Source organism: Anolis carolinensis, chromosome 1 (assembly GCF_035594765.1).
Source record: "Anolis carolinensis isolate JA03-04 chromosome 1, rAnoCar3.1.pri, whole genome shotgun sequence".
Taxonomy (NCBI): Eukaryota; Metazoa; Chordata; class Lepidosauria; order Squamata; family Dactyloidae; genus Anolis; species Anolis carolinensis.
This window is the reverse complement of record NC_085841.1, coordinates 248782223-248910673: the sequence shown is the minus strand read 5'-3', so window position 1 is coordinate 248910673 and position 128451 is coordinate 248782223. Positions and strand designations below refer to the sequence as shown.

At 39.6% G+C, this 128451-nt stretch overlaps 2 protein-coding genes across 6 annotated transcripts; one reads left to right on the top strand and one right to left on the bottom strand.

The window, feature by feature from the left end:
• The first annotated feature begins 13038 nt into the window (after positions 1-13038).
• On the top strand, positions 13039-117575 carry LOC100560498 (myosin-M heavy chain). Of its 5 annotated transcripts, none has more exons than XM_062967398.1 (9): positions 13039-13197; positions 64525-64606; positions 86607-86754; positions 88870-90606; positions 96838-96934; positions 100002-100206; positions 102478-103106; positions 113066-113211; positions 115148-117575. In XM_062967398.1, exons 4-9 carry the CDS (start codon positions 89069-89071, stop codon positions 115941-115943), a joined length of 3411 nt encoding a protein of 1136 aa, XP_062823468.1. In that variant the 5' UTR covers positions 13039-13197; positions 64525-64606; positions 86607-86754; positions 88870-89068; the 3' UTR covers positions 115944-117575. The 5 variants fall into 5 exon arrangements, with proteins under 5 accessions (XP_062823468.1, XP_016849503.1, XP_003214946.2 ...); XM_016994014.2 differs by lacking the exon at positions 64525-64606 and adding an exon at positions 35108-35211; XM_003214898.4 differs by lacking the exon at positions 64525-64606.
• Positions 117576-119685: 2110 nt separating this feature from the next.
• tsn (translin) lies at positions 119686-128031 on the bottom strand. Its single transcript, XM_003214906.4, has 6 exons — positions 127860-128031; positions 125725-125818; positions 124693-124789; positions 123886-124001; positions 122332-122411; positions 119686-120324 (listed from the first exon to the last, which is right to left on the bottom strand). The coding sequence occupies exons 1-6, from the start codon at positions 127923-127925 to the stop codon at positions 120097-120099; spliced, it is 681 nt and encodes a 226-aa protein (XP_003214954.1). The 5' UTR covers positions 127926-128031; the 3' UTR covers positions 119686-120096.
• Positions 128032-128451: the final 420 nt, after the last annotated feature.

Here is a 128451-nt window from a genome sequence, read left to right as displayed (position 1 = left end):
ATTTATATTCTAGCCTTGCTTTTCTCACAATGGGGATCCACCATCTGTGATGGACTATATCTGTCTCCAGCAGCATTACATTTTATTTTTATTCCTGCTCTTACTAGTAACAGAGAAATGTTTGGCGGCTAACCAGTGGTGACTGCAGTAATTATACACAATGTTTGTTAGTTTGTTAAATGCAGTATGTTATTTTATTCCCAGGACACTAAGTATAGGAAGTGAATATTCATGTTGTGTTCCTTGGTTCAGAATCCAGAGTCATGTACAGAATTAAGGTTTTCCTCTCTCTATAAAGCAATCCCACTCACTTCTGACCACAGCATCCCAAATCACCTAGGTTATCACTCCTTATACTTGAAAAGCTTTGGAAATGGTCCTCACTACCTAGCACAAGGAACTTCTTTTGGAAAGATTGCAAAGAAGTTCTAGGAAGTACCCAGAAGCGCATATAATTGCTTCAGAAGATCTCTGGCTATCTGACAAAACTTTTGTGACATTCACTACTCTTTTCCAACCATCCTTTCAAGGGAAATAATAAAACCAAATAAGAATCTATCTCGGGGAGATAGGGCAATATACAAATAAGTATTATTATTATTATTATTATTATTATTATTATTATTATTATTATTATGTTCCCAAATGGAATTACAATACATATTTTTGCACTTTTATCTAGACCGCCCTCCCATTTTATTCACTTAGTCAATAAATGGTGGTCTTTGTATTTTATCATTCTATTGTTTCACTGTTTTATTATAGTATTTTATGGCATTAATATGGTTTTAATGTGTTTATTTTATCTGCTTGAAAATGTTGTTTTTATATGTATTTAATTCTGTTTATTATTTGTTTTTTGGGCTTGGCCCCGTGTTAGCCACCCTGAGTCTCTGTGAGAAGATGGAGGCGGGATAGAAAAATACAGTATCATCATCATCATCATCATCATCAACATAATCAACATCATCAATAACCTTATCAGTTTTCCAGAAATGTCCTGGTCTGGTTTTCAGCATAAAACTGAACACTTTTTTGTCCTATCAACACTTTTTTTGGATGCTTAGAGCAAAGGCCTAATCTGTTAAGATCAGAAGAACATTCAACAGCACTAGATATAATAGTTTCTGATTCTGGGTCTAGAGATTTTATTGGACTTCCAATTCAGATCCCAACCCACCACCCTTGCCAGTATGACCCATAGGAAAGGGATTCCAAGGACTCAGGGTTCAGAACTACTGATAGTTAATCATGAGGTGGTAGCGAAAAGGCAGTGTGATCTTTCAGACAAGGGCTCCTAGTTTTATCAAATAATTGTTTTTTCAACACAAACTGCAGCCAGAATTGTAATTGACTTTCTACACATTCTAATACTTTTGAAATGTTTTATGTCCTGTTCAGTCCATACAATTGCAGAGGATGTACCTGTGTGGGTTAGGTGAGCAAAGCAGAAGCCCTCTCTTTTGGTTTTTCACTTATGGACTTTCCAGAGAGGCTGTGCTGTTTAAAGAAAAAAGCAAATGTTGCCCATAAAGCAAGGGCTTCTTCCCACTCTAATGTTTTCCTCAGAAAGAAGAAACTATTGTGTATAAAACAAGGACGTGTTTTCTCTCCCATTTTGCTCTTGAAGGGAAGAAAGTAATATCCCTAATTCAGGGAAAGCATCCCTCTGCTTCGCATCTCAAAAAGGAGAGAGTAGTGTCCATAACACAGGGATATCTTTACTCTTTCAACTTACCCTAGAAAGAAAAAAATGTCCACATAGTAGCAAGTCCTCTCTCTCTCCCATTTTAACTCAAAAAGATGCTAATATATTCCATTAAATGGTTTGAACACATCCGTAGGTCCTAGTGGTGGTGCCACTGTGCACCTTCTTTTCCTCAGAAGGAAACAAGGGGACATTTTTTAAAAGGGCACTCAACAATTGAAAACCACTAGGGGTATGCAATTTTTCATTAGTCGCTGTAAGTCGTCCCAAATTTGTTAAATTTGTACTTACAACACAATATCAGATGCACAGGCATGGCATGCGCCAAAAACATAAGATTCGAGATTTACCCAATACTTTTTCATTTGCATTTTATAAATCTCGGAAGCCTCCCAAAGCCAATGTCATTTTCAGCACAAGGAAGCAAAGAAAAGCAAAGAGGCTACCTTTCCTCTTTAAATTAATGGCCTTTCGCCATTAGGAGAGGGAAGCAGTAGGGAGAAAACAGAGTTCGCTGGGAAAGAAAGCACAGAAATACTGATAAATGTAGTTTAGGATGGCAAAGAGCCCTATGCCAGAGAATTCAAAAGGCCCTGCCCTAAACTACATTTCCCAGAATTCTGTTCAGCATTAGAAAGCCCCAATCAGGACAGGGAAAAGATAGAATCATAGAATCATAGAGTTGGAAGAGACCTCGTGGGCCATCCAATCCAAACCCCTGCCAAGAAGCAAGAAAATTGCATTCAAAGTACCCCCGACAGATGGCCATCAGATCCCTCCTTAGCAGCCAGAGTTCCAATGAATAGTTGAATCTGCAAAGAGGAGGACTGACTGATACTTCTAGTAAGTAAATCTCTGTGCTGGGTTTGGAAGAAATCCCTAAATGGAAGTTCTATTGCTTAATATGATAGATATTTAATGAGATAGCTGTTGTGGCTTTTTTTAAAAAAAGGTTTTTGTCAAAAGTTTTTTAAAATCCCTAAATCAGTAGAAAAAAAAGTAGAGTCTCACTTATCCAACATAAACGGGTTGGCAGAATGTTGGATAAGCAAAAATGTTGGATAATAAGGAGGGATTAAGGAAAAGGCTATTAAACGTTAAATTACATTATTATTTTACAAATTAAGCACCAAAACATCATGTTTTAAAATAAATCGACAGCAAAAACAGTCCAACATACAGTAATATTATGTAGTAATTACTGTATTTATGAATTTAGCGCCAAAACATCACAATATATTGAAAACATTGATTAAAAAAACATTGGCTACTAACAAACTGACTACAAATAAAGATAGAATTGCATAAAATGAACTTACAGTAGCAACATTGTCAGAAATTAAATCAATAACAATTTCAATCCTTGCTGCTTAGAAAAACAGCTGTGGATCGGGGCAGGAGGCAAACTGTGTCGGATAGTCCAGAACGTTGGATAAGTGAAGGTTGGATAAGTGAGTCTCTACTGTGTTAATATTTCTGAAAGTTGGGGGGAATTATCCCCTGTTATCTTGTGTTATTGTATAGAAAATTCAAAAAAAAAAAAAGCTCTTGTAGTTTTTAAAATGTTGTTGATAAAAAATTTGGAAATTCCCCAATCTGTGGTTAAGTAAAATGTTCTAAAACTTGATGGGCTAACAGTGGTAAATGGCTAGGACTTCTGGGAGTTGGAGTTCATCAGCATCTGATTCTCACCCCTGCTTTAACTGGGACAAAATGTTGCATCCTGTCTTTTTAGAGTGAACGTGCTAGAAAGTACATTGCTCTTAACATGGCTTTAATGTTGGTGTTTTCTCCAAACTCAATTAAAGATGCAGTTGAAAGCCTGTTGTACAATCCTCAATTGCTTTGCCTCACTATTCCCCAGATATATCATTTTAAGTCAGAGGTGGGAATCACGCAGCTCTCCAGATATTTTTGGATGCAACTCATAGCATTTTTGCAACTCCATAGCATCATTGACTGCACAGCATCAGACTGGTAGGAGTTGTGCCGGCAGGACTGATGACTTGAAGGTTGGGTTGCTGACCTGAAGGTTGCCAGTTCAAATCCAACCCGGGGAGAGCATGGATGAGCTCCCTCTATAAGCTCCAGCTCCATGCGGGGACATGAGAGAAGCCTCCCACAAGGATGGTAAAAACATCCAAACATCCGGATGTCCCCTGGGCAACATCCTTGCAGACAGCCAATTCTCTCATACCAGAAGCAACTTTCAGTTTCTCAAGTTGCTTCTCTCTCTCTCTCTCTCTCTCTCTCTCTCTCACTCACACACACACACACACACACACACACACACACACACACAAGACTGGTAGGAGTTGTAAGGCAACAATCACAATTCCCACCTCTCTTAAATATGTAATCAAAATACATACCAGATCAGGTTTTAAATTATTTTGTTTTTTGTGGAGGTCCCTCAAATTCACCAGAGCCAGAAATTGCATACCTTTAGGAAGCAAGGTGAAAATTTAATTTAAACAGGCTTTGGCCAGTTGGGAAAAGGGCAGAATAATTGGCACAGTGTTTTTTTTAGTTGAGCACGTTAGATCCAGTTTATCAATGTCTTTAGATCCTTAAAGCATTATTGCCAAGTCATCCTGTTATCCATTTTAATGATCAGACTATAGATCTATGCTTGGAGGTAGCTGGTGGGGCAGAGCTCCATTGACAGAGGCTCTTATAAATAGTGTATGCTTGTACTTTGATTATAAATTTAGAATGAACAGACATTACAGAAGACCTGCTTGTTGATCTTCTACTGCTGCTTTCACCTCAGGAATAAGGCTGGCGAAATGGAGCCAGACATGCCTTCAGAGAGAAATTGCTCCTGCAGTGACCTTGGTCTCACATTCACATAGATGGCTATGTATGCTGATTTGTTGTTTAGCAAGCTTGCATGGAAAAAACCAGTCTGTTTTCATATCTTCCTGTGGAATCTTTTTCAGAAAGGGGGTTATGCTTTCCCCACAGGAATTGCTAGTATATTGACATACATTCTCAGTAGTCTGAACTGCAGAGAGAAAAGATGGCATAAAAAGCTTGCATATGATACTATCCGGCTTGTGACCTTCCTTGACAGATAGACTAGGGCTATCTTTGTGTTTACCCTGGATCACCTCATCTATAATAGAATTGGGCATTGCATACTTACACATAAATCACAGCCATCATCTTGGACAAGAACCTATCTTGTTTGTAACGTAGGAACTGCTTGTACATAGTCAGTGCTACCTCTTCGAAACCCGATCCATAGCTGGAGAGCAGGATGGTTTCACTTGAACACTAAGCAACTTAGCCATATGGAGAATCTGCTCATCACAGACGTTCTTTAATGCTGAGAGAGGATTTTAAACCCTGACCAAAATATCTGCTGAGGTTATTGCACTTTCAGGAGTGGAAGGAGCTGTGTCAGACTGCAATCCTCCTTCAGATAGGAATAATGAACAAATGTATGTGAAAGGATGAATAACAATTGGCGGAGATGCAACACAGCAGGGCTTCCTTTGAAGAAGGCTGAACAGTAGGTTGTTGGAAAGGGCACCAGATGAACAATTCCCTAAAGGCTGATCCAGAGAAGGGCATATGATGGGAACTGGGATCCAAGACGTTGGGGAAAGACTATGCAGCAACTCTGGTAGAGAAAGTTGGAAGTACTGCAAGCCCTACATGAAAATACAAAAACTGTGACTAAAAAAACACATTTTTTTACCGCTGTAGGAATCTTTACATTATCCAGCATGACTATGGTCAACTTATAGTGGAGATTTCCCGTAGCATTTCACTGGAAAACCTAGAGATTCCAAGAGATAACATATTAATTAAAGCCATGAATAATCAAATCTGCAAATGTTACATCTGCAAATATGGAGGGCTGACTCTAATGTAGGAGTTGGTACTGAAGATGAAAAGTTAGATAGCTGTTGTACAGAAGGAGGCTCAAGGAGACAGACTATGGTAGTCAAAAAATCTTCCTTGTCGGATTATTATTAAGGTCAGTGTTTCTCATTCTGGGGGTCGAGACCATTGGGGGGAGTCACAACGGGGTTTCAGAGGGGTCCCCAAAGATCCCCCTGACAAATTACAAAATAATTTCCCCCAACCCCACCAGTATTAAAATTTCAGCATATCAGGTATTTTGTACCAAACTTTGTCCAGATCCATAGTCATTTGGGTTCACAGTGCTCTCTGAAGGGAGGTGAACTACATCTCCCCTAAATCACTGTCAATTCCTCCCAAATCCCTCCAGTGTTTTCTATTGATCATGGGGGTTCTGTGTGGGAAGTTTTGCCCAATTCTATCATTGGTAGGGTTCAAGTGGCTCTTTGATTGTAGGTTAACTATAAATCCCAGCAACTAAAACTCCCAAATGTCAAGATCTATTTTCACCAAACTCCACCAGTGTTTACATTTGGGTATGTCGAGTATTCATGTCAAATTTGGTCCAGATCCATCATTGTTTTGAGTCCACAGTTCTCTTTGGATGCAGCTGGACTACAACTCTAAAACGCAAGGTCAATGCTCACCAGACCTTTCCAGTATTTTCAGTTGGTCATGTAAGTTCTGTGTGCCAAAATTGGTTCAATTCTATCGTTGGTGGAGTTCAGAATGCTCTTTGATTGAAGGTGAACTACAACTTCCAAATGACAAAATGAATCCCTCCGCCCGTCCCGCAACCCAACCAGTATTCAAATATGGGCATATTGGGGTTTTGTGTCAAATTTGGTACAGTGATTGAAAATACATCCTGCATATCCGATACTTACATTATGATTCATAACAGCAGGAAAATTACAGTTATGAAATAGCAATGAACATAATTTTATGTTTGGGTGTCACCACAACATGAGGAACTGCATTAAAGGGTCAAGGCATCAGGAAGGTTGAGAACCACTGATTTAGGTGATGACGTTGGGCGAGGTGAGAAGGCATCCCAATCACCAGGGGGAGACAGAGGACAATAATATCTCTAACATTTCTGGAAATCACCAGGTTGAGGAAGGCTGGTCCAGGTAAACCAATGAGGTATCAGATGTTGAACTCTACATGAGTGAACTTCATGTTTGATTTGGATGCCATCTCCAACATATCTCCATATATACATATATGCAAATTCAGGTATTCCACACATCCCCTCCCAATCTCCCAAATTTAAAACACTTCTGATCCCAAGTATTTCGGATAACGGATATCCAACCTGTAATAAGGAACACTCCAATCGAAAATGTACTTCAAGGGAAATGACCCATTGGGTCATGGTATATAGCAATCTGACAGCAGGTTTTAGCCAACCTCACCCTATCCAGCTCTATAATTAATTAATCAATTAAAGTAAATTGCTGCAAGCATTAATATTAAAATAGAATTAAACATACAATTTTTAAAACAAGTCAGTTAAAATTACATGAAAACAAATAAGTAGAAACTTAGAACAATTTTTAATGTGATTTTAACTGACTTGTTTTAATAATTATAAGTTTAATTCTATTGTAATGTGTATATTTCTAGCTTTTAAATTGTATTGTTATCTGCTTTGGGTCTCAATCCAGAGAGGAAAGGAGGATAATAATAATTCATTTTTTCTTTGATTATAAGAAGCACTTTTCCTCTCATGTAAGGATCTCTAAAATGGGGTGTGTCTTAAAACTGAAAGTGTTTTTATATATAAATAGAGCTTTTCTCTGTTGGCAGTGCTGAAATCTGTGTGTGTCTTACAATCAATGGCATCTTAGATTTGAAGAAATTGTTGCCTTTGCTAAGAAGTATGTGCAAATGCTGATATTCCAAACATGTAAAAATCCGAAATCCAAAACATTTCTGGTTTCCAAGCCTTTCGGATAAGGAAGACTCAACTTGTAATGTCTAGCAACCCTTTTCCAGGGAAAAATGTGTTTCAACTGAAATGAGCATTTGGCTCAAGTAATGATATGATTTCATAGCATTATAGATTTTTTTAACAACAGGTTTTAAGCAAGCTCATCCAATTCAATATTATTACTATTATTTTAAAAGATAAGTAATATTCATAATGATTTAACAGGTTTTAACAGCCGCTTTGAATCTCCTTCAGGAGAGATATAAAGCGGGGTATAAATAAACGTAATAATAATACTTATTTACTTAGGCAATCCCTCATTGTCTGAGTATGATGGCCTTTCAAGTGCAGTGTCTCGGTGGTGGATACGTAGGTGACTGGAGAGCCCTATTCTTGACTCGCATGTTCTTCCACAGTGAGGACATTGGTTTCCGGTTGGAAGGTGGTCCCAATCACGATTGGCTTGATGCGCTTTCGTCTTGGCCCGTTTCTCCCCTTTGCCCTCCATTCGTGCCTCTTCAAATTCCACAGTACTACTGGTCACAGCTGACCTCTAGCTAGAGCACTCAAGGGCCAGGTTTCCCAGTTCTCAGTGTCTATGCCACATTTTTTGAGGTTGGCTTTAAGCCCGTCTTTAAATCTCTTTTCCCGTTCACCAACATTTTGTTTTCCGTTCTTGAGCTAGGAGTACAGTAACTACTTTGGGGGACGGTGATCAGGCATTCGGACAACATGGCCAGTCCAGCGGAGTTGATGGCATAGGAGCATTGCTTCATTGCTGTTGGTCTTTGTGTCTTCCAGCACACTGACATTTGTCCGCCTGTCTTCCCATGAGATTTGCAGGATTTTTCGGAGGCAACGCTGGTGTAATCGTTCCAGGAGTTGAGTGTGACGTCTGTAGACAGTCCATGTTTCGCAGGCGTAGAGCAGGGTTGGGAGGAGAATCTATATATATAAAAGAGTGATGGCATCACGGCGACTCACAAAACAACAAAAGTACAGGCCCCGCAACCTCGAAATTTGACAACACAACCCATCATCCATGCCTCCAGGTTGATACAACAAAAAGAAAAGAAAAACAAAGTCCTAATTAGAGGGAGAGCAATAATTTTTTTTATCCAATTGCTGCCAGTTTAGAGGGCTAATCTCTGCCCACTTCGTCTCCTAGCAACCAACTCCTAGCAAGCCAAGGGACAGCCAGGGTTCAGTTAGGGGACAGGCAGACTTAGGCTATCTAATTTGCACTGGATTATATAGCAGTGTAGACTCAAGGCCCTTCCACACAGCTATATCACCCATTTATAATCTTATATTATCTGCTTTGCACTGGATTATCTTGACTCCACACTGCCATATAATCCACTTCAGTGGGCATTTTATACAGCTGTGAAGAAGGGTCCTCATATAATCCAGTTCTAAGCAGATAATATAAGATTATCAATAAACAGTAGACTCTCACTTATCCAACATAAACAGGCCGGCAGGATAAGTGAATATGTTGGATAATAAGAAGGGATTAAGGAAAAGCCTATTAAACATCAAATTAGGTAATCGTTATACAAATTAAGCACCAGAACATCATATTATACAACAAATTTGACAGAAAAAGTAGTTCAATGCTCAGTAATGCTATGTAGTAATTACAGTAGAGTCTCACTTATCCAACACTCGCTTATCCAATGTTCTGGATTATCCAACGCATTTTTGTAGTCAATGTTTTCAATATATCGCGATATTTTGGTGCTAAATTCATAAATACAGTAATTACTACATAGCATTACTGTGTATTGAACTACTTTTTCTGCCAAATTTGTTGTCTAACATGATATTTTGGTGCTTCATTTGTAAAATCATAACGTAATTTGATGTTTAATAGGCTTTTCCTTAATGCCTCCTTATTATCCAACATATTCGCTTATCCAATATTCTGCCAGCCCATTTATGTTGGATAAGTGAGACTCTACTGTACTGTATTTACAAATTTACCACTAAAATATCACAATGAATTTAAAACACTGACTACAAAAACAATGATTATGAAAAGGCAGACTGCGTTGGATAATCCAGAACATTGTATAAGTGAATGTTGGATAAGTGAGATTCTACTTTAATATGAAATAATTACTGGGATAGAATAATGCAGAACAATATAATCTCTAAAACCAGGACAGTAAATAAACAGGGGAATTCCACACAGGAAACAATCAGGGCCAGCTAACACCTCCCAACAAAGTATTCCCATCATCAAAGTCTGGCAAATCCTCTGTTTTCTCAGGGCCACAGACAGTAGAAGCACATAAAATATCGCAAACAACACCACTCTGAAAACAAGGGAATTCCAAACAGGAAAGAATCGGGGCCAGCTAACACCTCCCAACAAAAAATTCACTCAGGGAGGAAACAGACAGGCTTTAAAACTGCAAGGCCATTACATCCTAATCATTTTCCTAATTGCAGCATTCATACTTGCGTCCAACAGGGGAAAAAAACTATTCAGAAATATTGTATATTCACAACCTTTAGGAAATAATATCCCCTGATGTCGCAGTGTGTTAAAGCGCTGAGCTGCTGAACTTCTGGACCGAAAGGCCACAGGTTTGAATTGGGGGAGCGGAAAGAGCCCCCACTGTTAGCCCCAGCTTCTGCCAACCCAGAAGTTCAAAAACATGCAAATGTGAGTGCATCAATAGGTACTGCTCCAGCAGGAAGGTAACGCCACTCCATGCAGTCATCCCACATGACCTTGGAGGAGTCTACGGACAACGCCGGCTCTTCGGCTTAGAAATGGAGATGAGCACCAACCCCCAGAGTCAGACATGACTGGACTTAAAGTCAGGGGAAAACCTTTACCCTTTACCTTAACTACCACCAATTCCTCAATACTTTATTTCCCATACCACCATATTTCGCCACAGCAACGCGTGGCCGGGCACAGCTAGTAGCTTTATAAACAAGCACCTTGGTATCTCTAAGGATGTCCCAATCCTCAAATACTCTCTGCTTCATTCGGAAAAATGTTGCACTCGCAGAGCTCAGATGGTGTTGACTTTTGTGCAGAGTTGGCTGCCAAGGTAGCAGAAATGGGCAACATTTTCTAATGTTACACCATTAAGCTGTATTCCTGGCATTGCAGAGGGATTGGCTGGTGCCTGTTGGAAGAGTACTTTGGTTTTCTCGATGTTCAATGAGAGGCTGAGCTTCTCGTATGCTTCTGCAAAGGTGTTTAGAGTGGCTTGGACATCTTCTTATGAATGCACACAGACTACCTTATCATCAGCATATTGGAGTTCTATAACAGATGTTGTGGTGACCTTGGTTTTGGTTTTCAATCTGCTGACCTTAAATAGCTTGCCATCTGTCTGATACATTATTTCCACTCTGGTGGGAAGCTTCACATCAACAAGATGAAGTATCATAGTGATGAAGATGGAAAATAAGGTTGGGCCAATAACACATCCCTGCTTGACACCTGATTCCACCTTAAATGGGTCACTTTGGGAGCCGTTGCTGTCCAGGACTGTTGCCATCCTCAGCCTATCCTGATCTGCAGTTTTCAATATGATCATACTGCAAGTCTTATCTGGCACAACCTGGGGATCACAACCGGATACAACGAAGACATCTGCCCTTGCACTTTGCTACTCTGCTGAATACACATGCTAAGTGTGGGATACATTTCACCATGTTAAAACAATGGACGTAGTTCTTAATGAGACTTGCCGCATATCACAGGAGGTCTACGCCCCTCACTGCTGTAGAAATTATACTGCTTAGCCAGCATTGCACCATCTGACAACCTCTGGGAAGTAGCAGCCAGCAATGAAAGGACCAAAATATTGACATCTCCATCCCATCCTCTGTTGGGATATCAGCCAGCAAGCTAGCGTCTTAAATCAAGAAATAGTTTTCTAAGATCTACTCACAGGAACACCTCAGCAAGTGAGAGTCCAAAAGTGGCAGGTTAAAACCCAAAACCTCAATCAGTGGCTGACGCCGGATGGGAGACTCCCTCCTGGGCACACAGAAGACTGGACGACTTGGAAGGCGCTGAACAGACTGTGATCTGGCACCACAAGATGCAGAGCCAACCTTAAGAAATGGGGCCACAAAGTGGAGTCCACAACATGCGACTGTGGAGAAGAGCAAACCAAAGACCACCTACTATAATGCAGCCTGAGCCCTGCCACATGCACAATGGAGGACCTTCTTATAGCAACACCAGAGGCACTCCAAGTGACCAGCTACTGGTCAAAAGACATTTAGTATCATGCCAAGTTTTAAATGTTTTTTGTGGGTTTTTATACACTATAAATTCACTTCTGACACAATAAATAAATAAATATCATTACTTTTAAAAATCCTGCTCTGTAATTTTCAATTAATGAATGTATTATTATTCTTGTTGTATTCTTGTGAGCCACTTTGGATTTTGATTTAGAGAGGAAAGGAGAGTACAAATAAGTGTTCGACTTGTGATTTTGTGAGACAAAATCCGGCATATCTATTTTGTTTGCTGTGTCATACTAATAATAATAATAATAATAATAATAATAATAATAATAATAATCTGGGATCTGCACGCATCATCCGAAAATACATCACACAGTCCTAGACACTTGGGAAGTGTTCGACTTGTGATTTTGTGATACAAAATCCAGCATATCTATCTTGTTTGCTGTGTCATACAATAATAATAATAATAATAATAATAATAATAATAATAATAATAATAACCACCACCAATTTGGGCTTGTCCTGTTCTGTAATTTTCAGTATTGCTATAAATCATGATTTAGCAACAGGTTCCAACCAACTTCAGCCTATCCTGCTCAGTATTATAATAATAATAATTGTGCTTTGTAATGTTACATTTATTAATTGTTGTTGTTGTCACATTGTTTTTAAGGTTGCGACCCACTTTGGGTCGCAACCCAGTGAGGAAAGTGGTTGCTGGGTTGCTGTGAGTTTTCCGGGCAAGTATGGCCATGTTCCATAAGCATTCTCTCCTGACATTTCGCCCACATCTATGGTAGGCATCCTTAGAGGTTGTAAGGTCTGTTAGAAACTAGGCAAGCGGGGTTTATATATCTGTGGAAGGTTCAGGGTGGGAGAAAGAACTCTTGTCAGTTGGGGCAAGTGTGAATGTTGAAATTTGATGAGCACTGAATGACCTTGCAGCTTCAAGGCCTGGCTGCTTCCTGCCTGGGGTAAAATCCTTTGTTGGGAGGTGTTAACTGGCCCTGATTGTTTCTGGTTTGGAATTCCCTTGTTTTCCAGTGGTTGCTGCTTACTACTGCTGAGGATGGTAATAATCCCTCATTCATCCTCTGTGCAGACTCAGCAGGTGCCTCCCCGCCACGCGCCCAACTGCCTTTGCTGAGAGAGACGCCAAGCCCCGCCCCTTTATCTGCTGCTGCCGGTTTTTTTTTGTTTTTTCTCCCCCCCCCCCCCCCAAAGTTAACCAATCAGCGCGGCTCCCCTCGCGGGCGCGCGCTCCCCTCACCGAGGGTTGCCGTGGCGACGGGCTAAACCAGCGGCCCTCCGCCTGCCTCAAAGCCGCTCCAGAAGGAGAAGGAGAAGCAGCAGCAGGAGGAGGCGAGGCTGCTTGGATCCAACATGCGAGGCCAGGCCGAAGGAGCCGGGCATCGCCACGACGGGACGCGGCGGAGGGATGTCCCAGGTAAATGGGTCCTGAGGAACAAACGCAGCGGGCTAGACTAGAAAGGCCGCGAAGGGGGTGTCTCGTTGGCAAAGGGAAGAGAGCGCCTATTGTACTGCACTGTGTGGGGTAATGGGGTTCTCTTTCCCCCCGCTCCTGAGGGGAGTTGTTGTCATGTTTATGGTGAGTGCCTTCCTTTGTGTGAGCGGCGTGCAATCGATATCGTGCTCCCCCCTTCCCCCCCCCCCTCTATTTTTGCGCCAACTGAGAAAACCGTGAAAGTTGGTTGCAGCCAGGCTTTAAAGCTGCAAGGCCATTCAGTGCTCATCAAAGTGGCCAGTTTCAACATTCACACTTGCCCCAACAGACAAGAGTTCTTTCTCCCACCCTGGACCTTCCACAGATATACAAACCCCACTTGCCTGGTTTCCAACAGATGTCACAACCTCTGAGGATGCCTGCCATAGATGTGGGCGAAACGTCAGGAGGAAATGCTTCTGAAACATGGCCATACAGCCCGGAAAACTCACAGCTACCCAGGCTGAAAGTTTCCCATTTTTCTATTATTTATATGCAGAAACATTACAGGTGGTGCTGGAGCACAGAAGGAGCTGAACTAGGTTCCCCATTTTTCTATTTTTAATATATGTGTGCATATATGTACAGAGAGAGAGAACAGGGGTATCAAACTCATTCCCATTGAGGGCCCCTTCATCCTTATTGTTGCCTGCAAAGTGCCCTTGATTCCATAGATACAGAGGGCCAACTATAATGTTTGTTTACACATTGGTCAGTACTCTTTAGTTTTTACCACGTTTGAGTCCCCAGATGTTATTAATTGATAACTCCCATCACTTTTGATTATCCACCACATGGACTGGGGACAATGGGAATTGCAGCCTACCTGCACTTGTGGCTCTGAGGGTGGGGAAAGGATGAAGGACATTTTAAAGCCAGGCATCATATCCACACGCCATGTATCTCAATTCAGACACCACTGTCCTGACTAAACAGAACAAGAGCAGCCTTCCAGATTTTACTGTATCACAACTCCCATCAGCTCCAGTCATTATGTCTAATGATGAGGAATATAGGAGTTGTAGTCCAGTATCTGGAGGGCCACATAAAATGACATGGCGGGCTGGATTTGTCCCGCGGGGCTTGAGTTCAACACATGTGTTATATATAGAGAGAGTGAGAGAGAATAAGGTAAAGGTTTTCCCCTGACGTTAAGTCTAGTCGTGTCCGACTCTGGAGTTGGTGTTCATCTCTGTTTTTAAGCTGAAGAGCCGGCATTGTCTGTAGACAGCTCCAAGATCATGTGGCTGGCTTGACTGCATGGAGCACCATTACCTTTCTGCTGGAGAGATACCTATTGATCTACTCACATTTGCATGTTTTTGAACTGCTAGGTTGGCAGAAGCTGGGGCTAACAGTGGGAGCTTATCCCGCTCCCTAGATTCGAACCGCAGACCTTTCGGTCAGCAAGTTCAGTAGCTCAGCGGTTTAACCCGCTGTGCCATTGGGGGCCATGAAAAAGAGCATATATAGAGAGAGAGAGGGAGAGAGAGAGGGAGAGAGAGACAGTATACGTGTATATATAGAGAGTTAGCATACGTGTTTCATTTTACACATTGTGATATATATCACCTTTCAAAGGTTTGTATGATTCAGTTCTAAAAGGCAGAGGAGGAGATGTGTAAAAGCTGCTTGGTGCAAATCAGAAATATAAAATGTCACTCCAAATTGCTCTGGAAAGAAGTCTCTGGAGAGTTGTAGCTCTCCATGGTGGTCTATGGGACTGCAGCCCATTCCTTTAAGGTAAAAGGAGCACCATGTAAAATATAACAGGGAGGCACCTGATGACTGAAGACACCTCACCAGCTGTCATTTGGAAATCCTAGTGTCTCCTTTTCCACTCAGTGTTTCCAGTTAACTCCACCATGATTTAAGAATGAGCTAAAGGAAAGAAGACAGAGCTGCCTTGCGTAGACTAAGCGTTTCATGCTCAGTTGAGAAATCTGCTTTAGCGATACAGTACTTCTAAAAATGTTTCTTTCCCTTTTGCTTGTACAAGTCTTGTGTCCTTTTCTTCTTAATCTGTTTGAGCATTTCTTGGGGTCTCAACCTTTCAAAAGATGTGCTTTAGCATTCCTCCCCATATGTGTATGTATGTATGTGTGTGTGTGTGTGTGTGTGTGTGTATGGGTGGTAGAATACAAAAGCACATATTACAACATTTAGTTTTATATATAACATACACACACACACATATATATATATATGAAATGCTAAAACACTTATTATAACACTCAGTGATGAATATATATCTATCCCTCTATACACACATTTACACACATTCACACACAAAGAGGTAAAATGCTAAAATACATATTAAGGCACTCAGCGATATGTGGAGGAATGCAAGTGCATATATCTCTCTGTGTATGGGAGGTTTAATGATACAGCACTTATTACAACAGTGATGACATTCCCACAAAATTAGCATAGATAGATAGTAGCCAATTTTGTGGAGATTTTATCACTGTTGTAATAAGAAGGTGGTTTCGTGGAAGTTTCCAGTATTTCAGATAATACCTTTGTAAGGAAAGGCAGCTGAAACTGATAGCTTTTCCAGCCACTCTGGCTATATACTGACCCATGCTCGAAAGCCTGTAGCAAAGGCTTTGCCACAAAGGCAAATGGCTGCATGGAGTGAAATGAAGAGCTGTGAGAGGTTAGTGAGCAGACCGTGCTTTTCCTTCTTTGCCTGTATTCTGGTACTGTACTTTGTTCCTCTTTGAAATTGAGAATGAAGAACATTTTTAATAAAAGAAAGATATCTTAGGGGTTTCCCCACTATCTCCTTTTGCTACAAAGTCTGTTACTTCACCTGCCAGACATCCAGTGAGGGCTGCATTCATATTGGATTGTCACATTGCAGAGGCAAGACCTTGTTTCTAAAATGTGTTAACTCATTTCCTAGCTGACTGGTTCTAGAGTTGTGCCTTTTATTCCTCTATTGTCCTCATGCCAATGGCAGTTTCTAACATTAATGGCAAATTAATGAGTACCTAGATCAAAACCTAGAGCTGAAATGACTACCAATGTGTGATGAATTTTCATTTCTATGCAAAAATTTGCATGCAAGTGTTTGTCTAAGTACATAATTATTCACACTGCATCTATCAGTATGAGAAGCACTATTCTTTTTGGATTTATTAAAATATGCATTTTCAGTTATTCTCTTGCTTGGCTGCATAAAGACTTAAGCATTGTGGTAGTTTGCAATCATTCATTGAGGCATTTGTAGCTCAGTGTCTGCAGTGGGCAAAAATGCTACACATTTGCAGAAGAGTGAAGCAAAAAAAAACCCCTGCATACATTTATGAATGATTGTTTCCCATGTAGCATAGCAGATTTTGTATTTTTAATAACTGATGTTTAAATAAGATAGAATGAAAAAGAAGAAAAGCTGAATAGCTACTCATCCTTTAATCAAGAGGATGTGACTCGTTTTTCGAAATCCTTTCAAAATTCTGATTCATAATGTATTTCCCCTCTCTGGGTGCTTTCTATACTCATGGACTTGAAATTCTGGAATGAGTTGGCAAGGTCATCTGTTTGAATTCACGTGGGCAGCTATTTCAGAGTATTATTTAAAAATATCAAGTATCAATATACTGTCAAAGCAAATCTATAAATAAGCAGCCAAGGCTAAATGTGACGCTTTTCATCTGTGAATGCATATCAAAACCTTTCATTGTAATTTTGTTTTTTACTTTATCAAGAGACTAAATATTTCCATAAAATAGGAGGTAATCTGTGATTGAGGAGACACAAATTAAAGTCTCATGTCAAAATTAGGACTTGTAGAATAGCTAGGGGAAATGTCTGGATTTTCATCCTTATGGTTTTTTTTGTTGGAGAGGACTAATGACGGAAAGGGTAGGAATGCTAACATGCCATACAATAAAAACATTAATAATACCCATGTTTTTCAGTTACGGTATCTGTTTTAATGTGTAAGAATTCATGGTGTAAGGTAGTGACAAGTTATGCTCTGCCATTTTCTTTACACTTTGGACTTCTAATGAATTCTGACTTTATTTTATGGAAGAGAACATAGTTACATGGTATTACACAGACTTTGTATGTAGACAGTCCCAGGTTAAATCCCTGACATTTTCACTGGGAAACAGAACAGGTAATGTGGAGTACCTCTCCCTAGGATCTTAAGTAGCCACTGCCAGTTATAGTATGCAGTATTGATCAAATAGAAAAACATAAGGTAGCCTCTTAGGTTCATTTGCTTATGATAAGTAATAGTATTCCTATTGTAGAGTAATTAGTCCTTGCAAGTTGTTTCTTTCCCATTTATACTAAGAATAAACATCGTATAAAGCTAAATTGTAATGCTTTTTACGTAGGATTATTATTTAGGAGGGGTGGGCTCTGAAGAACTGGATGCAGCTTTGCAGTTGTTCATGCTGCATATTTGAGATAACCGAGCCTATGTGTACTCGCTGCATTATTGTATCTCCTCTATCTCTTCTGCATAGAAGATGTGGGGAATATTTGTCTTGGAATGATATAAAAGACTGGAAGCTCACATTATATCATCTGTGTGCAAGGATGTGGTACCATTCTTCTGGGAAAGTGAACTGTGTTATGGACACATCTGTATGGATTCAATTATGTATTCTGCGTTTTTTGAGATTCTGGAACCTGAAGTTTTTTTAAATTACATGTTAGAGGTTTCCATATCATTTGAGTACCATGCTTAGATTCACTGGTTTTATTGTAGTGTCTTTATGACAAGGATGTTTACCATACAGATGGAATAGATGGTGTGCATACTGGGAGACATATGCTCATGTGGGAGTAACATGGAAAGAACCATAGTTGAGGAGGAAATGTTACTTTTGTAAAACCAATGTATTTACTTAAAGGTGGGAAGTGTATGTCATTTTTGAATGAAAACAAATGTAGAAAAGGTCAGAAAAAGACATTTTTCACTTGTGTGGTTTGCCTTAAGTACAGATTGACTACCTACTCTCTGCTTCAGATTCACCCATAGAGATAAAATCCACAATTTGCTTAAACTATGACAAATTTTTTTTTTCGGTGTACATATTTGGCATATATGTTTGTGTTAAAATGTATACAAGTATCTGAGGTATATATCTGAAAATGTAACATGTTAAAAACCCTAACAGAAAACATTTATATATTACCATATTTTAAAATTAATCAGGAAGCTATTGCTTGTTTCTATATTTCCTTGAGAATTTCTCCTTCCTCTTGGACATAATTGAATCTTCTTTCCCCTTCTCCTTCCATTTTACTTTTTTAAACACTGCCTGAGTCTCGGTTATGCTTTCCCAATCTGTAGGCCTCCAGATGTGAGGTCTACAGCAGATACCTGTAGACCAATGGTTTCAGCCTCTGGTCCTTCAGGTTGGGAAACACTGCTTCTAGACCACCCTTCATCTATCCTAGTATCCTTCAGATGTAGTGGAGTAGCAGGAAATTTCAGGAAACGGGTAGCAGGAAATTTTGGGATTTATATTTGCTCCAATTGATATACAGTATTGGGTGTTATCAAAGATTACTTCCTGCTAATGGAAAAGCTTCCCCTAGTACAGATGTGTTGGGAAGTTTTGCCCCTCCAGATGTTTTACAGTTAACTCCTACAGTCCCTGATCATTGACTATAGTGTCTGGGATTTCTGGAAAGCCAAAATGTCTGCACATTTAAAGGATTCTCACTTTTGTGCAAGATTAAGTGCTGAAGTTTAGCTGATGTTATAATTTTGTTTTATTCTGTTTTATGATATTGTGTACATATTTTAATGTGTTTCTATTTTACTAGCGTTGCTGTGGCTTATGGGAATAATTTGTTGACCAGGTGGAATAGCAGTGAATAAGCCTTGCAGCCTCAAAGCCTGGCCATTATCTTCCTATGCAAATCCTTGTTTGGTGAGCTGGAATACAATGGAATAGGCTTGCTGCTTGGAAGGCTGGGTACTTGCGTTCTAGGGGAATGGTTTTTTTGGCCAATTTGAATTGCACTGAATAGCCTCGCTGATTCAAAGCCTGGCCGCATTCTATATAGGGGCATCCTTCCTTGGGCAGGTTGAATGGGACGAAGTAGCCTCGTGGCTTCAAAACCTGATGGTTTTCTATCTAGGGGAAATCTTGGTTGGCCAGGTTGAATAGCAATGAATAGTCTCAGTGCAGAAAGTATGAATGCTGCAGTTAGCCACCTTGATTACCATTGAATGGCCTTGCAGCTTCAAAGCCAGTCTGCTTCCTGCCTGGGGGAATCCTTTGTTGGGAGGTGGTAGTTGGCCCTGGTTGTTTCCTTTCTGATTTCCCATTTTCAGAGTGTTGCTCTTTATTTACTGTCATGATTTTAGCAATTATATTGTTCTGTATTATTATACCATAATAATTTTAGATATTGTATTTATAATCTTATATGATCTGATTAGAACTGGATTATATGAGGCCCCTTCTACACAACTGTATAAAATCCACACTGAACTGTATTATATGGCAGTGTGGACTCAAGATAATCCAGTTCAAAGCAGATACTGTGGATTATCCTGCCTTCGCATTCTGGGTTATATAGGTGTGTGGTAGGGCCTTGAGTCTACACTGCCATATAACCCAGTTCAAATCAGATAATCTGTATTTTATAGGCAGTGGGAAAGAGTCCTAACCGAACCCTGGCTGTCCCTGGCTGGGGGTTGCTAGGAGATGAAGTGGGCGGAGCCTATCCTTCTAATTGGCAGCAAGGGGAAAAAACAGTTCTTCCTCTTCTTCTAATTTGGACTTTATTTTTCTAGGGTTTTTTTGTTGTTGTTGTTGTTTGAAAGACATATTTTCGATGACCACCGGTATGTCTTTTGTGGCCAAATTTGGTGTGATTTGGTTCAGTGGTTTTGTTGTTTACACCATAGTAAAACACGCATTACATTTTTTATATATAGATTAATTAGACTGGGCTTGTCCCCATGTAAGCCGCTCCGAGTCCTCTTGGGGAGATGGAGACAGGGTATAAAGTTGTTGTTGTTGTTGTTGTTGTTGTTGTTGTAAGTCTATTTTGTCATGTCTTATATTGTTCCAGGCATTCTAGAAGTTATAAACTAACAACATCTGGGTTCTCAAAAATGCCTGAATTAGATAAACAATAAACAGGTATTTGTCAACCTTACTGATGCTTCCCACTCAGTAGGGGCTATCATTGTTAGACAGTGGATAAGTTTTTGCTTGCTTGAGTCTTACTGTCATAATTGACATCAGGATGGAAAATTTCTCTAGGAATCCTTTCATGCCACATAGTTATTCCACTTTAACCTTCATTGTTACATCCTTTGGAATCCTGGGATTTTCAATTCAAGGAGAAGCCTTTAGGATTCTCAGCTGTTCTGTACCAAATTATAGACCCCAGGATGCAGCCATGAAAGTTAAGGCAGAATCATTATGCCACAATTGTGAAGTGTGAAAGGGGCCCCTGGCTCGCTCTGGAGAGCCATCATAGATTGGTGGTATTTCCCTTCCACAGAAGCATTTGGTGTTGTTCTTATTGGGTACTTTGGAAGGGGAGGGGTTGTAATAGACTGAACTGCAGGGGGAAAAAATCCAAGACCCCTTATTTTGGAAGGTCATTGTGACAGCACAATCTTGTGAATATGTTGTATATTTTTTATTTTTTATGAGTAAGTTAGGGAATGTATATAAAATCTGGATGTTGGGTAAAAGCTGTATGTATGTGTGAGCTGATCTGAATCCGGTACATGTTGCCTACCTGTAGTATACCAATGTGGTATGTGTTATGAAGCTTGATTTCTGAGGAGCAGGTGCTGGATGGGTCTGTCTTTGGGGAACACAAAGCAGTAAGTGACCTTTCTGACCTTGTGCAAGTCTATAAATCCTTTATTGATTATTACAGGGAGTTATCCCAGCTCAGGTGACAGTTGTATTAAAAACATAAATGCAACCACAAGTAACAAAAGGTCAACATGAAAATAAGAGGGGGAAAGAAAAGGTTATGTAGTGAAAGCTATAAAATATGTAAAATTTGTTTTGTCACCCCTTCTGTCTGTCTGTCTGTCTGTCTGTCTATCTATCTATCTATATGATCTCCTACATAGTGAATTTATCTCCTTTGTAATACAGTAGGCTCTTGGTACCTGCTTGGATTTAGATGTAGGACACATACACACCGTGGATACCAAAATCTGTCCTATATATAATGATGCAGCAACGTTGTGCCCTTGTATAAGATAGCAAAATAAAGGCTTGCCTATTGGAATTAAAAAAAAATCAAGCCATGATGAATGAATCTGTGGATACAGAATTTTGGATATGAAGGGCTGACTGTGCTCCCATATCTATCTCCTTTGCAATGCTCCTATTTTGAGTTTTTGTGAGTGCTTACTCTGAAATTTCATTTAGTTCAGTTGGAATCTAAGTCCTAGTAAATATCTTTAGAATCCCATCCCTATAGATTATTATATGTGTGTGTGTGAGAGAGATGCCAGTAGAAGCATATAATCTTCTAAACTATTTTCTGGAAAAAGTAAACAAATGCTTACTAATGCATAGGCAGGGAATTACTATCTTTTAAAAGAAAGCTTTAGTGCTAGTCATGATGAAGTCACTGCACACCCACGCAATAAAATGTTATACGACAGAGTAGGACCAACATACATAAGAGCCAGTCAACAAGCATCTTTCCCCAGGGTTTGTACATGTTTCCTAACTTCCTAATGAATAATAAATGGACTGTGCGATATTCTGCTGGTCTTGCCTTCACTATGATCTGGTTCCAGTGTAATGTTAAACTACGGATTTAGTATTATGTGAACATGTCTTTGGCAGTGTGCTGTCCTTACTGTTCTTACCCTCTAAGGTAGCCTGAGGCTTCCTTGCATGACATAAAAACATAGTTTAACACTATGCCTGAAGAAGTCCAACATATGTTGTGCTTGAATACATAAGCTCATGGCTTCCTTGAAATATGGCCAGACATAAGGTGCTACCTAACAGCATTCTTTTCTAATCAAAGAGTTAAGAACTGTGCTTTATAATATGAAGTCAAGATAGAATTCCTTCACAGAAAAACCTGCATGGAGCAGAAGTGTTATCGTCCTGTGATTGGGTGTTGAGCACTTTAGGTTCACAGATATTGTGGCCTAAAACTCCAATGGCTGATGGTAAAGACTTGTGGGATTTAAAGTTTCATACATTGGAGAGCCAATTTTTTTTCCCATGTCTACAGTAAGTAATCTTCTCTATATATAAAAGAGTGATGGAATCCTGGCAACCGACAAAACAACAAAACTACAGGCCCCCTGTCAAGAGTCAGACGCAAGTTAACATACAAAACAGAATTTATTCCGAAGATAAGCCAAAAAATAACATAAACACAGGAAATATCCTTGAAACACTTCACTTTTCAGTGTTTCGAGATTAGATTGGACAATAATAACTCAAAAATGAGCCACGCTAATTTCCCATGGTGGCATTCAATAAAAAACTAAATAACGCTTCAATGCAGCTTTGGAAAACAAATAGAGTTAATTGCTGGAAAATAAACAAACTAGAAAAGCAGTAAAGCTGCTTCCACGGTGCAGATAAGCCGAGAGCCTCAAAGGGATGATGAATAGCCGTCGTCAGAAGAATCCAAGGTCAGGTCAGGAGGCAGCAGAAATTCCGAAAGACAAACTAATAGTCAGAAGCCGGGAGTAGCCGTCAGTCAGAGGGCGTAGACAGAAGCCAGGTCAAATTCAATCCAAAGTCCAAAGAGGGTGCAGTCATCCAAAACAGGTCCACGATAAGACACAGCGAGAGCCAAGCTAGATGATATCAGCAAATACAAATCATAGTCCAGGTCCAGTCTTCATGGAAACACAGAGATCCCAATGGCGCCTCAGCAACACCTTGCCACACGCAAAGTGCAGTGGCCAAACATTCCCATTTTATTCCCCTTCCTCCTGGGTGACCAAACACTCACACCCAAACACCAGGTGTCCCAAATCTACTCAGAGTCTGAACTCCACACAGCTAGAGCTCGTGGATCTGGAGTACCTAGCAATTCGTCGGAGTCCCAATCATCCTGTCCACACTTAGCCCCATGAACACTTAAAGAACCATCCTCCCTTCTCCAAGCATCCCAATTGGGATCAGCTCCTGCAGAAACCCCAGGTTCAGAAGTATCCATAAGCCCCAAATCCCCAGACATCTCCGGTGGCTGTGCTCATTCAGTGCCCGCTTCCCCAGCCACCACCTGTTCCTCAGCATCCATCTCCCCATCTGAATCTTCCTCAGAAGATCCCCCATATAGCTCTCTAAGTCGCTTCCTGCGCAACTCCTCCAGTGAACCCTCATCACGAGGGTTTTTTCTTCCTCTTCGAATTCCATCACCATCAACCATAATCCCCGAAGGCGCAGTCACAACACCCCCCAACCTCGAAATTTGACAACACAACCCATCATCCACGCCTCTAGGTTGATACAACAAAAAGAAGAAAAAAATGTCCTAATTAGAGGGAAATGAATAATTGTTTTTATCCAATTGCTGCCATTTAGAAGGCTAAGCTCTGCCCACTTGGTCTCCTAGCAACCTATTCAGCCCAGGGGACTGGCAGAGTTAGGCCTTTTCCACACTTCCTATAAAATACAGATTATCAGATTTTAATTATATGGCAGTGTAGACTCAAAGCCCTTCCACAGAGCTATATAACCCATTTATAATCTTATATTATCTACTTTGAACTGGATTATATTGACTCCACACTGCCATATAATCCACTTCAGTGTGCATTTTATCCAGCTGTGTAGAAGGGGCCTCATATAATTCAGTTCTAATCAGATAATATAAGATTATAAATATACAGTACAGTCTCACTTATCCAAGATAAACAGGCCGGCAGAACGTTGGATAAGTGAATATGTTGGATAATAAGAAGGGATTCAGGAAAAGCCAATTAAACATCAAATTAGGTAATCATTATACAAATTAAGCATCAAAATATCATGTTATACAACAAATTTGACAGAAAAAGTCGTTCCATGTGCAGTAATGCTATGTAGTAATTACTGTATTTAGAAATTTACCACCAAAATATCACAATGAATTTAAAATACTGACTACTAAAAGGCAGACTGTGTTGGATAATCCAGAACATTGGATAAGTGAATGTTGGATAAGTGAGATTCTACTGTAATATGAAATAATTACTGTGATCGAATAATACATAACAATATAATCTTTAAAACCAGGACAGTAAATAAAGAGCACTCTGAAAGCAGGAAAATTGGAAATTCCACAAAGGAAACAATCAGGGCCAGCTAACGCCTCCCAAGGAAGGATTCTTCCAGAAAGGAAGCTGACAACGGAGTGAAGCAGTGTGTATTACCAAAGTCATTATTATTATTATTATTATTATTATTATTATTGTGTTGCTGTGAACCGTGAAAATGAATACAATCTGCCTCCAAGTATTCAAAACACTAAAATCAGAATATGTAAAAATTACTGTGGTATAATAAAACAGAACAATACAATCTCTAAAATCAGAACACTAAATAAAGAACAACACTCTGTCCGAAACAATAACCTTCCCTACCAACTTCCTTGATTTCTTCCTTTCACTTTGCAGCACCACCTGCCCCCTTCTTGCGTGATCTTGTATTTCAGATAGAAGTAGTTCCTGCCATCTCTTAATTCTATTAACTTTCTCACCATCACCACCTCCCCCCAACTTCCCGTTATGTACAGGGAGGTGCATGGGCATTTATTTGGTGGCAGGAGTAGTAGAGAGAAACAAATGAGGAAAGCTCCCATGACTTCCATGGTGCAAGAAACATGGAGCAGGAACAATAAACTGAGAAGACTTTCTTGTCTTTAGCTACCTCCTGCCCTTATGCAGAATGAAAACAGCTCTTCTTGTAAGACATGGGCTGCGGCAGTGGAGTATTCCACTCAGGGACATCATTCATCTCTCAGCCGTAATCCCACACACAGCTGTTGCAAATGCAGTGCATTAAAATAGAAAACCCAATCCATTTTTTAAGATTAACCTTATTTGTCCTGAGTGTGTAAATCGCTCTGTAGGGTTTCATGAGATCCAGAACTTTGCTCCTGTTTGGCATTCCCCAAACCAAGAAGCCTGTGTCTTTGTTGAGTGATAGCTGACCTGTCAGACCTGTGCCCTTTTGAAATCGATGCAGGACATAATAACAGTCTTCCTAATGAATGATGATGTCTATAGTACCTTGTTGAACTTGTAAAGGATTTTCAGTTAGTAATTTTGGTAGAGCATCATCTTCTGAATCAGCAATTTGTTTACTTAACAGAGCATGTAGGTTCTGTGATGTAGCAACACATGGAGCACATCTTGCAGAGAGCTTCCCTGCATTAATGTAAAAGTGCTGGGGAAGGGGTAAAATCTGATGATTGTGCTGATTTTGCTTCTATGTGCATACAGGATACACTTCCTGGCCTGGCCCTGTGATCACATAAAGATGCATGACTGCACTGCAGATGGGTGGAATATTGGTAAGGGTAAATCACAGATATAGGATTAATAATGGAAAGTGATGATCAGATAAATTTCGGTGGCAGTTTTGTAAAACATTTTGAGGTCAACATTGTTTGCCTTTATATTCAGTTGAACTCCCAAATGCTGCTGGTCCTGCTGTGTATCATTGGGTCTTGAGGTACACTTTTATTTATTGAGGCTTGAGTATGTTAGGGCACCTCTGTGCCTCTTTAAATCTTGCCCTTCTTAGCTGGTGAAATCTTGCAGAGATGGGTTGACTGAATGTAGATAAGAGTTTATGCATTTAGCACAACAGGAGGAAGTTGTTGCAGTTGCATTGAAGGAGGCAATGCTGTGCCCTCTTTTGAAGATACCCTCTGTTGACCTCTTAGACTATTGATTATGATAGGTAATTGAGAGTTTGGTGTTTGACTAGTAATAGAATTTTAGGGTGAAGTTGATTGCTTCAACCAATATCAGTCTGGTGTCAGACCTAGATACAATATAGAAACAAGCTTGACCATCATGTGACTACCTTCTTTGAAAGAGATGCCCTAACTCTGCTAATTCCCCTTGACCTTTTCAGTGTTTGCTTTTGGGGAGGGGTATATATTGAATTTGATTATTCTCATGAGTGGCTCAGTTGTTTTGGTGTAGGAAAAAGGGTATTATAGTAGTCCAGGCCCTAACTTCAGGGTCATTGTGGGGTTATTTGCTAAGGTCCTGTGGGGTTATTTGCAAGGTTACATCTTGCTTTGCTATTTAACATTTACACGAAGTCTGAGAATTGCCTTACAGGAACATGAAGTCATCAATATACAGATGATGACTAGCTTTACTTCTTTATTTGTTTGAATAAGGAGGGGCTATGTAAGTACTGGACTAATGGCTGGAGTCAGTTGCAGTAGAAGGACCATGTTTAAAAAACTGAAATTAAATCCTCACAAGATGGAGATTGTGGATAAGGTGATTCATAGGCCCGGGAATTAGGTAGAAAATCTGTTTTGTATTGTTAAAATTGCTCCTAGAGACTAATGAGTATTGTGGGGATTGTTGCTGTTAGGATAAATGCTTCTATCCACATTGTGGTTGTTCTTATGGGATATACAGATTACATGGGTGGTTGATTATTGGCCCAAATGCTCTATTCCTGTCTGCAGAACTTGTACAGCTCATTGGTAAAAGATTGAGTTCAGAACAAAATAGGTAACAAGTGTCAAACTCATGGCCTGTGGGCCGAATCCAGACCACCATGTCATTTTATGCGCCTCTCCAGCTTCTGGACCACAACTTCTCTATTCTTCATCATTAGATATAATGACTAGAGCTGATAGGAGTTGTGATACAGTAACATCTGGAAGGCTGCAGTTTGTTCTGTTTAGTCAGGATAGTGGTGTTTGAATTTAGATACAAGGCTTGTGGGTATGATGTCTGATGTTAAAATGCCCTTTAATATTTCCCCAACATCAGAGCCACAAGTGCTGCTGGGTTGCAATTCCCACTATCCCCAGTCTGCATGGCAGATAGTCAGAAATTATGGGAGTTGTTGTTCAATTATATCTGGGACCCAAATTAGGTAAAAAACAAAGAGCACTGACCACTATGTAAAAAAATTATAGTTTACCCTCTGTTTCCATGGATTCTCTGTCCATGGATTCAATATCCCTTTTAAAGGCAACTGTAAGGCTAGTGTGGCCCTCGATAAAAATTGAGTTCAACACCCCTGAGATAAACGAATGTTGAGTCCAGCTGAACATTGGTTACAGCTCAATATTGAACCTACAGTGTAGTTGTGATATTACCATAGAAAAGACCCCGGGAAACATGGGATGACATTGTAAACAGTTATGGCTGGTTCTATCTCAGAATCCGCCTAAGTGTTTACACAAGCCTGAAATCAGGAGATATGAGTTCTAGGCTAGAGTTTGTGGTATCCCTCAACTTCGGTTAACACAGGTCAAGGCTGCATTTGGCCACCGCTACCTGATCTGGAGCCCTTTTGCATTAAGGGTCAGGGTAGATGTGCTTTGAATTACTTCTTTGCTGGTAACAGCCGTAAGTGCAGACAATTAAAAAAAAATTGAAGAATTAATAATACAATTAAAGCCGAATGGCACAGGTGAAGTAACAAAAGGATTAATAAATAAATTTGATAAAATAATAATAGAAAGTGATCCAATACAATTCGGAACAAAAATAAATGGGAAAGACATTTGGGAAGAAGTATTTTTTTGAAATTAATGATATACTATTGATTAATCTACAAAAATATCCAAATATAGCACTTTTATTAAATTTTGGAACTATAAGATTAAAATGGCAAAAGAAGGAATTAATCATTATTTTTGTTACTGCTTTACACTTAGTTATAGCCAAAAAAATTGAAGGAAAATTATTATTACAAAATTGATGATTGGTATAAAGAGGTGTGGAACATCACAATAAATTGACTTGTTAAAAAAAGGGAAAAGGGGATTAACAAAAAATGATTTTGCGGTAATATGGGGCAAATTCTTAGAACATATATTTGTCAAAGAAAATGGAATAAAACAAAATCAACATACATTAGCATTTTGGAGAAGAGGTCAATATAAGAATTAGTAATATTAAGGATGAATATATGTCCCATGGGTGGTTGTTTCACGTAAAGATGACATGTATAAAAATATATGATTAATTGTTTAACTAATTTATTGTATGTTTTACATCAATGTTAGTTGTTTGTGATTTGCATAATTTATTTTATTATGAATAAATAAAAATCTAGAAAAAATAATTCATTGCTTTTCAATGGAATGGGGGATTTGATATCTTTCTCTTACTCCTCCTTGTGTGTGCATGCTGACTTGTTCAAGCAAGGTAGAGGAAAGGATATGAGTGGCTGGTTCATGCTGAATATGGGAAGGACTGCTATGTAATGTCTTTTGCATTTTTATCAGAATTTCCAAGGTGCAATATCTGAATGGGGTGCTTACAAAAACCAGAAGGCATTTCCTGTATTTTCCAATGACATAGTAATAAGAGTAGAAGGAACGTGTAATAGCATGAATGGTAACAGTAAAAGTACTGACTTATTGGGTGATCAGAGTAATTAATAAAGTAATTAGTTCCCTAAAAAAAAATAGCATTCCAATTTCTGATCATGGGACATTGTATTTTGTACTTTGTATCTGAAATACACTTCTCAAACTCTCTCTGACTGACTTTCTGGATGGAGTTTGACACCACTTTAATTGCTACCGTGTTTCCCCGAAAATAAGACAGAGTCTTATATTAATTTTTGCTCCCAAAGATGCTCTAGGTCTTATTTTCAGAGGATGTCTTATTTTTCCATGAAGAAAAATTCACATTTATTGTTGTACAAAAAAATGAACATTTATTATATACTGTACAGTAGTTGTCATCATAAACCAGCATAACCAGACAAACTGTGAATCCTATCAAGAATTTCTTGTAACTACTAATATTTCCATGTACTACAATTTATGGTACATACATTTACTGATCTGGTGTTCTGTTTGGCCGGCATGCTTCCAAACAAAAACTTTGCTAGGTCTTACTTTCAGGGGAGGCCTTATATTTAGCCATTCAATAAAACCTCTACTAGGTCTTATTTTTTGGGCATGTCTTATTTTAGGGGAAACAGGGTATAGCTCAATGCTATGGAATCATGGGAGTTGTAGTTTTACAGGGCCTTCTCTGCTAAAGAATGATGTTATTTCTTCAAATTACAAATCTCAGATTTCTATAGCTTGGCAGTTAAAGTATGTTAAACTACATTGATTCTGCAATATAGAGCCAGCCTCTGTCTGTACTTTGGAAGGTTATGACATGATTAAAATACATTAGCTTAAGCAGAGGTCTACCCCAGTAATATTAACATCGCATTTATGTTTGTCTTTGCTCTGGGGCACGAGAGGTTTTTAAAATCTACTATTAATACTCTCATTTGCATTTAATATTAATCAACAGCAGAAACCAATATCTACAGATTGCAAATGACTAGTATAAGAGAGCCTGCAGGAGCCTATCTGTTCAGAGAACCCCCCTGTGTGCAATGGCTTTTCAGGCTTACTTTGCACGGATCTTCACTATTTTGGCTTGGAGCTTTCTTGCAGTTGTTCTGTATAAGAGCTTGTTACTGCCTTTTGGAAACTTCTTCAAGCAGCACAAATGGAGAAACTTGACATTTTCTGTACATATGGAATTTAAGACTTGGAGTTGATTTAAGCACTGCAGCCCACAAGTAGTAAATGCTGTCAAAAAGTACTTCCCTGAGGTAATTCTCATCATAATGTTGTGTGATTTCAGCTATCAGTGAAATCGTGGGTTCATAAGCTCAGTGTGCCTCAGCTACTCCAGAAGGCCAAATTAGGACACAGATGGGTAGAAGGCAAAAGCAGAGGTTTTTTATTTTTTCTGGCAGGAAAGGATGTCAGTGGAGAAAAGCACTCCAAAGTACTGACATACCTCAATGGAAAATGCAGAACAGAGCATTTTTATTTCATTTTGATAGCTATTCAGAACATTGGCAGGAGCCCCCAATTGTTTGAACACCTTGTTTGAACACTGTCCCAGCTAGGATTCATCTTGTGGTTGGCAGAGGACTCCGTGGAATGGCTTCTCTGATTGGTTCTCAGTGGTGGCGGGAAAGTCAATAAACTGTCATTTGTTGATTTGAAGTTTCAGTCTGTTTAATGGTCCACCCCCTAGAGGGACACAATTGAAAGGAATGTGGTGTGGCAATATGCAATATGGTTGGGTCCAAGTAAACACAATAGAGTGGGTCTAGTTTACACAATAAGTATTTGCAAGCGATAACTGAGCCCTGGGCGGAGATAGTCCCAATTTTATCAATGAAAGCAAGTAATTTCTCAATGAGATTTGGAGTTTTGTCAGTGCAGCAGGAGATTTATCAACGGGACTAGGGGATTTATCTACGAGAGGGGGTGATTTATCAATAGGAGCAGGAAGCACTTTGACGAACATTCATTGAGTGGCTCCCCCCCCCCCCCGGTCTCCTGACCTATTGTAAAATGGATTATGGAGATTTCTTCAGGGGTGATTTCGTAGCCAAGATTAAGGAAAGGCAAAAGGTGCAGCCCGTTGACTTCCATGGGGCTGCGGTTTTCATTTAATATAATTTTATATAATTCATATTTTGGAGGGTAAAATTTCTTGATAACAACAGCATGCAATTTCTTTTCCTTTTTAATCTCTTAGCTTATTTATTGGTCCAGATGTGGACAGTAGCCTTATGACATAGATACTGCAAGACTATGTGACTCAAATGTGAAAAGTTGGTCTTTTCTCTAAATGTTAACAGTAAATGTAATACTGAATAACAGAGACTTAAATGTTTTTTCCTTCAAATGAATTCGTATCCTGTTTTTTCACTGGTTCTTGTTTCTTGTTCATCCGTTTCACATATTCACAATTCAACAAAGTAATGCCATGATGGTGATTATTTCATTATATGATAAGCTGGTACTCAATGAAAATTAAAACACACAGAGATAAAAGCATGTACAAAAGATAAGCAAAAGCATTATCCCAAAGACTCCAAATCTTGTGAAATGCTGAAAATTAAGTGGCATCTGACTAGGTTAGTAATTCGATGGGGGACCACCAAGGAATACCAGGGGGTATAGGCTACAATTCTGAGGATGGAACTGGCAAAATGACCTCTGAATATTCCTTGATTAAGAAAGCCGCATGAAATTCATGTCATCACCATAAGCTGACAGGTGACTTGGCACACACATGTGCTGAATGTTTGCTAAATGCAGTAGAACTATCCCCTTTCTATAGTGGTTTCTTGTTGTATATACAAGGTAACTAAAACGTTCATCACAAAGGATAAGGTGATGTGGATCTCTTCTCCTTTGCATCTAATTTAATCACAGCTTTTAAAAAGTGATAGAATAGCAAAAAGTTTGAGGATGCTGTATTGGACATTAGTGCTACAGTTGAGTACTTTGGTTGAATTTTTTAAAACTTTGGAATTCCTGTATTTGCATGTATTTACATAATTGCATATCTTGGATATAGGATCCAAGTCTAAATACGAAATTAATTTCTTCTTCATACACACCTTATACACATAGCCTGAAGGTGTATGTATGGTTTTTATTATTATGGTCAGAGACTAGTAAAACTTTAAAACATTAAAAACAGAGGGTTTTTTTTCAAGTTTTAACTTAAGACCAGAAATAGAAGATGTATGTGTATACAGTCATCCCTACACTTTTGAAGATTTGATTATTCATGGGTTTGTTTAAAATGTAAGTACTCCAGTGTGACTCTATGGTTATACTCCTCTAGTCACACTGGAGGGCATAGAAATTTCTAAACAGAACCATTTCTAGAAAAAGTGGACCATAGAGTTATGCTGGAAGTTGTAGACATTCCTGGAGATGCTCTCTCAGGTAGAAAAATATAGCATTTTAAAATTTGTAGGGTTTTTTTGCATTCTCATGGGTTGTGTGCCCCTAAACGCAAAATAATATGAAGAGACAACTGAAAAATATTTTCTAATTTAGTGCATAAAACAAAACCTGTGTACATTGGACCACCAGGAAGCCAATGTGTCACTATTTCAGCCACCCAAGTAGACCTTTTGTATTTTGGAGTATTTTGTGTTTTGGAATTTCAGATAAGGCATATTCAACCTATATTAATAATTAATATAAGAAGCACAGGACCGTATTCTTTTTGCAGGTTCAGACCCTGACCAGTAATTGGGTTCCTGCTCAACGAAAGGCTTAAGAGATGCTACTTTCTAATACCCTAATTACTTGAGACACAATGTTAGCAACAGTAGCTGATGGTTGACTTTTACATCGAGGGTGCATTAAATCTATTCTGGATTTTATTCCAGTCATTAAAGAGACTATTCAAAGTGCTGAATCTCTTTAAGGGATAGAATTTGCCACTTTGGATCATTCCTTCAATGGCTAGACTAAAATGTGGAACAGATTCATCAGCCCACTGACTTGAAAACTACCCACCACCTTTATTTAGCAGGTGTCACACAAAACCAGTAGAGTTGTGATAATGGAGGTAATGGTGATGGAGGTCAAGGTAGAGACATGGAAATTCAAAAATCTTAGCTAATTGTTTTAAGCCATGCAGTCTGCAATCTGTCTGTACCTCCATATTTGCCTTTTGGCCCATTTTTAAAAACCGTATTTTCTCTAAAACAAGAGAACGTGCATATGATTGTGATGTGGTCATTTGTCCATTTATACTGGTTGAAGTTATTTTTTCCCTTCCGATCAATACTGAAACTTTAAATTTAGGGAAACAATTGTGTACAAATGAGTAAGCCAACAGATACAAACATGCAAGTCATGTTTGGAAAACAGACTGCACAAAAGAAATCAATCTTTGCTGGAATGTTTTGCCTTTGTGAAGAAATGTGTGTTGCCTTTGTAGAAAATAAGATGATAGCATCTTATTCCCAAGTTTCAATAAAGCAATTGTTATAAAAAGAATGGGAACCATTGGGATTTTTTCTTCCAAATTACTGTTATCAAGACAGGTCTCTTCTAGACTTGGTCCTTTCTTGATCCTGTTGATCGGTCATCACTGAAGACCAGTTTTCTGCTGAAGACCAATTTCTAGTCGGACTTTGTATGCAGGACATTTTTAAGAGTTCATGGCACTCAATCAACATTTTTACATCTTTCCGTAAAATGTGCATTTTTAAAATATACATCTGCACATCAAATCAGTTATTCACAATATAAATGGCATCTTTGATTTATTCTCACTGTGTGAGGAGAAGGGATTTCTTGGCCCCTGTCTAGCATATCAGATGTAACTGGCTCTTAGGAGGAGGATGGTCTTCTGTCTTTTCATTTCAGGCAGATCTAATCTCATGAATGAGTGGGCGATTTTCATCTCTGCTGAGTGTAGAAGTAAAAGACCCCTTCCCCCACCAGAGATCCTGTCTGTGCTTTTGAGAGCTCCTTCGCTGAGGTTCATTTCCCACCTATTTTGGTGTAAATTTTAAATCCTGCCGGCCATGAGACTGTGAGGAGAGGATAAGAAAAGCTTAGCTTCACACAGGCAGAATGGTAATGACTTACTTTTTACCAGACGGGGTCATTAGTGATGAAGAAGACAACTAGGGGATCATGCTGGGGGTCAAATTCATCCCTCCCACTGTGTTTGTTTTAATGGAACTCTGAAACATTACAATTGCCAGTCAGCAATGTAGATAATGTGTTGATGCGTCCGAGTGCTTCTTCACATTATGAAGGTTAGTCATGGGGAGAAAACAGAGACAGCCCTAGGACTCTGTGCTTTCAGAGATAAAGGCCAGGGTGGTTGTCCTTTCTCTTTTTTACTGATGGAAATGGGCTGGACTGGCATTTGAATCTTAGTTCTATGCAGACAGTAAGACCACAAACTCCACTGCACTTGAAGTCAGTCTCTGAACAAGGTCTGTTCACTTTTCCAGACAGAGCTTGTGGAAAAGGTACTTTCATGGACTAAACTTCCCAGAATTCAGCAGCTAGGTATCAATTGTACCCTTGGTTCGCTTCTGACACACTAAATAAATAAATAAATAAATAAGCAAGCAGCTATCATTTTCTCCGACTATGCTCTGTTTCTGGGAGCTGTAGTTAAAAATTAACTTATTTCTAAATGGTTAGTTTTAGTATCTCACTACTGTTTGACTAATAGGTCTACCTGATAATCCACTCAGAAAAATATCATGATGCCAGATTGTGCCGAGTGTGCAGAAAACTGCACACACAGGGTCTTCTGGAGTGCTTGTCTTGGGTCTTGCGTCTTACCAACTTGTGTGGTCAGACAACAGCCTCTCCCAGTGACACTGTAATGTATTGGCAAAAATGAGTAGATTGGGGCCAACCAGCAAAAAGCAAGTGCTGCTTTTGGGAGAGTAGCTTGGATGGATGGAAATGATGGGGATGATGTTCAGGTAGCATGACTGGAGGGGGCAGAGAAGACTTCCACTACCATCCCTTTCCCCAAGTGTATGTTATCTGATATGGCTGGTTGATGGCAATAGTCAGAAGTTATCTGTGACTTGTTAGCAGATTATTCCAAAAATATAACATTAAAGGTTGCCACATTTGCAGTCGCAGCCGAAAAAAATCTGAGCTAAATTAGTAAAGTGCACAGCGGAGGCTAGAAATGGAAATTGAGATAGTTGAGGATGATACAAATCAGACATGGTTATTGTTACCATGTCACTGCTACTGTAATTTTAAAGTGCCAGTATATAAAATAAGTTTTAATATTTATATTGGAAAGTGCTTATGCTTATTGTACATTTAAAGGTTGTATATTATTTGATGTCATTGCCTATGGCAGGTACAATAATCAATTCATTCATTACAGATATGGCTGGTTGTTTTACCCTAACTAATGATGGGATGGGACCAGAAGACAAGAAAGAGAACTTGCATACTAAGTCTGAATCTTTTTCTTGCAACATTCCACAGGTAGGAGAGGTCAGCAAAGAAACTGCTGTTGCCTGGGTTCTAGATTGCCCTTTCAGTTCAAAAGGAGAAGCAGTTGCCTTGGGTCTCACTCTGGGAGAGAGGCAGCATACAAATGCTCTCTGCAAACAAATCCATTAATTAACTACCTAACTAGCACTGAGGCTCCTGGAGGCCTGGTCAGCATTTCACATCAGCTGAATCTGCATCTAGAATATGCGCTGGTGGGTTTTGCACTATGTAAGTGTTCTGTGGCAAATGAATCAATGTGGAAAGTGAAGGTAGAAAGATTTTCCTCCTTCTCCCAAGTGCAGACAGATGTTATTAATCAATGATGGATTTATCCACTATTCGCCTGAAAATTCAATTAGTTTTCTGAATATGTTGTTTGGCTACTACTTTCTAACAGGCACAGTTTATGTTTAGTGTAGTCAGCAGCGACAGAAAACGCCAGAGTGAACACATGCTGAGAGTTCAATAAATAGTGTGTGCTACAAGCATTGAACACATTCTTTGTATGGGATGCTTTAGCAAAGAACCTATGTCAAGAGAAAAACAGAGGATTTTAAAACCTTGTTGTGTGCTTTTAAGTCATTTCCAATTGACGGCAACCCTAAGGCAAACTTATCACAGGGTTTTCTTGGCAAGATTTGTTTAGAGGGCATTTGGCTTTGCCTTTTCCTGAGGTCAAAAGTATCCTTCTATAAATTGTGACCAAAAACAGGACATTCCTTTTTTCAAGCTGTGGCAATAATGGTGTCATTTTGTTATGCTATTTGGAGGACTGGAAGCAAACTATTGGACTGGGGAAGATGAAGCACCAGGATGACTCCCTTACATGCCATCTTCCAGTATAAAGTCACAGTAGTGGCAAAGGAGAGAAATTGATAGAAAGGCAGTGTCTTCAACATTTAAAGTTAGCAAAAACAGAAACCCCTTGATGGTGATATATAGTTTATGGGATATCATATATACCACCATAGGATTCCCTTGTAGGCCCCAGTGCTCTTCAACATCTAAAAGAGGAATGGGGTACATGCTGCTTGGAGCTCTTTTCGTAATAATAATTGTTTTAAGATTTTTTTAAAAAAATGTTTTTAAGAATGATCTTGAAAGACAAATCAAAAGCTGCAAATAGTACAGATTGCAGCAGCTAGATAACTGACTGAAAAGCATATAGAAATCATATGATATCATTTGTTAAGGAATTGTGCTGGCTACCAGTATTCTTCCGGTTTGAATTCTAGATCATGAATGACATACTAAGCCCTAAACACCTTAGGATCTCAGTACATGGAGGAGTATCTCTCCCTATATGCCCATACTTGAGTTTGGAGTCTGATGGAGGGCCCTTCCTATTCCCCATGAGTCAGGACTAGAGATGGGAAGGCCTGGAAAACATCCCAAAAACCAATTTTTCCCCACCCCACCCATTTTTTGCCTCCCCCCCCCAAATGTTTTTTTTTTCCCCAAGCCTTCCCATCTCTGAGAGTATATAGAAGAGGGCTTTCTCTGCTGTTGCACCCCAGTAATGGAATAGCTTCCCCTTAGAATGCTGTTGTCATTCCAGTGCCAAGTAAAGTAATAGCTTTGGGACATGAATGATTTAATCCAAATTTGCACATGTGAGTTGTTTTTCATTGATTTAAGTGTTGTAAGCCACTAAGTCCCAGTGTGCAAAAATAATCGGGTATAAGTAAAGTGATGAATGGTTAGTTTAATATAATGTACTTTTGGCCTTTAAATTATTTTTCATGTCCAAAATTGTTTTAAACTGTTCAGATTAATTTTATTATACACCATTCTGAGATTTTTGGATATAGTATGGGATAGAAATATTTATGAGCCAACATTTTATTCTGAGTCTACCATAGTTTAAATTCTCGCATAGCCGAGGGGTTCCACAAGGTAACCTTGGGCAAGTCTCATATTTTCAAAGTCAGGGGAAGGCAAAAGCAAAAACCCCTCGGAATAAATTTTGCCAAGAAAATCCCATGATCACTTTACCTTTGCGTCTCTCTAAGTTGGAAAGCACATAATTTTTAAGACACACAACAACAAACAGTGATTCCTGAAGCCACAAGAAATGTAGTACATGGAGAGAGAGAGAATGCTTCTGGAACATGGCCATACTGTTCGGAAAGCTTGATTGACTGAAGAGTTGCTCATTTGTGAGATATCTGGTGTACAAAGTATTGACATATAGAATTGAATTTTTGTGGTTATGATTACTTTGGATTTCAGTAGCATCTTTTCAACTTGTTGTTATTTTTTCATTTCGTTATTCACCCATTGGTGCCAATGGGAACACTTCCAGGGCTTCTTTCCCCCTCATTTTTAGGGCTACCAGGATGAAACCTGCTACAATCATAGCACACATTTACCACTGTAAACCCCCAAAGTTTCAGAATGTTTTTTTATCCACTGATTTTTGGAAAATTGTTAAAGTTTCATTCCAATTTTTTTTAAAAAAAAATTACAAGACCTGTCCCCTTGGATTTCTCCTTGGGTTTTAGAAAATAAAGCAAACACTGCACTTTGCAGAATTGAATTATACTTTTAAAACCAATAGAAAGAAAAGCAAGGTACTTGATAGTTCAGTTCATCTCACAATGTGGGGAAGGAATGGAACAGGCTGGTTTGATTGGTCAATGGTATTAGACTAGAATTCTTCTTCTCACTTGACCCCAAAGTGTATGTTTGTTTGTTTGTTGTTGTTTTTTAATATTGGCCCTGCATCAACAGTAGCAGCAGCAGTACCCCTGGCAACTTGGGATTTTAGAAAATAAAGTGCACACTGCAGTTTGCAGAATTGAATTATACTTTTAAAGGCATTAGAAAGGAAAGCAAGAAGACTAGACTAGAATAAGAATGTCTGTTTTAATTCATTTGTGTTGGGGGAAGGGGCGCGACTGGCTTCGTAAAGCGGGTTGTAAGTACAGATTTTCCGAAACACAACTTACGACTCATGTGTTTTCAATCATAGTTGGTTCGACACAGTGCACAATGGGATTATATTATAGATCAGAGTTTCTCGAACTGTTCTCCTCCAGATGTTTTGGACTTCAGCTCCCACAATTCCCAACAGCTGTAAGCTGGCTGGGATTTCTGGGAGCTAAAGTCCAAAATACCTGGAGGAGCACAGTTTGAGAAATACTGTTCTAGATAAACCTTTGTTTTGATCTAGCAGATTTTTTCCTTAAGTTCATCGCTGATAAGGATACACTTTACAAATTATGACAAGCATGTGCAATTCTAAAGAGTCCTACATCTTCATGTTGAAAGGGGAAAAACAGCCTGATGCAGTCTTCAGTAAACCACACAAACCTGTTTTTTATGTAATCATTTCTGATTCTCAGTTTTAGCAACTTTGCAATCCCATTACAGTGTCCTCATTACTACTCACTGATAAGTCTTGGTTTAGTTTTTCTTATAATTGCCATTTTATAGTGTTTGAGAGATGACTGCAGCTCAGGTCTACTTGGACAATATGCTGTCTTTTCCCAGAAATCAATTTTGCTAATTCCATGTTTTGGATGTGAGCCCTGACACAAATTAAACTCTGCAGTTGTAGGACCTAAGATCTCTGCTCAGTTGCGTCATGGCTTCCTACACACCCACTTCACAGGGTTATATCAATTTTAGTGCATTACAGAGAGAGTAATGTTTTCTATTTATTATATCCTGAAAATGGAAGTGACATCTCAACAGAAAAATCAGATGATTGCTTCGTGGAAACCAAATTAGAAGATGAACATAGCAGGATGGTCATAAGAATCAGCCTGCTATAGTGCCCTGGTGGCAAAAGGTAGCCTGCTCAGAGCACTAAAGTGCAGAGGCTTTGTTCCCAGTTTCCTGTAGGTTTTGAACACCTGTAAATTTTCCAGAGAATAGAGTTTGAAACTTCACGTGACAGGGTGAAGTTAACCGTTCCATCCTCTGTACCTCAGTTCAGACCAATGCTCTTGCAAAGCAAACTGCTCTTTTTACATCAGATGTCCATGTGACTCACCAGGCTTCTCTTCTGCCAGCACGTTTGTGCTCTCATTAAACACCCCCTACCTGGTGACTGTGTTCCCTCATTCATTCCCTGCCTGATTTGCTGAACCTGGGAATGGCTGCTGTGGTTCTCTAGCCCATGACCTATTTGATCTCAGCGAGTAGGAAGAAGTGTTGGATCCAGCTCAGAAGCAGTGCCTTGCTTTGGCAAATTAGATAACTGTCCAGAAACAGAGGTTAGATATTTGAGTGAATGTATTGTTTGTTTGTTCCATTAAAATCCCCCCTTTCTTCTGGTGGGGGAACCAAGGCAAAATGAATCTACAAAAATCTCACAATAAAATGTTAAAGCCTTAGGGGGAGGCAAAAACAAACACCCTCTGAACCAACCTTGCTAAGGAAACGCCATGACAGGTTTGCCGTATGCAACTTAGGATTGCAATAAGTCAGAAATGATCTGAAGGCAAACAACAACTACAACAAAAAAAATGAATAAAATAGCGATATATACATATGTACAATGGGCACTTGGTATCCACTGAAGATTAGTTCCAGGACTTGCTATGGGCTTTCAAATTTGTAGATGCTCAAGTCCGATCACATACAATGGCATAGCAAAATGATATCTATTATATATGATGGCAAAATAAAAGTTTGTATTTTGAACTTCTCTTTTGGAGTGGAGCTGAGATATTTTGAACCCCTCGATGGTTGAATCCATGGATACAGAATCCACAGGTATGAAGAGATGACTATAGACAGAGAAATGATACTGCTTTTTTAATAATGGATTTTTCTAATTCTAGTTCTACCTGTATGTGAAGCAGACACAAAGTTGAAAGACTTTGTAGCAACTCCTTACCAGATCGTCATTTACATAGGTGTCTTTCACATTCCATAATTGCAGCACATTGATAATGCTTTAATTGCTATGATTTCATCCTGTGGATTCAAAGGATTTTGGGTTTAATGAAACAGTAGAGCTCTCTAGCAGAGAATGCTAAATGTCCCTTCCTACACTGCAAATCAGAGGATTCCATAATTTGTAGCAATGCAATCAAAGTAGTACCAAACTACTATAATAGTGTACTGGTGGTACAGGTCTTGATAATTTTGAGCAGGGCCCCTCAAACTTTTAAAAAACACTTCTAAAACTTTATAAATGAACATGGAAAAGTGCCAGCGGAAGTTCCCGATGCCCAAGCGAGAGTGCCACTGTCTATGTCCAGGGTGCTCTTTACTCACAGCACTTTCTTTCCAGTCCGTTGCCGCCATTGGCGACCAGGAAAGCAAACTTGCTCAACCTCACTTCTGCCCCCCAAGGAGTCTGTCTTCCCTGCCTCCTTATTGTCCTTGGCCAACATGGCATGTGGCTCGGAGCCCATGCCATTAGGGCAGCCCCGGTGGCATCCTTCCCATCCTCGCCTCCTCTTCCAAGGTTGTTGGCCATAATTGGCCACCTCAGCGCTGCTGAACCCAAGACCCCATGGCCCTTTGCGAACATTCCCTACAGATGCTCTGCTTTACCATCAGGCTGGTTGGCCACTCCCATTGGCTAAGTCATTCTTGCAAAGCCCCCCCCCCCTCCACTCCACTCCCCTCCCCGGCGTTGCAGGCTGAATGCTTTAAGTCTTAAATTATTTAAGAGCTCTTGTGCCTGCCAATGAGAGTAAATGAGGGTGGGAGTCGGGTAAATGACATTGAAGGGCCGTATCCAGCCCACGGGCTGTAGTTTAAGGACCCCTGCTTTTGAGTGACGCTGTTTCTGGTCCTGCAGCAATAAACTGGCACTCGTCATTGTAGAGGAACCATGGAACTATGATCAATTCAGAAGCTTTAACAAAGGCCTACCCAGTATAGCTATTGTTAAAGAATAGGACTTTTGTTTAAAAGAACAATTTCCTTTTTAGTACGGTTTCAGGATCTCTCTCTCCTCTAGGAAGCTGCTCTACAAAACCAGTAAGGGCCCTTTAATACCATACAATTATAGCACTATGATCCCACTTCGCAAAATCTTATGGAATCCTTGAATTTGTAATTTAGGAAGGGGGACTTAGGATTCTCTGTCAGAATTCCTCCTTTGTCTCACCAAACTATAAACCACCATTTTCCATATGATGTAGCCATGGCTGCTAAAAGTACAGCTCAAGTGCTATACAGTCAGGTTTCCATATTTTTGGACTCTACATCCACAGATTTCAGCGTCCATGGCTTGAAAATATCCCCTCACTCCCAAAAGCACATTTTAATTTTGCCATTTTATATAAGAGACACCATTGTATATAACAGGACTTGAGCATCCATAAATGTTGGTAAACACGGGGGTATGTGTGTGTTCCTGCAACGGAACCCCAACACTTCCAGGGACCCCTTCACAGTGGCTATGTAGAAGCACCTTTAAACTAGGGAAGACTTTGGTTTTCCTTTGCTCAGTGGTGGAACAATTCTTTAGCCCTGAAATTCTAGCCAGTTTATAGCTGTTAAGAACTGAAGTCCAAAACACTGGGGGGCCGAAGTTTGCCCGTTCCTGCTTTAGGACACATACATAAATTGTAATAACAGAATGTACGGGGACACAACATCTCTCATGAAAATGTTTCGTTCATATTTTAAAAATATATGATTAATAAGTTAATAACATACATTTCTAATATTTTTGTCATTTATGAGCAACAATTTTGTAAATATGTGCAAGAATTTTAAAAAATTGTATAACACTAATAAAGTAGCTAAGATAAAGGTTTCCCCCTGACATTAAGTCTAGTTGTGTCCATCTCCATTTCTAAACCGAAGAGCCAGCGTTGTCTGTAGACACCTCCAAGGTCATGTAGCTGGCATAACTGCATGGGGCACCGTTAAAGTAACTACTTAACATTTTAATAAGATCTATGAGGTTGATGGAATGAACTCAACTTTTGAATATTTGGCGGAATGTTAGATAAAGACTCTCGCATTTCGTCATGAAACATTTATAAGCTCTCATGTTTCAATAGTATTGCTTATTTCACCTAGACTCAGAGGTTTCTCATTACTTTGGCTACACACTGCAGCCGACACACTAATGTGTTGTGACACACAGTTTGGAAAGCTCTGCTCTAAAGTATCAATGTAGTATCACTACATTAGTGCATGAGAGAAGCAGGCAGAAGTTAACAACTTCTCCATTTTGAAATAGAAGCCCCCCCCCCCTCATTTTTGAAGTTATTGCTCTTCTTTGCAGCCATACCGCTACAATTAACATAACAAGGCAAACTGATCTCTGGTGAACCTCTTCTGGCTTCTGTGGTATTATGTTCAGATTGAATTTGGCCTGTGGATTTTAATTATCATCCAATAGAATAATGGCGAGAGGCAAGGAAACTGTGATGATTGCATTTTCTTTTTAATTTGCAGCACTGCTCTGGGTGCAGATTAGCTGTCCCTGCTTCACGTTTACTATTGATCTGCTTTGCTTTACCTCTTAGGGGAAGCAGCGTATAGTGTGATAAATAGGTGGCAACTTTTGCTGCTGGTTTGCTTTAGTCCTTTTTGTGAGACTGTGCGAATCATGCTGCAGTAATTCATATCACAATACATCCTTATCTGCTGTCCAGTTAATGGAGCTGAAAGCATTATTTGAATGTATAGATATTCTGTGTATATTTATGATAATTCGATTAAACATTCTTCCTACAAAATCATTATGAGGGAGTAACTGTTTTCTCCATTTGCTCTAGATAATCAAAGTAGTCTTCAAAAATGGGGTATCATAAACATCATAAAGCAAAAATGCTTTTTGTTAGCATTTAGAAAAACTGATTTAAGATCTGGGCCTGACTTCAATTCTATACTGAACACATTGTCTTTAGCTTTATTGATTAGTAGGAGAAGTAATTATGAAATAACTGTGAAATGCTAATAGCACTCTTGTAACACAGTGTTATGCACATGGCTTTGATATATAGTAAAACTTCTGTAATCATAAAACCCACATTTGCAATTTCATTTACCTGTGCCCATGGGTGGGGAAATGGTCTGTCTAGAAATCTGCTAGGTTCATCAGGGGTGAATCTACACTGTTGAATGAAGGCAGTTTGACATAAATTTAACTTCCTTGGCTCAATGTTATGGAATCATGGGAGATGTAGTTTTACAAGGCTTTCAGCTTTCTCCGCCAAAGAATGTTGATGCCTCACCAAAATTCAAATCCCATAATTCCATAGCATCAAACCATGGCTCTTAGCTCAGTGTCTAACTGTATTCATTCTACTTTGTAGATGCACAACAGACAATTTGACTGGTATGCTTCTTATGGTTACCATAGGGTTGTGCTGAATGACCTAGCAAATTCCTAGTGAACAATCTATGGCTCAGCTAAAATTTAGCAGTATTCATTTGTATCTGAAATTTCACTTAACTGCAGTTTGACCAGGAATGCATTACCGTGGATGCACTGTATTGCCCAAATATGCATGTTTCCTTGGAAGTAAGCTCTGTATTGTGTAAGAAGTTTATTTATAGATAAGAATGCATAGCATAAAAGCCAATTGTGATTAGTTATATATATATATATTTAGTTTGTTAGTTGCATTTTTAGCTCTCAGTAGCCAGAGTGTACTGGATAGTGTACCGTGAATGATGTGTATATTTATGCAACAAGCCATAAACTTTGAATATTGACAGTTATCATGCACATGTTAACTCAAATGTAAGGCCCATTGAATTCATGAAACTATTTGAGTACCGTGGTTAGTCTGGAAGACTGTAATGATGGCAGAGAGTAAGGTTGTATTATGAAGCAAGATAATAAGCCCCAGCCTAAGAACCATGATTTCCATAATAAATTGCTTGCACAGTTTATTATTTTTCTCTCTTAACCACTCATAACCACTCCCCCCCCCCGAACTTGGAAATACTAGGCATTAAAAATAGATCATGAAAAAATTAATTTGTTAATGTCAAAGCATTAAGAACTTTTTATTTTAAAAATTGTCACTTTGTCATGTTGAATTGTTAAATAAAAATATCATTTATAATTACTGAAAAAGGCAAGGAATGAGAAATAATGAGAAATGGAATAATTATTGAACAATTAACACAAGAAATGCTAAAATAGTTTGATTTTTGTTAATGTTAACCATTTATTTTGAAAGCTTTGGTTGTGGCAGTCCTTCTCACAGCCTGATCTAATTTCCTGCTTCTTGGCAGGGGGTTGGACCGGATGGCCAATGAGGTCTCTTCCAATAATATGATTTTATTATTCTATGATCTGTCATTTTTCTAATATGACATTGGTTCTGATGATGATGCCAGTACTGAAGAATTTGTGGAGGTATGTATGCGCTTTGATTTCCAGAAAAACAATAACACAAACGCTTATTAAATGGTTTGTTGGTAATTGGAAAATTTTTAAATTGGTCATTAATAAAAAATATACAAGAATTGCTGGTATAGTCCAAACTCAATGTGTCAGTAATTGTATAAATGCAGTTAATATTCAATAATTAATAAATAAATAAATTGGGAACTATTTGTGTAACTAGCATCCATAAGTGGGGAGTATATAAATTATTGGTGGTGGTATATCCAATACTTCATTTGGATAAAAAAATTATAATAAAGCTAACTTGGGTTTCAAGGCAGACTTATAGTGGTGCACATGGGGACTGAAGTGCAGATAGCAGCTTCTGACAGGTGACTTGTCAGGATCAATACATATCTAGAGAGATTATAAATTAGTAAGCAGAGAGTGCACAGCAGGAAACAAAACCCTTGTGACCACTGTTTAAGTGCACGCTAGATGTTAAATGTGTGAATACTTAACAGCATTTTAGTGGAAATTATGGGCAGGGATCATTTGAACAGATAAACACCCCTCTCCAAAAACAATTCCATTGTTTTTGGATATAATTAGTGAAAGGTTCTGATTCTCAGAAGTTGTATGAAGCAATCATATATTGTAATCTTTCATAACAAATTTTATACCCCCTGTACTGGTCCATTAGAGTTCTAAGTGTTGGAATTCAACCCCACACTGCCCAAGTCTCTAGTCGAATGAGGAACAAGTTAGGGCGCATCCAAACGGCACAAAATGCGCCCCCTGCCAAATATTTGCGGGGAGTATCCAGATGATGCCCCAGGAAATCGCAAATGCTTTCGTCACAAATTAGGGAAGACCTGCTTTGTAGAGAATTAATTTCTTAGTGGGTTTATTCTGTACCTTCTTGGAAGGTGTGGGTCAAACCCACTATGGCTGCTGTCTGGACTAGCCAATCAGAAGTCCTGGGACTTCTGAAGGGGCAGTCCGCACAGTTCTTTCATTTTTTGCGCTGAATCAGACCTGGGAAATGCAAGAGGGTTCTAACCCCTTCCCCAAACCCCTCAAAACCCCTTCTAAAAATAAAAGAACTTACCTGCCCTCCATTAGTGTATCCTGGAGCTCTCCTGGCATGTAGGAATGACACGCCAGGAGAAAGGGGGTAGGAGGAAAAATGCTCCTGGCCCCCCTTCCCCTGGCCAGTCATTCTCACACATTAGCAGAGCTCCAGCACCATGCTAATGGAGGATGGGTAACTTCTTTTATTTTTAAAAGGGGTTTGGGGAGGTTGGTGAGGGGTGGGGGCTGTCTCCCTGTTCTTCCGTAAGTACCGGGAGGACATGTAGACTGCGCCTGCGGAAATCACTGGCCTTTTTGGCAGCGTGCAGACTACAGTCTGCCCTGACCCTGATTTTTTAAACCCCTTCCTCATTCCTTTCCATGTGTTGCTGGTGTTGTAAATTAGTTAAATTAGCCTTCCGCATAAAGCGTACCTAAATTTCCTAGTTGACAGATGCAACTGTCTTTCGGGCTGCTTAGGTAAACAGCAAGCTGGGCTATTTAATGGTTGGGGGCTTAACCCGACCCGGGCTTCGAACTCATGACCTCTCAGAAAGTAGTGATTTATTGCAGCTGGTTACTAGCCAGCTGTGCCACAGCCCAGCCACATACATACATACACACACACACACTTTGGATAGCATAGGGAAGGGTTAACACTCCTGTGGTGTGTGCGTGTGTGTGTGTGTGTGTACCTGTTCAGAAGATTTCCTCTCACTGTCTGTTCATGTGATAATTCGATTTTGAAAAATTTGACTTGTCATAGAAACAAGATTTGGTCAGAAAGCTTCAATGGATACACTTTTTCCCCATGATACCTCTTTCAGGAGTGAATTTCTTTTCCTGGGGGTAGATTTCTCTCACTTCCTGCTGTCTCACCCCCATTCTTGACTATGACTTGTTTGTAAATTGGGGAATTCCTGCAGTCAGATTGTGTGAAATCATCTCCTCCCATACCACCTAAGCTTCATCAGCCAGATCCAAGCTTTCCACAGTCCAATGTTTATCCATCAATCATTAAAACATGTGGTTCTGCCATGCCACACCGTGCAATGTCACATGGAGGGACACCAGGTGCCTCATGCAAATGGATGATGTAACTGTCACCCAGAGGAACACTTGTGTCCCCAAGTTCCTTTACCGTCATTATTGCAAACCCTGCAGTCTCAGTAATTAACCTACTCCTGGTCATCGGTGCCTTTGGGGCATTTGCTTTATTGGGTTTCCTAAATCAATAAAGGTTGCTTTTCATTTTTACTCTGCAAGGAACCAGCCAGAGGAGTCATTTCAAACATAAACATTTTGCCTCTTTTTCTCCTATATATGTTTGTTCTGTCCATATGTTGTCAAGTTGATAGGAGTGATAGAGGAGATGAAGTGTAAATGTATTACTAACTTCTGCCCTTTAGCTTGTTGACTCCATTGGTAAAACTAAATTTATGGCTCAAGATATTAGATCTAGTTAAAATAACCTCAGATATTGCAAAGTTTTTTATACTCAAAACTACTAGGTCTACATTCCGAGCTGTTGTAAGTGAATTTACCAATACCAATATCAATTGCTACCAATAGTGAATTTGGTAGTGAATAGTGAATCACCAGTAGTGAATTTACCAATACTGACTTTTTGCATAAGCCATAGAGTCATCCTTACAGATGCATCCAATGCTTTTTTAAAAAACAAAAAAACCCTCCCCTGTTGCTAATTATCTATATTTCTTTGGGCCTTGCAATAACTTCATTAGCTGAAGAAATTATTTCTGGCACCCTAGTTGCTTAGTTATTGCTTATTACCATATTCTTGAAGGATGAATTTATGTCCTTTGAGACTCGCTTCATTTGGATTTTGAGTTTTGTTTACCTAATTTTGGGGGAGAATCAGAAGGATTGTTATCATCTGCATAGGGTAGGCACTCCTAGAAGTGGCAAATAAAAATGTGAGCTTTGTATAAAGCTTTGTGACCCCATAAATGTTCGAGAAAACTGAAATATTGATTGGGCTGTGGCCATCAGTTGAAAGAAGAAAGTCATCTTTTGTTTGCTATTAATTAATATTGCTCAGATCCTGTTGGCCATCAATGTGAAGTAGCCTTGTAATTATTCAGTACATGTCAAGAATGGTCCTAGTAATTAAATTGATTCATTGCTACCAAAGTCCTGCTAGCAGGAGATAGAGGGCTTCTTGAAAGGATATGCCTGGTGCACTTTTAATTTCAAGAAAATCCCATCTTATTCTAATGTTAACTCTGTTGTGTTGGCAGTGATGAGGAAATAACAATTTTACCTTGAAATTATTGTAGGGTCCAAACCTAATCTCGGGTTTAGAAGAGGGGTCATCGGAGCCAGTGAATCTAACTTAAGATACCATTGTGGGACTTACCACCAACACTGGCAGTAGAGCTGTGCCCCAAATTGGGCAAGTTATTTGTTTGGGCATACGGTGCCCAAAATTCTCCTGGTGAATGGGTTTCCCCCACATTTAGGAAAGCATATCTGACCCATGTTAGCCTATCCCAGCCAGTAAATCTTCCCCATGGGTGAAATTCATTAACATATGGAGCGCCACATATTTCCAATCTCTAATCCTCAAGTTAAGATTGCATTACTTCTCCCAGCCCTTCTCAGTGTCATGTGAAACTATCATTAACAATTACTGTCGCCAACAAAACTAGATGAGCTTTTGGAGAACCCCATTTTAATAGCTATGAGTAGTTGACATTATTGGCAATTTCAATCCCTGCTAGAAGAGACCATTGAGTTGATGAGTACACTTATATAAATCCTATTTATTCAGCAGGTTTACTCTAGTTGTGACTAACAATTAGATTTAACAACTAAAAAATATATACTATACCAATAATTGCACCATTGTATGCTTCACCAAATTCAGAAATAAAATATATTCTTCCTGACTGATAGAGTTAGACTTTTAGGTTTACTTGGGAATATATACAGTACATATTTCTGGTTAGCTAAGAACTCCCAGGGATGAAGTATGATGGAAATGGCAGTTCCACAACTGGAAGCTACATTTTTGTTTCCAAATCACCAATTGGAAAATCATACATTTTTTCTTCTCATATATGAAAATACCTATTTATTATTAACATTAGCAGAGCTTCTGCTACAAGTTCAATTACCTTCAGTAATGGAACTTGGACAAAGTGCCTAGTGGGTGCACCTCAACATTGGAACATATCTCCCAGATGTGTTCGCTTGGCGCTACTATCTTTTAGGCTAAAACTGTTCCATTCTTCTGTGTGTCACATTGCAAATGATATTAACCAGAGCACAACCACTATTTGAATATTTACTCCGTTCCACTGTGTGCTGTTTTAAACAGTTTTAAAATGGTTAATTTTGAGTTTTGGTGGGATTTTATATTAAATGGAATTTTAACCACCCTGTAGACCTAAGTATAGGTTAGATACCATAATCTACCAGTCCTGCACAACTGAAACTGAGAAGATACTGATAGAATTAGACTTCCAAAAAGGTATAGTCCTTTTAAAACACTCCTATGAAGTGTATTCCTCTAACTTGAGGATTTTTTAAAAATGTTAAGAAAAATGTTCTCTACTATTCATTTAAAAGATGTTCTCAAAGTCCATATAGTGTGGGGTAAGCTTGACTGACTTATTTCAGTTAGTTTTATCTCAGGAAGAGAGTATGACATGATATCACTGACATGAAGTTATCTCTGTAATTGCCAACCTGAAGTTACTGGTATTACTTCCTAATAAGAAATTCTCCATGTCGATTGTTGATGTTGAAGGCTATTTGACTGTATTTTTTGGATTGTAAAATTGTTTTGTGACTGAATGGAAACTGAGCTATTCCTCACTTGTTTTTGCTTTTTACTGATCAGCCAGTTTTGATCAATCAAAGATTGTACTGCCATCCTTAAGCAAATGCTGTCTGAATGTATTGTACTCCTTTCTCTCAATTCTTATTCATTTAATTACATACATTTTTGCCCAGTCAGTTTCAGTTTTATTTCTATTTTTATAGGATCATAGAATAATAGAGTTGGAAGAGATCATATGGGCCATCTAGCCCAACTCCAAGAGTCTTTTTACTAGGCATAGTACATTGTTGGTCTGTAATTCTTCATGAATGCTTGCTTTTGTTAAGTACTAGAATTAATAAGAAATGTAGATATTTATATACCAAATTCTTGATGTTGGCTGATGATCGTGCTGTTTGTAATTGTTTAAATAAAGAAATATGACTAACAGGAAGAGGTGATTTTCAGGGTAGCTCATTTATAAGAAAATTAACCCTTATCTAGGCAGACAGGAAATTTTAGTTGATTTGTTGTAGAATTCACAGACAACTAAATGAGTAGGCAATTGATAACATTTTTACCTAAAGATATATAAACAGGGTCCCTGGGTTTCAGCTACCTGTCAAGTATTGTTTTTTTTTCCTCCAGAAAAAAGAGCTAGAACAAAAATTGTCCCAAATCTACTGTTTTTATAATGGTTACTTTTTTCTTTGGCAGACAAGAAGGGCTGATAGCTACTTAAAACAAATGTTCCACCACATCTGAATGTGTTATATTATTCCTCTATCTCTGGGTGTTTGAGTATTTTGGAATATACTTGATTTTGTACTCAAAAGACACACCAGTGGAATGAATTAGGGCATTTTTCCATCCCACAATGCACTGAGTTTCTCTTTATGGTCAGAAAATATCCAGAGTTTGGAAATTCAAAAAATCTGCCTGGATAAGGCATATGAGAGGGATAAAAAGGAGAGTCTTAAAACAATTAAACATTATCAGCTCAACTGCAGCACAGTACAGAGAGTAGTATACTCATAGGAGCTGTGAATGCTAAATGTTTTCTGTAAATATACCCATAAGCTGCTCAGTCACTATAGAACTACTGTCTCCAGTGTTTCCTGGGAGAGAAAAATGACCATTAGAAGCAATATGTTCATCATCTAGATGCCTGAGAATTACTAGGCTACATGTTCTTGTTGGTGTATAGTGACATGTCTGTTGAAAAGCTGGTTGGTTGTTATGACTATCCATGGCTGTTGATACATTAAATGTTTGCTTCATTTTAAAAACTTTTCATGTCAAGTTAGTTTTGGCGGAAGGCAGCACAGACTCGTTTCTTCAAGTGATATCTTGCTGCGCTCTTATTACCACAGTGGCAGCTGATGATAAGTAGTGAATTATTTAAGAAGCAGTTGAGTCCCTCATTAAATTTAATAAGCCCAGAATTTTCCACAATGCCCTTCTAGGCAGGCCGGAACCACTACAGAGGCACCAAGAGGTTCTGTCTTACACTTTTTACATAGGGAAATGACTATGGTTTGTATCATAACCACTGCAAAACAAGATGCCAATCGCAATGCAGCTTGCCTAGATTAATTTTAAAATGAACCAGGGGAGTTCTTTGAAATGAATGGAATCAAACTGCACTTAGTTAAATTGATGCAGATTTACTAGAATGGTGTGTAATTTAGCAACTCTTGATAATGTTGCTGCCATCTTGAGGTAGGGATCCTTTGGACTTCCAGATGTTTTGAACTTATAGCCAGCATATCTTCTGGCAAACCGATGGTTGTAATTTGAAGCATCAGAAGAAATAAGCTGTCTTTGCTTCTGCTCAGAGCTAACCTGTATTGACCATATATACCAAATGGGGAATGTAAGGCACTCCATCTGTTGTTGGCCTCTCTTTATCCATAACCAGAATGCCAAATGAGCACTGTTAGAGGCTGTAGTCCAACAGATGGATTACCCTGGATTACTAAAACCCACTCCTTTAGGCCAAAGCTCAGTGTGCCACAATTAGACATAGGTGAGAATTTCATTTCAGTTTGAATCTGATCGGTATTTACCAAACTTTGAGTCACTAAGTGATAGAGAAAGCAAAATTAGAAGATCTCATCTTAGTGACAGTTGCAGGAATTTCCAAGAGTGTCTCTGCTGGGAAATGTAAATATAATATCAACTCTTCCTGCTTTTTTAATTTTAAGCCAAGATACTAGTATGAAATATTATGTTACACTGAGGCTTGGCATAAAGTATGAATGCCCAAATGAATATGCCTGTGATGTAGCCCTAAACAGCAAGTCTCAGCCACATCGTACATCATAGTGCAAATAGATTTAATCCTGTATTGGCAGTAATTCTCTAAAAGGAACTTTTGAACCTTGTTACCTGAGTTTTTTTCTTAATCAGAGTTAGCAGGGCTTGTACTTTGGTTTGTTCATGTGGGCTGCTACCCACTACTGTGGGCTCTGTTGTGAAAATTGGTTGGGCTGTGATGAGTGTGGTATTTGTGGAAGCAGTCAATAAAACACTTATGGCCCCTGAACATATTTCACTATAAAAGGCAAAAAACCCTCTTGTGGTTGCATATTGAGCAGGTGAAATGTTGTTTACAAGTTAAAGCAGTGGTATTCCCTGTAGTAACCTATGGATATGAGAGCTGGACCATAAGGAAGACTGAGCGAAGGAAGATAGACGCTTTTGAACTGTGGTGTTGGAGGAAAATTCTGAGAGTGCCTTGGACCGCCAGAAGATCAAACCAGTCCACACTCCAGGAAATAAAGTCCAAATGCTCACTGAAGGGAAGGATATAAAAGGCAAAGATGAAGTACTTAGGCCACATAATGAGAAGACAGGAAAGCTTGGAGAAGGTGATGCTGGGGAAAATGGACTGAAAAAGAAAGAGGGCTGACCACGGGCAAGATGGATGGATATTATCCTTGAAGTGAATGATTCGACCTTGAAGGAGCTGGGTGTGGTGATGGCCAACAAGAAGCTCTGGTGTGGGCTGTCCATGAGGTCACAAAGAGTTGGAATTGATTGAACAAATAAACACACACAACTAACATGTTTGCAAGACACAAGAGGTCAAAAATGCCACTCAGGAGTATTCCTTGACAAAACACCTTCACTTGATGCACACCAAGCAGACCAGTTACCACAGGAGACTTTTGCTCTTAGTTTCATCTCACTGTACTCTGTTGTGTGTTAAAAAAAAAAGCCAGTTTTATACATTTAGTATTCCTCTGGGGCAAGGGGAGCAGCTAATGTCTACAGGGGAAGTACTATGCATCCTCCTATCAGATCCCTATCCTTACCCATGATTTTCCTCAAGGGCTCTGTGTTCAGTGTCTACGGTATGCTGCACAGATTACAGCTTTGAGGGATGTCACATTTTAAATCCCTTAGGTACAATGACTGACTATCCATCACCACTGATTGCCTCTGATGTTGCACATATGGCTTTGGCAGCTGAAGTCTTTCTCGCCCTCTGGTACCCACAACATTCTTCAGCTGCTGCGGCAGCAGCAGCCCATATTCAATAGTATTGAATGCATTATATATATATATATATATATATTTGTATTGTGTACAATTAACACACAAAAACACAGAGAACAAATAATACAATAACTAGCAAAAAATTATACATTTAAACCAGTGATTCCCAAAGTGGGCGTTACCTCCCCCGGTGGGCGCTGGAGCAATCCAGGGGGGTGGTGATGACACCTATTAAGACACGGGGGCGGGGCCAGGGGAGGGGTGGGGCCTCTTCCCTAGTGCCGGAGACAGGGCTGAGGCGCCTGTTAGGACACAGGAGGTGGAGCTAGAGGGGTGGGCATGGCTTCTTCACAAGAGCCTGAGACAGGGCTGAGAATCTATACCTCTCCTGAGGCGCTTATTGGGACACAGAGGGCAGAACTAGGCAAGGGGGCGGGGCCTCCTTCCAAGACCCCAAGACAGGGCTGAGCCTCTATACCTCTCTTGAGAGGCCTTTTAGGACTAAAGAGCGGGGCTAGGGGCGGGGCCTCTTCCCAAGAGTGCAAGACAGGGCTGAGCCTCTGTATACCTCCCCTGAGGCACTTGTTAGAACATGGGGACGGGGTATAGAGGTTCAGCCCTGTCAGGCACTTGGGAAGAGGCCCCGCCTCCTCCTCTAGCCCTGCCCCCTGTGTCCTGGCAGGCACTGCAGGACAGGGATAGAAGCTCAGCCCTGAGTCATATTTTTTCTGGAAAGGGGGCAGCAGGCCAAATAAGTTTGGGGACCACTGATTTAGAACATTCTACCACCCCCCTTCCCTCCATCCCTACACCCGTGAACCCATCATCCATGACTTCCATCACTACTCCTTGTGAATGTTATATGTATTACTTCCAGACATTATAAATATATCCTAGAGTACAGCTTAGAGGATAACCTAATAAAAACAACTATGATTTCACTGGCTGAAGATGTAGGGAAAATATTGACTTGGAGAATTGAGAACATCAATGGAAAAGAGGATTTAAGTTTTCAGTAGCTGGATCTGTTATAGAAAATATGTATAAAATGTTTAATATAAGTTATATAACTCCAGATATGTTATCTAAGATAGATAAATTTCACCAAAGGGAATACTGGACGTGCATAATGAAGAAAGGCAACTTTTTCCATCTTTGGTGGATCTGTAGGATAGTACAAGATTTTTGCAAAAATGTGATTAAAGACAAAAATGATTACTAATAAGGTCAAGAAAAACCCAGAAAAGTGTATTTTAGGGCTATTTGGAGAGAAAATTAGAAAAGGAGATGAAGAAATATGTCAATATAGCTTTGTTGTAGCAAAATCTTGGCGGGGTGCGGGGGGAGAGAACTACTTATAAAGCTCTGGAGAGAAAGGCTATTACACTATATTCAAGTGGCCAAGCTATCCAATGGTATTCAGGGAGGAAATAATGAAGAGTTCACCAATAAAAGGAGACTGGCATTTGGATATTTGGAAATAAAAACAATTATTTCAATTCAAGAAGGATGTTGACAAGCTGGAATGTATCCAGAAAAGGGCAACCAAAATGATCAAAGGTTCAGAAGCCAAGCCCTATGTGGAATGGCTGAGGGAGCTGGGGATGTTTAGCTTGGAGAAAAGAAGGCTGAGAGAAGACATGATAGTCATGTTTAAATACTTGAAAGGATATCACATTGAGGAGGGGACAAGCTTGTTTTCTGCTGTTCTGGGCACAAGGACATTGAGTAATAATAATAATAATAATAATAATCTTTATTTATACCCCGATTTGGATTCAAATTGTAAGAAAAAAAATCCACCTAAACATTAGGAAGAATATCCTAATGGTAAGAGCTGTTCAGCAGTTGAATATGCTGCCTCAGATAGTGGTGGAGTCTCCTTCTCTGGAGGTTTTTAAGCAGAGGCTGAATGGCCATCTGTTGGGTGTACTTTGATTGTGTATTCCTGCAGGAGGTTGGACTGGATGGCCCTTGAGGTCTCTTCCAACCTTTGGATTCTAGGATTCTCTCTAGGAAGTAAAATACATGTTTTGCAAATGCTTGGCACATTTGCCAAGCATTAAATATACTTATGCATGTAGGATATTATGTAGACATTATATCCAAGTGTGTCCAGTACTGACATAGAGATTTAAAAATTCTCCTGATTGATTCTTATGGGTGAAATTGCTTTGTGCAGCAGCAAAAAAGGCCTCATGTTTATTGACAGAGTTTTGATTTTTCTGATGAGGAGAATGAGAAAATTTGTGGGTATTCTTTACATTGCTGTTTCAACTTCACACCCAGTTCATATACTTTGGGCATTTAATTCCCCCCCCCCCAATTCCTCTTTACTTGATGAATATAAAGTCCTTCAAAATTACACAGAAACTCAAGTATCCTTCTGAAATTTGTTACTTGAAAGATTAAACTTCCACATTGATTTACTCCATGGGCAGTATTTGTTCAAATTCACCACTGGATAACACTGTTTCACAAAAAAAGCAGTATTTTGCTGCATGATCTCACACTACATGGAGAACAATGGTTGGTGTTTATTGCTGTGAAAAACAAAATTGGTACTACTATGGATAACAGTTTTACACTGTTCTTCAAAATAATTTTAAGCAATAAAGCCACTTGTGCATCAAAAAAACCTTAATCTATATATAAAAATGTAATGTTCGTTTTACTATGGAGTAAACAACAAAACCACTGAACCAAATAACACCAAATTTGGCCACAAAAGACATAGTCATCCAAAATATGTCTTTCAATTTAAAAAAACCTAGAAAAATAGTCCAAATTACAGAGGATGAGGAAGAGCCTTTCTCGCCCTAACTGCCAGTTAGAAAGGTAGGCTCTGCTGCCTTTACCCCCCCCCCCCCCCGGCTGCCTTTAGGCCCCGCCCCCCTTTGTATCTTTGCAACTCCCTCAGCCAAAATGGCGCCCAGGGCACAGGCAGAGAGCACTTAGGCCTGATCCACACTGCCTATAAAATACAGATTATCTTATTTGAACTGGATTATATGGCAGTGTAGATTCAAGGTCCTTCCACACATTTATAATCTTATATTATCTGCTTTGAACTGGATTAACCTGAGTCCACACTGCCATATAACCCACTTTAGTGTGGATTTTATACAGCTGTGTAGAAGGGGCTTCATATAATCCACTTCTAAGCAGATAATATAAGATTATAAATATAATATGAAATAATTACTGTGGTATAATAATACAGAACAATATAATCTCCAAAACCAGGACAGTAAATAAAGAGCAACACTCTGAAAGCAGGGAAATTGGGAATTCCAGAAAGGAAGCAACCAGGGCCAGCTAACACTTCCCAACAAAGGATTCCCCCAGGCAGGAAGCAGCCAGGCTTTGAAGCTGCAAGGCCATTAAATGCTAATCAAGGTGCCTAATTGCAGCATTCATACCTGTCACATCAAGACTATTAATTGCTATTCAGACTGGCCAACCAAGGATTCCACAAGGTAGAAAGCAGACAGGCTTGCAAGCAGCAAGGCTATTCAGTGCTTTTCAACCTGTCCAACCAAGATTTCCCCTTGGTGAAAAACTCCCAGGCTTTAAAGCCACGAGGCTACTCCGCCCCATTCAACCTGGCCTAGCAAGGATGCCCTATGTAGAAAGCAGCCAGGCTTTTAAGCTGCAAGATTATTCAGTTCAATTCAATCTGGCCAAACAATGATTCCCCTACAAAGGAAGTAGCCAGGCTTCAAAGCAACTCTTTGATTGATGGTGCTACTCCAGCTACTCCAGAAAACAGTCAGGCCTTGAGGCAGCAAGGCTATTCACTGCTGTTCCACCTGGCCAACAAATGATTCCCATAAGCCACAGCAACGCATGGCCAGGCAAAGCTAGTGATAAATAAGAGAGTAAAGCTGTGGTTAGCTGAAGTATTATTTTGTTCATAACTTTACAGTGGGCAGACATGGTAATAAGGGGTGACAGTCAGTAAATATGTTACACCATCTTGTAGTGAAATTTTACAAGTGATTTTGGCATAGATTACAGTTGTGTCCAGTGGAGCCTATTGCATAGGAGTGTAGTTGGAGTGTAAACTTAAGCTTTGTTTCAGCTATTGTGAATATTTAAGAATAAAGCCACAAAGAAAGGAGAGTGTAGAGGATGAACCATTTTGAAGCGCAATAAAAGTCATTTTCATTTCATTTCATTGCTGTGCCTAATGCATGATAAATACTTTTATCTTGACAATTCAAAAAGCAATTGAAATTTTGTTGGGGTATTCAGCAATTGACAAAATGCCAGATGTTCAGTGATGAGGGCTGATGGGTGATGTGGTCCTAATAATATCTAGATTGTTAAAAATTGGTCTTATGCATGTACCACTCCTTCAGGTGAAGTCAATGATGCTAGGTACTACTGAAAATATAAATTAGTCCTTATCTATACACATAAGAAAAGTGAAAATCTGTATGCGTGTATATTGCAGAGGTGTCAGACAGCCTCCCACCTCCACAAACAGCTATAGTTCCAAGTGCTGAGAAGCCTCCAAAGGCACTCCCTCCACTGACATTGCAGGTTATAGTGAGTGCCATGAACATGTAGCCCAAACCTTGCCAATGTCCTCCCCAAACACTACGGCCCACCACCCAAGGATTTGAGCACCATTTCATCCTAGATTTTACGTGTTTCCTCCACCAAGGCAGACATCCCAGGGTTCCTTTCTCTTTCCATTGGTGTGGAATTTGCATGACCCTGCCCACAGCCTCTCCCTTAGCCCTTTCCTATTATTTTCAACTTTGTCTGCATAACAAACAGAGCATAACTGAGCAGCAACTAAACATACTGGAGGAGTTTTGGGGATTGACTCCACATGATGGAAGTTGTAGTTCACTCTGCATCAAGTCAGAGCACTGTGACCTCCACTGACAATGGACCTGGACCACATTTGACACATAGAGCCCCCTGACTTGGTAAAACTAAGTACCCAGGATTGCGGTCCCTCTAATTTAAGGGTGGTGCTGTTGAACGCCAGATCTGTAAATAGAAAAACAGCTATTATCCAAGATTTAATCTTGGAGGAACATGTAGATCTGGCATGCATAACGGAGACCTGGTTGAATGAGGCTGGGAGGGCTAATCTCAACCAGCTTTGCCCACTAGGCTATTCCGTGCAGCACTAGCCGAGATCTGGAGGGCAGGGAGGGAGGGTCACAGTGGTCTATAGGGATTCCATCTCCCTGACGAGGTGCCCTATCCCGCAGTCAACCACTTTCAAATGTGTCCACCTGAGGGTAGGGGACAGAACAGGAATTCTGTTCGTGTATCGACGACCCTGCTGCACTACAGTCTCCCTGCCTGAGCTAGCTTGGATGGTCTCAGGCCTGGCGTTGGAGTCCCAACGGCTCATAGTTCTGGGGAATTTCAACATCCATGCAGAGATCATCCTGTCGAGAGTGGCTCAGGACTTCATGGCCACCATGGCAACCATGGGGCTGTCTCAACTAGTACCTGGCCCTACTCACGGAGCACACACTAGCTTTGGTTTTCTGCCAGGGATGGGAGGAAGATGGCGGTGTGGAGGAGCTGACCTTTGCTCCATTGTATTGTAGAAGCATCTTAATCTAGTTCAGATCTGAGCTTTAAGAATGCCTATCAGAAAATAGGCTGGAATGTACGCTTTGAATATAAACTAATTTGGGGTATAGCCACTTCTTCACGTGAGTCTGCTGTTTGAATCATCTGATTTCTTCATGAATATATAATCTACTTCCAGTCTATCTCTGGCTTCGGTTCCAATGAACCTGCTATCAATGAGAGCTAAAGATGAGCAGCTCACCTTCGGTCCTGACACTGGGAATTTTCTGTTTGATAGATCAAAGCTAGATCTTGATGAAGGGATTTGAGCCATTGGGAGAGTTTTAATGATCTGGCCTTGGAAGTAAGACAGGAAAGAGGAACACTGTATATCATGTCTGTAGCAATCAGTGAAATTGGACAATCTTTATAAAGAAAAATGGAGGACAAGGCGGTGAAGTGAAAGGAGATGTCTCTTCATGTGGTTGAGACTCTGAAATTAAAACACACAAAGAGCAAAACTCCACATTCAGTAAAGACAAAACCTATGTAAATAATAAGAATAAAGGATAGACAAAAAGTGCTCTGTTGCTCTTCAAAATACATGGCAGGGTAGAAGATGTGTGGACACCACTCATGTTGTTGGACTGAAATTCCCATCAATCCTGGCTTGTATTACATGTGGTGAGAAATGTTCGGGCTTGTAGTCCAGCAACATCTAAATTATAGAGAATTTCAGTATATCTTAGCTGAGGTATATAGAATTTCAGTATATCTTAGCTCTGTGGCTCTACTGAATTGCATTAAGATCTGCATAGCTCTCTGATTTCAGAGTTGGAAGGAACTGTTTCAATATGAAAGCACATTAAGCTTGTGCTGATCCCTCAATAATTCACCTGTCAGAGACAGTTCATTCTACACAGTTGGCTCCCACAGGGAGCATAGAAATCACCAGGGTGCTCTCTGTGTTCCCAGTAATTGACTTTAATGTCTAAGGAGAAGTGCATGAAATTATCACCTGGATGTGGCCCAGCTCTCCATGTTTCTCCAGTGCTTTCTTCATGTGGATGAAGCTTATTAGAGATTCTTCTCCAAAGACAGAGTGATAACAACCCAAACAGAGGTCTGTCATACAAAGATCTAAAGTCTGGAAAACACACAGACACTCACTGAACTAATAATGTGTGTTGTGAATATTTCTTCATTATGTGGCTAGATGCCACAGCATATAACTTCCCACAAGGTTGTAATTGCCCTGTTGTGAGTTTATAAATGGATTGCATGTAGTTATGAACAGTCAGTTTGCACCTCTGTTACATTTTGGGTGAAACTATGCCAAACCCAGAGCACCAGCCAATGTTCTGGCAGATGCAAAGTAGTTCTACATTTGGCCTTTTATAATGCCCTCAAGGGATTAGGCGGTCTGTACTTCTTTATATCTGGTCCAAACCAATGGCTGAAGTCCATCTCAGCTGGAACTTACTTGTTTTCCAAGATCCCAGCAGGACTGTTAGTGACCTTTCTTGCCAAGAAATAATTAAGCATCTTATTTGGTAGTAAGAGATTTAGCTTCTGCAGACCAGATTACACATTGGACGTACAGCCACATGTGTCATTTTCTTTTTCTTTTCTTTTTTAAACAGCCATAGCTCTGTTAAGTTTCATTAAAGTACCAATTTTAATTCTGTAAATGACCATCCCAGTTGTTTTTTTACTCCATGGTGGCTACATTTGTGCATAATGACAAGGATTGGGGGTGAGATTTTGTTTTTGTTTTTGTTTTTGTGAAATCTGGTTTATTGTGATTTGCAAACCCAACACTTCTAAATAGGCATGCCTTTTTCAAAGCCAGTCTTAAAAACAAATTATGGTTTATTGACTTCTGAAGTATGGTTTCTTAAAACCATAGCTTGTTGTAATGCCTTAACCATTAACTTGTGGTTTGTGCCTAGTTTGCTTCACCCGCTGCCTCCCTTGAAGGGAGAGCTGGAGGGAAAAGGTCAGGAGATAAACCAGAGATGCAAGAGTCAAACCATGATTTATTTGCCTGTGTGCCGTGTAATTCTTGGCTAAACTGCTTAACACAAACTGGTTTGTCATCTCATGAGGATGTATTTAATGAATTTTTCCATATATAAAAAGTGGTCTGGACTTGCAATTCAGAGGTGAAAAAACGACTGGGGAAAGGAGTTAAGTACTGCCACTTCCTCTTTGCCTGCCTCTGAAACACTCATATTCTGAGGACGATTTTAGTTTCTTTCTTTTTTTAACAAAGACAGAGAAAGTAGAGAAAAGATACACATGGCTGGGTACAATGTATTTTCTGATTAAAAGGTCAACTCATTTAAAACATTCAACAATAAAAGCAAATTGATTGTGCCCAGTTTTGGTAGCAATTGCAAGGCAAGTCTAGTGGCCATTATATTGCTTGGCTGTTTAATGGTACTGTTCTTCATCTACATGCTTCTGTGTAACATTACAAATAATGTGATAAAGCACTGCATGCTCTACATAAATGGAAGAGCCACTGAAAATCTGTATATTTTTCTTAGCTATCTGAGGTAATAGATGGGTTTGAATGTCACTTGCCTCTGTGGAGAGGAAAGCAGGAAGATGTATTGGGCTGGCTTTCATCCATCCATCTGTTCGTCTGGCAAGCCTAATATTGTCTCAGTTGTCTTAAATAATGCTGACCTATAGGATATGGGATGACAAAGGTCACACAACCCATTTTCCCCTTGCTTTCTAACAACGATGGTCATTAAGTTTTCTAAGATGTCATAACCATGCATATAGTGATGACAGTTGAGTGGTATTTACCTGCAAGGCAAAGTTTTTGTCAGATGTACAAAAAATACCTTAGGAGCTTCTTCACACACAGAAGAACTCACCCATGGAATCACTTCTTTTGGGTGACTGCACAGCTTGGGGCAAAAGCTGTGCTTCAGAGGCACAGCCCAGCCAATATTTTGCACTGTGAGATGCTGAATTCTCTGGCAAGTGATACAGTTGGGCATATGTGTTGTGCATTATGTTTCTGGCCACTATTGAAAGAACCGGGTTATCCTCAGGACAACATGTTTCTAGATAGGGAAAAATCTAAAGACAATTAATTAACCTAACCATAAGAAATAACTTTATGGTGGTAAGACTTCTTGAACAGTGGAATATGGTGCCTTGGAGAGTGGCAAAGTGTTTTTTTTTTGGAGATTTTAAAAACAAGGCTGGGTGGCCATCTGTCTGGAGTGTATTGGTTATGTTTCTTGCACAGCAGAGGGTTGGACTGGGTAGCACTTGTGGTCTTTTCTAACTATGATTCTAGGTCCCTAGTTAAGTAAGTAAGTTAAAGAAAACTGGTATTTCTAGGAACAACCTTAGATATGCAGATGGTACCACTTTGATGGCTGAAAGTGAGAAGGAGCTGAGGAGCCTTATAACCAAGGTGAAAGAAGAAAGTGCAAAAGCTGGGTCACAGTTAAACATAAAAAAACAAGATTATGGCAACCAAACCGATTGATAACTGGCAAATAAAGGGAGAAAACATGGAAGCAGTGACAGACTTTGTACTTCTAGGGGCGAAGATTACTGCAGACGCAGGCTGCAGCCAGAAAATCAGAAGACGTTTACTTTTTGGGAGGAGAGCAATGATCAATCTCGATAAAATAGTGAAGGATAGAGACATCACACTGGCAACAAAGGTCCACATAGTTAAAGCAATGGTTTTCCCAATAGTAACGCGAGAGCTAGACCATAAGGAAGGCTGAGCGAAGGAAGATAGATGCTTTTAAACTGTGGTGCTGGAGGAACCACAGAGTGCCTTGGACCCCAAGAAGAGCAAACCAGTCCATACTCCATGAAATAATGCCTGACTGCTCACTGGAGGGAAGGATATTAGAGGCAAAGATGTAGTACTTTGGCCACATAATGAGAAGACAGGAAAGCTTGGAGAAGACAATGATGGGGAAAATGGAAGGAAAAAGGAAGAGGGGCTGACCAAGGGCAAAATGGATGAATGGTATCCTTGAAGTGACTGGCTTAACCTCGAAGGAGCTGGGGGTGGCCATGGCTGACAGGGAGCTCTGCCGTGGGTTGGTCCATGACATCACGAAGAGTCAGAAATGACTGAATGAATAAACAAATCCCCAGGAAGTCCCTCTGGTAGTTTTTTGTTTATGGACCACAATTCAAAGAGTATTACAACCGCTGTGACTTGTGGCCCTGCTGGCTGGAGGTTTCTAGACATGAGCATCCAAAAAAGTAATTTTTCTAAGCTTTTATTTGGATCAATTGTAATAATACCTAGCTCCTCACTGTAGCCTTTGGGACCTTATTAAGCATTGCTCCCCACCTCTACATTGTTTTGGGAAATTATCTGGTGTCCCTTCTGCATGACAGTGGACAACATCTGCAGCCCAGCCAACAGCTACCAATTTTTAGCTGATTTTTTATTTTAAAAAAACTGTCACAAACAAGGATCTATCTGGAGTACAAGAAGACAGCTTAACATTTATGATAAACTCAGAAAGGACATTTGAATCATCTGTCTAAAGGGTCTCCACAGAAGAAAAGAGATTGTTTCTATTTAATTTCCAAATAAGTAAGAGCAAAGCACATCTCAATTTTGGCTCATGAACAATTCTTAAAATTCCCTACAAAACAGAGGACTCATAGAGTTTTTAATTGAATCATGGGGATAAACTAAAATAATGGGAACGCTGGAGAGCAAAGGGACTCTTGCAGTAGCTAGATTACTTGTTTAGATTAGTCTCTTTGTCCATTCTAGGCAGTCCTGTTAATTACCAAGTACAAATTAGTCAGATTGTTTTGTGGAAGAAGAATGTTTATTTCTTATTGCCTCCTGACACAGAAATAAGAAAGGTCTATTTCTCAAAGATATTTGGTACTTTTTAATTACTCATGATATTTATTGTCTTGCCATTCCCCTCTTCACCTGGAAACCAAATATGCTACCTTCTAGTATTCAGTTCAACTTTAAAATATATATAGAAAACCAAATATGCAAATGGAATGAGAGCTTATTAATTATACCTTTTTGGATTATAGTTCTCAGAATAACTCTAAATTGGCCAAAGGATTCTGGGAATTGTAATACAAACATTATTTTCCCTAGTCTTCAGTTGCAATAATATCTTTCTTCCAAAATCATTATTTTTTTAAAAAAAATGTTACTCTGTTTGTGAGCAAGGAATGGTCAGGCTGATCCCTGCCACTTCAGATATGGGAAGGACATTGATATATAGAAAAGTTCATTCTACACAGAAAACTAGGTATTGGGGAGAAATAGCCTCTTCTCCCTGGTGTGCAAATAAATTGGGGGGGGGGGGGGACAGTTGGTTAGCAGTCTGAAATAATGTATTCCCCATATCGGTTTTCTTGTGAAAAACGGACAAGAGAAACTGAATAAGTGGTCCAGTCTGACTCTGGAGAAAATCCCTTTACCAACAGTGATACCAGTTTAGCCCCATTGATGGGTATATGTTCACTCTGCCCCTCTTTTGCCAACATGTTCTGACTAAAGTGTGTGTTGTGATGATATCAGAAACTAGTGTGGGCAAGGCTATTGCATTGCAGTTTAATAAAGTACTTGCTCCAAGAGAAATCTGAGAATATGTGTTGCAGAACCTTAATATGGCACAGACATTTTTGGGGTGCATTGTAGATTACATGTTATTTGTAGTGCCAGGCAGAATGCTCCTTTACTCTTTATTGTAGTTGTTTTCCCCTGTTACTGGAGTCTGGTCTGTGGGCTACATAAATCTTAACTATTCATATATCTTGTCTGTCTGGCAAACTGTTCCTTCTTTTGTGTAAAAGACAGCACTCTAATACATCTAAGCAGCTGAACTCTGCAAGGAAAACTAGTGGGTACGTTTTTCTCCTTCTTTCTGTCTCCTAGGAACACCTTGATAAAGGTCTTCCTTGACCTTGTGACTGGTGAATTTGTCTCTACCAATTCATTCTAGAGAGTGAGGTTTTTGAGACTTGTCTAACAGGAAAAATATTAAAGTACTCGAAACACATTGTTGTACCCCAGTAATGATAAAGGAGCTAGTAACTGACTTTTAAAAGTCACATTCTCTGAAGAGATGCCTTTTATTTTTAGAGACGTGAGCAGTTTATTAGCAAGAAGATGTCATCTTTCCATCCTCCTTCCCCAGCTGTGTTTCTCTCTCCTCTCTTTCTCAGTAAGTATGAAGAATCTGATTTTTTAAACATTCTTCTGTTAGATCTGAAAAGAAAAGGGATTTACTTGTCTTCCCTTTTGCACATAACACTTCCAGTTAGAAGTAAACTGGTTCTGTTTTGTGAATGTGAAAAGTCTCCTTTTGCCATATCCTTATGTAGCACTGCAATACTACAGTCTTCTGATGGACTTGCAGAAGATGAAATAGTAAATGCTGGCTTGACTAGAGTTCTATAGAATTCCTTGTCTTCTTTCTCCATCTTTTGAATCCAGCTTCTCCTGCTTTTGCATTCAGGGAGAGTGCCACTGCTGCGAGGGTGGCAGCAAAATGGAAGATGTGTCCAATATAAATTGCTTCCCTTTCTATTGCTGCTCTTTTTATTATTTAATTTCCTTGCTGGTTGATTTTATAGGTTTCTGAGCCTTTTATTTTCCTTTTCACTGAGGGTTTTTTGACTACAGAATCTGGTTTTTGATTTTGAAAAGAGCATGCTAACATTCTATTGTTACAGCCAAGGGTTTAAGAATAAATTAACCTCTCTTGCCATAGAGAACATTGCAGCCATTATTGGTTGTAATGTTGTGTCTATCAGCGCATGAAACAGTTTAATTGCAAAATGGGGGTTTGCGGGAGGGGGAGGTATTTGCCATCATCCCCAGGCAGCAACAGCATTGGGCTGGGAATTGTGGTATTTACCAGCACATCTTAGATAGTACCAAAATGAAAAAGACTGCAATCGTTTGTGACAAGATGGTCAGAATAGCTTGTACATCCCATTCAGTGGTACAACATTTGCAATTGGGAGGCATGTTAGTTGTGTGATTCTTGCATTTTAAAGAATGCAGACTGCCTAAAACTCTTTTAAAAAATGTTATTTTTTAAAAAAGAAACGTTAATACCCATCCAGATATTTATGGAATTTTCACTCAATCAAATTATAATAATTTCATCTCCACAGGAAATGGAGATGGAAATTGAAATGAAGATGGAATCTGTAATTTGTGTTGTTTCTACCAGAAATGGCCAATATATTCAGGGACAGAAGTGACTGTGCTATTGTTTTACTGAATTTTATAGAGAAGCTGAATTTAGAGTTATTGATAAAAGCTACAGGTTAATGTATAGCAGTTTCTAAATTCATAATGGTATGTTAGAGAAGAAAACTCCAAAATGACATTGAACAAACCATATTGCTAGAAGATACATTACTAGAGTGAATCATACTTTTTAAAATCAAATTTTATGTTTATATATTCAGTATGTTTAACTGTTGCTGTTTGTAATAAATGACAATGATTAACATTGCCCTTTTACCTTCTGTCTTTTACAACATGAAAAATCATTCTTCTGTAATAAGATAAACAAGGGTAAAGTAATCTGGCTCTTCCACTAGGTAAAGTGATGCAGCTACTTTTAACAGACGATTTTAGATGTAACAAAAATGAAGCAAAATGTTGTCAAATTTGTTACTGTTGTTTTTGTATTTACAGGCATGGGCACTTGTAGGTTTTTCAGGCTGAAATAAATTGACTGGGTTTGAATAATAAGCAGCTTGAACCTTAGGGGGACGCTACTGTTTGCCACTCTTTCTTGGGCAGCAGAATATTTGATCTAGTCATAAAACTAGAAATGTGTGCAGAATGCCGTATGGCACAACTGTATGAGTACAGAGACACACAGTATTTTGCTCTATCATAAAATGATCCATCTGGATTATTGCTAGGAGGTATCCTAGTTTTGTAAGTAACAGCAGTAAACTGCAGAATACAAAGCTTCATAAAATGAATTCATTCAATCATTTTCACCTCCATTTGTGAGTGAATTTAGGCCTTTCCCAAAGGGTTTTATGTCCTGAATTTTATGGTGCCTTTCCTTGAACTTCTCACCATTTCAGTTCTGTCAGTCAATAATGTCATAGCAACAAGAAGTCATTAAGTGGGTCATTGCCTATGGGGGAACCCAGTCCTGATAAATTCTGGGCTCCTTTTGAAATCCTGGTCATATTTTGCTCCATGATCTTTCTGAAGAAATGATAGAGCCTGAAGTGCTTGGCTGCCATAAGTAATCCTCATAGCCCTTGTTAACAGAGTCATATGAGGGATCTTTTTCATTCAATCTCTTTCTCACTCCTGAGCCTAGATTTCATCCTGGGTGTTAGGAAAATCAGTGTGGCATAGTGGTTTAAGCATTGGACTAGAACTCTGGAGACCAGAGGAGGAAGAATTGATTACTACCTTAAATCAACTGTGGATGGCTAGTAGATACATTATAAGACCTCGAAGGACCATACCATCTTCCACAGAACAAAATGTTTCGCTCCCAAATGCTTCTAGGAGGTGTGGGAGCATTTTCATCATGCTTTCACTTTTTAAAAAGACATATCATTCTAAATTAATTCAGGGAGTCCACAAAACGTTTCAACAAAAATGTTCTTTTTTTGTCCTCAGGTGCTCCAAAATATCTACTAGGAACTTTAGTGTACATTGCTCAGACTTCTAATTTAGGCCCAAGACAGTCCTTTTTAAAAATTGAAAGCATGGTGAAAATGCGCCCAAAACTCCTAGAAGCATCTGGGGGAAAACTTTTGTTTTCTGGGAGCAGGTATGGTCTTCCAAGGTCTCATAGGGAAATAATGTATCCACTAGACATCCACAGCTGCTCAGCAAAGGGGAAACCCCACCCCTTAGTCGGCCTCTCACAGTTTCCATGGGAATTGCATGAGGTTGGCAAAGGGCCTGATCCTTCGCCAGCTTACACACATTCAGACATTACAGGCAGTTCCTATAACTTACTCACAGCACAGTCTTCCTTCTCGTCATTCCATTGTTTCTGGAAATTCAGTTTTTCAAACTGCAGATTTTATTGGTGGCATGGCATAATGAAGGCAATAATTAACTTTTTTTTCCAAACCTGTCATTATTTTATTTCTTGATTAAAAGCAATTGGGTGAAGGGGTTGTCTAGAAAAATGGTGTGGTTCCTCCTGCAGTCAAATATCTAATCCCCTGAAAAATGTTTTTCAGTATTTAAAAAAGAGGTAAGGGGAACAGAGAAAGCTACAGACATCTGTCTATATACTGTCTAGTTTGATCCTAAGGCAGGTAATAATGAAAATCACAACTGATGTGGCTTTTCATTCTGGATATTTGTCAATGACCTGTCTCATAGGATAATAGTGGTTAGATGTACTTCAGAGGGTCTTGATATATAAATAGAACAAACCATGTAAGCCCAGCTGACCCTACCTTTGGCCCTGTGCTTGATAAAAGGCTTCTCTCTTGTCACAGATGCAGAGAGCTTAAGTGGACTTAATTTGTGTGACAGTTGGCATTGCTGTTGGCAAGGGGCTCTGATCTACAGCACGTATCTGAGATAAACCGCTTAAAGGAAAGGAACTATACCATTGAATATAGGAAAGCTGATGAATTCTGTAGTTTAGTGAATAAAAAAAGCATGCTGATTGACGACACAACCCTGTATGTGTCTACACATAATTAGGACTCATTGAGTTCAGTGAGTCTTCCTCATAAGTAATCATGGCTGAAGATAATCAGGTTTCTTGATAATATTAGGATATCAATTTTCTCTTTTCAGCAAACCTGCTGTTAGAAACTCCTGAGGTACTAGCAAATTCTCTCCCCAAGGTGGTCCCTAAGGACTAAACTGTGGAGTTAAATGTGTAATTTCACATTGGAATAAACCTAAATACTCTAATAAAACTGTCGACAAATATTAGGTACTGTAAGTTATATTTCAGAGGAAGGAACTGGCAATAATTGGCAAATATTAATTGGTTTTAATGTTTTGATGTTTTAAATGTACATGCTTCTATTTTTATTCTATGTTTGTATATGTGGCATCAAATTGTTGCCTACTTGTAAGCCGCTCTTGAGTCCCCTTCAGAGTGAGAAGAGCGGGGTATAAATAAAGTAAATAAATAAATAAATAAAACCACCTCTTAGTATTTCTTGCCTTTAAAAACCCTATGAAATTCACAAGTCAACAGGTAATTTGAAGGCATATGCTGATCCCCCTAAAGACGTCTTTCTTGGAAGCTAAGCAGGATCCCCTCTAATCTGTACTTGAATGGGAGAATGCCAACGAATACCAGGTGCTGCGGGGTACTTTTCAGAGGAAAGAACTGGCCAAACTACATCTGAGTATTCCTTACCTAAGAAAATTTTGTGATATTCATGGGGTTGCCTTACGTCAGCAGGCAACTTGAAAGCTCATACATATATGACTTATAAAAATGACAGATAACTGCTAATGAAGGAATTATTGGAATCAGGACTCTGTTGATAGAATCATAGAGATGGAAGGAACCCCATAGTTAATCTATTCTCACCTCCTGCCATGTAGTGCCCCTGTTGTGCGTGAGAGAAAGAGTTAATCCTCCCTGTAGAAGCCATGTCCCGGTGAAAATAATTTTTCCTCACCTTTCCAGTATGTTCTAATGTTATCCCAGTTGGAGGATGCTGAGAACATGGCTTGTGTTAGTGCGAATACCTGGAATGCAAAACAGGGATATACACAAAGCAACAAATCTACAAGGATCACAAGGGTGGTTGTTCAGGAAGACGAAGAAGAAGAGAAAAGAACTGGAAAAAAAAGTATAAGAGTGTGCCACTTTGGCTACTAAAATTAAGTGATACAAGTTCAGGTGCCATGGGGAGAGGAGGAGGCTCAATCTGGTGGCTGCTCCTACTACAGCACTACTTCGGCTCACAGTATGTTTTAACATCTCTTAAAGAGATGTAAGGGTGTTTATAAGAATGTCATTGTGACTTCCGGTGAAGAAAATGGAGCTGTAAGCAGTGTCTTAGTAAACTGGCTGAACACTGGGATGTCCTTGGGAGTTTATCAACCATATGGAGTTGAGAAATACTTTTTCAGAAAAAAAAAGGACAGATGCAAACCCATAAAAACTGAAGGATCTCACCTTCCCCACTGAAACAGGAGAAGGGGAGAGAGAAGGGGGAGGCATTTTGTACCCCAGCAACATTGTCATGCAAGCATATGCAGACAGAAGCAGTTTTGATTCCCTTCTTAAAATACTCCCTTTATATACGGTTTTAAAAAATTAACCTAAATATTCCATTAAATCTGTCGTAAGCTTCATGGACACTGTTTACTATGCCTAAGAACTCGATAGCCATAACATTCTATGACCACATGTAGCCTCTGGACTGATTCCAAACAGGAAATAAGATAGTAAGTAACGATAAAGATGAACCATAGAGATAAAATCATAGAGAAAATTATAGAGAAAACCATAGGGTTTGAAAAACTGCATGAAATACAGAAAACGGGAAAACAACGAAAGAGCTGTAAACAACAGTGCACTAAAAGTGAAAGGGGTCGAATGAGGCACTACAACAAATCTTTGAAAATTAGATGCCTTTTTTTTTTTTTAAAAGACATCTTGATTACAGAAATAAGTGCAATGTGAACAAGACTAATATTCAAAAATCAGAAAGATCAGAAATAAGCTTCTTTCACAAAAAGAAGATCCAGTGAGGGAAATCTTGACTCAATTAAGAACTATTACAGATGGAATGAAAAATTTGGAAATAAAGATTAATCAGTGTATTAGGAATATTTAAATAATGGTCAACAAGAAATGAAGGAAGATATGCAACAAATGGCAGACATAATGAGTGGTATTTTGAAGCAACAGGAACAGCAAAAACAAATAAAATAAAAAATAATTGAAGAGACACAAAAAAGATACCAATTGATCCCCAAAGAGACTCGGCTCTACTCCAAAGATTATAATGCAAACCTCTTTAAGGTTGAGAGGAATCTGTATAGGAACCTGATATGGCAATAACAGAAGTTGTGACTGGAGTCCCCGCTGGGGAGATGGTGGCAGGGTATAAATAAAGTTTTATTATTATTATTATTATTATTGTTAGACCAGAGTGGTCAAGACTAAATTGACAGGACCTTTATGGTCCAATCTCAACATGCAAGAAGGAATAAACTTCCAAGAGATGTGATTGTGTTGTTTACAAGAAAGAAAGTACAAGGCCAAGTTTTGCAAACTCATGTCAAAGATCTGATTGAAATAGGAAATACCAGGATTGCAGTATTAAGAGAACTTCCACCTCAGACAATAAAGAAAAGAAGATATTACTTTTTCCTGATAGATAAGCTTAAGAAGAAAGTCTACAGATTCAGATGGGAAAACCGAGAAAAAGTGATGGTACCTTACAAAGGACAAAGGCATTGGTTAACATCAGTCATGAAGGCCCTGGGTTTTTATGAGAAATTGTAAAAATACCTAGATTCAGAAGAAAGATCAGAAGACCAAGGAGAAAGAGAACATTCAAGAAGGCAAGAAGAGATAGCAGCCTCAATAGATTCTGGTTAAGAAAGATATTGAAAAACAGCAACAGGCCACTCCACGTGATGAAAAAGAATTGGATGATCATTTACTATCACAATAATGAGGATCCTAAAGATACTTTATTTAAATATTTTATTTAAATGGACTAAATTCACTAAACAAGAGGATAAAAGCTTTTCATTATTTGTGATTACTGGAAACAAGAAGAAATTCTCACTCAAGATTTATGGATTACAAAAATGATGGATCTGGCAGAAATGGTTAAATAGATCAAATTTGAAGAAGAACACCCCCCCCCCAAATTTGAAGAAATCCAATACTGTAATAATCTGGTTTTGGGTACAAATTAGTAGCATCATGTAGCTACTAACTGAAGAAGAGTGACAGCATTTTATTGACTTTTTAAAAGAAGAGAAGAAAATAAAACATTGGGATTTACATGATAATAAAAGATAATCACTATTACAAAGATGTAAAGTTAACAAGAGAAGAAAAAAGGAGAGTTAGCAACAAGAATAGCAAGATCCCCAATGATATTCAAGTGATCCTGAAAAGTTAATCTACCAGAAATAAGAAGATGCAAGGCAAAAAAATAGATATTTTGATTATGAAGAAGGCAGCTATGTTAGGGCAGGAAGTATTAGATAGTGCTTTTTGTTTTCTATTTCTTAACGTTCGTATCTTCTATGTTTCTACATACTGTAGTCTAAAACAAAGGAATAGAAAAGTGGGTATAGACCAGATAAGAACGGGGGGTTATTAACATAATAGTAACCTTTTTGTATTAGATGATGATGAAAGACTTGTCAAAACCTTCTGTAAACAGTTGACCAAACAGGCACAAAGAAGAGAAATAGTAAACGTGGGCAATTTAAACTATCCCGATATCTGCTGGAAAACAAACTCGGCCAAGAGTAAAAAGTCCAACAAATTCCTCGCTTGCCTTGCAGACAATTTTATGGTCCAGAAGGTAGAAGAGGCAACAAGGGGATCAGCTACTCTTGATCTCATCTTAACAAATGTGGAAGACCTGATCAATGCGGTCGAAGTGGTCGGATTCTTAGGGGCAATTGACCATGTGCTCCTGCAGTTTGCCAAACTACAGGAAAGTAACTTCCAGAGCTCTGAATATGATCCTCTTTATTTTTCCCTTTATTCATATGTTTTAGATTTTTAGTTAAAAAGGTTTAACTACCATTGTTTTGTAATATTTTCCCAAGAGGTTTCCCTGGAAGTTACAGGGATAATACAGCAACTGTCAATTTAAACCAATCTTTTTTCTTTAGTTTTCTTTTTCTTCTTACGTATGTTTTGTTCTGTTTTGTGTTATTTTATTTGGGTTTTTTCACACACTATTCTGGTATTGCTGGTTGGGTTATCTATGATGTGTTTTTATTTTACTGAGAAAGGACTACTGACTCTTGTTTGTAATAAGAAATATACAAGTTGCTTATAAATTGCATGATAAAAACTATTTTAAAAAAACTACAGGAAAGGAGATTTCACCCGAACACTAGGAAGAACTTTCTCACTGTGAGAGCTGTTTGGCAGTGAAACTCTGCCCCAGAGTGTGGTAGAGGCTCCTTCTTTGGAGGCTTTTAAGCAGAGGCTGTATGGCCATCTGTCAGGGATGCTTTGAATGCGATTTCCTGCTTCTTGGCAGGGGGTTAGACTGGATGGCCCATGAGGTCTCTTCCAACTCTATTATTCTATGATTATGATTTTATCGAAGAAGCCAATAATAAAAGCAGTAAAAAAGAGTACCTACTCTATATCTATTCCTGTACCCCTCCATATGTATTGTCTTATCAGTAAAAATTATATTGAAAGAAAGAAAGTCATTGTGTAATGCACCCAGCCACACATCTGAAATGTTACTATTTTTATTTTATACTATACCACATTTGATTATTTTCCAATATGAATTGCTTGGAGATTTCACAGAATATTAAGTGGTTCCTAAGTTATAGAAAGCGAGTTTCTGATTTTGGGGAGGAAAATCTCTTTGGCAGAATGGTGCAAGTAGTCAAGTTCATCCCAGAATAGTTTCATCATCTGTGTAATGAAGACATTTTCTGTCCTGGAAAATCACCAGCTATAATGTTGGGATTCATTTTCAAGGGTTGACCGAATAGTACTTTAAGTATTACATTAGATATTTCTTTAGAAGAAATTATATAGCATGCTTCATTCAAGTAGATTTTTGTAGCTTCTTACAGTCCACTGTATGATGAAATCTGACACAATGAAAAAAATTTACAGCAAATTAAATTCCTGGTTGAATGATAATGTTTTCCATTGGTGCTGGAAAGGCAAGCCATTTTAGAGAATATGTTCCATAGCTGAGGTACCATTACTGAGAAGCTTCCTTTCCAGCATAACTCATCTAAAAAAAAATCTGAAGAAGAAACTCCTGGAGTGCAGAGAGGATGAGGTGACTGTTTCAGCAATTTGGGCTAGTGGTGTCATTCAGCAACTTTGCCCCAGTTTATCAAACCCATAATTACTACCTCTCAACACGTTTGAGCTCCTCACCTATACTATCATTGCAGCCTCCTTCAACCAGTCTTCTTCCCTTTGATGCTTTCCTTCTCCTTCAGCATCATTACCTGGGGGAGAAAATACCAAAGTGAAGAAGACTGGTGGTAGGAGGTTGCAGTAACATCAGAGAGAAGGAGCTCAGAGTTTGCACCGACTAAACCGAATTGCAGGGCATGATCATCAAGTGCTCCTCGAAGTGGGCAGATTTATCACATATTAAATGATAGCTGGATTAAGGAGCTGCTTCTTAGTTAATGGTCACTCCTATATGTTACTGACATGCCTATTAGTTACTTTTCACAATGAAGTCTTTCGTTGGATGGAATGCATTTTAATGTGATCAATAGTATCATGGTATTTTGGTTATGAAATCAGTTCTTGATTCTATAATTATTACAGGAATTAAACTGAATAATAGGTGATGAATGGGTTGCTGCTTACCCTGACACCTAGGACTTGGGAGATGTGTTCTTATAGCTTCTTGTATATTTTTATTTTCTAAGTTCTAAACCAATAGGAAAACCTAAAAGAAGCACTGATTCACTCTACTCGTTCCTTTTGTCCTTTACTTATACATGAGGCCAACCTTTTCACCTCGTCAGTCAAGGGGCAGTACTTCTCAGAAGCAAGAGTTGTCCTGTTTTAAACTAAAGAGAACTTAACATTAGGATATCTTAGCTATCTTACATGTTTTAGCTGTGGCAGATAAGGTACCAGTACTGCTAAATTAATGTCTGAAAAATCAAATGGATTTGATGCTGATTCGGATGTTACAGCTTGTCTATGGGGGTGCCCCATATTTCTCCTGTAGGGTGAAGCTGTTATCTGATTAAGTGGAGTCTATGAAGACTGATGCTAGATATTTATTTTTCTCAGGCTCAAAGAAACTACAGGATTCCTTTCTACATTACTACCACTTGTAGATCAGATTGAGTTTAAAGCAAGCACTCCAGGAAAGGGCTGTATCATTTGTAAGCCAGGTTCACATTAAAGTACAGTTACAGAGTTTTAAACAATTTGGACCAGGCTATTTGAGGGCCTTCCTAAATCCATTGGAATCTTTTTGAGCCTAATACTGAGACTGTATATACACTGTAGAATTAATATGTACATACACTTTAACTATGGAGCCCCTGGTGGTGCAGTGGGCTAAACTGCTGAGCTGCTGAACTTGCTGACTGAAAGGTTGGCAATTTGAATCCACAGAGCAGGGTCAGCTCCCGCTGTTAGCCTCAGCTTCTGCCAAATTACCAGTTCAAAAATATGCAAATGTGAGTAGATCAATAGCTACCATTCCAGCGAGAAGATAACAGCACTCCATGCAGTCATGCCGGCCACATGACCTACGGACAACACCGGCTCTTCAGCTTAGAAATGGAGATCAGCATAAACCCCCAGAGTCGGACACGGCTAGACTTAAAGTCGGGGAAAACCTTTACCTTTAACTACACATTTACTGACATGTCTCAATGCTGTGGAATTGTGGGTGCAACTTTAAATGTGGTAGACTTAATGTTTAATGAACCACTGATTGAATTTAGAGGTGAATTTCCATTTTCACATTACATGCAAAATGAACTAGAAGAATATGGCATAAAGGTTTGGTGGTGATATGATGCTAAGACATATCTTTTGAAATTGAGACATTTTTGCATTACATTAAGGAAGCCCTGCCTGATTATAGTGTGGCAATCATATCCGCAGTGGATGAAATATAACAGAAGGTAGTTTTTTCACAGTTCCATTAATAGAAGTCAGCATTATTCTAGAGAATAAGTCATTCCCCTCCCCATTGAGAGGGGAGGATATAAGAAAAGCAACAAATAGTGTACCACGGGTGGGAAACTGCAGCATCAGAAAGACATGCTCTGCTTATTTGTAGAGTGATGGGCACAAAGAAATGCCTGCATTGGGTGACATTGTCTTTACTGATGATTAAGAAACTATATCATTAGTGCTAGCTCTTTCTGCAGAGAATTAAAAACAGCTGTTTTCCTTCAGGGTTTACATTTTGATTTCATAATTTTGTGGAGTTCACGACATTATTGTTTTTTCAGCTGGAAATAATTGTGGAGATATTTTTAGGATATAGAAATCAAGTTGGTTATATTTATTCCTATAAAGGGAGTCTGATAATGAGTCATATTCTGTTTCAAGCGAACACATCTTCTGCCTATGGATGTTGAATACCTCTCATTTCCACTCACATGCACATTGGAGTATGGGTCAGAAAATATTGCAGAAACCATTTGATGCAATTTTTAAAAATCCAAATGGATAAACCTTAAAATTGCATTTCAGATTGTTGTTGTCACACTGTTCCATGCACTTTTGATTATATTATTATTCAAATCAGTGTGATGATTGGTGGTTGTATTCAACCCAGGAAATGGTGCATTTGAACATATGCTTCATTCTGTGTAACATCTGGTCTCATTATCAGATGTGTTAAAATGTGTGCCCTCTGAGGTAGATCACAGAATGGAAATCACTTGTTTGTTCGTTTGATACGTTATTAACACCTTGGTTTTTTCTACCAACATGGTTTAAATGGCTATTAAACCTTTTCTATGATTGATTGATTAATTTTAGAATGTTAAGACTCATTAGGGTGGGTGGTTCTTCCTTTGATAGGAAGGCCTCAGGAGGAGGATTAGATTTGGTGGGAAGACATTGCATGGCTCAATTGCTAAGCAGCAGCAGAATGATTGGGAAATAATAGAAGAAATGAGATTGGAAATAAATTAGACAAGAATGTAAGAAATGAAAAAGGAGTCAGGTGATGGAAAAGAGGACAGATTGGTTTGTTTAGGTGTGAAGCAGCCTTGACCCTAAAAGCCGTAATTCCCCCCAGTCTCTTAGATCAGGGGTTCTCAAACAGGTGGTGGGTACATGACCTTGGAGCCTGCGGGCCTTAGTTTGGGGACCCCTTTTTAGATTCTATGCTGTTGTGTCTCTGTGTTGGAACTTTCTTTCATTCTCATCCTCTATTATATTGTTTCCTTTTGTATACTATTCCATACATTGTGTAATATTGTATCACCTCTACATCCAGTTTCTTCTCTTGGCTTCTCTTCTACTCTCTCTTTTGCCATACTACACTTTCCACCTACCTGTAATTGGGTAATTCATACTTCAAATTGAAGAGGGCAGAGCTATTAATTTAGAGCCAAATAATTCATTTAATGAAACTTAGGCATGCCTCAGTTCTACTCAAAAGGAAATTCTTTTAAACACCCTTATAATCCATTACTGTGTTTTATTATTGCTCATATAATATTGGACACTTTGATCATTACCACAAGATTTTCTCACCCACTTGACATTTTCTTATCTCTTGGTTTCTCTCTGTGTGACCCCTCCCACTATGCTTTTCACCACCAACCCCCTCCTCTAGTGAACCACACGCTTTGATGACATTGGTGAGGCTGGAGTCTGGGGCCAAGAGTGCAGGCTTTCCTATCTTCTCAGGAGTAAATCCCGTTGATTTAAATGTACAGAATACATTATCTGCCTCTGATCTTTGCATATTAAACTTCTTGAATAGATTTGGGGAGGTAGAGAGCATTCAGTGACAGTAGTGTGGAAAAAGATTTCTGCACATGCACTAGATACATTAATAACATCTCTGATTCAGTTACTGATCCTTGTAATCAGTCCCTTATAGTTGTACTTGCTGTGGATCAATGTCCTGTAGCTGAAATTAATAATACATTCTTTATTCACCTTTAACATCACTGTTTATTAAACTTTAATAATCTAGGTCTTTAAAGGGAAGGTAAACAGATCACATGTTGGCAAATGTAGGAGAGATAGGAAAAAACAGGTAAGGATCAGTGCTGAAACATAGTTGAATAGATTGTTAGATGAGATCCCATAATTTAGGACAGCCTATACCAATCCAATAATTTAAAGCAGCGGTTCTCAAAGTGGCTCCCTTGGGACTCCACGAAGCATAATGAGGGGCTCCGTGCTTCTCTCCTCCTCCTCTCTAAGCTTTCCCTCCTCTTTCCTGCTCTTCCCCCTTCCCCTGCCTCCCTCACTGCCAAAAGCCTTTTTTCCTCACCTCCCTTGCACCCAAAAGCCTTCCCCCCCTCCCTTGCCATCCAGATCCTTTCACCCTCACCTTTCTTGCTTCTACAACCCTATTTTCCTCCCACCACTGAGGGGTTGCTTTGATTGTGTTTTTTCTGCATGACAAAAAGGAGTTGGACTGGATGGTCACTAGGGATAGCCTATTACTATTATTATTATTATCATTACAAAGGCTGGATGATCATCTGTTGGGGATGCTTATCCTGCATGTTCGAAGGGAATTTGATTGGATGGTCCCTAGGGTCTTCCACTGAAATACCGTTAAGTTTATGCTGGTTAAAATTGTTCTTCATTTTAAATATTGTATTGTTCTTTCTTTCCTTCCCTGCCACTACAAGTAAGATATGTGTAGTGTGCATAGGAATTTAGTCATGTTTTTTTTCAATTTTTTCACAAACATTCTCCATCTGCCACTGGCCCAGCCGTCTGTCAAATTTTAAAACACAATTTGTCAAAAAGCTTGCTCATGCCCGATATATATACATTATATATTAAATATATAATATGATATATAAACATTTTTGGGGCTCTACAAGAAATTTTTGCTTCAAATAGGACTTTGTGGCTAAGAACGTTTGAGAATCCTTGGTTTAAAGACATGCTGAAATCTCACCATAGCGGGCAACAATCATATTATAATATATTATTTGGGGGTAAATTCCAGTTGAAGGGGAAAAAAAGTTTTATAATAAAGGGAGGAAAGACTTTTTAAAAGGACAATAAAAACTGTAACAACCTTTGTGCCATTCTTGTAAATCCCCTGCCTATTTTGCAAAGTCTATTTTGTATAGTGAGTTAAGTCATGATAACTTGCCATAAAAATGTCAATTAGACTTGCTGTTAATTAATTAATTTCCCAATGTCTCATGGTTATTGAATAATGTTCAAACCTAATATTCCAAGTTTTGTGATAACTAGGTAGATGGGATAGATAGATAGATATGCATGCGTGTACGCACACACAATCATTTTCTCCATAAAATGGGGGACCCCCTGCTGGATTGTCTAAGTGATGTTGTCCTCCTTCCAATTTACTGCTGAGAGTTTAGAAGACTCAATTGTGGGTATTAAGGGAGACAGGAGATGATGCTGATTTTCTATCTTCGCTCCCTGCCAATGCTAAAAGCAGAACTGCCCCCAACCCCCTCGGCCTCTGCTCCTTATATGTTGTTCCCTGGAGTCCCATTTTGACATTATGTCGTAAGTCACTGGTGCTTTGTTCTCTGTTAATTGGGAGCTATTATTCCAGGAAGTAGACGAGGAATGGAGGAATGGGGGAACTGCCTTCCTTTCCTTCCCCCTACCCGGGTCCCTTGGGCTTGTACCACTTTAGCAAAGGCTTAAGAATCAAACATATGGGTTGTGGGGAGGCAGGCAGTCAGGGGTGTCAACTCAACTGGAAAAATAGCAGTAAAGCTGCTTTTCTGCAGGACTGAGAAAACAGCCTCTACCCTATCAGTTTCTAGAGCCAGATCTCTCTAGGATCAAGTAGCACAGCAGCTAATTCCTATCTATCCAGCACAGGAAGAGGGCGAAACCTGCCCCCTATTTGTTGGTGGCGAGGAGGAGAAGGAGGATGTTACTAATGTGTTACCATTCCACTTCTTTCACTAAGCCCCTGACAACCCAGCATAAACTAGGCCTGTCTTCAGTTGGCTTCTCATAGTTATGAGTTTTTTCAATGCATGTTATATTGTATACAGTATTCCCTTTCCCTGTTTTGTTTATCTGTTTATATCCTTCTGTTGCATTGTCCTCCCCTGTCCTCCCCCAACTCCAGTTCTTCTAAAGCAGGGTCAGGCAAGCAGGCTTGGGAGGAAATAATTTATTCCAGTAAAGCTTAATCCCCTAAATATGTCGGATTCTTTAGAGTTGGGGTGGGGGAAGTGAGCAGTGAGGAATTTTAAATGGAAATGAAGATTGCCAGCAGCTTTTTGAGATAGTGCAGTATCATTGTGATGAAAGTTAGTTAGACCTGTTCAGTGTGTGTATGGTTCTAAGTTCTCATGCATCCACTTGTGGTAGAAAGATTCGGGTGGATGGCAGAAGTTGTGTACCTTGGCCTGCATCAATAGGAGTATAGTGTCTAGATCCAGGGAAGTCATGCTACCCCTCTATTCTGCTTTGGTCAGACCACACCTAGAATACTGTGTCCAATTCTGGGCACCACAGTTGAAGGGAGATGTTGACAAGCTGGAATGTGTCCAGAGGAGGGCAACTAAAATGATCAAAGGTCGGGAAAACAAGCCCTATGAGGAGCGGCTTAAAGAACTGGGCATGCACAAATATGTGAGGGGAAGTCACAGGGAGGAGGGAGCAAACTTGTTTTCTGCTGCCCTGCAGACTAGGACGCGGAACAATGGCTTCAAACTACAGGAAAGGAGATTCCACCTGAACATCAGGAAGAACTTCCTCACTGTGAGAGCTGTTCGGCAGTGGAACTCTCTCCCCCGGACTGTGGTGGAGGCTCCTTCTTTGGAGGCTTTTAAGCAGAGGCTGGATGGCCATCAGTCGGAGGTGCTTTGAATGTGATTTCCTGCTTCTTGGCAGGGGATTGGACTGGATGGCCCATGAGGTCTCTTCCAACTCTACTGTTCTATGATTCTATAAGTGTCTGCCAACGTGCCGTGGGTTCTTTTTTCATCGCAGAGCATGGCAAACTGGCATATGTTGCATAAACAACCTTTCCCCACAGCAGCTATGTAGCTGATGCAGTAAGAAACTCCAATCTATGCTTGCAGGTCCCTAGTGACCAGTCTCGGTTTACAGGGCCAGTTCAGCAATTCAGTTGTCCTCTTGTAAAGTAAACCCGTACTGTGTATAAAATGTGTTAACACGTGAAAGAACTGGGCCAGCATCCGAGTTTTTTTATATGTACTATGCTGGTATCATCATAATAAAAAGCTAAAGGTTTCCCCTGACGTTAAGTCCAGTCGTGACCGACTCTGGGGGTTTGTGCTCATCTCCATTTCTAAGCCGAAGAGCCGGCATTGTCCGTAGACACCTCCAAGGTCATGTGGCCGGCATGACTGCATGGAGCACCGTTACCTTCCCACCGGAGCGGTACCTATTGATTTACTCACATTGGCATGTTTTCGAACTGCTAGGTTGGCAGGAGTTGGAGCTAACAGCGGCTGCTCACGCCGCTCCTGGGGTTTGGACTTGGGACCTTTCAGTTTCCAGCTCAGTGCTTTAACGCACTTTGCCACCGGGGCTCCAGCATCATAATAATCATTATTTATTTATTTATTTATTAGGTGCCATCAATGTGTATTGGGCTTTAAAATAAAACAAGCAAAACCAATGATTCCAGCCCTGCCAGAGACTTACCATTCAAAGTATGTGTCTGTACATATACACATACAGATGAAAGGAGAAATAACAAATCACAAAACTAAACAATACAGCTTCAAAATAAATCATCTAGATTATTTAGATTATTTAGAGAGTGTAACTTGGGGGAAACCACAAGATAATACAAAGCAGACTGACGATACATGTAATCAAAACATATAAGACCACAAAACATCAAACTAAATGTGAAAGCATGTTCAAGGCAAGCTTTGTAAGATCTGAGATGGTGGGATCTGAAAAGGCCCATACCGCTACAGTAAATTGTGGCCCCTTGGCTATAATTATGGACTATTTTTTGGAACGATGTTTCCCATTCTTCTTTTGATGGCTATTTTAATGGTTTCCCCATTAGGTTGGGGATGCATGGGTGCTGCTTAAGAAGGCCTTGGATCCATGCCTATGGAATAAAGCTGGTTGCAAGGATGACGTTCGTTGAAAGAATAACTACTCTAGTTGTTCATATGATAGATATGTCACAAGAGCATAAGAAGCTACCTTATATGAAGTCAGACCAAATAAACTATTTTCATTTATTTCATTTATTTTTAGTTACAGACAGATCAGCTGGTTTCTTGAGAGCAGAGCTTGAACTTAGGAAATTTTGGGACCATATGGTTTTCAAAGAAAGCTTTAGCACAATAATAACTTTGCCGTGGTGCCTTCCAGAACTTTCCAAGACATATTTTCCCCAGTGTGATATTCAACACACTAGAATATATGAACTAACTGAAAAATGATTTTACATGCATGATTTTACATTAATTTTGATAATTCCATCCCAAGTATTACATAATCTACAGGCATCATAGTACTTTGAAAACAGATTAATTGTACCTTTCCTCTTCTGTAATGTCTTAATGGACAGTATTATATTGTCATGAGCCTATCCTGCAGATTTTGACAGTCTTTCTTTTAAGTTTTAAGGCAATTGTTGGCTAATAGAAAGGGCAACTTCCAGTAAAAGAAGTCTTTTAACACAAGAGTCCCTTCCCATTTATAATCAATAGAATTCTGACTGTCTTTTATATCTAGCTGGAGGTGCTGAAATAATATTTTGTGATTCAGTTTCATTATCTTGGGCCAAAACTAATAACATGAATTTCATCAAGGCCAAATGTAAGATACTACACTTTAGGCCAAAAAAAAAATGAAATTCAAAGATACAGGATGGGTGATGCCTGGCTCGACAACAGTACATGTGAAAAAGATTTTAGAGTCTGCGTGAACAACAAGTTGAACATGAGTCAACAGTGTGATCCAGCAGTTTAACAATGGGATTTTAGGCTGCATCAAAAGGAGTATAGTGTCTAGATCAGGGGTCCTCAAACTTTTGAAGCAGAGGGCCGGTCCACAATCCTTCAGACTGTGGAGGGGCCAAATTATCATTTGGAGAAAAAAACAAAAACGAATGAATTCCTATGCACAGTGCACATGTCTTATTTATAGTGCAAAACAACAACAATAATGAAAGAACAATACAATATTTAAAAATGAAAACAATTGTAACCAGCATAAACCTATCAGGATTTCAATGGGAAGTGTGGGCCTGCTTCTGGCCAATGAGATAGTCAAGTGAATTAGGATTGTTGTTGTTGTGTGCCTTCAAGTCATTTCAGACATTGGGCGAGCCTAAGTCTCAAATTATTTATTTATTTATTCATTTACTACATTTATTTATTACATTTATATCCCGCCCTTCTCACCCCGAAGGGGACTCAGAGCAGCTGTATGTACATACAATATATTATATTATTAGCATAGCATAATATTTGCATTACATATTACTATATTGAATTATAACACTATACTGTAATATTATATGTAACAGATAACATATAATTAATATTATTATACCGTATTATTATTATTATATTGTATAACATTATAATATTATTATCAATATTATATGTACATACAATATATTATGGGGCCCTGGTGGCGAAGTGTGTTAAAGCACTGAGCTGCTGAACTTGCAGACCGAAAGATTTATTTATTTACAGCATTTATTTACAGCATTTATATTCCGCCCTTCTCACCCCGAAGGGGACTCAGGGCGGATCACATTACACATATAGGCAAACATTCAATGCCTTTTAACATAGAACAAAGACAAACAAACATAGGCTCCGAGGGGCCTCGAACTCATGACCTCCTGGTCAGAGTGATTCATTGCAGTTAATTGCAGCTGGCTTGCTCTCCCGCCTGCGCCACAGCCCGGGCCTGCGCAGTCTCCCGGGATTTGATCCCAGGTTCAAATCCCGGGAGCGGAGTGAGCGCCCGCTGTTAGCTCCAGCTCCTGCCAACCTAGCAGTTCGAAAACATGCCAATGTGAGTAGATCAATAGGTACTGCTCTGGCGGGAAAGTAACGGTGCTCCATGCAGTCATGCCAATGTCCACATGACCTTGGAGGTGTCTACGGACAACGCCGGCTCTTCGGCTTAAAAATTGAGATGAGCACCAACCCCCAGAGTCAGACATGACTGGACTTAACATCAGGGGAAACCTTTACCTTTTACTTATAATATATTCTATTATTAAAAATGATATAAAAATATTATAAAACTGAGGGTGGGGGCCAGGTAAATGACCTTGTAGGGCCGCATCCGGCCCACGGGCCTTAGTTTGGGGACACCTGGTCTAGATCGAGGGAAGTCATGGTGCCTCTCTATTCTGTTTTGGTTAGACCTCACCTAGAATACTGTGTCCAGTTCTGGGCACCACAATTTAAAAGAGATAATTGACAAACTGAGAGGTGTTCAGAGGAGGGCAACTAAAATGATCAAAGGTCTGAACACCATGCCCTATGAGAAGAATCTTAAAGAGCTAGGTATGTTTAGCCTGCAGAAGAAAAGGTTGAGTGGAGACATGATAGCCATGTATAAATATGTGAAAGGATGTCATAAGGAAGAGGAAGCAGGCTTGTTTTATGCTTCTCTGGAAATTAGGACTGGGTTCAAATTACAGGTAAGGAGATTCTACCTGAAGATTAGGAAGAACTTCCTGACGGTAAGAGCTGTTCAGAAATGGAATATTCTGCCTCGGAGTGTGGTAGAAGCTCCTTCCTTAGAGGCTTTTAAACAGAGTCTGGGTGGAAATCTGTCAGAGGTACTTTGTGCTTTTCCTGCATGGTGGGGGGTGGTGTGTGTGAGGTTCATGCGCTGGCTCCTGTTCCGCGCAGGCGCAGTTGGTGTTTTTGTGTTGTTAAGCTTTTTTGGGGGATGGTTGTGTGTTTGAGTTGTGGTTTTATTGTCGGAATCCAGCGGGGAGTCAAGTTTCATGTTTCTGAGTTGTTTAGTTTTGTTGTTAACCTTCAGGTAAAAATGGTCAGAAGCTTTTTATATATAGAGAGAGATTGTAACTGGATCTCATAGCAATAGCTAGTGATTCAAAACACAACATCGACACAACTGGAGACTAAAGATTAATCTTGACTTTGGATCCTTAGATCAAATATTAATTTTAAAAACTGCTTACAACAACCCTTGTCATTAAATAAACATGTAATTTAGCTTAGGTGTATTTAGTCACTATCCTCAATTTTAGACATTCTGTGCAGCTCTTCGCTTCCTATGCTGTTCAGAAGCTATGAGAAGGGAACAAAGTGGAATTAAATGAATTGTGTGTATGGATATGCAGGTCTTGTTTATCATGTAGTTTATGAACACAGACTTCACAGTATGTGTGAATGTGGTCATAGATTCATAGAAGTGAAAGGGGCCTTATGGGCCAGCAGGTCCTATTCTTCACTCAGTGGAGGATATCTAGCTAAAGCTGCCAGCCTCTTTTTAAAGACATCCAGAAAAGGCAATTGGTTCCATTACTGAATGAATGTCTTTCACTGTCAAGAAGTTCCTTCTAAAGTTCAATTTAAATCTACCCTCCTATACACTGCAGAACCTAGTTCTCTGAGACAGTGGAAGTCTGTATCATCCTCTTTGTGTCAGTTCTTAAGGTATTTAAACAGTTTGATATGTCACCCCTTTGTCTTCTGTTCACCAAGTTGAACATGTCCAGTTCCCCCAACTTCTCTTCATATGTTTAGTTCTGCATGTCTCTTATCACTCTTTGTTGCCATTCTCTGGACTTGTCTATTTTCTTTCTTAAATGAAGCTCCCCAAACTGACTGCAATACTCCAGATGAGGCCTGACTGCCACAGAAAACAGGACTGTCTCAATCTCAATTGATTCTATCTATCTATCTATCTATCTATCTATCTATCTATCTATCTTTCATTGTATTACTGTTTCCCCGTTTTTCCATACCTCACAACCTCTGAGGATGCCTGCCATAGATGTGGGCGAAACGTCAGGAGAGAATACTTCTAGAACATGGCCATACAGCCCAGAAAACATACAACAACCCTGTTTCCCAGTTTCCTTATTTCTTCCCTTTAACCATTCTTGCCTCAGAAGACCTTGTCTATTCTTCTGCTCAACATGAATCATTCCTTTTATACAACCCCATTAATTAAAATATGTTCACAAGGACCACTCCTGATTCCTTAACAGTCCAGTTATCCCTTTCCTTGCAAAATATTTTTTCAGTCACACATTCACACCCCAAATTTTCCCACAACCCTCAGCTTCGATAACAGATGAAGTTTGATCCAACAGTTGGTGATTGAATCCACAGCCACTACCACCACATTTATTCTTTTCTCTTTGCTCTTATTTCCATTATCATTAGTTGACTACACATAGGCATACAACGCATGTGTACCACCACCTAGGTTCCCTCCCTCATTGCTGCTGCTCACACCTGTCCATTTCTTCCTCAGTAATCGAACTGGCCATGCTCTGAGCCAAGCTGCTCCACCTAGGCTCAGAGGTGCTACCAGAGGCTGTGGGAGGGAAAGGAAAGGGAAGTAAGGCTGGGCCATTTGGTTACTCCAGGAGTGTGTCTGCTCTGGCTAAACTGGACAGAGAGGGAACATTGTGGCAAGGAAACTTTGTGCTAGCTGCCACTACATTCATTATTCACTTGCTATTCAGTCGTTATATTCAGCCACTCACTTGCTATTTTGGTGTTACCCCTCCAATGGTGTCAACTGGTGCAGTTTATATTCCCTGCACACACACTGGCCCTGCTTGTCCTATGTAAATTATGAAAGGGAAGTTCCTAGATTTTCCATATAGTTTCAGAAGAAACAAATCTCTCTTTTATTGCTTATTCTGTTGAAACTGTTTTCAGCACTTTTTTATAAATGCTTGTTTTGATTCCAAATGCCTTCTTAGCTCCAAGAGTAATTTACATTTGATGTGATGGATAAACTCACATGTATTTACTGTGTGCATCTTAAAAATTAAAGTTAGATGATCTACCTGATATATATGGAGCCAGGGTTTAAAACTGAAAGTGTGTGTGTGTACCATTAATTGTGAATGCAGTTTTATTTGTGGAAGCACTCACCATGATTGCCTCAGTGGCTGAACTCTTGTGTGCACCTCCTTGGATATATGACCTATTGGATACAATAGGATTTACCACTGCATAAATGTGGATAAAATTGTGGTTTAAACTTGTTTAACTGACAGATGTTCTTCCTTCTCCTATCTTGTTGTTATTTCTTTCATTATTGCACCAAGGTGAGCCATCTCTGTTTCCCTGCTAAATGTTTCTGCTCATGCTGCTTTTATTCTCTCTGTCTCCCTTACCAGATCACGTTGTAACCTTTGATCACACAAGAAATGCTTCTTTGTCATTATGTGCAATTTTCCATGGAGGAGAGCAGCAGAGAACAAATAATTAAATCATGAACAACATCAAGTATCTGAAAAGAAACCTCCTTGCCTGAATGAGGACCAGGTGAGATCCTGGGCTGATAAAAGAAATTACACCAATCCCTTATCCATCTTTATTGGAACTACCTATGTTATGATTATTGTTAGCCCACAGCAATGGCTGAAGCACCTCTTTTTTGGGAAACATGTTGAATCAGCATGCAAAGAAAGGCAAGCACTACGCACACACCCACTTGTCTCCAGTTTTGTCAATCTGCTCATTGATTATCAATGAATCTGATTTGGAGATATACCACTTCATAAAGACTAGAAGATTTCCATGAAATATGAAATCCTAAACAGTTGAGGTTCCCAGTTGCTTGAAGAAGACCGATATGTAAGAGAAACTGTCCTGTGAAAGCTCATGCAGACAAGGAAAGTGATGGAACTGGAGAGAGGAGTGTGGCTAAGGCATTCATCTTGCTTCCATATTGACACAAATAAGCAAATACTGGTTAATGTAATTATTACATAATTTCTTAAATAACATTTTAATACTAAGATACAGAGACTCTTGTACAAAATTATTGAGCATCAGAACGGGCCTGGGGGCTGTAGTAGTTGCAGCACTGAACCTGAGACAAATTGGAGACCAAAGGTTCAGGACACTATTTATATTTATTTATTTCCATTTAAGTCCTGTTTTCCTCCTTCTAAAGGACAGAATTTAAAATGAAAGTTTAGCTTTAAAATTTATGATTACAAAAGTTTAAAAATTACACATTAGTTCCACTAAAAAGATAATTTTAAAATACATTTTTAGCATAATTAAAAACATACAAAAACAGAACACCGCCAACACTATTCTGCAATACGATTAAAATCATATATTTATCTGTTATGAATCTGCTTGAGTGGACTTGGATAATTCAGTCACTGCCTTTTTATTTCTATGACCCTTTATAGTGAACGGGCAGTATGCTTATGCATACAAACAGTTCACTACGCCCTCATGTGAGTGGGTTGATGCTCCAGATTGACTTTCTTCCTTGGGGAGAGGAACTGCAAAAGCTTTGGCTTGCAAAGTGAAAGCCTCCCTTTGCGGTTTGGGTCAGTTTAAAACTCTCTTGTCAGATAATCCTCAAACAAAAACAGGCAGACTTGCTACGATATTCACAATTTTTTTTTATTTTATCTTCATAGCAGACAGATTTAAGGGAAAACCTTCCAGTCCTTTCTTGTCCTCATCTTCCCCCTATCTTTTCTCTGCATCTTCCTTTTCAGTCTTCCCTGAACCCCACACTATTACACACACCCTTACAATTACATACAGCTGATTGTATGTGAGCCTCTGCTCACATATCTGTCCTTTGAAGTAAGTTTTCATGTTTTATTTTTCCTAAAGGTGGTATCCTTCTTACTGCTTATACTCTTGCAGTATAACTAGCCAGAAAGTTATGGCTAAAATTGTAACATCCTAACTGATTAGCTGCCTTGAGTCCATATGAGAAGGAAGGCAGGAAATACATACGTATATACATACTTACCTAGGATAATCTTTTGTTGCTGCCAAATAAGCCAGGATTGTAAAACCACAACAAACCTCAGTTTCAAGGTGTTTTACAGTCCTGGTTTGTTTAGAATCAATAAATTAAGACAAATTGCTTATTTTAAGTGGGAAACTAACTGTTCTTCTCTTAGCTTAATCTTCCTCACCTAATGACTCCTGGGAAAAGGCGGTGATCCTAATGGTAGTTTAAAATCTCTTGTGTGGACATACCTTAAGTGATAGTGTCTCTTACACCATCCATCACTGTTTTTAAAGTCACCACATAAGTCATCATGCTCATATGTCTTTGTTTATATAGGGAATAAAAGCATTAGGATACTCTGAGTTGTCAAAAGGAGGTTCCTGGATTCTGAGAGAAAGCTATTTCCCTTAGTCTTTGTCAGCCTTTCATTTATGCTATTCTAAGTGCTGTCTTTACAAGTCATTTCATTGTCTCATTACACTTTGGGCAGAGATGAGATAGTAGCAAGTGTGTCTTTTCAAGCATGAAGCTTGCCAAACAGTGGTGATGTGTGGAAGTTCATCTTTGCTTACTCTACTGCTGTGATCACTGGCTTTTCACCTCATTTATGTTCATCTCTGAGTGGTGTGTGTCTTCTGTAAGTTCCCTTTTCTTCTTTGCATTCTCAGGTTTCTTCTCTGCATGTGAGCCCACGCTGATGACTCTGGAGATGTGCCTGCTCTTTAATGTGAGTACCCCGAGAGCAGAGCCCTGCTGTTTGTGGTGAGGACTTCGAAACACCATCTGAGCAGTCTGGCAACTCCTTCATCCCTTTGCCCTCTCCCTTCTCAAAACATCAGTCTGTTAGATCATCCGTGTCAATTTGCTATGACATACATCAACGCTGATGAGAGGCAGGAGCACTGTCGGGTAATTTTGAGCTGCCAGAATAATCAGCTGTATGCACAACATGGCTTAAAGAATTTCTCGATTAACGGCATGCATCCAGCAAAGAACTTGGACTCTTGTATTTTTACTGGTGACTTTAATCCTGTAAGAAAGACAGACAGCAACTCAGGGACACATCTGTATCGGAGTATGGAGAACCTGCACTGGGCTACAGTGGAAGACTCACATGGCCATCCTCGTTGTGGGAGTGTTGACAGTGAACTTGTTTTCAATTACAGAGGCACAACACATTGGTCCAAGTATTCAGTGAAGGGCTCCCCATCCCCCAGCTCACCTGAATGCTGCCGACACTTTCCCCTTCTCTCAGAGCGGATGCCATCTGCAGTGCGAGACATAGCCCTTCCTCCTTGTGCCAAAGTGCCTCCGTGGCTTTTCTCCTCAATAGATGGGGATGCCAAGAAAACCTTGAAAGAAAAACTTAGAAGTCATAGCACTAAAGTAGCAGAGGTTTGCAAGCCTATCAGACCACAAGCTTCATTGAACGACCTGGTGGCAAGGGAATGCTCTGAATGTCGAGCATGCCAGCAGTATAAGAACGGTTGTTCAGTGAATTGTTGCACCATATTTGTGCAGCACGCTAGCCTTTTTCATGAACCATGGGTGGCTCTGGGGCAGCAACGTCCATGTTTTTCTCGCAGGTTAACCAGTCCAGAGGACATCAAACAGGAAGCTCAGAGAAGGTTGCAGATCAGAAGACAGAACAGCTCGCCCAATTTGACCCTCCACTGTGCCAGTGATGATCAGGAAATGGTCAAATCCCAAACGACTGGATCCGTAAAAGGCTGTATGGGAGAAGTGGACATAAAAAAGTATTCAACACTGAACAGAAAAGGAGACTGCAAAGAAAGGCTTTACATTCCAACTTTTGAAGAATTTAAGAGGATGAGAATCAAGGAGACATGTTTTCTCCATGGGAGCAGTGAGACAGCAAAAGATAAAAAGAAAGTGGCTCCAGAGTTAGAAGAAAAAGAAAATCTTTATTCAGATGCTGAGCAGGATCTTGCCAAAGAATCTATTTCAGTACTGGATGATTATGATGAAGTGTTTCATGAAAATACTCAGAGTGTTTCTGGTCTTGTTGGCTATCAAGACACTTCATCCACATGGGACAGGAGTCTCTGCCTGATGAATACACAAATGGCTAAAGACAGGAATGATGAAGTGCCATCTTCAGATGCAACCTCAGTCCCTATTTGTTCTAGTCCAGTTCCAAGACCACTTCTACAATCTTCTGTTTCTAGGGAGGTGAAAACTCTGGATGGAGTGGAGAAGCAAGGATTGGATGCAAGACAACTCACCAGTGTCCTTCAACATGCTGGACAGTCTCTTGCACCTGAAGCCCAGTCTTCTTGCTGCCCAATGCTATTAGAAGTGACAGATATATCCAGCTATGGAGCTAAGCTACAGAAAATGAAGGATGAATTTATAGGTTCTGCATTGGACCTCATTAAAAAGAGGTAACTAGTTCTCTTAGAATTCCTGAAAGCAATTTGAGTTTAAAGATACTTACCTTAGAAATTTAGCTGGCAAGTTCTCGAGCTTCCTCTCTGAATTAATATGCTGTAGAGGTTATGTAGTTTTGCTTTCATTAGCATAGAAACTCTTGTTTGGAGTAGTTCTCTTTATCAACAATCATGAAGAGTTAATTTCTCTGAGGTCTTAGATGGTTGTAGTGAGGGACACAATGTTTCAGGCAGATTAATTAATACACAATGGGGATGCATTTTTCCTCTTTGGGAGAATTGACTGGTAGTGTATACTTGCTTATTTTGTTGAGTCAATAGGAATAGATTTGTGAGAGTATTTTTCCCATGAAGACTCATGGGAAACAATTATAAACTATGTTTTGATGTTTGTATGTTTTCTTTAAATATTGCCAAGATTAACTTCAGTTTGTCCAGAAAATATGACAAGTTGAAATCAATTGAAAATAAAACTGGAAGCTTTTATTTCTCATAGCTGTAGCAGTGCAGCTTTGCATGCCTGTGAGGAAGCTAGGTTCATGATAGAAATCCTAAAGCAGGGGTCCTCAAACTTTTTAAACAGGGGGCCAGTTCGCAATCCTTCAGACCATTGGAGGGTCGGACTATAGTTTTTTTAAAAAAAAAAACTATGAACAAATTCTTATGCACACTGCACATATCTTATTTTGAAGTAAAAAAATAAAACGGGAAAAAGTACAGCCTCAATGTTAATAATAATAATAATCATCATCATCATCATCATCATCATCATCATCATCATCATGAGGGTTGGAAGAGACCCCTTGGGCCATTTAGTCCAACCCCCTTCTGCCTTTGTGCACCAAAAGCACAAGCAAAGCACCCCTCAATAATTAATCATTCATAAAATAAATAATTAAATAATAATTAAAATGCCATTAAAAAAAACACAAGCAAAGCATTGGAAGGCACATCAGGCAAGGAAGGAGGTGGGAAAGGTGCGCGCTGGGCGCGTGAGGCGGTGGGTTAGGTGCGTGCTTTCCCCAGCAGCGGCAGTGGTGGGAAAGGTGCACGCAGGGCGGGGGAGGAGGGAAAGGCGCATGCGAGCCTTTCCCTTCTTCTCCTTCTCGCTGCATGCGCCTTCCTCAGTGGAGGAGGAGGGAGCCACCGCCGCCACGGGGGCCGGATATATGGTTTCTGGGGGCCGCATGTGGCCCGCGGGCTCCGGCCCTAAAGCTATGGTTTAGCCCTATGTTCAAATCTGTCCCTTTGTTATTCTTGTTCTTATAGTGAATTGCCTCACAGCTGGATTACACAACCCAACAAAAACACTTGCGTTGGATAGACCACATTAGCTCTAGTTTCTTGGATATGGTTATCATGATTTCTCATGGGCCAGCAGATGGCAACTGGTAGATGACATATGCTCTGTATCTCAAAAATTAGAGCTGATATGGGAAAATTGTGCTATTTAAGGAATTAGTAGGTCACACATACCCAGAAACACTCAATACATCAGTCAGGTCCAGTGTTTCCAGAATGGTGATTTTAGTGGTTCTCAGTAAGTTTTTCCATACCATGTGTTTGGGGCAATGTATTTGTACAAGTTAAGATGCATGACGTAAAGGCAGGCATTAAGAGTGCAGTTGTGTGTACTATTTAGAAATAAGTCTTTTTGTATTCACTCATTCACTCTTTGAGGTTGTGTAAAGGAATGCAACATACAGTAAGGACAATATGTTAGAAGTCCGAGGATTCATAATTCTGGAGTTTTGAGGTCATAGGCAGTGAATTAAATGACATCCCTCTGTGTTTTTATTCCTTAAAATAACAATACTCCACAGCTTTATTGTCACTAGAATGAGAGAGAAAATATTTGCAGTATCCAAGTTTATGTTTTAATAAGGGCAGTAGGATTGAGATCCTTAGGGTCGGTTTCTGCAATATGTGACAGGGAGGCTACTTCGAAATGTGCCCATGTGCCAGTGACTAAGTGTCTGTGTGCCGTGTCTTTGTGTGTTGATTGCCTTTTGTGGCCTGGTTTGACCTGGTGCTATTGATCCATGTGCTATTTTCCAGTGGCAAGGGGGAAACTAGTGGGGAATTAGTTTGTGCATGTCAGTAGCTCTCCACACAGGACAGCACAAGGTTGGCACAAAATATTATCCTGTCAGATGTGAATGGTAAAATGATGCCCCTTACCAGGTTAGATTGCATGGCACCAGCAGCTCCAGCGCCTGATTTCTTCTCTATCCAATTCCCAAACATCTGTCACCTGATGGAGCTGCCTCTTTCAGTTTAATGGCAGGGCCTGTGCTGAAGCAGCATTCAGGACAGGATTTATTTATTCATTCATGTGAAAAATTTGCTTCAAAGAGTGGCCTTCCTAGATTAATATTTTTGATTATAACACTTAAAGATTTCTGCTAAAATTCTTCACCGTTAGAAAGGCACACAGCAGTCCAGTCCTTTATTTTTTAATTTCGTGCCTCATAATCCACCATTGCTTGCTCAGCTCATTATGAAAGCAGCTTAATGTTTTAATTCTGAGCCCCCGAGATGTCATGTTTATCATCATGGAAAAATCTAAATCCTCACATAAATTGCATAATGTTTTTGGCTTAAGCAAAAGGCAAAGCTGAAAGGGAATACTGATTTATTATGTCATAATATGAATCGTGTGTACCAGGCTATCTAAACCAGCCATTCCTCAACCCGGTGCCCTCAAAATGTGTTGATCTCCAATTTCCATCATCCCTAACCAGGGGAAGAATGGGCTGTTGTGACCAGGGACTTGTAGTCTAGTTCATTTGGAAGCTGATCGACTGGGAAGGGCAGTTTTAACATTCTGAGTTCAATGGCAAGAATCAGATAACGGTGAAACATGGGATGTTACTAAATATATCTCAGTAAATGAAATTGGAGTTTATAGTCTGTAAGGAAAAGCAGTTTAGCATTTTAGAGTGATGTGGAGGTTGTGGAGGAAAGAATCCCAGGTGAGAGGTTCTTTAGATTAATGCATGTAAAACACAATAGATTACTGACTAAAAAGCATTTTTGTCAAAATCAAAATATTAACCATTTCCAAGGATTATAGGGAAGATGAAAAGAGATGTACAACCATCTTGAAATACAGGGGATTTGGGCAGGATTAGTATAGTATACAACACATGCAGAATCAACTAGTCTTCTTTTCTGTGTTAGTATTACAAATAACTGTTGTATACCAATTTATATTGTTTATTGATGGCAGAATTCAGTATGAATACATTACAAGTGTTTTAACTAGTAAAGTATTTATGGACTTATGAAGTCTGAAAGCTAACTAATCATTTTAATTCTCTACATCTTTTTCTTTTCCATTTGTTTTAAAAAGTAACTTGGTTCCTTATGAAAGCTCATATTGCCAACTGTCCAAATCCTATCTCCTTCTGCACATTTTATATTCCTTCTGTAAAAAATGTATCCTGCTCTAGAATATTGCTTGGATAAAGAGCAGTTTGAAAAAAAATATCTTGAGAGACTTGGGCTGTAGGGGAGGTGAAAGAATGCTAGGCGTCAACGAAGAAAACATTGTTCAGTGACTGAAAAATGAAAAGAGAAGGTTGCAGAATCAAAATAAAGAAGGAATTGCACTTCTAAAGATCTCCAGGACACAAGAAAATGTATGGGGCAAAGTATCAGTCTCTCATGGTTTGCTATGCGTACCTAGGCCTTTTGGGAATTATAGTCCAACATTAAGTGCAGAGCAAAATGTTGTCCACCCATAATCTGAAGGCATCTTTGTTCCTTTGACCATTCCTTCACAGCCTGTAAGACTTAGGGGGAGTTGAAGAACTCCTATTCCTGCACATGCCATGGAGTTTGAATTACAGGATTGGGAGTGCCCAAACCCTATGCTAGAGAACTGTAATAACATTGTGTGGCAGAAGACTCATCCGAGAGAGATAGAGCCATAGAGTTGGGCAGTATCAAATTGTTATCAACTCAACCTCCTTTTCCTCCCCACAAGGCAGATTTATCCATGCATCAGCTTGTTACGGATCAATCCAGTTCACAGTGTGCTATTAGCTGAAAGCAAGAGTAAGCAAGTTGAATTGCCTTGAGCTGTGTGCAGATCAGATAATGCCAAATTATATATTGAAGTGATTCAAGACACATGGAAAATGCATATGCATATATATGTGTATGCATTCTCCAAGGTCAATAAATTAGTTTAAATTAGCACTGCTGAAACACTCTTTTTCTTTTGTATACAACCTGTGAAGTCATTTTCACACTACTTTTGATGTTCCTCATTACTTAATTTGTAGCACTATTTCAGGAAATCAGATAGGAAATCAAGTGAAATGAATCAGTCTGTCCTTATTAGTAGACAAGACCAATTTAGTTGCTATTAAAACTTTATTTGTATATTGTAGGAGTGTTGAACCTCTATTTACAATATGCATAGCAACTGGGCGTACTGGCAGGGGCAATTGGGCATTGAAGTCTAACGGCTTCTGGAAGGCGGCAGATTCCCCAACATTGGTATCATTGCCATATCTGATATCAGAGGCGGTCCAACCATAAGGTGAAATAGGTATTTGCCTGTGGCGCCATCGTCCCGGGGGCACCATCGTCCTGGGAGGAGGGCACCACTCTCCACCTCCTTCTCTTTCGGGCCTTCCAGCGGCCGCGCTGGGCCTTCCGGCCAGCGCAGACCCACCTTCGCACCACGCAAGCCCACCTTTGGGGCCTTCAGAGATTGTGAGGTCTGTAGGAACTTGGAAGCTAGGTATGTGGGGTTTATATATCTGTAGAAGGTCCAGGGTGGGAGAAAGAACTTTTCTTTGAAGCAGGTGTGAATGTTGTAATTAATCACCTTGATTAGCATTTAATGGCCCTGTGGCTTCAAGGCCTGGCTTCTTCTTGCCTGGGAGAATCTTTTTTTGGGAGGAGTTAGCTGTCCCTGATTGTTTACTGTCTGGATTTCTTCTCTTTTCAGAGTGTTGTTCTTTATTTATTGTCCTGATTTTAGAGGGTTTTTTTAATACTGAGGGCTATTTGGGTTATCTAAGTCCACACTGCCCTATATCCCTGTTCAATGTTTAGTGCTAAATTTGCAAATATAGTAATTCCTACATAACATTACCATGTATTGAACTGCTTTTTCTATTGATTTGTTGTAAAACATGATGTTTTGGTGCTTAATTTTTAAAATCATAATGTAATTTGATGTTTTATAGGCTTTTCCTTTATACTTCCTTATTATCCAACATTTTCGCTTATCCAACGCTTTTATTTTTCAGTGATTGGTTTGGGGGGGCGCCAAAATTCTGTTCGCCTACACTTGAAAAATACCTAGGGCCGGCTCTGTCTGATATTATCATACTTAATCATAACTTTCCTCATACATAGATAAATGCAACTGTAGGAAGCAAAGTGTGGGACAAGAAAGGCCTTTGGTCTGATCCATATGGTTCCTCTCATATTCTTAAAGTATGCCACAGTTTAATATTCTCTCTGTGATTAGCAAGATCATGCTCAAAATAGAAGCATTTTCCTGGGGATAATATCTAAATCTCATGCAACAAATGAGCAAAACATGAATTTGTTGTGTTACTAACATCTGGAACAACTCTTTATTTTATCAATTCTTACACAGTACACACTCAATACATGAGAGCTAGATACTTGCTTCTTGATGCTGTTGCTGTTTTGCTATTGTAATTAATCCTGTTTATGATGACTACTCATTTTGTCTTGGGCCCCAAATAAACTGTTTTCTCACAATTTCTAGATTACAAAGTATACATATGCATAGTATCTAATAAACCTGAAAACACTTGCTTATATTTGTGCTTAATAAAGGTTGTCTCTTGTCTAAGAGGAAATGAAATACCTAAGCGGAGTGAGAGGATTAAAAAATCAGTACAGTTTCAATTAATTTTATTTAGAACTCTTAAGGGGACAAACTTTTAAATGTACTAATAAGTGTTAGTTATGTATGCACCCAAGCATTGTTGTAAGTACAGTTGTATGTATTGGGTGGCAGATTTAGAAGAAAGAAAGCATGAGGCATTCTTAGCTTGACACAAATCAAATGTAACCCATAGAATCAGAGTTTGCACGTAGAATGCACACATGTAATGTGAAAATCAGCAGTACATTTTTAAATACGTTTTTTTCCTCTCTACCATCAAACCTGGCTCTGGATTGCTGTTTGAGCATTGTATTAATGTAATACTGTCCCTTAACTTATAGCTGCAGTGCTGAAACAGCCTCTGACCCCTCCTCCAAAGGATCATGTGAACTCAAGAAGACTGATTCCTCTTTTGCAGAGGATTCTCATCAATTCACAGTGAGTTACCTGGTTTAGAACACAGATGAGTTTTAGAAATCTGTCTGTCTGTTTATTCTTTTATCACATCTATATCACACCTTCCCTTTCCAAGCAACTCACATACATACCTCCTTCTCATTTTTATTTTAACAGCTACATTGTTTGAAAGAGTGTGATTGAACCAAGATCTGACACTGAAATGAGAAGCTGAATCTAGATCTCCCTAGTAGAAGTCCAGAAAGCCAGCTGTGACATGCCTTTACTTACCATTGCCTATCTTAATTGTTCTGTATTCCTGGCACAAATCTCCTGGCTCTGGCTCTCCTTTCTGTTCCTTTCTCCTTATGATTTTCAGTGAAAAATGAACAAATCAATAAAGGATACTATGGCACAAATCCTGATATGTTTCCTTGTGACCAACAGTGCTATCCTACTTAGAAGTAACTTGTTAGGTTCAATAGAGTTTATTCACAGGTAGATGGGTACAGATTCACAGCCTAAGTGTCATTGAAAGTGCTGGCTTTGTTCTGTTGGCTTCAGTAAGACTTAGGTCACTACCAATGTTAGCTGGATTTAGCTGGTTAGATTTAAATTGTTCTGAAAGCTATTTTCATGGCTTTACACAACAGGTATGATGTGAACTATACTTGTATAAAAGAGCTGAGAGTTCTCTGATATTAATCTATAGATCCTTTACAGAAATAAAGTAATGCCTTTGATATCTTGGGGGCAATGACAAACCAGTTTTGTAGTGGTTTAAATGAATAGTATAAACACCCTTTTCAACTGTTAATCTACTGGATGAGGTGGAAAGGAATTTTTGATTGCATCCAGGAATTGTGGAATTAGTTATGGAAAGAATATTTGCCATTATTTGTTTCATGATCAAAAAATATTTTCCCAACACTCAGAAATCCCAGTTGAGAAGAAAAATACAGCAACAAGAATTTTGCCCAGATTGTCAGCTTCCAGAAATGCTCTGGGAACTTATTCTGTGCAGAAATACACATGGCTTTTTTTGCATGTGAGAATTGTTGGGGTTTGCACAAAAAACATTTTCCAGGCAGCCACGTGTAGAAACCTGCACAAAGACCTTGTGGAAATAGTCTTTTTGCTCAATAAAAACCTAAAAATAAAAAAAAATTGCAAAAAAAACTTCTTGTAAAAAAATTCTGTGCAGGAGTTTTACTGTGCAAGATTTTATTTTTCAGGATTGCTGGATTTTGTATAGAAAATTTCAATGTTGTGCTGTAAACAATTCCTGGAAACAGGTTTTGTGTGTGTGTATGTGTGTGCAAGACAGCACCATTCTTATATTTTAAAAAATCCAGTGTACATTCTGTACATTCCCAAAACACTTTGTGAGGAATGAATACTAGATGAAAACTGCACATAAATTCTTGTTCTCTTGTCTCCGAAGGCAGAAAAAAAATATAAATTACTCGTGGGAATGAAATAATCAAATATTGGCACTCCTGGTTGGAAAATATTTAATTGACTGATATTTGGTAGTTCTCAGGAGTACATTTAAATTCTGAATAGTATGTTGTCATTATAATCTTTAGGCAACCTATACCTGCTATTGCGAAATCATGCAACATCATCTTCCATGCTTGATTGTTCAGCTGAAATTTCTCATCACAACATCCCAGAAAAAATACATACCTTTTATTGTCCCTTCCTCTAACCCATCCCCAATTCTTGCCATATCAAGGATCCATTGCATGCTTACATCCTCATATAAGAGTTTAACATAAAATAAGAACTCTTATCTTACCTAATTAGTTGATTCCTCAGCAAACAGGAGAAAGAGCAGAAAGAATTGTGTGGAGGAGGTTGGGTTACTAGTGAATTGGCCAATTTTTTTAGATACCTTACATTTGGTATAGTAAAACTGTTGTTGTTGTTGTTGTTGTTGTTAGTAGTAGTACTATTTATATCTCTTTTTTCTCTGCCAAAGGAGATTCAAATTGGCTAACATTAAAAACCATAGAAACATAGAAACATAGAATAGTAGAGTTGGAAGAGACCACATGGGCCATCCAGTCCAACCCCCTGCCAAGTAGCAGGAAATCGCGTTCAAAGCACCCCTGACAGATGGCCATCCAGCCTCTGCTTAAAAGCCTCCAAAGAAGGAGCCTCCACCACAGTCCGGGGGAGAGAGTTCCACTGTCGAACAGCTCTCACAGTGAGGAAGTTCTTCCTGATGTTCAGGTGGAATCTCCTTTCCTGTAGTTTGAAGCCATTGTTCCGTGTCCTAGTCTGCAGGGCAGCAGAAAACAAGCTTGCTCCCTCCTCCCTATGACTTCCCTTCACGTATTTGTACATGGCTATCATGTCTCCTCTCAGCCTTCTCTTCTGCAGGCTAAACATGCCCAGTTCTTTAAGCCGCTCCTCATAGGGCTTGTTCTCCAGATCATTTTAGTTGCCCTCCTCTGGACGCTTTCCAGCTTGTTAACATCTCCCTTCAATTGCGGTGCCCAGAATTGTGGGAGAAACATTGGACACAGTATTCCAGGTGTGGTCTGACCAAGGCAGAATAGAGCGGTAGCATGACTTCCCTGGATCTAGATGCTATTCCCCTATTTATGCAGGCCAGAATCCCGTTGGCTTTTTTAGCAGCTGCATCACATTGTAGGCTCATGTTTAATTAACAATGTATTAATTAAAACCTAACACATGTAAACAGTAAAATAAAATTAGGCATAGAAATATTAAAAGTAACAACAACAACAACTTTATTTCTAGACCGCCCTCTCTCCCCAGAAGGACTCAGGGCAATTTACATGCATATAAAAAGGCAAACATTTAATGCCATAAGTACATCATATAATATCAAAAAATGAGAAATAATATTAACAGACTTATTACTGTAAAACTAGGATGTTTTTCAGAAGTGTAATAGGACCCAAGAGTCTAAATGCCTTTTATTGAAAAATGTGATAGGGTAGAAAGATCAATTCTCTGTATAGAAGTTAAAAATGCAAAAAAGTTAAAAGTACATACAGTAGTTAAAACCAACAAAACCATCTTACAAATTTATTAAACTATATAAAACTAATCAGTGTGCTTGTTTTCCTTGCAGAGCTCCAATTCCAACTGCCGCAGATCCAGTTCTGACATCTCCCACGAACCTTCAGACTGCACCAAAGCTCAGCGGGAGTGCCGACTACGGCCCCATTTCAGTGATCCAATGCCAACAGATGCTGTGAAGAGGAAACAACTGGAACTGAAGATAGCAGCAGCAGCCCGGCAGCATGCCCAGAAGCGCCGACAAGAGAGAGATCCCAGTATGTCCCCTGCAATTTTTGGACTGTTCTTGTCACTCAGAGTTCTGTTGGTGTTTTATCACAAGGTTGACATTTATCATCTAGAGCCATTTTGTTTGACCCTGGCACATGTACCTCTAGACTTTTCCATTCAAGAATAATGGGATGTGCTTAGCAGCTCATAGTCATCATATATACTACGGAAGTGATCAGAATCATGTGACTGGGTGGAATGTATGGCCCTTCATCCCTCCAGACCCTCCCAAGTCCCTCCCCCCAAATCTTTTGGCAAAGAGTACAGTCTTACATTCCAGTTTCATGGAGCAACATCCTGAAACAGAACCAGGTCCAATCCAAAAATGACCAATGGTGACCAGAGTGCCACTTCCTGTCATGGAAATGGTGGTAGCAGCAGTGCAGTGCAGCTTGTATGAGTGGGCTTTGGAGGTAGCAAAAATAGCTCTCTGGTTCCCTGTATTCCTTCCCCGCAAAGGATGTCTACTTTGCACTGCTCTTGGTTTCCTTTATAACAGCTTTTGCTAACTGGGCACCCTCCAAGGTGTTAGCCTGTGGCCCCAATCTCACCCAGCTGGAGAGGTTAGTGGCCAAGATGTTGGTGCTGGCAGTCCAAGGCTCCTAAGGTGCACTAAGCTGTGGAAGGCTTCTTTATAAGAAGAATCAAGCATCTGAAAGAATCAATTTGGAAAGGTTTCTGAGACCATTCTGAATATATCCAGCAAAGGATCCAGAAAAATTGAGATGCAAACTATGGCAGTACCATCACACTTTCATATGTAAAGTGAAGTTCTAATGCTCTTCCTCTTTAGCAATCAGCCCCTGTGACAATGAATGGCATGATGAACGATGAATGGGAGTTGGAATAGTCCTAGAAATAGGCAGAGCAGATGAAATCAAGGATAAAGGAATTCCTTGCATTGAGCCAGTTGCAGATGAATCAGACCAACAGCATGTTTTCACACCAGCCAAATATTTGCATTGTCTTGTAGCTATGAGGTCCCATTTAAACACACAGTGTGTAAATTTTTTTAAATTATCTGTCTGAATCTTTGACCATTCAGCTTCAGGGGATGACCTCAGGTTGCAATAGAGAAAAAGAGCTCCTCCCTATTCACCTTCTCCAGACTATGGGCAATTATTATATACACTTCTACAGTTATCTTCCCTTGCTTGATGTTTTTTGAAAGCTAGTAATCACAAATTTTGTAAACTTTTCTCATAGGGAAGTTGCTTCAGCTTTTTATTGTTTTGGTTGCTATTGCCTGCACTTTTCCTGAATTGAAGCCCAGAATCCAGCTGGGTCTGGTTGGCTGCCAAGGTTGGATCAAATACTTTTACCGCTTTTCTTGGGCTGCAAATACAGATAAGCAAGCACCCAGAAAGCCACATAGCTACAATAATGTATTTGGCGTAAGGGTGGGCTGAATTCTGCCCCCCCCATCTTCAGTTTTCAAGGATGATAGGGATAGATTTGGGGTGGGGGGAGAACAGGACAGAAAAAATAAAATAATCTTTCCATTGCTGGATTAATCGGGCTGGTGGCTGGAATCTTGTGGGGAGTTATGAATGTATATCCTGGAGTTATATTCATAACTGTATTATTCATGATTCCTACATAGTCTAAAATATAGGGAACACACAGGGCATGAAAATCCCCCAATTCCCACTTACCTGGTAGCAGCCATGGTGTTTTATTATAATCTGTTCTCTTGATTGAGAAGCACCTGACTTATGTTCCTTCCCATCCACCTCCCTCACGTGAATGATCTCCAGTGCAAGGGGGAATTGTAATAAGGGTATTGCTTCTGCCTATTCCAAAATAGATCACTCATGGAAGGGATGGGGACCATTTATCAGCTGCTTCCTTATAGATAGAAGACCAGACCCCTATTGATTGCAGTAAGCACTACCCAGTAAATGGTGATTGCAGGAATCAGGACAGAATTCATAGTGTAGCTCCATAACTACCGTACTTAACATGCTAATAACAGCTATACAAGATTCCAGCTGATATTTCTGCTGAAGGAGAGACTTTGGAATGGCAGTGGCTCAATGTTAGAGTACATAACTTAGATGCAGGTTGAATCTTTGGCATTATCTGATGAGCTGGAAAAACTGCCCAATCCCAGCAGAGCTGCTGCCAGGGCATGTTGGCCATATCAGGCTAGATATACCAATGATTTAATGGAGTGCAGGACATATTTCCATGTTTCATTGGAAAGTTGGTCAATATTGGGAAAATGTGATCCTCATTCACTTTGTTCTTCTTTTCAGATTCTGCACTCCCCAAAACAAACAGTAATTACACCAGTAACTATGATGAGAACCGCCGGGTTCTGAGTGGCTCCTTTCGTTCCAAATACCGATGGAGCAATGTCAGTAGTCTCAGTGCTGACAGTGGCATTGTGGGTGGCAGTGATGAGAGGGACAATGCTGATGCCAGTACTGGAGGCACACCAAGGATGAGGTTGGCGGTAATGGAGCGGGCAGACAGTGGCATCAGCCAAGCGCTGAGCAGGAAGTGGAGAAGCCGGGCATCGGAAACATTGACCTCTCTGCAGGCATGGGAAGCCCACCAGCCTTGCACCGACTGTGGCGGGAGAGATTTCCCACTGGAGACAGATGTTCAGAACCAGAACAAGAGACGGGCCACCCTTTGCGAGAAGTGCCTAAAGTGCCGGACAGAGCGGAAGGAGTCGGTGCTGGAGTTTGTCAATACCGAAGCCAGTTATGGGGAAGACCTCCGCATCATCAAGGAGGAATTCTACATCCCCATGCAGGCTGCTGGCCTCCTAACACAGGAACAGCTGCTGGTGGTTTTCAGCAACATACAGGAGTTGATTGACCTCAATGAAAACTTTCTGGAGTATCTGCAGGAAGAGATTGAGCAGGCATTTGAGCAGGTGATGTGTGATCTCAGGCTTCTCCTCCCTTTCCCTGTGCAGGAATAATTGCCCATATTGCCTATATTGTAACTATGAACCTTGCAGTATTAGCAGCCCATGGCATCTAATAGGTAGGTGGCAGAATTGAGAGTCCCACATTCCTCTGCCATATTTCTACATATCTTCCAGAGATGTTTCCATGATTGCTTTATTCCCATGACTGTCATCTCAAATATGTACAAAATCCTTAATAGGTTGAGAAAAGCCACGAGGATTAAATATGCTCAGTCTGCTGCATGCTGTTTATTATTCTAATAATAACACTAATAATAAAATGAGTAACTTTAATAAACTCAGGATGATATTGTTTATTGAATCACCATTTCAAAAATCTTTGATCCTAGCCCCTGACTCTTCTCGAAACTCTGAGGTGTTTGCTATTTCAAGCACTTCTGAACAGAGCAGTCTGCAACTTGCTTGACAACATGTGCAAGTGCCCTCTAAACTCTTAATTGTTATTAGTTATAGATGTAGCCTATATCGTTCTTCTCCTCTCCACTTTATTGCAGTAACTGGCAGAAGTAAGGTCATGGCTCAGTGGGAGACTTTGTTATTGTTATTATATGTCTTCAAGTCAACTCCAACTTAGAAAACTGTATCATAAGATTTTTTTGGCCAGATGTCTTCAAAGCAGGCATGCCATGGCTTTCCTTTGAGCCTTGCCTAATGTCACCCAGTGGGTTTCCATGACTACGTATGGATTCAAACCCTGATTTCCCAGATTCCTAGTCCAACACATGTTGCCATACTGACTTTGCCAGTGGCTCTGGTCTTACTAAGAGAATAGAACCTGGATACTTCTAAACCCAGTCAAGCACTCAAACCACTACATCATTTTGGGCTCTCATTCCTGTCTCACTCCTCAAAGATTTTGTTGCCAAGTTAAAAATTTGAACACATGTCTGTTGGCTGAAGAGCAACAATGTGTACAGGTGGCTGATTCCACTAACGCTTAAGCAAAGCTAATGGCATTTACACACCACTGTGTCGTTCATATTATGCCTTGTACTTTATTATTGGGTCTGAAAGAAAAAAAAATCTTACCATGAAATTAATTTTTTCGGCAGCATCCAAGAAAAGGCCCCTTGTGCCCATGGGAGAGCAATTAAAAGCAGCTTTGCTTGCCAACCATCATTGGTTGCCAAGAACAAAAGCAAGGCTAGTTAAATCCGTAAGTGGTATTAGAGCCACACGCCAAACTGGCCTTCTTTCTTGGATGTACTCAAGGTCATTTATAATTTGTTGGAACAGGTCTTGCAAATTCTTTATGACAGACTAACACCCTGTGTGCACCACAGAACTATGAGCCCTGTTGCTTAACTCTGTAAGTCCACTGGGGCAGAAACCTTCATTATGAAGACAATGCAGTCATTTGGGAAAGGGCTGTAGCTCAGTGGAAGACCATGTGCCATACCAGTAAAAGGTCCCAGGTTCAATTTTTGACATTTCCAATAAGATTGAGATAGAATCTTACCAGAAGAATTGACCCCACACATGGAATGGGCAACACATGGCTCCATGGCCATATTTGATTCCTTGGCCATGTTTAATCCACCCACTCCCTTCATGTTGCCTCCACTATTGAAGAATTTGCAGTGATTCCAGTGCTTTGTGCCACATTTGGCCAGTATGGCAGTCAAATGTCTTTTAAACTCAAACTTCTACTTTAAAACAAGACATACAAGAAGAAGATGCTTTATTCTAAGTCTATTAGCTTTCTTGAATTTCTCGTGAAAGGATGAACAGGCTTCTAAACAAGGTGCATGGCCTTCATGCACCTTTCTTTAAAATAGAAATGCTTGGCTTTTGCTTCTGCTCTGCCACTCTTATATCAATAGCCATATGGTTTGTGTGCCTTGTAGTGTGTTAAGGGCAGGTATCCTCAAACTGCGGCCCTCCAGCTGTTTGGGCACCCAACTCCCAGAATTACTGACCATTGAACAAGCTGGTGAAGGTTTCAGGGAGTTGGAGGCCCAAACACTTTTGGGAGAGAGGCACAGTTTGAGGATGCCTTGTTAGGGGGGTGGCCATATGTCATATATTGTTCACTCGTAAGTTGGAGCATACTGAGTGAGATGGCACAGTCGTCTGGCAGGGAGTAAGTAGTGTGTTCCTTAGGAATTGTAATAGAAACTACTTATTGCAGCAAAATGAACAGCATGGAGTACTGTGTTGTATTGCTCTACCAGGTTTCATTCCTTGCGAATAGAGAAATCCTCCTTTTTATTGAAGGGGTTGTACTCAGATGAGTCCAAAACCAATTTTGGGAACTTTGCTTATTTTCTAGTAGAGATGTGCATGAAAATTTTTCCTTCATTTCCTTCATGCTATCGTTTTGACCATTTGTCTACACAAAATGAATAACGACATTTTCATAGGAAACGAGAGGCGAGACAAAAATGAAAGCTACACAGTCATCGTGCTTGCTTTCATTTTCCTTTCATTTCGGCCCTATAACAATAAGCAGGTACTTACAGAGGGCTGCTTTCCCATTATAGCTGATATGTACCAATGGGTGTTAATAATAATATTAATATAAATAACGAGTTATTCTGGGACCCTAAGCTGAGTCTGGGAGAGGAGTGCCTCCCCATGACAGCTGATGTGGGCCAATGGGTGTTAATAATAATATTATTAATAACAATAGTACTCTGGGGAAGACCCAAACATTTTAAAACTTGGTGGGCTAAAAGGGGTCGAAACGCCCTCTGTGTGTGGAGATTTTCACCCCTCTAACCAAAAAACCGGGGGGGGGGGGCCTTGAAAGCCCTCCCATTGCCGCCAATAGCACAAAAATGTTCGTGTTTTTCATTAGCTAGATGAAAATTCATGTCGTTTAGACAGCCCATTTTCGTTAGCAGGAACCAAATATGAAAATGAGACAACACAAATAAAACTAGACAAAACGAACAGCAATTCCATACTAAAGCACAACACTATTTTCTAGTACTTGTATATCACAAATTACTAGATAGAGCGGAAAGCCTCAGCTGCCCCCTGGGTTCTGAGTTGCCTTCTACATCTGTTTGGTAATCCACCACAACTAACAGCGAAAATGTTTCTTCCTTCACTGTTTTGTCAGTGCTTTAAATAGCTTGGCCAAATAATCAGGCATGCTTGAAAAAACAGAACAGTGAAGGAAGAAACATTGAATGATTTGTAGAAAACTAACAACATGATCTAGAGATAAATTCACAAAAGCCTGTGGGTACAGCTTACTATTCTTTATTCATTACATTTCAACAGATCTCCTCACATACATTTTTTGCCCACCATAAAAGAACCATCTTCCACCTCCCACTCCAAACTCCACAGTACCTGTCATTTTTACTTTTCCACTTCACTATCACATTTGTATCCCCTTCGGCCAATCAGCTCCCAACACACTCCTAACTTCTACTTCACTCACTCACCCACCCACCCCTTTCTTACCTTATTTCTCTCTACATAAGCCTACTGTACCATTTACTGTAAGCTTTCTAGACAAACCTGAATAAACAATGTTGAGCACTACTAGCAGCATGCTTCAGGTGATAGTATTTATCTATTAGAATTACGAGCTGGCATCCTTGCTCAGTATTTATGATGCCATACTCCATGGTCACGATATTGTAAATACTGTATTATAATTCACATTTATGGTTGTTTCACCTTTTCCACAACTTCAGATCCCCTTCCCAAACCCATTTTATAAGCCAGGTTACCAAAAGAATTCTGAGTGTGGCTTCTGAACTGAAATTGTGTGGGGTCAATTTGTTAGACATAACTACAACTGACATTGCATGAATTTGTGCCATAGTTCCCTACCTTTTGCAATATACTCTGTGCCGCAGTGCAGCACAGTATTCAACAAGGTGATACTTGTTGGTTTTGATTGACTGCTGATCATACATTAGACTTGCACTTTTATTTGTAACACTGCATGATGTCGTAGCTTTGAGTGTTAGACTAGGACACTGGAAGACCAGGGTTTAAATCCTCCTTTGGACACAAAAACCTACTGGATGACCTCTCTCATTTACAGAAGAAGGCAAAATCCCTCCTGAAAAATCTTGCCAAGAAAACACATTCAATTTGTCAGAAGTTAGAGATGACTTGGAGGCACACAACAACAACAAAAGCCCAGTTATATTAGGAGAGCTTTTCATATAAACATGTACATGTTTGTTTGGTTTTTTAACCTAACATTTAGTTAAGGTTCTGCACCCATGAAGGGACACTTCTCTGGAATATTCACTTTTCCCGAGAATGTGTTTTTATGGAATTCCCTCTGATTGGAAGGGTATCTTAATTCCTTACTCACTAAATGATTTATCAGCTATCAGAGTCGGGACATAATGACCAGTAGAGTTTGAGCATGAAAAATTCTAGAAGATTATGGCATAGTTTAGCCAAGTCTGTGATTGCTGTTATATAGTTTGCTGTTATATAAGAACTAGGAAGCTGTGATTACCAGATTCGGAACAAGTCAAGATCTCAGGCCAGTGTGCTTTAGGGTCTTGAATTTTTCTGAATCTGGTTAAACATGGATTACAGTTTTGATATAATTGAAAACTATGCTTTATTGGAAGCTTCTTAATTCATCAAGCAAGCATGAAGCATATCAACAAGATAATTGTGTATATCTTAGCTGATTAAGCCAAGATAAAATAATTTGAATGACATCAATGAAAGTATAGAACGGGGGACCCCAAACTCAAGTCAATGGGCCAGATGTGGCCCTCCAAGTTAATTTACCCGGCCCCGGCTGTAGACTTTAGGCTTAGGGTTGCCCAAAATCTGAAAATACTTGAAGGCACACAACAGAAATAGTCTTAATTAACTTGACTATTTCATCAGCTAAAACCATTGAAATACTGGAAGGTTTATGTTAGTTAAAATTGATCTTCATTGTAAACATTGTATTGTTCTCTTGTGCTTTTTTGCACTACAAATAAGATATGTGCAGTGTGCATAGTACCATATATACTTGAATATAAGCCGGCTTGAATATAAGCCGAGGCACCTAATTTTACCACAAAAATTGGGGAAAATTATTGACTTGAGTATAATCCTAGGGTGGGAAATGCAGCAGCTGCTGGTAAATTTCAAAATAAAAACACATACGAGTAAAATTACATTAATTGAGGCATTCAGCTTCTCCTCTCCTCTTGGTATAGCAACCCACATGATCTGGCCCTCTGTTTAAAACATTTGACGATCCCTGGTATAGATATACAATGCTACATAGGTGCTGAAGAAAAGAGTAAGGAAATAAATAGCAGCTGAGGAGCTCAGGCAATTTATACAGTACTCCATCTTCTGCTCTGACCATAATGGAACTAACCAAATTTTAAATAGAATATTTATACCTTTTTAAAAAAATTGCCAAATCCTCAGAGTATACAAACAGAATTTTCATACTCTGCAAACTTTGCAATTAAAAAAATTAATTATAATGAAGAAAATGAAGAAGTGCAGTTTAATTTTTTTTTATTGTGTCAAGCTTTATGAAGAGAACTCTTAAAAGTTTTGGCATTATTTGAGCCTTGGATGGGGCGGGTATTCACAATTTAAAACTCCAGAATGTAAAATTCATCTCTTCCCAACTTTGACATTGAAACACAATTCTAATTGAAGGGTGGCCATCCTTCTGTAAGTTTAAATCCAACAACATTTAAATCGATAACATGGGTCTGTAGTTTGGCAGTATTAGGTAAGTTTTTGCCTTTCTTTGTTAATTTTCATCAATAGTAATCCTCAGGCCCCTTCCACACAGCTGAATAAAATCCAACATTTTCTGCTTTGAACTTGAATATATGGCAGTGTGGACTCAGATAACACAGTTCAAAGCAGATTTTGTGCGATTTTATACATTGATATGCTGGGTTATATGGCTGTGTGGAAGGGCCCTCAATTGACAAAAGCAGTACTAGTCATAGAATTGGTGTACCACAGTGCCACCTCCTGTCTAAAATGGGAATAATCTGAATTCAAATTTACAGAATTGTTCTTGTTATATATTCTTATACCCATTTTACAAAATACAGTTTGTTTTCTCAGAAACGAGACAGAAATTAAATAGAGATCTTCAAATTATGTTTCAGAAGAAAGTATTATTGCAAGCTCTGAAAAGTAATAACATGCTGATCATACTAAGTAACCCAGGTTTTTGTATTTCATTTTGTTTTTAATATGCCACAATGTGCTTTTAAATCACTTGTTGATAGCTCCCTTAATGATTAAATAATAATTTGACATTTGCTTTATTAACAATTTTCTCTTTTATGAATTTCTGCTGTTTCAATCTGACATCAAGATCTTACATCATCAGCTTAGTTAAGAATAGTGCTTATTATTTCCTGGTCTGACTAGTGTAACTGAACATGGAACAATTACAGATTCAGTGTGTTGTCAAAGGCTTTCATAGCTGGAAGCACTGGGTTGCTGTGTGTTTTCCGGGCTGCATGGCCATATTCCAGAAGCATTCTCTCCTGACGTTTTGCCCACATCTATGGCAGACAACCTCTGAGGATGCCTGCCATAGATGTGAGCAAAGCATCAGGAGAGAATGCTTCTGGAACATGGTCATACAGCCCGGAAAACACACAATTACAATTTCATTGCTGTAACTTATGAATCCATAGTTGCAATAAAGGTGCCTTTAGGGTAACCACAAAGTATTAAATCGTCATTTTCCAGATTTAAAATACCAATTAGTAATAATACTTCAGGAGCATATGACATCATGATCTGGTGGGAATTGGTGCAATTATTGGAATATCTTCCTGGGACTTTGTTTTTTTCCTTTCAGAGATTCCTCCATAATATGTATGCAAGTCTCTTAGTATAATTCCTTTCCAGCATGGATCAAACAATTCCCTTCAAAATCCACGGAGTAGGTCCCATGCCAATAAACATGTTTAGGGTTTTTATCACACTTTTATGCAATGCTGAGCCCTACAGTTATTCTCAATTCAATTAGACCCATTGAGTCAAATACAGGCAGTTTCCAAGTTACAAAAATGAAAAGTTTTGTAGGTTTGTTCTTAAGTTGAATTTGTATGTATGTTGGAACAGATACATTTTTAAACTTTAGCTCCAGCCAAATATATATATATATGTGTGTGTGTGTGTGTGTGTGTAAGCATATATATATATATATATATATATATATATATATATATATATATATAAGCATAAATACACACACACACACACACACACACACACACACACACACACATATATATATATATATATATATATATATATATATATATATATATATATATATACACACACACAATAGAGTCTCACTTATCCAACATTTGCTTATCCAACATTCTGGATGATGTTTAAGTGCATAATTTGTAAAATCATAATGTATTTTGATGTTTAATAGGCTTTTCCTTAATCCCTCCTTATTATCCAACATATTGGCTTATCCAACGTTCTGTATATGCTTTGGATAGCATAAGGAAGGGTTAACACCCCTCAGGTATTTGTTTTGCTGTCTGTGCCCCTCTTTAGAAGAGTTCATCTCATTTTCTGTCACTGTGATGACTGGATTTAGAAAAATTTGGCTTGTTGTGGAAACAAGGATTGGCAAGAAAGCTTCAGTGGAGACATCCTTTCCCCATGATTACTCTTTCGGGGGTGAATTTCCTTTCTAAAGGGTAGATTTTCCTCACTTCCTGTCATCTACCCCCATTCTTAACTATGAGTCATTTGTAAGTCAGATGCTTATAACTCGGGGACTTCCTGTACTTAGGTCTTTTCTCAGTATTTTGTTGAATCAGTACATTCACCCTGGTAGAACTAGCCAATATAAATCAGGCACTTTTATTTGTTTCATCCCCCCCCCCCTTAAACAGTTTCTGAAGAATGGAAAACCATTGATGTTGGATACATTCTAGAAGTGTCTTCTCTTAAAGTGGGATCATGTCTTGAAAGGCTTCTTCTGAGCTTCTTTTGTTGTGTCTTTTCCAGCACACTTGCTTGAAAATATTGAAATAAGGACACTCTTTGGACCTACTTAATCCTTTGGAATCACTGCTTAATCCATAAAGTGGATTAAGCAGTGATCCATATCTACATCCATTTCTTTGGTGCTAACTTCATCCAATCATACATATGACCAGTTGAAGCATGAGAATCAAAATTTCTCTTGAAAGGGAACCCCAGATAAAAGGAGAGGATTTTGAATTAATTGCTTGTACAAATGTATAGCTTTAGCAAATCAGGAAATGGAATTTTACAAAGCAGTCTTATTGTGCAAGAATCCAGTTGATGTTTTAATTTTTGTCCGTCGCAAAAAGGCCATTTTGAGTTCAGGGCTGAAAAAGTAGGGCTGTGAATGTAGTGCCTTTTGTGCATGGTTGTGCATTGTACATTGATGTATGTTTGCATTGTGCATTGCAGTTTTGCAGTGTACAATATTGACATTTACTAATGAGACAGTTTTATGCAACTGACATGTAACTCAAAATTACACCAATGTTGGATATCTGCCCACATGGCAAATGGATGAGGTGAATGGCGTTAGGATGTGGATGCTAGGGAAAAATCCAAACCCGTAAAACATAAATGATATTATTTATTGATTTCTTTACCCTATTTATACCCCAACTTTCTCTACCCCAAAGGGGACTCAAGGCGGCTTACATATGGCAACTATTCAATGCCTTAAACACATACAAAGCATTAAGCTTAAAATAAATTGAATTAAAATTAATAAACATTAAACATTTGAAAGCATTACATTTAATATTAAAATCATGCCATCATGAAATTTTAGTCTAAGGCCGTTCCGTAGTCATTGCATATATTCCAAATCTGTTATTGCACTGTGCTATTCTCTGAAAGTGTGATCCCAGACCCAAGTTTTTACTTTCCTTCTGAAGGTTAGGAGGGAGGGGGCTGATCTGATGTTGCTAGGGAGGGAGTTCCACAGCCGAGGCACCACCACTGAGAAGGCCCTGTCTCTCGTCCCTGTCTGTCACGACCAAGAGCAGGTCCTCCCCAGACGATCTTAATCTCCAAGGTGGTTCCTAGGGGAAGATACGTTCAGACAGGTAAACTGGGCGTATAAAGACTATGTGAGGGATTTTTTTCACTATAAGATGGTCCTCCCTAAGATGTGTTTGGGTAAACACTTGATTCAACAGCAAAGTGTCATGATGGATGCAAATAATCTGATATTGGGCAATAGTGAAGTTCAAACAACAGGCTCTTCTTTACGGTGAGATCACAACAGGATATGAAAAACATATGTACAAGGAAAATATGAGCAGATTTGAACTGAATTTAAAAGTGGTGGTACATTTCTTGCTTATAGTCAGACTTAGAAATGTACCCATGGAGTGATTGTTTGACTAATTTTGAGTTGGCAATTAAGGGATTTTTTTTAGGATTAAGTCCAATTGTTGCCTTTTTGAACATTTTCAAGCATTGTATATCATGCAAGACACATCGATTTTCATCCTGTAAGCTGCAGAAATTCACACCACCATCATGTCTCCCTTTTGGGTTTCCTACTCCGCATACTGATGTGTGCATTGATATGTAATGCAGTGCCTAATCAGCTGTATTCCAGAGCTCTGAATACTTTTAGATATTGGCAGCTTGATTGTCGAGTTGAACTCTCCTGGCCTAGGGACCTCATTTTCAGAAGAAAGTGCTGAAGTTGACAATCTTAATACAGATTTAAGAAAGGAATGTACAGCATAGATTTGTTTGTTGTTGATTTGGCTGCTGAAGGTGTTTTATTCATCAGCATTCAAGCAGGCAAGTATTCCTGGGAAAATCTGGCATAAATGAACTCACCCTCGCAGCCTGCATCATGAGATAGTTTAATGATGGATTCACTGGCAGTGATGTCAGGCTTGTGGCTCCATTGTGTTGACAGATGCTTCTCTTGCATTGTACGTTAACAGGGTGATGATGACCTCATGACTGTGTGCATTGGCGAAATATTCCTTGAGTTTGTCAATATGCTGCCTGCTTTCCAGACATACTGTCTTCAGCAGTCATCTTCAGTGAACATGCTCAATGCGTTGGAAAAAGAGAAGGAGTTACTCAGGTAGGGAAATCCTTAAATCGTGGGTAAGTCATATATATTTTTAGGAGCTCCTAAACAGGTAAAACGTGTCAAAACAAGCACTTTTGGGGTGGAAGGAAGGAGATTTTGGAGAAACAGAATCAAGCATCCGGGTCCATGGTATTACTGTATAGGAAAGGGAGTTTTTAGGCTGCACTAGCAAAATTACCGTAACTAATCTTATAGCAGGGATGGGCAACATTTTCTTTGATCAAGGACCACATTCCCCTGCAAGTAGATTGGAAGAGGTGTGTCAGTGGTGACCAGGACCAAAGCCAAAAGTAAATGCTCCTTTCCTCTCTTCCTGTCCCTCCTTTTCTTTTGGTGCCAACCTTTTTTATTTCCTCCTTTCCACTCAGTAGGCTACCAGGGAAGGGATAGGTAATTCTTGTAGGGGCTTTAACTGATAGTTTTCAGAGGGCCACAGGCAGCCCTTACACCAGGCCTGCACAACCTGTAGCCCTCCAGGTGTTTTGGATTTCGTTCTCAAAATTCCTGATTGTTGTACAAGCTGGCTAGAGTTTCTAGGAGTTGAAGCCTCAAACACTTGGAGGGCCACAGGTTATACACAGGCCTGCCTTAGACCATACATAGATTGCCCATCTCTGCCTTATGCAGACAATGGGATTGTTTCGGTCACTCATCAAAAACTTTATGGCTACTTGAGTTGCTGTCGCTAAGTTGAACATTGCGGTTTCCTAACCATTATACCTCTGAACCATAATACCTCTGTTGAACAGACCTAAAGTGTGTTTGTTTGTTTGTTTACAGTATTTATATTCCACCCCTGAAGGGGACTCAGGACAGATCACAATGCACATGTACATGGCAAACATTCAATGCCATTATTAAACATACAATAGACAGACAGACAGACAGACAGACAGTAGAGGTGATTTCAATATTTTTCCAACTTCCGGCTTCAGGGGGTTATACTCGATTCCGGCCACATGGGGAGCTGTCGCTTCATCCACTATGACGCCGAGTCCTTTGATCATAGTATTTTCTCCTCGCTTTTCGCTCACCAGCAGTTTTATGGTGTTGTAAATTAAATTGATTTAACCTCCCCGCATTAAGAAGTCCCTAATTTCTCTACTTACAGCTGCAGCTGCTTTCGAACTGCTTAGGTAGACAGTAAGCTAGGCTATTAAACAGTCGAGAGGTCAATCTGACCGCGGGCTTCGATCCCATGACCTTTCGGTTAGCAGTGATATATTGCTGCTGTTTCATTTAAGCTCAGCTCCTGTGGCCAAGAGTTTTGAAGGGAGATAAATGAATGCCTAACATGAAATTATGATATTCTAAGCCACTGAACAAAGTACCTGTGATGCCTACTTGCACTGTTGTAAAGATATTGTCTTTGTCAAGAAGAAATCTTAGTTTAAGTAATTATGGGGATTTAGTATGTTCTCTTAGAAATATACATTGGAGTCCAGTTTCATGGTACCAGCTTCCTTCCCTGATTTGGTTGCACAGATGTACTTTTCTCTCACATCCCTGTATGTCTTTTTGGGAGGACTGTAGGGATTGGGAGTCCCTTCACAGTATCCAAATCCTCCCCCCATACCTTGCCTTATGTGGAGTGAGCAGGATTGGAAAAACATCCATTTATGTTCCCATAATCAGAGATAAAATTATTACTGTTGCAGAGACCCCCCCCCCCCCCAGAGCATACTAGAGGATTTCAAAGGTTTCAAAGACCATGTGGGAAGTATAGGGTGGTATATATATGTTGGCCCAGGATGCATATGAAACTGATGCAATGAACTCGTATAAAACTGTAAAATAAATAAACTGAGTAATCTCTCAAAGGATGAGTGGGAAGAAATGTCCACACTCAGTACTGGCTGTTATAGATTCAATAAGACATGTAACATTACTCTTTTTACTGAAAATGTTCTTTCTGAAATCCCTGCAGGATATTCCTCAATGTTTCGCAAAATGACAACACAGCCCTCCGACGAATGAATCTGCGGTCCTTTCTGATGGCCCCACTGCAGAGAGTTACCAAATACCCGCTTCTGCTGAGCCGCATTATCAAAGCCACCATTGAGTACCACCCAGACCACAGCAGCCTGAGGGAGGCAAAGAGCCGCATTGAGTCCCACCTGGAGCACATCAACATGAAAACCAAGCAGGAAGGGAACTCCTGGACTCTCCGTTCCTTCCGCCAGGACAGTAAGAAGAACAGGGAAGTCATTAACATTGAGATGAGGGAAACTGCTATCAAAACTGTGGGCTGGCTGAGGGAAGAAACCCGTTTTGTTATGGAAGGGCCCCTCCAGCTTGCCCAGCCGCCTGATGGGCAGTGGGTGAAAAAGGGCAGCAAGACTCTGAAGTTCCAGAACATGCAAGTACTCCTCATGGTCAACATCCGGCGTGCGTCCGAGTCCAGCTTTGAACCTGGGGAGCCAGGGCTTCTGAAGGATGCAGTATTGGTACTTATTAGGGACAAAAACAATGGCAAGTTCAGTCTGCTCAGGGAACCCCTGAGACTGAGTAATTGCGTGGTCTCTGTGGATCCCGATTGCGATGACACCTTTGAACTTCTGGAGATCAGGCGGGAGTCCTTTGTGTTCCGAGACAGTGACAAGGCACGGACTCACCACTGGTTCAGACAGATACGGAGGTACTCCCGGGAGCTGGGTTCCTGGAAGAAGCGGCGCAACGCCTTGCCCAACATCATGATAAGTGCATCCCACAACAGGTCATGAAACAATCCTGGCTGTGTGGTGACTTGGCTAAGCTCAGAAATTCCACCAGACAGGCTTTCAGTGGAAAAGCACAAAGGATGTTCTTCACCCGGCCAAATAGCACTAGAGCTACCTATGATTACTTCTTTTTCTACTAAGAGACTTTATAACAAATACTATTTAAAAAACAGTGTTTCTCAAATCCTAGGAAAATTGTGTCCCATTTTAAAATTTAGATCTTCCACACAAACCAACCTAGAAACCTCATTGGGTATACCTCCTGGCTCCTACACATTTATGCCACTTTGCCTCCTGCTCTATGGGCCCTATTTTGTTTCCTTCTTTAGACAATACAGTTGATCCGTACTATCAGGTCCCCAACTCTACACCATGTGTAGCTTAAGGTGACCCACAGCAACTGCAAACATACAATTCTATTCCTTTTTCAGAAAACCCATGGTAAATACAGCTTATGGGGTTGCTACGAATAAGACATACAAAACCCTGCCACTCTTTTGAGTTCTTTCCATAGGCCTACATTCCCCGTTTTGAGAAACACTGTCTGAAGGGTTGATAAAGAAGTTGCCATTGTGAGAGGAGGCTGGTAGCCATCTGGTTATTTGCACTGTTAGGTTGAAAACCACCTGTTAAGTGTTGAATGAAGGTTATGTACAAGGGCTCTTGCACAGACTTTAGGAATGCAGAGGGTTTAGCTCTGGGTATCCAAGAGAACCCCTTTACCAGAACTTGGCAACCAGCCTAAGAAGTAAAGTCTTGATTCTGGGCAGTGGAAATCTTTTGCACATTTTGTAAATAGGCAAAGCAGAAAAGTCAAGGAAATGATGTCTGTTTGGGGGCAAAGAGGGATTTAGTGTTTGAAGACTTGCTCAAGGGTGGGGGGCAGGCCCTTCGGATTTGTGGCCTACTCGGGATGATGTCTTTCTCTATGGCAATTGGGGTTATTGGCACCAGGTCATATGGAGCAGGTCTCTAGAAAAAAATGAGCTAATATTGTTAATGTTATGGGGTAAGATGACTGTGAGATGTTTGACACTGCATGATTGTGATGGGAAAGGAATCTAACCATTTACGATAGAGGTTTCATTGTACGTATATTATAACAGCATTAGGCAACATCCAGGTCAATTTTAGAACAGTATTAACCCAGTTAAGGAGAACATTTAGACAGTATAATTATCTTCATTTTGGCTTGCTCTCTCAGAAATATTCCAGTTAATAATTGTTTTGATTCTTTTTTACTTACCACTTCTGTCTGTAAGTAGATGAAGGTTTACTGAGTTTTATTTTGCACTGATTGCATGTAAACTGAACATGTAACATGTAAACTGAAAGGAAAGCCAAAATATAATCCTAGTTCACCCATGAACATTCCAGAATAGCTATAGATTTCTGTGGCTAAGCAATACTCTCTCCCTTTAAGGATCACTGGATTTGTTTGTAGTAGTTAAAAATCCGTTGTAGAAACCCAAGGAATGTGAGACATCAGAAATAGTGCTGATCTTCTGTATTTCTATTAACAAAGGCTAAATTACCTCTTCTGAGTTGTGATTATTTAAATGATGTAATCTAGTGTATTTCAAAATTTTAATGAATATGTTATACTGTAGAAAACATAAAATGTTTTAATAATTATGTTTCTTTGCGTTTTAAGTGACCTTCCATTTCCTTTTCATAAAGTCCTACTTTATTGAAAGGTTTTAATATGAGATACTATGGGAAAAGGGAACAAAATCTTTCATGTCTGACCTGCATCTTTTCCTGTTCTATGACCAATTGATGGCAAAGTCTGGTACACTCTAAGCTCTCGATTGAAATCACTAAGATCTAGAATTAAATCATGTTTCCAGAACAGCCTTACTGAGGTCCGTGGGTTTCCCTACTTTCACTACTGTTTACTCTAAATGAGAGCAAGTGTAGAGAACCCATTGGCTTCTATTAAATAGTAGTATTCTGGAGCAATGAGCTTTTGGCAACATAAAGATATTTGGCCACATTGCCTCTTCTTTATGGCTTACAAAAAACAGGAATATTGATTCTTCCAAAGAACTGAAAGTGATGGATGTTTTTCCTTCTACTTCCATTTTATCTTCACAACCAGCTGAAGAGATAAGAGAGTGACTGCTCCAGTCACATGATTCTAAATTATTTTAGTCTTGAGTAGTCCATTCAGTCCATAATATTTATGTGTGTATTGACTCGTCAAAGACTGAATGGGTATACCCCAGAGAGCATCAGCCAAAAGAGTCCCAACTATGCCGTGTTTGTGTCTAAGCATGAATTCCCATGATTGCCTCTATCGTAATGTAGCGTTTTAACTGCTGTATCACCCAGCAAGTACACAGGAAGTGTATGGAAAGTTTGCTCATGGCCAGCAAAGGTCTACAATGTATTTAGTGAGAACAGATTACTGGATTATTTTATCTTGCAGTGTGCCTGAATAAAAAAGGGCACATTTTACTAGAATACATTATCCATTTCTGGCTGTCCAGTAGATTGGAGGGATGGCCTTTAGCTTTTAAAAAATGTGAATTAAAAATTCATGAAAATCTAATTCCACTCTGTATTCATATGTAAATAACCTGTCATGTTGTGACCTCATGAATATTGTAGAGCTTTCTCAAGCAAGGAATACTCAAAAGTGCTCCACCTTTACCTTACTCTGAAATACATCTTACATGATCAGAGGAAGATAAGTCCAAGTACTCACTGGAACTAAGCTTCCAAAAACTATCAGGATCTGGTGCCTTCTCGTTATTTAGGCCTCAATTTCACTCTAGTTACCTAGAATAATTTACCGATTTATGGTACCTTATTCTGTATTATTTGCAATGCCAACAAATCACACAATTTGAACAGTGTTTTATTTATCCACATTGGCAAAGAAGTATTTTCTTCTCAGTGAATGTTTTTTAGAAAATGTAAACCAAAACAAGGCAAAGGTTTTCAAAGATACTTACAGCCACTAATATCATAAAGTACAAAGATTTTCTGGAATTCTTTGGAGGCAATCTTTATCAAAGGAAACTTTAAGACGGGGGAGAAAACTATCTGATGAGTGCACAACATAAAAGATGATCCAACAGAACAAGACTGTGTTGCAGAAACCAATTTCAAACAAATGCAATTTACAAGATAGATGCTATACACCCATACACTGGATGCACAGGGGAAAACCCACTACACTTTATAACTGTGCCGTATATACCATACATGGAAGCTGTGATGCTTTGTACACTTGCTTGAAAAGCGGAGAAAAGATTTTCTAAGTGTATTCAGGATTAACACTAAAAGTATCCACCTTCCTCTTGATAAGGCCCACACCTTTCTCTGATGCCTAATCTATCTAGATCTTTTTAAAAAAATAATGTAGAGTAAAAGAAATATGAAACAAGCCACTTAAAACTGAAAGACTCTCTAACACTATTCATCTTCTGTAGCCACTGGCCTCACTGAACCTCTGTAATTCCTCCTGCCCTCCAAGCATCACCTAAATATATTCTAAGATTTGCAGCTTTAAGCAGGATATAAATGCATGCTGAAAGCATACAAGCAACTATTCAAGTTTCAAAGTACAAAACACCCACTTCCCAGATCTAAAATACAAAGATAGCCATGTAGTATATAAGTAATTGTTTGAAATATGAGTTTCCAACAATATGTCTACCAAACTGATTATTCTCAGTCTGAACGCTTACTTTTAATAGCAGCAACCAGTCTGACTTACTAAAAGAAGAACGTGAAGCATTTAGGACCAGGTTTTAATTGATATTTACATAGTGGCGGCAGCCAAGTGAGACATTTTGATGTGATTATAGTATATTAAACACAAATACTAAATTGACATGGAGATTCTGAAAGATTAGGCTCAGCAGGGCCAGAAAAGAAAAGAAAACCTGTCACAAAATAACTGGCACCATAGGTCCACTGAACAGCAAAGGGACTGCTCACACCATGTGGGTATGCAGAGCCCACCAGGTAGGCATTCACAGAATGGTTTAGAGTGCTTTTGGTCAGGCATACTAAACATTCAGTTGGGAACACAGTGGTTTGCAGCATGTGATTTCTCTAAACTAGTACAAGGGCCCTCAGTTCAACCTTCTTTGTTGGCCGCAAATCTGACATATTGACCCATTAAGTCCCACAAGCTCCTTTTCTATTTCTCCTCACTAGCAGTCTCTTTGTTCAGCCCTCTGATCGACAAGTCATAAACCACCTCCTCAATCTTTTTAACATCGTACTTGAGTCCATCGTAGCGCTTCCTTAGGGAGTCATTCTTCAAATTCAGAAGGCGAAATCCAGAATCTAATTCATTGATGAACGCAGAGATACGGAGCGGACGAGAATAGTCTCCAGCTGTGACACTGTTGACTGCCAGCCTAGACTATGGGATAAAACAGAATTGTACATCCAAAGTGGTCATGCAAACTCCGGGAAAGGCCTACATGCTTCACTAAAGTCCCTCAATCATATTCATTCCTCAACTGTATACTATCTTCCTTTCAGATTTTTACTGATTTTAAAACAAGGAAAGGATGGGGATGTGTGCTCTTCTGCATAAGAATTCCATTCACATGAATGTGTTCTGCTGTTGATGATGCTAGTGATATATTAGCTAGGGCTGATGGGAATTACAAATCAACAACATTGGACAACTACACATCCCTCACACCTTTGTTGAGAGCATCTTCAGTAAAAGTCCACTCCTAACAACCTTTACCTTTAATACAATAATGTACTACTAACTCTAAAAGTCTGGCTTTTCAAAATTAGAAAAGATCAACTACCAGCTTCAAAAATATTTCTCTAGATACATACATGCATTAATGCTACTGTCATTGGGTCAGTTTATTACACTAGCCAACACACAATTTGGTGCCCCAAATGCAAAACCTGTTTCTGGGTATATTTGACCTGCTATCAGTTCTAGTCTTTGAAATACTGAACATATGCCATATACTAGTTTGCATCTGTTTGTCCGTAGAAAATCATGATAACCATATCTAAGAAATTAGAACTGATGCTGTTGTGACTGCACCTTCGGGGATTATGGTTGATGGGGATGGAATTCGAAGAGGAAGAAAAAACCCTCGTGATGAGGGTTCACTGGAGGAGTTGCGCAGGAAGCGACTTAGAGAGCTATATGGGGGATCTTCTGAGGAAGATTCAGATGGGGAGATGGATGCTGAGGAACAGGTGGTGGCTGGGGAAGCGGGCACTGAATGGGCACAGCCACCGGAGATGTCTGGGGATTTGGGGTCTATGGATACTTCTGAACCTGGGGTTTCTGCAGGAGCTGATCCCAATTGGGATGCTTGGAGAAGGGAGGATGGTTCTTTAAGTGTTCATGGGGCTAAGTGTGGGCAGGATGATTGGGACTCCGACGAATTGCTAGGTACTCCAGATCCATGAGCTCTAGCTGTGTGGAGCTCAGACTCTGAGTAGATTTGGGACACCTGGTGTTTGGGTGTGAGTGTTTGGTCACCCAGGAGGAAGGGGAATAAAATGGGAATGTTTGGCCACTGCACTTTGCGTGTGGCAAGGTGTTGCTGAGGCGCCATTGGGATCTCTGTGTTTCCATGAAGACTGGACTCGGACTATGATTTGAATCTGCTGTTATCACCTAGCTTGGCTCTCGCTGTGTCTTATCGTGGACCTGTTTTGGATGACTGCACCCTCTTCAGACCTTGGACCGGAATTTGACCTTACTACTGCCTTCGCCCTGTGATTGATGACTACTATCGGCTTTTGACTCCTGGCTTGCTCTTTGGACACCGCTGTTATCTCCTGACCTGACCTTGGAATCCCGGACGACGTCTTTTCACCATCCTTTTGGAGCCTTCGGCTTTATCCACATTGTGGAAGCAGTCTACTGCATTCTTAGTTTGTTTGTTTGTTTCCTGACCAATTTGGTGTTTTCTTTTGGGAACTGTTCCTTTGAGAACTACAGAGCCGGCTGGCAGGGCTTGGACTCAGAAAGTGCAGTTTGCACTAAGTTTGTTTAGCTTTGTTTTTACCTGCTTGTGTTGCTGAATTATATTTTTGTTGAACTGCTCTTGAAGCACTGATAGTGAAGTGTTTCAAGGTTTTTTCTGTGTTAACATTACTTTTTGGCTTATCTGCTGAATAAACTCTATTTTTGTTCGCTAATTAGCGTCTGACTCTTGACAGATGCAGTCTATCTAATGCTATTTTCTGAACTGGCTCCCCAAATAACCCCAGGAACAGGCCTAAAAACCAAGACACCAAGAATTTGTTTTGTAAGACTGTGTTATTATCCAGTTATGAACTGTGAAGTCTTCCAAATGTTGGACTTCCAACTTCTACCAATTCAACAACATCTGGAAGGCCACACAATTTCCACCCCTGCTTTACAATATTCTCTACTTACCAACTCACTAGCAAGAGTCAGCACTCCAGAGAGGTAATCCTCAATGTCCAAATGAAAACCTTTCTCTCTGTCAGCTTCAACTGCAAAAAAAGAGCCAATTGGAACTCAGCTCCAATTAATAGTGGTAACAAATCAAAACCAACTATTTTCTTAGCAAATCAAGAGAACACTGAAAATGCAAAATCCTTATACTAATCCTCATCTCAGCTACACAACTAAAAGGACCATTGGTAGATCACTTATAAGTAGGATTTCAGATATTAAGGTTGGAAAGAAGACCATGGAAAATTGCTGCCATTCAGAATAGTTCTTCCTGGAGTACGAAAAAAAACTTACTAGGGATTAAGATTCATTAAATGCAATGTGACCTCTTCTGGGTAAATGTGTAAACAATTATGGTGTAAATCAGGGGTCCCCAAACTTTTTAAACAGGGGGCCAATTCACGATCCTTCGGACTGTTGGAAGGCCGGACTATAGTTGGCCACCGAGCAATAAATAATAATAACAACAACAACAACAATAAAAAAGAAGGTTGGAAGAGACCCTTTGGGCCATTGAGTCCAATCCCCTTCTGCCTTTGCGCACCAAAAGCACAAGCAAAGCACCCCTGACAGATGGCCACCCAGCCTCAGTGTTAATAATAATAGTAACAACAACAACAACAATATAAATAAAAAAGAGGGTTGGAAGAGACCCTTTGGGCCATTTAGTCCAACCCCCTTCTGCCTCTGCGCACCAAAAGCACAAGCAAAGTATCCCGGACAGATGGCCACCCAGCCTCAATGTTAATAATAATAATAATAATAATAATAATAATAATAATAAAAGATCTCAGCCGGCATTTGAAAACAATAGACATTGACAAAATTACGATCTGCCAACTGCAAAAGGCCACCCTACTGGGATCTGCACGCATCATCCGAAAATACATCACACAGTCCTAGACACTTGGGAAGTGTTCGAGTTGTGGTTTTGTGATACGAAATACAGCATATCTATCTTGTTTGCTGTGTCATAATAAAATAATAATAATAATAAAGGGTTGTAAGAGAAGAAAAGACCCCTTGGGTCATTTAGCCCAACCCCCTTTTGCTCTTGTGCCATGGGGGCCGGATAAATGGCTTCGATGGGCCGCATTCGGCCCCCGGGCCTTAGTTTGGGGACCCCTAGTGTAAATGAACCAAATATCTTGGGTACTCTGGAAACTTCCTATGGTTAATTTGGCATTTAATACCTAGTCTTTCCCATTTCCCCTTTGCCTTTTTCCAAGGACATTCAACATTTTCCAAAAATGCTTTGCCAATTTGTAGCCCTCAAACAGTAAATATGCAGACTCCTTATTTACGAATATGAAATTTTCAAGAACAAAAGAAGCATATCAGAGGTAAAGCAGAACTCTAGCTTTTTTAACAGCTTCAAGAAACAGCAAAGGCTTTTAGATATAAACACAAACACGTTGAAGCATTTTGATACCTACTCTTGTGTACGTTTTACAAAATTTACTACACATAGAAGATATACTTTATCATTAAAATAGAAAGACAATTACTTACTTCCAAGTATTTCTGCAACAGCTTCCCGAGTTACTAAGGTTTCTGTCTCCAAGTAGACTACAAATGCTGCTAAGAATACCAGACGCTGTAGCACAAACCTCCAATGCTCATGAAATCTGCAAAAAAGTCACTTTCCTCTTACACACAGTTGAATGTGATGGGGTTATTTTTAGATAGCAGGGTTAAGGTAGTAAACGTAAAAAACACACAAAGTTTGGATCATTCCGTAACTACAGACATCAAGAATTAAGCATATAAATAATCTGTTTTCTGTCCTTTTAATCAAGATGCAGGCATGAATGAATGAGAATGACCAGCTCTTGCTGGCTTCACAACCAAGTAAAGAATTTAGTCCTGCCTTTTCCATTTCATATCTAGCGCATGACTTGCTATGCACTATCTAGTCTGATCAATAAGCATCAGCACCAACAGGGGGAAAAATATCTAGTTCTCCCTGGTTCCCGGTGCAATTGAAATGAAAAATATTCTGATATACCTAGATTTAATGTATCTGCCAATTGTTTAGATTTTAGCTCCCTGCCACATAAATTATTATTTCTTAGAAGAGACTTGTAAATTTAATCTAGAACAGTGGTTCCCAAGCTTTGGGCTTCCGGGTGTTTTGGTCTTCAACTCCCAGAAATCCTAACAGCTGGCAAGCTGGCTGGGATTTCTGGGAGTTGGTCCAAAACACCTGGAGGACCAAAGTTTGGGAACCACTGTTCTAGAATCTGCAGTGCTGGCATGGAGTTAATTCAGTGGACTTTTACCATATGAAGAAATAACTGAGGCCAGGAGTTCACTAACCTGTAATATTGCTCTGCAGGGAACTTTATTTTCAGAGAAGCCAGCTGTGTTCTGACCGTGCCAAAATGTTCTCGAGCCTTCTGACATTTCTTTGGTACTGAAATGATTAAAATTTTAAAATAAAACAGTAATAGTTGGGGGGGTAGTATTCTGGTAAAAACAAACACATACACACACAAAATCTAATTCAGGCACAGAGCCACGAAAAAGACAGCAAGCAATAACTTACATTAAAGCAAGGCTGGGAATTACACAGCCCTCTAGATGTTTTTTGATATTTTTTATTTGTTTTGTTGTGTAAATAAAACACAAAAGAAAAACAGAAAAAACATATATAACAAAGAATCGTAACAAGACATAAAGCCATCTAATGCAAAACATATACAAAATATTTATGACTGTACAATTATCACTTATCAAACCCATACCCTTTACCCCACACCCATAAAGGATGTAGGACTGCAACTTCCATCATTCTTCATCATTGACTATGCTGGTTAAGGCTGCTGGAAGCTGCAGCCCCACATCTGAGCAGTCACATGAACACACACACCTCACCTCCTGGATTAAACATACAGTCTGACAGATTGAATTTATATGAACTTCTGCTTCAGTCCTACTGAAATCAATGAACAAGTTGGTATTTAACTATTTGGATCCTATCCATGTTTAAGGCTTCCATAAGTGAGAAAGTTCTATGCTATTTAATCAATTTCTGACTGACGATAAACCAGGATATTTATAGTAATATCAAACTATTATAATGATAAAACATGAATGAAGGAAGGAATTTTATTATTATGGTCACAGACCAGGAGTCTGATAAAGTGTGGATACATCCATGGTTCAGTTCCCTGTATTTCCAATCAAATAAATATAAAACCCGCTTAATTCAGATAACATAAGCATTTCACAACTCCAAAAGGTATCTTTGTTCACATTTCAAACTATATTTGAGTGATATGTATGTCACTCTTCCTGCAACAGCATTACAGACGTATAAAGGTTATAACCAAAGCAATCTTGACTTACTATCCTGGAATCCAGAGCCCTGATGGACTCCTTGCACTACTGTTAGAATTTCACGGGCAGTTTGCTCCATGGTTTGAACAACTTTCCTGATCTCCTGCAAAAGGAAATAAAGTCAACACACAACGACGACTGCCCATCTCTGTTGCATTATTACCTCTTTTCCCCTCTAGTAAATCTAGTAAATCCATGCATTATGAATTGTTAGAGGGGTTTGCTATGCTAATCTGCACCAGGAATCAAACACACACACAGACCTGAATCCTATGGCAACTTAGAAAGTTACATATTTACCATATTTACTCATATCTAATGCTCATATGTTTTGGCTAAATTAAACAGATATATAGAAAACAAATACCGTGTTCTACTCTGTAAGGTACCCTATTAATTTGAGTCAAAATTACCTCACCAAAATTATGTGTGCAATACATTTGTGTCATACAGTAATCTTTGTACTGAGCCAAAGCAAAAGGGGAAGCTGCTTAAGAAGCACCTGGAGCTCCTATTTGAGGGATGTCATCCCTAATTTAATGGCCATGTCCCAATGCTATGCAATCCTGGGATTTGTAGTTTAGTGAGGTCTCAGCATTGTTACGCAGAGAAAGGCTCAAGGGCTTGTCAAACTACAGCCCGGAGGATTCAATAGCATTGAACCAAGGTAGATAAAATGGATTCATTCTACAGCATACCGGTAGAATGGCTCGTTGCGGTGGCTCGTTGCGGAAAAAAACAAATGGAAAACAGCATCTTTATCAGGATGGTTCCTGAGTAACTATCAAAAACTGTGTGTCAATGCATTGTCGAAGGCATTCATAACTGGAATCACTGGGTTGCTGTGAGTTTTCTATGCTGTATGGCCATGTTCCAGAAGCATTTTCTCCTCACATTTTGCCTGCTTCTATGGCAGGCATCCTCAGAGGTTGTGAGGTCTGTTGGAAACTAGGCAAGTGAGGTTTATGTATCTGTGGAAGGTCCAGGGTGGGAGAAAGAACTCTTGTCTATTTGGGGAAAGTGTAGGTAAAGGTAAAGGTCCTCCCCTGACATTAGTCTAGTCGTGTCCGACTCTGGAGGTTGGTGCTCATCTCCATTTCTAAGCCGAAGAGCTGGTGTTGTCCATAGAAACCTCCAAGGTCATGTTCCTGGCATGACTGCATGGAGCACTGTTACCTTCGTGCTGAAGTGGTACCTGAGGCAAGTGTGAATGTTACAATTGATCACCTTGCTTAGCATTCTACAGGAGTCTACCATATACCTTGTAGTTGTGGGCAACCCTACGTAGGGACCACCAAGTGCAGCACTGCCCAGACACAAATCAAGGAACAAGAAGGGCATTGCAGATTAATCCAACCAGAGAAATCAGCCATAGCAGAGCACTTGATGAACCAACCTGGACACAGAAATGCTGGACCTCTATAACAACCACCAGGTTAGACTACACAGAGAAGCCCCTGAAATGCACAAGCATGTAGACAATTTCTACAGAAAGAAGGAAACCATGTAAATGAACAAAATCTGGCTACCAGTATTTAAAAAACTTTAAAATCAGGACAGTAATTAAAGAACAACACTGAGAAGACAGGGGAATTCCAGGCAAGGAACAATCAGGGCCAGCTAACACCTCCCAACAAAGGATTCCCCCAGAAAGGACTCTTCCAGGCTTTGAAGCTGCAAGGCCATTCAATGCTAATCGTGGTGATTAATTGCAACATTCACACCTGCGTCCAACAGACAAGAGTTCGTTCTCCCACCCTGGACATTCCACAGATATATAAACCCGCTTGTCCAAGGTTGGGTTGTTGTGTGTCTTCCGGGCTGTATGGACATGTTCCAGAAGTATAGGAGAGAATACTTCTGGAACATGGCCATACAGCCCGGAAAACACACAACCCTGCGATCCCGGCCATGAAAGTCTTCGACAACCTCACAACCTTTGAGGATGCCTGTCACAGATGTGGGCGAAACGTCAGGAGAGAATGCTTCTGGAATCCAAGGAGGTCTTGGATCTTCCATCGAGGAGGCCTCACGCCTTCTCTGCCTCGCCAACGCCAAATCCACCGCCTGGAGACCCAATGGAGCCCGCCTCTGGGGCTGGGGGGCAAACAACAGGAATGCCTCCTCTTCCTCCTCCTCCTCACCTCGCGGATGTCCTGGTCTGCGGTGAGGACGCCCTGCAATGTGATGAACATCTGGCTGACGGACATGGCGGCAAAGGAGAAGCAGCTCCCGCGCTGCCGCCAGAGGAAAGGGGTCCTTCGGCGTCTCAGAGCTGCCCACTCGCCGCCTGACGGAAAAGGACGGCGTCGAGCACCCCGCCCCTTTTATCCTTCGCAGCCCGGAAGGGAGCCTGACTCTCTTGGAATGTGGGATTTATTTATTTTTTATATTCAGCTCTGTGAAAGGGGCCTGACTCTGAAGCCATTGAAATCCACGAGCATGTGGACCATTTCCACAGAAAGGAGGAAACCATGAAAATGAACAAAATCCGGCTACCAACTCTGAAATCAGTACAGTAAATAAAGAACAACACTATGAAAACAGAGGGATTCCGGACAGGAAACAATCAGGGACAGCTAAGACCTCCCAATAGGATTCCAACACGCAGGAAGCAGCCAGGCTTTGAAGCTGCAAGGCTATTCAGTGCTAATCAAGGTGACCAATTGCAACATTCACACTTGCCTCCAACAGAGTTGAGTTCTTTCTCCCATCCTGGACATTATTCCACACATA

What these genes read in the sequence shown, in the direction of transcription:
- LOC100560498 (XM_062967399.1), top strand. Translation starts at nt 89,069, where the DNA reads ATGACATACATCAACGCTGATGAGAGGCAGGAGCACTGTCGGGTAATT. An exon ending in TTGGACCTCATTAAAAAGAG is followed by an intron (nt 90,607 to 96,837) that starts GTAACTAGTTCT and finishes CTTAACTTATAG; the next exon opens with CTGCAGTGCTGAAACAGCCT. An exon ending in AAAGAGAAGGAGTTACTCAG is followed by an intron (nt 113,212 to 115,147) that starts GTAGGGAAATCC and finishes AAATCCCTGCAG; the next exon opens with GATATTCCTCAATGTTTCGC.
- tsn (XM_003214906.4), bottom strand. Translation starts at nt 127,925, where the DNA reads ATGTCCGTCAGCCAGATGTTCATCACATTGCAGGGCGTCCTCACCGCA. An exon ending in TGTTGCAGAAATACTTGGAA is followed by an intron (nt 122,412 to 123,885) that starts GTAAGTAATTGT and finishes CTTTTTTTGCAG; the next exon opens with TTGAAGCTGACAGAGAGAAA. An exon ending in TGACTCTTGCTAGTGAGTTG is followed by an intron (nt 120,325 to 122,331) that starts GTAAGTAGAGAA and finishes TTTATCCCATAG; the next exon opens with TCTAGGCTGGCAGTCAACAG.